General features: G+C 35.1%; 1 protein-coding gene across 2 annotated transcripts; it reads left to right on the top strand.

The window, feature by feature from the left end:
• Positions 1-37280: 37280 nt before the first annotated feature.
• TMEM117 (transmembrane protein 117) lies at positions 37281-130484 on the top strand. Of its 2 annotated transcripts, XM_044677966.1 has the most exons (7): positions 37281-37557; positions 80291-80423; positions 91305-91404; positions 105326-105423; positions 113846-114005; positions 123024-123153; positions 129723-130484. In XM_044677966.1, the coding sequence occupies exons 1-7, from the start codon at positions 37281-37283 to the stop codon at positions 130367-130369; spliced, it is 1545 nt and encodes a 514-aa protein (XP_044533901.1). In that variant the 3' UTR covers positions 130370-130484. The 2 variants fall into 2 exon arrangements, with proteins under 2 accessions (XP_044533901.1, XP_044533902.1); XM_044677967.1 differs by lacking the exon at positions 91305-91404 and having other exon boundaries at positions 37493-37557.
• The last annotated feature ends 13695 nt before the right edge of the window (positions 130485-144179 follow it).

Below are 144179 nucleotides of genomic sequence, written 5' to 3'. Positions count from 1 at the left end.
AGGTCTTGTCATGTTTTTCTGAAACCAGCCCCTTTATCATTTCTTACAGCAGCTTTCCTCAAATGAATGAGAATTCCATCAAATTCCAATTCTTTGTTACCAAAAATTTTTTTTTGTATAAATAGACATTTCTCTTCTTTCTTTGATCTTTTTGAGATGCAAACCTAGTAGTGTTATTGCTGGGTCAAAAGATGTGGATAGTTTAATAGCCATTTGGGCATAATTCCCAATTGTTTTCTGGAGTAGCTGGATCAGTTCATTACTACATTAAAAGTTCTATTTTCCTTCACTCCCTCTAGCATATGTCATTTCTGATAGGCATGAGGTGGTAACTCAGAATTATTTTAATTTTCCTTTCTCTAATTTAAAAGTGATTTGGAGCATTTTTATGTGACTATAGCTACAGATCACTTCTGAAAATTCCATTTATATCCTTTGACCATTCATCAATTGAGGAAAGGCTCACTCTTATTTTATAAAGTTCACTCAATTCTCTTTTCACATTTTGAGAAATGAGACTTTAATTAGAGAAATTTGCTATAAAAATAATTGATATTACTTCATTACCTAGGGTACCTTTTATCAAAATGTTGTTTTCCTAATTATTTCTTTTAATTCATTCTATTTTTGCTTTTGCTTTGTCTGAGACCTTATGGCTTACCCAGTCTTTTTTACTTTAGCTGAAGCATATTAGATTCTGCATATTATATTTATTTTAACTCTATGTGTATCTTTCTATTTTAATTGTGTCTTTTGTAAACAACATATTGTTGGATTCTGGTTTCAAATTCTGCTATCTGCTTCTGTTTCATTCCCATTCCCATTTATGATTACTAGCTCTGTATTTCCCTGCATCCTATTTTCTTCTGTTTCTTTTTCTCCCTCATTTTTTGATCCTATCCCTCTTCAATAGTCTATTTTGCTTCTAAACATTACTTCCTTTAATCCACACTTTCATTTATCACTAACCCCCCTTTCTCTTATCCCTTTCCCTCTTAAGGCCTTATTAGGAAAGACAGATTTCTATAAATAATTGAGTATATGGATTCTTCCCTCTTTGAACCAATTCCAATGAAAGTGAGGTTCAAAGATTGTCCTTTCCCATTTCCCATGTTGTAAAAGCTCTTACTTGTCTGCCTCTTTTTATAAGAAAATTTTCTTCATTCTACCTCTCCCTTCTCCCTTTCTGGCTGCCTGCAATATTTTGTCCTCAATTTGGGAGCTCTGAAATTTGCCTATAATATTCCTAGGAATTTTCATTTGGGGATTTCTTTTAGTAGGTGATTGGTAGTTTCTTTCAATTTCTATTATTTTGTTACCTGGATTTAATATTTGGGGCAGTTTTTCCTTATAATTTCTTAAAATATGTCTACGTTCTTTTTTTTTTAATCATGGCTTTCTGGTAGTCCAATGATTCTTAAATTATCTCTCCTTGATCTACTTTTAAGATAATTGTTTTGCCAGTGAGATATTTTACACTTGCTTCTATTTTTTCAACCTTTACTTTTTTTTTTGTTTCTTGATGTCTTATGGAGTTATTATCTTTCAGTTACCCACTTCTGATTTTTAGGAACTATTTTCTTCAGTGAACTTTGGTAACTTTCCTCCTCATTTGACTCTCCTGATTCTTAAGTTCTTTTATTCAGTGAATTTTTATATCTTTTTTCCTGTTATGCCAATAGGGTTTTAAAAAAAATGTTATTTTCTTCAGTATTTTTTGTGCTTCTTACCAAACTATTAATTCGCTTTTCATAATTTTCTTCCATTACTTTTCTTTCTTTTCCCAGTTTCTCCTCTACTGTTAGTGCTTTCTTTAACTTTTTCAGGTAATTCTTGTTGGACTTGTGTCCAATTAGCATGTTGAGGCTTTGATTGTAGCTACTTTCATGTTATTGTTTTTCGAGTTTGTGTCCTTGGCTTCCCTGCCACCATGCTTTTTATAGTTATTTTTGTTGCTGTTGCTTACTCATTTTTCCAGTCTATTGATTTTGATCTTCATTTTAAAGTTGAGCATGGTCAGATGTAAGAAGGAAAAAGGGGTTTTTGGTTGGATATATTAATATTTAAAGGTGTGGTTGCTAAAAATTGAAATAATCTCAATTCTAAAATGATTTTAATAATTTATTTACAAAATATAAGAAAGTGGAAGTAGAGAGATGAGAAGAGGGTACAGTAAGAAATCTATCTGAAAGGACTAGACTATGTACTCAATCCCTGGCTTTACTCTGGCAGGGGTCCAGAGGTCCCAGCCAGAGAGCCTAAAAGTCAATTAACAAGGGGTTTAGCCATGAGGGCTTCTCCCAATCAAGGGAACCTCCGGGAGACTGGTACCTCCAGGGAGGCTAAGATGGTCAACATTCTTCACTTGCCACGTGTAGTTCTTTTTTTTTTTTAATTTTTTATTTTTAGAAAAATTTTCCATGGTGACATAAATCGTATTTTTACTCTACCCTTCACCCCCTCAACACCCTCCTCTCCCTCTCCCCCACACCCCCGTGGCTAACTTGCATTTCCACTAGTTTTAACATGTGTTGCCATATGTAGTTCTAAGGGAAAGATTTAAGAACAGTCTCACCAAGTTCAAGGTCCTAGTCAGAGCTCCTTCAGGTCCAGTCCCAGGCTGAAAAGAGGTGAACTGACTGAACTTCACTCTCTTTTAAAAGGGCTTCTTTTTCATCACTTCCTGTGCCTTCCTCTTAGTTTATGTGTCCAATCACAACAGCTGCTTTTCTTAGGATTGCCCAGGAGGCAGTCAGTAAATTTTGATTGTCACTCACTCTAGCACAGGTAGGTCATAGACCTCCCAACTTGTAAATTAAGTGGGAATGTTTTCACATTTGATGATTAGAATAAGGATGGGCAGGGCAGATTTAATTTCATTATCACACACCCAGAAAAGGGAGGCATTTCTCAGGCTTGAGGCTTTTTCATGCTGCTTTTTTTCAGAGCTATTTCTGGGGGTGTCTGCAAGTTTTTGGTGCTTTAAAAGTGGTATTATCCTGGGAGAGGTGTGATCAGTACTCTCCTGGACTGTGTGTTGGTCTTTACCCAGAAAGGGGCCCTACTCCTATAAGGATTAAAATGGGGGTTTTTTGACTCAGAGAGTTATAAAGTAATATTGTGGTTGCCGATTTTAATATATTATAGTTTAAGTCGAAATGACTTTTAGCAGCTTTTATTTACATAGAGGTGGAAAGAGTAAAAGTGGGAAATGTATATAAAGAGACAGATTCTTAACAAGCCTACCAGCCCTTCTCTGGTGAAGTCCAGCTCAGCCCCTGGCAGGGAGTTCCCTAAGTCCTGATCTCCACATGGATTTCCTAGTAATCCTCACTCAGAAGTTCCAGTGGTGTCTTTAGCCAGAGTTCCACCAACACAGAATGATTCCAGGGAAAAGAAAGTAGCTTCTCTCACCTATGCAGAATCCAGAGAAAGAGTCTCCTCCAAAGTCAAGGCAGGAATCTCCAGAAACAATCTCCCCAAAAGGCAGGAAAGGAATGGTCGAAGGCCATGTTCTTCTCTTCTTTTATGCTCCTTTTCCACATCATTTCCTGTCTTTCCCCCTTCTTCACAGAAACCAATTGCAGACTTTCAATTTGCTTAGTCCTACCCAGGGCTGGGCAGTCCCCTTTGGAGGTAAGAGTTTTTGACTTGTGAACTCTCTTACTTAAGCCCTAAGTAGGAGTGCTTTGAGCTCTTGATTGATTGGATTAAAGGTTGTTGATTGATTTCATTAAAATTAACAAAGAGAAATAACTCTTATCTTCAAACTCCTTTGCAGCCACAAGTACTAGCACTTCTTTGGCTCTTGTGATAATGACTAAGGTTTCTACTTCTTTGTAACTGAACACAAATGCTCCTCTTCACATTGGAACTTTGACCCAAAACATATGGATAATAGAGTTGCTAATCAACACCAATTATACCCAATGCCCGAAATCTCTTTCTGATCAGTTAGTTGTCTGACCACCTTACCATTCAGGAGTTAATCTTCTAAAGATACAATTATATCACCCTATTAACAGCATTTCTCATATTATAGTTTCCTAAAATTCATAATATAAGAAATAATTAAGAACATAATAGCATAAACCAATATTATTGATTTAAGACATGAAACAAAACTTGGCAGACAAATGATACTAGTTCATTTGCATGCATTTTTAAATTATCTTACTACAGAAAATCATTCTATCTTTCAGTTTTAGCATTTTATACCAGTTGCATTCAGAGATCAGAAGAGTAATTAGCATCATTACTCTTATAGTTAAAATAAAAGAGTGGTATTAACTATTGCCATTCAGAACACAAATCATATTGTAAATAATAAATTTCTCTAATCAATTTATCAAAACTTAATATAAATCAAGATCTTAAACTGTTCAATTTTAAATTTGGTACATGACTCCAGGTACTTTTCTACAACAAAAATATCACTAATGGTGAAATAAAGCTTGGAAATCGTGAGAAATCTTAAAATTAACTTTATCTGAGGAGTAAATAAGCACTTCTCCTAAAAGAATAATAATTTTACTAGAATCACAATCTTCCTATTCTCTTCTATATAAATGAAGAAAATTTAAATTTTTCTACACTGTTTACTAAATTCTAATCTTTTTTTTTTTAATTTTAAACCCTTAACTTCTGTGTATTGACTTATAGGTGGAAGAGTGGTAAGGGTAGGCAATGGGGGTCAAGTGACTTGCCCAGGGTCACACAGCTGGGAAGTGTCTGAGGCTGGATTTGAACCTAGGACCTCCCATCTCTAGGCCTGGCTCTCAATCCACTGAGCTACCCAGCTGCCCCTAAATTCTAATCTTTTTTTGAAACTTGTGATAGATTTTATTATGTAATGCCAACTAATTGCAAAACATGTCTTTTTCCCTACTCAAAACTTAGAGGTTTACAGATTGTTTCTTATATTTTTTAAAAAAATTTTCCCATTTGGTTTCTTAAATTCTTTCAAATGGATAGTATATCCTACTTTCTTTTAGGTAGTTTGCTTTTAATTTACTTAGGCAATTAAGTTTTTCTAAATCAGTCATAGAAGAAACATAGTGAAAGGTAAAACATTTTCCTAAAGTTTAATTTTGATTATTTTAAATAATTTGTTTCTTCACTTTAAACAAGCTTCTTTCTTTCCCAGTTGGAGAAAAGAGTTAATAAATGGTAGTTCTTAAGCCTTACCACATAAGGCTTAAAAGCTGGAAAACCATTTTTCCCACTCCAATTTTGAATGTCATTCATAAGACTTCCAACTAGCTTCATTTCTGTTTATTTTGTAGTTCAGTGATGGCAAACCTTTTGAAAATTTTTAGGGACCCCGTGCTATGTCCCACCCATCCCCCCAAAAACTGCATGCCCTACCCCCCAATTGCAATGGGGCACTGGAACCTCCCTGTGACATTGGCCCCACCTACAGGCCCTATACTGAAGGTCACAGGGAGGTTCTCGTGTTCCATACCCTCCTTTGTGTTTGGGGGGCAGGGCTAGGCTACCAGTCCAGGCCTGGCCTCACTCCTCGGGCAGGTCATGTTCAACCCCTGCAATAATGGAGAGAGGCTAGAATGCCCCACCCATTGTGTTCAGGGGTGGGGCCAGGCTCTACCTGGCTAAACCAGGAGCCTGTACATGCCCACAGAGAGGTCTCAGTGTGCCATCTTTGGCACAAGTGCCATAGGTTCACCATCATGATTTGTTGATTAAATTATCTTACACTAAAACAATAAACTTGTCACTTCCCAGGGAAGGGAGAGAAGTAGTAGAGGGGTGTGTTATTCATATGTACATTAGTTCTAGAAGGCTATAATTCCCAAAATCCACTAAGGTGTTTAAGTATTTTTTTAAAAAATCAAATCTCTATTCCATCATAATTTTGAAAATGTATAGTGGCAGATTTCCTTTCAGTTCACAAATTCAGTCTTTAATTAGTTTATAAATGCTACAAATGTCTGCAATCTAGGAAAATATCTTCCTTATTCTCTCTTTAACTTCCCAACCTGGGAAAAAGAAAATGAAATGATCTCTTTCAAAAGCTTTGAAACTCTAGATAATTCTTCCTGCCTATTCTAAAACTTATTTCCTATTGAAATTTTTATCAAAGGATTAATGGAAATTCCTTTCTATGATGAAGAAAGGCCTAGCATCATAATTACAGTCATTGTTGACATCAGGGAGAGCTTATTTAGGCATAAAACTTCATAATTAACAGTTATAGGGGGCAACTAGGTACCTCAGTGGATTGAGAACTCTGCCTAGAGACAGGAGGTCCTGAGTCCAAATATGACCTCCAACACTTCCTAGCTATGTGACCCTGGGCAAGTCACTTAATTCCCATTGTCTAGCCCTTACCACTCTTCTGCCTTAGAACCAGTACACAGTATTGATTCTAACATGGAAGGTTAGGGTTTAAAAACAAACAAACAAAAATTAGAGATAATGTTTCATTTTCAAAATATTCTCCTTAGTCTCATTGATGTTATATTTTGGCTATTACTATATATATTTCTTTTTTTTTTCAAAGATTAACTAGATCAGAGTTTCCATATTGGGAATAGATTCAACCAGGAATAATTTAACTTCTGAGTCTATAGGCAATTGCTACGAAGTAGAATTATCAGAATTTAACCAGACTAGAATTACTGGAAATTTAGGGATCCCTAAAATGATTTCTAACTACTCAAGACAGAATCAAGTTTTTGTATTGGACCCAATCCAGAAATACCAGAACCTGAGAGAATCCTATAATGATTATTGACTATTCAACAAAGAATTGAGATTTATATTATATTTTAAAGTCATTAGTGATGGGGATCCTTTCAGACCAGAGTAGGTCTACCCAGGCTTCCAGACAGAGAGGCTAGCCAAGATAGTAGGATAATTACAAAGGATAATCAGACACATGCATAAACCATTAGTCTATCTTTGCAATTTTTCTAGATAGGACTACAACATTACCAGTCTGTCCATTTCTCCTGCCCATAAGTCTCCCTATGTAAAAAAAGATAAAGACTGGAAGGTCATTGGGCTAGATAATTTGTTTCCTTCTGGAGTGCCAATAAATAAAATGAAAAATTATCTAAAATCCATTGATTTGGTATTGCCATCAATCATTGAATCAACAACACAGAAATAATTATCTGAGATGTTTTACTTTGCTCAATATATAGAAGCTAATCTTATATAAAATCAGAGAGCTGAGAACATCAGACCTGGCAACTTTTTATAAAATATGTATACATAAGCAGTATAGAAAAATGGAATTTTACAGAAAGCGGGAGGGGAAGAGAATGGAATACACATCTGGAAACAAGTAACAAAAAAGATAAGAACACCTGCCAGCTGGTCAAAACAGGAGCTGTGGCTTTTTCCCCCAGCCTTGATTTTGCTGCTATTGTGAAATTCTAGCATTCAGAAACATTGTTTAAAAGCTCAAAAATAGACTGGGGAAAATTTTATCAGGGTTGTGGCAAGAAGCCTTCACCAGATTTTTTCCCCCATCATAGTTTTTCTCTTATCACAGTGCTCACAAGAAGACTGAGCCAGAAGTTCTCTTACCATATCAGCATAATAATGGGCATTCTTACAACCTTGAAGTTTGCAAAATGCTTTATATACATTATTTCAAAGGAAAATCTAAACAGTCCAGAGAGGTAGGTGCTCTAGATAGAAACTACCCTCATTTTACAAAGGAGAAAAAGTAAGCTTAGATTCACTGGCATGCATACTCCCAAAACTTTTGTGTTAAAAATGGGATTTGAGCTGGGGTTTTCTTGACTCTAAGATCATTGTCCTCTCTACTATTCTCCTCTTTATATAAAGATAAAGAGATAGCTTTAAAAAGTTGTGTAGATTGCAACCCCACACACAAATTGATCATCTTTGTAGAAGACATAAAGAATTCTTGCAAACATGGTTAACATCAGAGGGTGGCAGTATCATTTGATATATGGAGGACAAATATATACATATACAAACTCACATCTGACAGATAAGACTATGCAAGACAGTAAGGCAATGTTAAGAAAATTTGGAATTGAGGATTTATGATGATTTTGTTTCCAGTTAATTCTATGATCGAAACATTTTGTATTTTCAAATTTTTATCAATTTTCATCTTTTTTACGTTTTGGTATAAAAGAGTGTTTTTTTAATTTTTAATTTAATTTACTTACCCTCCAATTGCATGTAAAAAAGTGTCTAATTAAAAGAATTTTGAGTCTTGAATTTTCTCCTTTCTTCCCTTTCCCCACTAAGAAGGTAAGAAATCTTATATAGATTTTACATGAGCAATCATGTAAAACATTTTCCCAAAGTAATTCTTTGTGGAAGGAAACTCATGGAAAAAAATTAAGAAAGAAAGTTAATTTTTTTTTCTTTTTTGCTTTGGTCTAGATTCAGATTCTATCACTATGGAAGCAGATGGCATTTTTTTTTTTTTAATCATGAGTCCTTTGGGATTGTTTTGGATCATTTTCCTGCTGAGAATAGCTAAGTTATTCACAGTTGTTCATCAAACTTGTATTACTGTCACTGTGTACAGCATTCTTCTGGGTCCCGTTTTCTTTACTCTTTCAGTCTTAAGTCTTTCCAGGTTTTTCTGAGCTCCTCCTGCTTGTCATTTCCTACACAACAATAGTCTCTCATACTCATGCACTATAGCTTACTCAGCCATTTCTTAATTTTAAAGATATCCTATCTCTTTCCAATTCTTTGCCCCCACAAACAGAGCTAATTTAAGTTTTTTTGAACATATAGATGCTTCTTTTTTTATCTCTTTGGGATACAAACCTATTGGTATCGTTGGGTCAAAGGGTATGTACAGTTTAGGTCCAAATTGCACTCCAGAATGGTTGGATCAGTTCACAGTTCCCAAGCATCATATTGTTATGATTAAAAATGATGAAGACTGATAAAATAAGAGAAATTAATATTTTAATAGCCATGGCCATGTTGGCGAAATATATATGACCGCGCTTGACTATCTTTTTTTTTTTTTTTAACCCTTAATTTTTGGTGTATTGTCTTATAGGTGGAAGAGTGGTAAGGGTGGGCAATGGGGGTCAAGTGACTTGCCCAGGGTCACACAGCTGGGAAGTGGCTGAGGCCGGGTTTGAACCTAGGACCTCCTGTCTCTAGGCCTGACTCTCACTCCACTGAGCTACCCAGCTGCCCTCTTGACTATCTTTTAAATTTACCGCCAGAGCCCATCCTCTCTCTCATACGCCAGCCAGCCACCCAGGAAAACCAAGAGGCCTTCTCTATGCCCTCCTCTGAATTTTAAGCTCCCTATGCATGGGGACCCCCACGCCTTAAACCAGAAACCAGAAACCAGAAACCCATTGGACTCACGGGAAATGTAGTCTCACAGTCCCACGTGTCCATAGGAAATTTGTAACATACTTTTAAATGGCATCTCCCCAATTCCAAACATACAATATGCAATGGGGATAAATTAGAAGCCTTTCCAATAAGATCAGGTGTGAAACAAGGATGCCCATTATCACCTCTTTTATGTACTAGAAACACTAGCAGTAGCAATTAGAGAAGAAAAAGAAATTGAAGGTATTAAAATAGGCAAGGAGGAGACTAAGTTATCACTCTTTGCAGATGATATGGTGGTCTACTTAAAAAATCCTAGAGAATCAACTAAAAAGCTTGTAGAAATAATCAACAACTTTAGCAAAGTTGTAGGATACAAAATAAATGCACATAAATCATCAACATTTCTGTGTATTTCCAACACATCACAGCAGCAAGAGGTAGAAAGAGAAACACCATTTAAAATCACCCTAGACAATATAAAAATACTTAGGAATCTATCTACCAAAACAAATACAGGAATTATACGAACATAACTACAAAACACTTTCCAAACAATTAAAACTAGATCTAAGCGATTGGAAAAAAATTGATTGCTCATGGGTAGGAAGAGCTAACATAATAAAAATGACCATTCTACCCAAATTAATTTACTTATTTAGTGCCATACCTATCAAACTACCAAAAACCTTTTTTACTACATTAGAAAAAACTATAACAAAGTTTATTTGGAAGAACAAAAGATCAAGAATATCAAGGGAAATAATGAAAAAAACCATGAAGGAAGGTGGCTTAGCAGTACCAGATATTAAGCTATACTATAAAGCAGCAGTCATCAAAACAATATGGTACTGGCTAAGAGACAGAAGGGAGGATCAGTGGAATAGACTTGGGGTAAGTGATGTCAGCAAGACAGTGTATGATAAACCCAAAGAGCCCAACTTTGGGGACAAAAATCCAGTATTTGACAAAAACTACTGGGAAAATTGGAAAACTATATGGGAGAGATTAGGTTTAGATCAACATATCACACCATACACCAAGATAAATTCAGAATGGGTGAAAGACTTAAATATAAAGAAGGAAACTGTAAGTAAATTAGGTGAACACAGAATAGTATACTTGTCAGATCTCTGGGAAAGGAAAGATTTTAAAACACCTAATGGTGTATCAGTGTCTCAGTTTTTCCCTCCCCTCCAAGGTCTGTCATTTCCCTTTTCTTTCATAGTAGCCAATGTGACCATAAACAGCTTTAATTACTTTGAGAACTATTTTTTCCTATTCTTTGACTATTTATCAATTGGGTAATTACTTATATTCTCATACATTCAACTCATTTATCTATGTATTTGAGAAATGAGGCCTTTATTCAGGGGTCAGCAATGTATGGCTCTAGAGCCATTTCTGGCTCTTTTGAGGGCCAGATATGGCTCTTTCTGCAGGAGCCATAAAGTCAATTTTTTTTCAGGCGCTGTTACAGGAGCAGCACTGTGAGCACTGTACGGCTCTCATGAAATTACATTTTAAAAAATGTGGTGTTTATGGCTCTCATGGCCAAAAAGGTTGCTGACCCCTGCCTTTATTGGAGAGACTTGTAAAAATTTTTATTCACCATCATGATTATTATGTATTACTCTGTATCTTGTTCACTCCCATGTTTATCTTTTTCTGTCTTTGTTTATTCTATTTATCCTCAAAAGTGTTTAGCTTCTGACCACCACATTCCTCAATTTGGCCTCTTTTCTTATCCCTTTCCCTTCCTACTTTCCTGTAGGGTAAGATATATTTCTATACCCAATTGATTGTGTATGTTCTTCTGTCATTAAGCCAATTCCAATGAGAGTCGGGTTCAGATACAGCCCTCCCAACCTTCCCCATCTTCCCCTCTCTATAAAAGACCTTTTATACCTCTTTTATGTGACAAAATTTACCCCATTCTATTTCTCCTTTCTCCCTTTTCTCAATGCATCCATCTTTCTTGCTACTTAATTGTATTTTTTTAGATGTCATCCTGTCATATTCAGCTCATGTCCTTGTCCTCTATCTATGTATACTATATTTAACTACCCTAATAAATGATAAAATCCTTAGAAGTTCTAAGAATCTTCTTCCCATGTAGGTAGGTAAATAGTTTAACCTTCTAGAATATCTTTTGATTTTTCTTTCCTGTTTATTTTTTTATGCCTCTATCAAGTCGTGTTTTTGAAAGTCAAATTTTTCATTCAGTTCTGGTCTTTTTATCAGGAAAGTTTCAAAGCCCTCTATTTCACCCATTTTTCCCCTGAAGGATTATGTTCAGTTTTCTGGGTAAGGGATTCTTGGTTGAAGTCCTAGATCCTCTGCCCTCTGGAATATCATATTCCAAATCTTCTGATCCTTTAATGTAGAATCTAACACATCTTGTGTTATTGTAACTGTGGCTCCAAGATATTTAAGTTGTTTCTTTTGGGTTGCTTACAATAATTTCTCCTTGACCTGGGAGTTCTAGAATTTGGCTATAATATTCCTAAGTTATCCTTTTGAAGTCTTTTTTTGAGGCAATTCGTGTATTCTTTCAATTTCTATTTTACGCTCTGGTCCTAGTATGTTAGGGCAGTTTTCCTTGAGAATTTCTTGAAAGATGTTTTCTAAGCTCTTTTTTTTTTAGTCATGGCTTTCGGGTAGTCCAATAATTCTTAAATTCTCTCTCCTGGATTTAGTTGCTAGGACAATTGTTTTTCCAATGAGATATTTCACATTTTCTTCTTTTTTTTTCTTCTTTTGACTTTGTTTGATTATTTTTTGATGTTCCATAAACTTATTAGTTTCCACTTGCCCAATTCTAATTTTTTAAGGCATTATTTTTCTTCAGAGAGCTTTCCCTGTTTGACCAATTCTATTTTTTAAAGAGTTCTTTTCCTCAGTGAGTTTTTTTTCCTCCTCACTGTTAGACTGCAAGCCAGGATTGTGACCTGGATATGCACATGAGCAAAATGACAAGAGTCTTGCACCCAGAGTCAGCAAAGGACCCTTATAATCTTCTTCTGAGTAGTTGTCTGACCCCCTCTCACCTTATCATCTGTGATTGAGAACTTTGGACACTCAGGTAGAGCCTGCTTTCAAATGCTGCTTTGTGTTCCACTTCTATCCTGGTGTAATAGATCTTTTAAGGAAGTCTTCTAAGTTGTCTTTGGCTGAAAAATTATTCCCCTCCATTTTTTTGCAGGCTATGCTATCCCAGAATTTATTTTGTACCTCTTTTTCCGTTTGACTAATTATGCCTTTTTAAGGAATTCAAATTTTGCATCTTTTTCCATTTAGACAATTCTGCTTTTAAAGAAGTTTTTCTCTTCAGTCAATTTTTGTGCCTATTTACCAATTGGCCTGTTCTGTTTTTGAAGATAATATTTTCTTCCATAGATTTCATGCCTCCTTTACTAAATTGTTGCCTCTTTTTTCATGATTTTTCTGTGTCACTTTTTCATTTCCTTCCCAAGTTTTTATTCTCCCTTTCTTATTTGATTTTAAAAGACCTTTTTGAGTTCCTCTATTAATTCTTTTTTTGGCTTCAGACCAATTCAACCAATTCAAATTTTTCTTGGAGGCTTCAGATTCAGTAGTATTGACTTCATTTTCCTCTGATATATATCAGTTGGGACTGTGTACCTTCTCTGTCATCTTGGCTCTACTCTCTAATTTTCATTTTAATGAAACACTAAAGACAGTTTCTCTGTTATGACAAAGTTTTCCTCCTTTAGGGTAGAGAAAATGGGATTCTTGATCAAATGGTGTTTGATTGGTTCAGCAAACCACTTGGAGCCATATGACAATACAGTGACCTGATGGTACTATAAGTAATGATGTTAAACAGTCTTCTACATACATCTTGACTTTTTTAACCAAACCAAAAATGTAACAGAAGAAGCAAGGGTGAAGATCAATGTGTTGTTGAAATCAATGTGGTTTGAGATAATTGAAGTTCACAATGAAGCAACCCTGTATTTGAAAGAAAATGGTAAGGAAAGAAGAGACAAATGTTTCAACATTATTCTACATAATTTTTGTTTTATTTAAGCAGAATTCCTTAAATAATATCTGAACTACCCAGGATTTATTTTTGTTTTTTTTCCTTCTCCATTATATGTTTCTTAAAAATTATAGTCAATTGATTGCAAAGAATTATAAAGAGATCAGAAAGATGCCACCTCTCAGTACTTTCCAGTTATAAAAAGGACATTGAATTTAGCTGTCACCCTAAACAGAAGAATTATTCTGCAGTCTTAAGTAGGTTCTATCTCATTGTAATATAATCTCATTATACATGGGGAAGGGAGGAAATATCTGCATGAAATTGTTTATCATCCTTTTGTCTCTAGGAAAAAATAAAACTTTAATGATTTGCATTTCATTAAATTCTACCGAAATGTTATATAATTTTATTTCAGAAAGGGCATGTCAATATGTAGTTCTAAAATTATCCAGGAAAAAACTTAATAGTCAAACATTTATGTTAAATTTATTTAGGAGGAATATTCATTATTACCACTGGATAGCTGACATTAACTTTGCATGTCCTACCTAGAAGTAGAGTAAACAAGTCAAAGCAAATATCCCTAATAGTACAATACTATTATTGTTGCAATAATCATGAGGGAAGAAATACTTCTTTTTCTCCTCAGGAGCAAAAAAGAACTGAGAAATAACGATATATCTCTTCTATATAATACTTTACAGTTTACAAAGTGCTCTCCTCAGACTGACCCTGTGAGATGTCCCAAGTGTTTAATCTTTATTTTACAGGTGTGGAAGCATGACTGTCACATTCCCCATAGGGACATTTTCAAACATTCTCTGGTCTCCTCAACCCTCCCAAATCAGTCTTATACCATCTTAGCAGAGGATTTAATCTCATAATTTACTAAGAAATTAGAGGTCATTTTCCCACCATAAGATTTCTCTATTCTATATCTCAAAACTTTTTAGTATGTTTTCCCTTTCTTTCCTTTTTGGTCTTTGATGAAGAGGTAACCCTTGTCACCAAAGACTACTCCTTAATTTCCCATCTACCTCCTCTGGCAGATTACCCCTGCAAGCATCTGTTCTTTTTCTAATCTCTTATAACTTATTGCCTCTTTCAGTTCTGATTATATATACACACAGTGGTACCTTGACACATGAGTTTAATTTGTTTCATGGCCAAGCCCGTAACTCAATTTCCTTGTGTGTCAAATCGAATCTCTCCATTTAAATTAATGGAAATGCAATTAATTGGTTCTGGGCCAAAAAAAACACATGAATTTTTTATTTTATATGCTTTTTAAATATGAAAATGTACTTTATAAATAACAAATAAACATTTATAGATAATAAGAAGGAATTTAAAGAAACCAACTTGCTTATGAAATGTTATTTACCTTCATGGTCAGGTGAAGATGCTGGTAGAGAAGGTTTTAATTTCATGCTTAACATAACTTACTCTCTACACATGTAATGCTGCATTTAAATGCAAAATTAACCTTACATATTACTTATATGTAACTTTATTGCTAAACTTAATTGCTATTTTTTTACTTTACTTAATTATCATTTTCTTCATTGAATTTTGACTATTTCGCCATACTTTCCTTGATTTCACTTAGAGGCCGTTTCAACAAAAACCTTTCCATGAAAGTTTGTTTCTTCCTCCCTTTCAGAATGTTTTGATAATGTATGAAACAAATGTTGTTATACAGCTCCAGTGCATGACTTGTTGCAACTTTTTCTGGGTGTCTTTTCAATAAACTGTCTAATTTTTTTCCCAAGTCCTCAACATTTCCTTAATTTCCCTTGTACTGATTACCTCATCCACCTCGGGCTCCTCCCCACTAATTTCCTGCAAAACCTCCAAATGCTGTTGCTGCTATAACTCCATCAATTTCTCTGTCATCAGGACCCATGTTTAAAAGTTAATAAATTTGTCAAAAAAAACCCCAACAGATAATAAAGGCAAAAATAAAGAAGAAAGCAAAAACAATTCAATATAGATGGTCACATGGCCAAATAAACACTGAACTAAATGAGACAGCTATGTGTAACTCATGAAACAAACATTTGGCAGGCTATCTAGTGGAGGGTGGTGGAAGCTCATGATTCAACTATCCACTTGTGATTTAAAGAAAAAAAAATCCCAATGGTGACTGCTCATATCTCAAACTGCTTGTGATTTAAGGTGCTCATGTATCAAGGTACCACTGTACACTCAGTTCTGACCCATTCCTTAAAATAATCACCATTAACTCTGCCTTCTCTTCAAACTAACTTCCTATATCCACCCTCACTATTTGGTAAAAATTGTTGGGAAAATTTGGAAAGCAGTCTGGCAGAAACTAGGTACAGACCAACATCTTATATAAGATCAAAATGGATTCATGACCAAGATGTAAAAGGAGATATCATAAACAAATTAGAACAGGGGTAAGGAGGATGATAAAGAATTTGAGCCATCCAAAGCCATAAAATTGGGAGTATCTCCAGCCAAACAAGATTCTGAGGATGAGGATGAAGAAGATAATGATTAGGAGAAAGAAGTTATAGGTGTCACCTGTGCCAAAGGGAGGCTACTTCTGTGAAAGCTGTCCCTGTAAAGTTAGGAAATCCAAGAAACCTGAGGTAGAGAAGAAGGAAGAAGATGGAGATGAGGAAGAAGATAACAATGAAGAAGAGGAGGAGGAAGAAAAGAGGAGGAGAAAGTGCCCATCAAAGAAGCCTCAGGAAAGAGAAAAAAAGAAATGGGCAAACAGAAATTCCTTAAAGCCAAGAAACATAAATTGGAATCTGAAGTGTCTATCAATTTTAACTTCTTCATTGGTAAGATGAACTTCAGCAAAGCCACTTCCAAGCTAAAAACTAACATCATAGGCTTCTTTGCAAAAAAAGGATCTTATGATTGTAGATATCCACATTGGAACTACTAAAAAGTTTGGCTATGTGGCATTCAAATCAGCTAAAAATATAGAGAAGGCTTTGGAACTCAGGGGCTCTAAAGTGATTGGCTTTGAAATGAATCTGGAAAAATCAAAAGAGAAAAAGAAAAATTAAAATGCAAGGACTTGTGTGGAAAATTGTTATTACATGTGGTTGACAAAATAAATGATCTTTACAAAAAAGAAATGATGAACAAGTTATTTTATTTTAATAATATTCTGTTTTCCCCAATTACATGCAAAAACAATTTTTTAACATTCATTTTAAAAAAATGTGTTTCAAATTATCTCTCTCCTTCCCGCTCTTGTTCCTTCCTTCCTTCCATTCCTCCCACATCTCCCCATTCTCTGAGGCAGTAAGCAATCTGATATAGGTCTTACATGAACAATCATGTGAAACATATTTTTTTTGTATTAGTCATTTTGTGAAAGAGAAACCAAAAAAAAGAAAAAGAAAAAGAAAGTGAATATAATATGTTTTGGTCTGCATTCAGACTCCATCAGTTCTTTGGGCATGGCATTTTTCATCAATTGTCTTGGATCACTGCATTGATTAGAATGACTAGGTCATTCACAGTTGTCCATCAAAAAGTATTGTTCTCACTGTGTATAATATTCTTCTAGATCTTCTCACTTTCACTTTATATCAGTTCATCTCAGTCTTTCCAAATTTTTATGAAACCCCAAATTTAAAAAAAAATATGGAAAGACCAAATGAAATTATGAAGACCAAAATGAGCAGAACTAAGAGAATATTATATATAGCAAAAGAAATCTTGTTTGAAGAATAACTTTTGTATGTCTGAATGAAGAGAAAGAATTGATAAATAGAAATAATCAAGACATAGAATATATATATATGTATGTACATATATATATATTCTATGTCTTGAACTTTAAGGTAATAAATAAATCAATTAATTAAAATACTACTTTCTCTTATTTTTTCTAACTTGTTTGACCACATTTTTATCTGTTGGTTCATCATTCATATCATGCTCTATAACTGTACTGTGTTCTCTTCTCTTTTCTCTCTTTCACTTAATAATCATCTGTTTCTTTTTTCAATTAATTATTTTTAAAATTACATATAAACAAAATTTAAAAACATTTATTTTTAAAAAATTGAATCCCAAATTCTCTACCTTCTTCCTTCCTCTCCCCACTCCTTGAAGAGGGAAGCAATTTGATATAGATTATACATGTTATATCATGTAAAATCTTTCTATATTAGCTATACTGCAAAAGAGAACATAGGCAATAATTAATAATGTAGTAAAAAAAAGTATGCTTCAATCTTCAATCAAACTCCATCAGTTATTTTTCTGGAGTGGATAGCAATTTTTATTATAAATCTTTCAGATTTCTCTTGGATCTTTGTATTGCTGAGAATAGCTAAGTCATTCACAGCTGATCATCATATAATATTCTTTTTACTATTACTTATCCCTTTTTTGGATTTCTTTGGAATATAGGCTTAGTAATAGTATTTCTGGATCAAAAAGTAAAAAACAACAATGAGGAGCTCCAGGTACCTTCTATAATGTTTATTTGGTAGATCACAGTGGGCAACTCAGGAAAGGAAGCTTCATTTAGTTCAATCAACAAAATGGCTTTACTTGTTGAATATTTGCCTAGGCTAAATAAATTTCCTTTTGTTAATTGCTGAATTACCTACAAGTGTCTCAATTCATCCCAATATCAAACCTAAATTACTATGAGAATGTTCTGAGTCAGGGCCAGCCCAGAATAATTGGCATAGTCATGCAGTATTGGAAAATAACAAGCTTATTAAAGTAAGGGTTGGGCAGTTCAGAAGGTGAACCTGAATTAGTCTGCATGTTTTCTGATGATGTTTTTGGTAATGTTTTAGTGGTGCCGCCCTTCCCCACCCCTGGCAGATTAAAGAGTAAGCTGCCTCTGGCTATTGGAAAGGAGAGAACTATGTAATTGGCTCTGTGTCTTTAAGAACCATACCTTAAAGAAAATTGTATTAAACTGTCTTTCAGGCCCTTCATCTGTGTTGTGCATGCTTCTAATCCAAGCCCATTTCTTTTAGAAACTTCATTTCTCCTTCCTTGAAAATTCCCATTTGGATTACCTTTAAAGGTCAAGTACATCCAAGTTTTTATCTTATCCAAAGAAAAAGAGACAAAAGGCAGTCTTCATGTGGTACAGACAACTGATTCCAGTAGCTCTTCAAAATCAAGTACTTGAAAAGCTCCCCAAATCAACAGAACTCTAATACAGAGAATGTTATTATATTGGCTCCAATGGATTGTATCTTCTGCAGCCACTGCACTTCATTTACAACTTTCCTAATTTTTTAATCATGAAATACTGCCCACCCTCTGTTCCATCAATGGGAAAAAGTAATAGGATAAATTTGACCATTTTTATCACCAATGAAGGTTTCCAAGTTTTCTCTACACTTTTGCTCATAATATGTTGTCTTGAGCCTCTGATCTCAGCAAGGTACATCAAAACCCTTGGATAGGAAACAATACTTCTAATCCTATTTTCTGTGTTCAGCTGGTCCCTGTCCCTGTTAGCATAGCCCCTCTTTATTTATTCCTTCCATTAGCAACTCCTTAGTTGTTTTTTTTGTTTTGTTTTTAATTTTAAACCCTTAACTTCTGTGTATTGACTTATAGGTGGAAGATTGGTAAGGGTAAACTCCTTAATTTTAATTGAACAGCCAATAAAAAACCAAGATCTCTAATTGCTAAATATGCTGGGCACATACACAAAATATAATTTTCATATGCTAACAGTTAAGCTTCTACAGGATGACCAAAAACAACCCCAGAATTCCAGACAGTTGATCAATAAGTATTTATGAATTGCCTACTTTATGGCTTTTTAAAAATAGTCTACTTTAAGGCACTATGCTAAGTGCTGATGAAACAAAGAAATGCAAAAGACCATCCCTGCCTTTGGTTACAGATGATACGGATGTTGGAAAAGTACAAAAGTACAAAAGTAACATGATATTTTTTGGAAAAGGAGATAGCTATGTACATGAGGAGAGCATATAACAAAAGGCTAGAGAGGTAGAAAGTAAGTATCTGGTCCACCAGCATATTCTGAGGGAACTAAATGAGGATGAGTGAACCAAAACTCTGAGATACCTCGAAAGGGCAGAATCCTGAGACTACAAAAATCAGCTTCACAAAGATAATATGAGTGGTCAGAATGGTTGTTTTTGGAAAATCTGGCTGCTGAGTGGAGATGGGTTTATAGTAGGTGGGTATTGTTTTTCATCCTTTATTTTTATTTTCAGAAGATGAAGAGTACCACTGATGTCACAGTAGTGATGCTGATGGTGATACATATAAATTAGATTTAAGTCAAGAGTTGCACAAAATGGCCAGCCTCTCTCTTCCAAAGTCATCAAAGTCTAGTGTCATGACAAAAGTCAAGACAACTGTTGATGATAAAGCCATGTAAATCAGAGGCAGAGGGGTAGAGAATGTAGACAAAAGTGATCAATCACTATACAGAACCCCAAGATGTCAGTAACAGGTGTGGAAAAAGTAAAAGGAGGGCAGAAGGAGGAACACACAGCACACCTACTAAGCCCAACTAAAGACCAGGATTCATCTCACATGGCAATATCAATGAGGGAGCCTTCTATCTTAGAAGATAGTCGCGATACCAAAAGGATCACGTGACATATCACGTGATGCACAATACCATGCATAAACTGTTAGTTACTGTGCCGAGGTTGACTTTATGGCCCTCAAAAGAGCCAGATATGGCTCGAGAGCCATACGTTGCCAACCCCTGGGTTAAACTAAATGATATACAAGGTCTGATTTAACCCTAATATTCTATGATTCTAACCATTTAACTCTACTTTGGAAGAAGGAACTAGAAATGTCTAAAAGAATAAATATGCTAAAATTTAGTCTGGGTGGGATGAATATTGCTCTACTTTCTTATGGCATTAAATTTATGATATTGGTAGTATCTACAAGAAAAATAAACATATTTCCTATGTTAATCACCTTAAACCATGAAATTGGCAGGTGTAGACTTTATACAAAATATTTTTCTTTCTAGTCCATTTTACTGGTCATACATTCCAACACTCAGATTCTATGGCTTAATATTAATTTCCTCTAGTCTCTCTTACCTCTAATCCATCTGATATACCAATTTAGTCAATCTATAAGCATATTTTAAGCACCTGTTATGTGCATTTTGAATACAAAGAAAGACAAAACAGAAATTGCTCAATTTTGTTGAATGCCCATACTTTCCCCTGAAAGTATATGGTTAGTTTCGCTGGGTAGTTGATTCGTGGCTGAAGGCCCAGCTCTCTTGCCTTTCTGAATATTGTATTCCAAGCCTTGCGTTCTTTTAGTGTTGAGGCTGCCAGATCCTGTGTGATCCTTATTGGTGCTCCTTGATATTTGAATTGTCTCTTTCTGGCTTCTTGTAAGATTTTTTCTTTGACTTGAAAGCTCTTCAATTTCGCTATTATATTTCTGGGTGTTGACTTTTCTGGGTCCAGTGTAGAGGGTGTTCTATGGATCCTTTCAATGTCTATATTACCCTCTTGTTGTAGAACTTCAGGGCAATTTTGCTGAATAATTTCTTTGAGTATGGAGTCCAAGTTTTTATTAATTTCTGCCTTTTCTGGAATACCAATGAATCTCAAGTTATCTCTTCTAGACCGGTTTTCTTGGTCTGTCACTCTCTCATTGAGATATTTCATGTTTCCTTCTATTTTATCAGACTTTTGACTTTGTTTTATTTGTTCTTGTTGTCTTGAGAGATCATTGGTTTCTAAATGTTCGATTCTAGCCTTTAAGGACTGGTTTTCGGCTCTAATGTTTTGGTTTTCCTTTTCAATCTGGTCATTTTTGGTCTTCAGTTGTCTTGTCTCACTTTCCAATTGCGAAATTCTGCCTTTTAAACTGTTATTTTCTTGCCAGATTTCTTCCATCTAAAAAAAAAAAAAAAAAAAAAAAAAAAAAAAACTTGTGACCAGCTTTCATTTTTTTGGGGAGGTTTGGATTTTTGTTTTCCCTCCTCTGTTGTCTGGATTTTCTCTGTGCAGAAGTTGTCGAGTGTTCCAGAGTTTCTCTTGATGGTCTTTTTCTTCTGGACTTCCTTATTGCTGGCCATTGTTAGCCCCGCCCCTTTTCCGCTTTGTCTTTGCACTCCGGGTCTGCCTGGGCCTTGCAAGCTTGGGGGGGGGGGCCCTCCGGTCTCCTTGTCCTCGGGGTCAGGCCTCCTGGTAGTTCCGGGTCTGCCCCTCTGCCCGAGGTTCCTTCAGCAGTCTTTGGGGCTGCTTCCACAGCCACGCTCAGGTCTGCACCAGGTCCTCACTGGAGGTCCAAGCCTGGGCTGGAGATCGTTATTCAAGCCTAGGGCACTGCCTTTGCCTGCGCTGATGCTCTTAGGGCCCTGCTTTCACCCCCACAGAAGGTAGTGAAAGTCTGTGGGCTGGAGATCTTTATTCGCACCTGAGGCGATGCCTTCAGAGCTTGGGAAAGGCCAAGTTTTAGGGGCCTTTGTCCAGGCCCGAGGCGGTGCCTTCACCCACGTGGGCGCTCAGGGAAAGTCCCAGCCACCTGGGGTCCCTCGTCTTGCAGCGCACAGGTACGGGCTCAGGGGCTGCCAGTGATTATCTGGTTGCCCCAGTCCTGTTTACCGGCTTGTGCGGTGTGGGGGGTGGGGGAGGGGCTTCTTCCTCTCGTGTTTTAGTAAGAGCTGTTTCACCCCTTTAAAGTGTGGAAATGCCCCGATTCTGCGTACCTTCAATGCTGCGCCCTGTTGTGGGGTTCCTTCGTTCCTCTGGACTCGTTTTTATTTCCCCTTGAGGGGTCCTGTGTGGTTCGGTCAGGAGAGATCGAGCAGCTGCTCCTTACTCTGCCACCATCTTAACCGGAAGTCCTCTTAACTTTTTTTTTTGAATTGTGTTTTGATTTCTTCCAAAACCTGAGTCCAATTTGCTGGAGTTTCTTTGATTTTCCTTGATGTTCCTTGTTTCTCCTCTGTTCCATTTTCTCTTTGTTCATTACCTGGATAGAAGCTGTTGATTGTAATTTCTTTTTTCTTTTTTGTTGTTTACTCATATTTTTTCCTTCTTTTCCCTCTGTCATTGGTTGTAATCTTGTTCTTCTGATTATTTCCTGTATCTATGGGTTTGCCTACCTGAGTTTTTAAATTGGAATATGAATGACCTTTGTCTTCACAAATTAAGGTTTAAGGGATGGGGAAAACCTCTTTCACTATTTAATCAGTTTCATCTGCATGTGAATGGTCTATGAATACTACTGAGCTGATAACTGAGACAAAGCCAGACAGTTAGTCAATAAATATTTGTTAAATACCTACTATTTTCCAGTCATTGTGCTTAACTCTGAGGATACAAAAATTAGCCAGTTTCCCTGACTTCAATGAGATTGCAATCTAGTGGAGAAAGATAAATATCTTTTTCTTCTGGTTGGCTTTGTCTCTCTGTGCTCTTCTCTCTGCCTATTAGATGAATGTCATGTATATGAAATGAGAGACAAGAAGAAATTTAGTATTTGAACTGTGGAGAAACCTAAATTCCAGACCTCATCAGTGATTATTGGGTGATTGATCATTACCTGGTTTATAGTAAAGCCTCCAGAGATTAAAATTTGGGAAATATATGGAATGCCTACCAAAACCCAGATGAGAAGAGTCCACAGAAAAGGAAGGATATTAGTTGGAATGACCTTGCTCTCTCTTCTAAAGTGGATGAGAATTTCTAGCAGTGGAAGAGAAGCTTCAGTGGCCAGGCTTCTGAGGGAGCAAGGCTGTTTGCTGGTTCCCTGGCAAAAATGTCTCCCTTTTTCTAAAAGATATAGAGAATGTATAGGTTAAGCATAGGAAATATGGCATCATGTATTTTTCCTTGAGGAGGAAGTAGCTAAGAATTTCTGAAGAGTTAGAACTAGTTCAGTTTATAATGGAGCAACATCCATCAGAATAGAGGCTGGAGACCATTGTAGCCTCAGGCTGAGTAGTTTTTAGCAGAAACTATAAGACTGGTTCTGCCAGGGAATTACTCCACTCATACTCAGTCCTAAAAGAGTGTTAGGAGCAATGCAATGAATCATTTGGTGAAGCATTTCTCTTATTCCCTGTGTTCCCTGCTTTATTCTCTAACTAAAACTTAATTCATGGGCAACTCAGAATCCAGGAAATTTACTATTGGAAACATATATAATATAGATAGGAAATTGGACAGGATGAAGCATGTTAGTTGAAGACTCCAACTGAAGGCAAAAGCTGGAAAGAGAAAAGCTTGACAACCATAAGTTCAGTGGAATAATACTTAGCAATGACAAGGTCAGCAGTATACCATTTGGTACAGACTATATGCCACATGAGATGGGATGGTTGAAGGACACTGAAGGAAGGTGTTTGCTGACCCATTTCAGGGCTGTTTATCCACCTTTAGTCTCCATCTTTCACCTAACTCCCACCTGTGTCTCCAAGAATCTGTAATGATGAGTTAGGGGGATGCTTACTTCTAGCACTAACATCCAAGAATCTGTAGTGGTGAATTAAGGGAATGTTTACTACTACCATTACCATATAAAGACTTCTCCCGGAGGAATTGGTGAATAAGAACACTTTGTTCCAACAGTCATGAAGGCAGCTGAAGCAGGCTATCTGGAACCCTTAGAACTTAGGTCATCAACTTCTTTTGAACTTTTTTTTTATTAAAGCAGTCAATTATTTCAAGGTTGCATCTATCCAGATACAGATCTACGGTTTACTCAAAGGCCTGTCAACCTGGTTTAGCCCTCCTGCCAAGACAGTTTACCTGGGTGTGGCTAACCATAGCAAGTGGAGAAAGTACTAGGTACTTTACTAGGAGACCTGGGTTCAAATCCTTGTGCTCTTGGTAATGTAGACATTTTACCATTCTGTGCATGTGGGATAGACACATGTGTTCCCTATGTATGTATCCTTTGCAGATCTTATCTGGCCATATGTGTATGCTCCTTCATGTGAGTTAACCAAATGTGTATACTTTTTCCATTGATGATATGTAGGAGCGTGTGCCCAAAGTTTATGAGGGAACGGTTTTAATTGCTTTTATTATTATATTATATTGCTTGATTCTTATAATTTTCTTACATTCACTCTTGATTTTTGTGTGTGGTTGTTCTTTCCATTAATATTATGATAGTTGTTTATATTGCTTTTTTGATTCTACTTACTTCACTATGCATCAGTTCATGTAGCTGTTTCCCTGCTTCTCTGTATTCATCATATACATCATTTCTTCTAACATAGTAATATTCCTTTATATTCATGTCCCATAACTTGTTTTGAAAAAGTTCAATTGATAGGCATCTGTTTTGTTTTCAACTCTTTGCTGTCAGAAAAAATGCATCCATAAATATTTGATGTACATAGAAACTTCCTTTTCAATGGGTTCCGTAGGGTCTAAACCCAGTAATTTCATGGATACTTAAGCTATGTTGCAGACTATCAGAGTATCTCTCTCTTACTGCTAATTACAATAGGAGGGCAGAGTTGATTGATTTACTATACTCCACCCCACTTAAAGTAAGTGCTTAAATAATTAATTTAGTCATAGGATTTAGAGAGTGAAAAATCTTCCAAAGCCATTTGATGAATTGAAATAACATCAGCCAGAAGTTTTTTTCCAAATAGCCATAGGATTTCATTATACCTTTTGGATCTTATAAAAAAGCACCAAATTAATAGGAGTCAGAGAATTATATAAATTGATAAAACTGGTGGCTGGAAAGAAGCACACAGGTAAGGCTTTACTTGATAGGATTAGAAAATTACCTCTAGAACCTTGAGGATAGATTAGGAAACATCAGTGGGAGTTGGGGGTTGAGATAAGAGATGTGGGAATATATAGGCTACAACAATGTTATAGCACCTCTCTGGATCTTATAGAAAGGGAAAATAAAAGAGATATCCAGTGCATAGTATGACATAGTATAGGACAAGCCATTTTTCCTAGACAGAAAGCAATAATAAACAAGAGAATTATAGTACATGTTAACAGAAAAAATTCAAATTTAGTAAGGTGAAGGGAAACATCAGAATCATAATCATTTTGTGATATTTTGGTGGACTAACACTACAAACTATTTAAAGCAGATGGTCTATTGTAGTACTATCGTAGCAACTATTTATTGTATTTATTGTAGCACTATTGTGGCAACTATTTATTGTACTTATGACATAGGATTTGGGGTTTCCCTTTCTAGACACCCCAAATCCCAGAAGTTTTCAGGTCAAACAGAGAGCAGGAAAATGCCTTCCCTTCCTTACATTCTTGTAATGCTGAGGAAAAGGTAACTAGACATCAGAGGCTCATGATAAGAAAAGATCCCTGAGAGAAATGTTCCCCTTGGATTGTCTCATAGATTTCAAGATGGACACAGATATACATCTTCTAGTTATGCCCTGATACCATCGAATTTTAATCTAGGACATTTAAACTATGTCCTCTAAACTTGTCCTCTAAACTATGCCCAGCCAAACCCTGTGTCTTCGGGACACAAAACTTCACTCTAGTCCCAATCAGGTGGCCAACACCCCACTACTTCTGCCTAAACTCATATCATCATAGTAGCACCTGTTGTTAATAGGGTATAAAAAACCCAGAGTCCATCCCCCCTGGGAGGCAGTGTCCACTCTTGAACCTGTCTCCCAACCCTTCAACATTACTACCAAATTAATAAAGTTCTCTTTTTATTTTTAGGCTAAGTTTTGGAGTCTTGCACTCTTGCAAAGGGACCTGTCCTGAATCCAGGGGTTTACCTCAAACCCCAGACAACACTTAGATAAGAGATATGTTCAGTCTTATCTAAATGATTACCTTAGCTTTGCAGTTTTGCCCAATAGGACTTCTTTCACAATTGTAAAAGTATTTGGTCTTCTCCTTTTGTCTCCCTCCTCTACTCTCCTGCCTTTGAATAGGGAATATAGAAATCTATGAGTAAATTAATAATCCACATGGGGTCACCATTATATTGGGGGCCCTCTTTTTCTAATTCTAGTTTTTCTAATTCAATTAAATAAATTAATACTTAATTAATTTAATTTAAAAACTAATTAAACATTTATTAATTGCCTACTATGTCCCAGGCACTAGGTGGTACACTGGGCCTAGAGTCAGAAAGACCTAAGTTCAAATCCAGCCTGAGACATTTACTAGCTGAGTGACCCTAGGCAAATCACAACCCTGTAAAATGAGGTGGAGAAAGAAATGGCAAACCACTTCAGTGTCTTTGCCAAGAAAACTATGTGGGTCACAAATGGGGTCACAAAGAATTGAACACAACTGAAACAACTGAACAATAACATGTGCCAGGCTTTGTGCTAAGTGCTGGGGATACAATTAGGAAAAGGAAAGACAGTCCCTACCCTCAAAGAATTTACAATCTGTTGAGAAGTGGGGGTCAAAAGATAACCTCTAAAGGAAAAGTTAGCTGCAAAGTTTAGATCCCTGCCCTATATAAAGGAAAACTCTGGGAGGAGTTTAGAGGTCCACCCTCCAGTCTTCCAATCAGAAGGAAGAGGAGGCTGAAGGAATTAGTAAGATGTTGAGTATCTAAAGCTGATTTATAGGCATGATGATGGAATCATATTTTGTCAGGTAGATAGCTGCAAACACCAACAAGCCCAGGGACAAAAGCTGTCTCCTTTTTTCAAAGGGATCCTGAGTCATCAGTTCTTTTGGTTCAGTAGCCAATTGGGAGACTCACAGCAATGAGTCATAGGATCCCAGAAGCTTCTCTCCTCCACTCCCAGTTCCCACACAGTCTACAGGAAGTAGACAGAGAATAGCTTTCATTTCTCTGTACAATTCACATTACATATGGATAAAGGGTCTTTCGTGGTATTTTTAAAAATAGTAGCCAGGTGTTATAATAAAGACTAGTATGAAAATATAACTATATTATATTATAGAAATTGGTAGGAAAAAAGGAATTATCATTAAACCTGTGCTTCAAGTCCACTAACATACATTCTGTACTCATTAAAATAGATATGCTATGTGTGCAAGAACACAGCCTAAAATCAAATGGAAGCGAAGTAGGTTAAACCAGTCTTAGACTGATGGAGAGGGGTGAGTGAAGGACCTTGGACATCGGACGTTGTAGCAGGAAAAAGAAGCCTAAACTGAAGACAATGGTTTTAAAAAAGGAATGGGGAGGTGGGGTGAGGGGGGGGGGGCGAATGAGGGAGGTTGGGAAGAAGGGCAGAACCAGTCTGCCACACACTGGCGAAGAAAAGTAAAAATATTTGAAAATAAATCCCATTTTCTACACTAACTACCAAAATTGACACAAAACACCAGCCCAAACCTCATTAAATCAGTCTATGCCTTTTTGCCCGGAAACAATTAGGGGAAGATCCTTTTTGCCTGGAGGCTCTTTAAAAGTTGACGGCTTCTAGCGGCCTGGCTAACTTGGTGGGCTACCAGCCCACCTGTCAACCCCAGAGCATCCGAGATTCACCCTGGAGGATGGAGCTGGCAATCCTTTTGATGATTTCTACTAAAAGATAAGGTTACTGCTGAAAGCCCTTGCTAGGATGCTTCTTTCCCCCCTTCCTAAATCCTTCAGTCGCTTCTTTATCTATTTAGTTCTGCAGAGGCGGTACTTGGAGGAGAGAAGACTGGCGGGCGGGCTCCGCAGCCCTAGAGGTTTCCCAAAGGGTTGGAAGTGTCCAGCGGCGCCTCCACTGGGAAGAAGGGAGAGTGACGGGGCTGGGGGAGGGCAGGGGGCGGAGATGAGGAAGAGACATGTTTCCAGCTGGCGATGCAGCGGGCAGAATTGGAGGGAGCCTAGGTCACCCAAGCTGCAGTGGTTGCCCTTGTCGTAGCCTTCCCCCTTCCTCCCCTTTACCGGAAAGCAAGCTGTGCCAAGATCGCCGAAGGAGAGAGATTTTTTTTAAGGTCGGCCCTTCTACCGTAAGAGGCCTGGGGCTAGAACGAAGGACGTAGATGGAGGAGGTGGTGGGTGGGCCGAGCAGGTATTTATAGCTCTGTGACCTAGGTGGCAGCTGCTGCTGCCGCCGCCTCTGCCGCCACCGCCACTGCTGCTGCTGATGCAGTAGCTTCAGTAAAAACCTCCAGGGGCTCCTCTCTTCTCTTCTGGCTAGCAAGGTAGACCACCCACCACCCCGGAGGAATTTCGATTGATTTATTTTTTAGGTTTTTTTTTTCAGTCACTTTATCCGTTTCTGTCTCTGTCTTTGTCTCTCTGTCTCTTACACACATACACACACACCTCCCCACACCCAAAGTGTGTTTGGAACCGGAACTGGGTAAGTACTGTCTCTCCTGCCTCCTCCGCCTGTCCACTCATAAGGCAAGCTGGGTTAGCTTCTTATATTCAACTGTTGTCAAACTGCAGTATGATTTGTCTGTGTCTCTTTGTCAGTCTCTTGGTCTTCCTCTCCTTCCTGTTGGTGAATGTAGATATAATTGCATAACGTTAATCACCAAATTCAGATTCTTTTTCTTCATAGTTCTCTAGTAGTAGGAGAAGCAAGGTAGGGACTCGGAAAACCTTTTGGGTTGTAGCTTACATCCCATATAGGCAGTTGACTCTGCTTAGGAAAACTTAGTGTGCTTGAAAGACCTTGAACTTTGCTGAAAAATTGAGCCAAGCAAAGAAAAAAACAAAAACCAAAAACCAAACAACTTCAGTTAAGCGAAGAGGTGTTGCTTTCTTGTTCATTAAATTTAGAAGGTTCACTTGTGTGTCTCTTGAAAATCCTTCTTAAATTTCTTTCAAGTATGTAAACCTACTGGAACTCGAGGGGTTCCTTAACTTTATTGTGAATTAGCTAAAGGTATTTTAATTTCTATTTGTAAAAAACACAAGGGTGCTTGACTTGTGCAGTTGCATTTTGACGATTTTGGAAAATAACCAGTGTATATCCATGTTTAGGTTTGAAAGCACCTGAGTATTAAGATTATTCCATAAGCATCTTTGTTATTTAAAAATAGCAACTAAAAATTAATCTCACTGTATTGAACCAAGCCTGGAAAGGGCTATGGTAGCTATGGGATGTTTTAGAAAGTTCTTTTGGTAACACATCTTGGTGACTAATAATGCATTTTTTTTCAGGAATTAATTTTTATTCTCAAATGCAGACCTTTTGTAACGATATTTATTTTATTTTAACTTCTCCCCTTGCCCCCCCCCACCTTATTTAATAGTATCTATCTAATAAAGTTTCATGTTTTAGCTCTAATGGATATTTTTGCACAATATAGAATATCTATAATTTCAGTAAAACCAAAATTTCAAGTAATCCTAAGCACAATGGGAAGTTCCATGGTGGACATAAACAGGCTGCAGCAAGTTAATGCAGACTTGGACATAAAAAGTACTGTAAAAGACAACTGGGACAAGTACAACTGGAAAAGAGCTTGACCTGGACATTCATTAATAATCAGAGATAACATATATAGCCAGAATGGTACATTGGTACCACAAAGATATTAAAAGGACCAGAGGAAGACCTCCAGGACACAATGGTAAATTCTTTTTTGGAGGATTTATAGAAAGATATGGATAGGAATCCCAGAGGGTAGATATGCAGTGGATGATTTCAATTTGCATCCTTGGAAAGAGTATCCACAAGGGTGAAATTACAGCTCCATCAATTTGTAAAGACATTTCTGCACAGCCAGTTGGTCCATTTTAAACTGTCAGACTTTTCTAAAGTCTTTACTGTTAGATGAAAACTAATTTCAGAAAACTTTGTTTTTTATTCATACACTGTCATTTTCAGGGGCAATTTACCATACATTTTGTAGATGAGGAAACTGAGGCTAAAAGATTAACCTATTTATCAGTAATCAGATAGATAATGAGTCTTAGTTGCAGAATCTAAAACCAGGTATTCCTGGGCTCAACATTATCCACTGCCAAAATGCTGCTGTTTTTTATTCTTCTTTTAAAAAAAAATCCTTACCTTCTGTCTTAGAATTGATACTAAGTATTGGTTCCGAGACAGAAGAGCAATAGGGGCTAAGTGACTTGCCCAGGGACATATAACTAGGAAGTGTCAGAGGCCAGATTTGAACCTTTCATCTCCTGGCTTGCCTATCCACTGAGCTACTAGTTGTCCTTATGCTTCTTCTTCTTTTTTAAAACCTTTACTTTCTGTCTTAGAACCAATACATAGAACCATGTATACATAGTATACATGGTTCTAAGACAGAAGAGCAGTAAGGGCTGGGCAATGGGGGTTAAGTGACTTGCCCAGGGTCACCCAGCTGGGAAATATCTTAGGCCAGATTGGAACCCAGGACTTCTCATCTCTAGGCCTGGCTCTTAATCCACTGAGCCACCTAGCTGTCCCTATGATGCTTCTTGGTAGCATTAAAAAATCACTTCAAGGAATGTTATAAACACTTTAAAAATGTCATGATGTTGATTTTTGCCTTTGTTTTCTCTGTTTCAGGCCCTATTAAAGTATTCATAAGTGTTTTTATATAGCCGCAAAAGATTTATTAATAATGCTATTTGGAGACCTTTAGTACTGCTTTGTTTTGGGTTTCTGTGTCCTGAAAGACAAAATATAAACAAAGAAAAACATTTAGACTATGAATCAATGATCAGGGAAATCCTAGAGATGGTAATCATAGATGTGATTCTGTAAATTATTTAGAACTATGGTATTTGTTAAAAACTGCCTTTCACTGATAATATTTTTTAATCCCTTACCTTCTAACTTATAATCCATATTATATATTGGTTCCAAGGCAGAAAAGTGGTAAAAGGTAGGCAATGGGAGTTAAGTGACTTGCCCAGAGTCACACAGCTGGGATGTATTTGAGTTCAAATTTGAACCCAGAACCTCCCATCTCTAGGCCTGGCTCTCCATCCACTGAACCACCCAGCTTCCTCCTTCAATAATTAATTTTAAAGACTGTGTGGCCTCTTGAGCTAGGCTAAAACTAAGGCAGAAATCTGTTGTGGCATTATTTAATCTTTGTTAAACATTTAGTATTTAAGATTTTACACACATCAGAGACGTTTCTGTTCCCTCAAGTATAAAATGAGAATAATATGCTAAAATCTACCCTCATTTTCAAGGCTTATTTTGATAAAAAAATTTTTTTTGTTCTTCTGCACCCCAGTCCTAATTCAAAACCTATTTCCACACCATAGCTGGTTGCCTGGGTATCACATAATTTGCTGCGTGCCTTCATGCAGGTACTTTCCCTGATTCTTCTCTCAGGCACCACCAAAAACTTGCTATTAACATGCTATAGAACAGTGATGGTGAACCTATGGCACAGGTGCCAAAGATGGCACACAGAGAGCCCTCTGTGGGCACACAGCTGACCTTCCCCTTGTGCCCCCCTCCCCCTGAGTTCATTATAGAAAGACAGAGGGACTTGGATGGAGCTGTTCCCCCTCCCCCTCTCCACTGTGCCTGACCACATTTTTTCACATCCCCCACCCCTCTGCCCAGCAACCCAATGGGGGCAGAGCTGGAGGGGAGCAGAGCACTCGGGCCACTCCCCTCCCTTTCTCTACACCTGCTGAGGACATTCCTCACTTCACTCTCCTCTTTACCCAGTAACCCAATGGGAGCACTTCCTCCCTTTCCTGTGTGAGGTAAGAGGGGGAGGAGGGGTATGCCCAGCACTTGGTGTTGGGGAGGGGCACAGCACTCAAAATCTCTAAAAGGTTTGCCATCACTGCAAAGAATCATAGAAATATACCTGGAATGAAATTTATATATCATCTCTCTCACTTTGCAACTATGGAACCTGAGGGCCAAAGAGACTATGTGATGAACCTCGAATCACAGAATAAGTGACAATTTTAACCCAGGTGTCCTGACTCTGTTTTTCTCTTGCTTCCCATTGATCCTTTCTCATTCCCCTTTAAGAATATATTTATGCCAAAGGAAACTAAGGATTTTGTTTTCCAATACCAAGAAGACCCCGTTTAGATTCTACCTCTGACCTCTACTTCTTGTGTGATGTTGGGTCAATCATTGAAAAGTGAGGAGATTGGATTTAATGGCCTGTGATGCCTCTTCTAACCCTAAATTGACAGTCCTATGTACATATTTCACTGGCAGCATATATTGGTGTATATAATGCTCCTGCCTTTACTGTCCAGCAACAAAGTAGAATTCAGATCTGGGAAAGGGCTTTAGACGTAATACAGTCTAAACTCTCTATCCCTGACCCTCTTACTTCTTTTTTTAAGATTAGGAAACCAAGATTTAGAGGTGAAGTGACATATTCAAAGTCACATAACAAGTTACTGGTAGAGTTAGGACTAGAACTGAAGTCTTCTGATTCCTATTTGAATGTGATTTTCACTACATCATGCTCACTAATAGTAAAAATTTTAAGTCAAGAAGGAGCAGTGGGTGACCCTAAAGGATAAGGGATCTTGGGGAGAACATGGTTTGATTCTGCTTACCTTATAGTTGGCATTTGAGGATAAATGTAATTTTTGTCCTAAAATACTTTAAAAAGCAAAATGTCATATAAGTACCTATTTCATTATCTTTCACTTTAAGATCAGGAATAATTTGAAGGGCTGTCTTCATAATATGCCGGTAGTAATAATTTTAAGTAGCATTGTATAAAATCTTCCAGTTTAAGGACTTTCATTTTGTTTGATTCTCACTAAAGTAGGGAACATATAAAATATAGCAGTGTGCTTCACAAAATGTATGGCAAAAATTACATAAGGTAACAAAATATGCTTAACTGCATCCATCATATCATAAAAACTTCTAAATCAGAGTCATTAATAATAGTCCAAGGTAACATATGAAGCACAGATAGAAAAGAGAATCAGAGAAGCTGGAGTGATATCTTTTGTTTTCTAGAGCTTTATACACAGAAAGTTCTTAAAAATATTTTTGGTTCTGTTTAGTTAGGTACTGTCATAACTAAAGACAACACTAGCAAAGTAATGAATTATGAGCCTTTTTGCCTTTCTTATAATAACAATATATAATACAGTGTAAGAGGCAAGATGGCGTAGTAGATAGCAAGCTAGCTTCAAAGCCAGGAAAATATGGGTTCAAGTCCTTGTCTATGATATGCATTGCCTATTTGACTCTGGGCAAGTCACTTAATCATGTCAGTATTCTAGGAAACTTTACCAAGTTACAGAGAAAACCGCATTAGTAAAGTGAGTTTTCTCACTTGGGAATGAATGAAATCACAGGTACAGATCTAAGTTTACATATTTTGTTCAATCCTTTACATTGAAAAAGATTTATGTATATTCTCTCAGTAATCCTTAAAAAAAACCAAACCATGACACAAAATGCTCTTCAGAGAGAGCATTGTGTTTGTGAGAAGAGTATGAAATTGGGCTAGAGTGACAAATCCTGATTCTGTTCCTTAGTGCTTATGTGACCTTAAGTAAATTAATAAAGTGAAAGGATTTAATGAGCTGGTTTCTAAGGTCTCTTCCTCTTTAATATTAAATCTTAAGTAAAATATTGACTTCCTGCTGAGAATAAGGAAGTGTGCAAATGCAGTCATTTATTACCATATCTTAATGAGCCTAATAAAGGAAGGGGATTTTATTTCAACCGAACAGGGTATTTTGTGTTGTTCAGTTATTTCATTTGTGTCCAACTCTTTGTAATCCCATTTTGAGTTTTTTTTTTTGGAAAAGATTTTGGTGAGGTTTGCCATTTCCTTCTCTAGCCCCTTTTACAGATGAGGAAACTGAGGCAATGGATATTAGATAACTTGCTAAGAGTCAACATATAGTAAATGTCTGAAGCTGGATTTGAATTCAGGTCTTCCTGAGTCCAAGCCTAGTGTTCTATCTACTCTGACAGCTAGCTATCCCAAACAGGTTATATCAATAACAGAAAAAGAATCATGACCGAAATGAATGAATTTGTGATTTCATTCCTTCTTCGAACATGACACAACATATGACTTGTAAATTCTATGTTCTGTGGTCTCTTACTATATTGGAAATAAATGACACAGCAAAGAACTCAAGCAGAATAATGCTTATATTTATATTATACTTATAGGCTTAAAAAGTTCTTTATGTACATTGTGAGTGAATGCCACAACTATTATACACATTTTACATATGAGGAGACTGAGGCTCAGAGAAGGTAAGTGACTTGGCCAAAGTCATTCAGGCAGTAATTGACCCGGTCAGTATTCAAAATCAGTGTCTCTAATTCCAAATCCAGGGCTCTTTCCATTGCACAACATTCTACCGACCATAGGTGAAAAACCATTATGGATATAAGTTAAGATACTGATAGTAGCAGCTTGAGAATTATTCCATTGGCCAAGAATGAAGTGAGATTATTGTAATTTCAAGAGGTAGAATATAAACCCCCCAAAACACCAAATTATTATCAGTGCTATATTTTAAGGAGATAAAAATTAATCTGGCTGCTCAATTTGATATTGTGCAATGGGGAGAAAGGGAGAAGGAAGGGAAGACCAGAAAATAAGACCATGCGTAAGCAACTTTGTGACTGCATGACTATAGTGCTCTTTGACCTTGCTGCCATGGTAACTAGTGAGTAGCAGGTGAAAGTATCACCATAAAATGTTCTCATTGGCACTAATCCTATAATAAAAATTTTCCCAAATGACAAGAATATCATTAAGACATGAAGGAAACAGGTCAATACTTAAAACTTTGGCACAACTGCAAAACTTTTTTTCAAAAATCACATTATTCTGTATTTTTCTTGGATTTCTTTTGGATTTTCTGACTTTGCTTTTCTCCATGTGAGCAGAATAGCCAAACACAGGCTCTTGTGTTCTTGTGGTGGGTGACATCTTCCTGACTCAAGCAAATGGGTACAGGGTTACTGTATGCTTTCTACTCTCATTCATTCCACCTTGTATGTTTCTGTGAACTTTCTTTGGAGACTTAAAAAGATTTTATGTATTAATAATCAATTTGGAGAGGAGTACCAAATTTGTAACTTGTAAATTGTGAAGATAAATGCCATCAGTAAGTTTTGTTTTCCTTAGGAATATGTCAAATAAATGCAGAAAGCAATGTTAGAATGTCTATGTAATCCTTTGCTCACTTGATGCTAGACTAACATTGGTTTAAATGTTGATTCCATGTAACACTTTATACAGATATTCTATTTTTAATATGAACTTTGCTTCTTTCTCCTGTCATCAGTGATATATATATATATATAATATAATTATGTATTACATATAATAACAGCTCATATTTATATAGTGCTTAAAGGCTTGCAAAGCACATTCTGTTATCTCATTTGACTCTCAAAATAACCCTGGGAGGTAGGTGTAATTGGTCCCATTTTATAAATTATAAAATCGAGACTGAGAGGTTAAGGGTCTTGTCCAGGGTCATAGAACTAGTAAGTATCTGAGACAGGATTTAAACTCTGGTTTTCACAATTCCCAAATCCGGTACTCTACCCATTATGTTACTTAAGTGAAAAGACAAAGTTACAAAATGAGGTCCTACAAGAATATCATAATACTACCAAAGTCATGGAGTTGCTGTGGATCTGACTACATCCACTGGAAAGAGGATCTAGTCAGAAGTCTTAGGTTTGAGTCTGAGCTTTACCACTTATTTTATTGAGAGTAAATTAGTCAAGCTCTCTGGTCATCAATCTCCTCATGGTAAAATACTTGTAACACCTACCTCAGTTTATGAAGATCAAATGACATAATGAACTGATAGCATTTCTTAATTAGAAACGATGCAAGAAAGTTAAATGCAAGAACGAGCAGTTTTTGCAGCCGAGAAATAAGGTTGACAATGCGAGTTATTGGATGGTGAGCCAAAATGAAACAATTTAAAACAAATGACTAGGATAATCACTACTCGAAGTTGGAAGGCAGCAGCATTACACAAATTTTCAGGAATAGTTCTTTCAACATCAGATGGCCTGAAAAGATCTCCAATACCAGACTCTGGGAAAGTCAGGACGCTATGAAAAAAAAAAATATGGAACCCACCAGGGAGGAGAAAAGTCAGAAGGCCAAAACAGACCTGGCAAAGATATGCCCAGTTGGTGGAAGTTGCCCAGAACAGAGTCTGTTGGCGTGAGATGCCCAGTTGGGGGAAGTTGCCCAGAACAGAGTCCGTTGGCGTGAGATGGTTGCGGCCCAATGCTCCTCTGGGAGTCAATAGGAATAATCATCATCAGTTCTTTCAACTGAAATTAAAGTTTTACGCATTTCATATAGCAAAAACTAAATGATAAAAAAATAGCCAGATCCATTTAGCAATTGTAGCATTAACCATTTAATGTCATGAATGACAAAGTTGACTTCAAGCCTTATTTTATCCTACTTAATCCAGAGCCCCAAATTACTTTTTGTCAAATTAGTCAAATTTCATGTAGGAGAGTGAAGGCTCAAAGTCTCTGAATAGTATATTGAGAAGACACTTTCTTTTATTTTTGCCTTAGTTATTTATTAACAATTACATATAATAACAAATTTCCACACAAGTTTTCCTAGGTTATATGATTGAACTTATCTCCCTCTCTCCCTTCCCTTCCCCTTCTCAGTGCTGGCAGGCAATTCGATATGGGTTATACATGAATTATCCAGCAAAACATATTTCCATATTGTTCATTTTTGTAAGTGAGTAATCTTATAAAACCAAACAGAAGGGAACATTTTAAATGGTAGGGATAAAGAGTAAGGCAGATGTGCTTTCAGTTTTAGCTTATGGCATGTAAGCACCATGACTACTCTCTGTCTGTGACCAAGGAGCATCAGCAATTTCATTTTGACCCCAAGTTCTGCCCTCCTAATGTAAGGACAGGCAAGTGTTCTATCAGATAAGGAAACAGAGTTCTTCTCTTGACTGAAGACCATAGATTAAGAGATGAAAGGAACCTTCGAGATCATCTGGTCCAACCCCTACTTTAGATTTAAATGGACCTAATTTGAGGTACAAAGACCTTTTGCTTTCTTCTAACCATATGTATCCTTCCTCACACAGGAAAACTGCTGAACTGAGATTTTGAAGGATGGGTAAAGACTTCCGATATTATTTCCAGCATCCATGGTCCCGATTGATTGTGGCTTATCTGGTGATCTTCTTTAACTTCTTAATATTTGCGGAGGATCCTGTCTCTCACAGTCAAACAGAGGCCAATGTTATTGTTGTTGGAAACTGTTTTTCATTTGTAACCAATAAATACCCTAGAGGAGGAGGCTGGAAGCTCTTGAAAGTGCTTCTATGGCTACTTGCAATTCTCATAGGACTAATAGCTGGGAAATTTCTATTCCATCAACGTTTGTTTGGTAAGTACAATGATACATGAAATGAAACTGTACTCATTTTTGACTTCTAAAACATAGTATTGATAAACCTAAGTGCCAAATGAAGGGCATTGTAGTTGTGTAGAGTGCATTGTCCTTATACTTTGAATTGTTCTGCACTGTTGCTACAATGTTTTCTGATTAGTGTTTATATCTAATTCTTAATTTTTTGCTTCCAAAAAATGGTCATAGAATGAAAACTTGCTTTGTTTGGTTTTGGTTGTTATTTTTAGAAAAAATAATAATAGTTGAAGTTTTAAGAGCAACCCTTCTCCTCAAGCCATATGCTCATTAAATTAACACATTGGTTATCTGTCTCCTATATCAACCAATCATGTTGTTGGTTCTGAGGGACCTAAAAGTAGAAATCTTATTTGTTTTTCTGACCCATACATTTTTAGGGGTTTTTATGTTTGCCTTTATTAGAGTAACTGTTTGGCAATTGTCCAGTTTATAGATTCAGAGGATCAGATCATAGATTTTACCTAGAAAAGAGTGTATAGACCATCTAAACCTCATTTTACTTATGAGGAAATGGGCCTAGATATTAATTTCCCTAAGTTCACACCATCTCAGTCAGAATTTGAATCTAAACCCTTTTTTTCAAAGCCTTTTATAAAAACTATTTGGTATGAATTACTTTTCTATTTAAAGTAAATTGAAGGACCATTAATCTCACATATAACATTCAGTCATAATGATGAGTCTTTTGCCTCATTAATTACTATATTCTGATGAATCATTTGTGTGTAATGAGTCTGTTTTGTTAAGGGCATATTTCAATCATCACTTCCATCTTAACTCTTCCTGCTGGTACAACTAATTTAGCTCTTGAAAATTCATACTAGACTTCAGTTAAAATGTACTTACGAACTTACTTTAAAGGACTAAAGTAAGCTTATGTTTTTTGTTATTTGTTTTATGGCAAGGGAAAATTAGTGCTTTGACTTACATTATCCTGTTTATTATGATATTTCTTACTCAATTCATAGCCTTATTCCCCCCAATCTGTATTGTAATTCTTAGGATCATATTGCACATAGAATAGTAGCATTCTTCCAGCACTGATAAGAAGAAGAGAGCCAGGAACATTCTATTTCCATTAACTAGTTTCTAACATGCTCATAAAAAAGAACCAGGAAGACAAAAAAAACAATCAGAAACCTCTAGCCACTTGGTCAGACACATACGTACAGGTCATCTCAAGGTTCTCCTGCAAATTATTATTTTCTGCACTTCTTTTTGGGATGTGGGGGAAAGGAGAGAAGTCTCCAAACTTATTTTCCCCTATCTTGTTGAAGTCTGATCTATAACTCAAAGGGAGAGAAATTGATCCAGGAAAAAAAGACGAAGCAATCAGAAATATTTCACAGTTTGCACAGAGGAGAACTTTTCTCATAGTCTTGGTTGCAGTCTTAGTTACTGAGTTACTCAATTACAGAGGAGTCCCCTGTGTCCTCTCAGCAAGATTCCATAATGCAAAACTACTGCTACAACAAAAGTCCATGCCTATAAGTTGATTTGGGGAATTTTAAATTGTGCTCAAAGGGCTATAAAACTGCATGCCCTTTGACCCAGCAGTACCACTACTAGATATTCCCAAAGAGATAAAAGAAAAGGGAAAATGATGCATATGCACAAAATATTTATAGCAGCTCTTTTTGTGATGTCAAAGAATTAAAATTGAAGAGATGCTCAATTGGAGAATGAACAAGCTATGTTATATGATTGTGATGGTGTACTAATGTGGCCTAAGAAATGGCAAGCAGGATGGTTTTGGAAAAACTTTGAAAGACTTAGACAAACTGATGCAGAGTGAAGTGAGTAGAACCAGAAGACTGTACACAGTAACAGCAATATTATAAGAATGATCAACTATGAAAGAATTAGACATTCTGATCAAAACAGTTCCAAAGGACCCAGGACAAAAGATGATATCCACCTCTAGAGAGAAAATGTTTTTTGAATGCAGGGTAGTCCTTTCCATTCCATCATGCACCATTTAATAGAAGTATTTCCATATTTCTCAGAAGCCATGCCTTTCATCCTTTCTTGTAGCACAATAATATTTTATCACATCTATTTTTGATAACTTGTTCAGTCATCACCTAATTGATCATTACTTCCCCAGTTCACAATTACAATTTGCCGTCCCGAAAAGAGCTACAAATATTTTAGCTATCTTTAGTTAATTTGTTTTGCTAAGAATGAAATCCCTTCCTTAATCTACTCTCCCTCTAATTCCCCTTTCTTCCTTCTCTTGTTTCTCTCCTATTCCACTATTGAATAAAATGTATTTCTGTACTCAACTGGGTATGTGCATGTATTCTTTCCTTCTTTGACCAGTTGAGTTGAAAATGAAGTCCAATAGTCAACTATTTCCTCCACCTTTTTTTCCTTGCTTCTCATACTTCTAGCCTACTTCTTGACTTTAGACGTAATGTTATGACTGTACCTTAGGATTTTCTGGAGGGAAGATCTAGGCTAGTTCTGCTACTGCTTTCTGGAGTCTTGAGTATTGTATCATTCTAAGATTTCAAGTTCAAGCTAGGTACCTTCAAGCTTTCAGTGCTGTCAAAGTTGTTTCATCTTGGGCAAACTTGATTATTCATCCTTTGGTCTGAGCTCTACAAGTTCCTGACCTGTGTTTAAGTCTGAGCAATTGGCTTTTATGTTTGCCTCCTTTTTTTTGGAATTCTGGTAGATTGCTACTGGGCTCAGTCACTGTCAACCCACTGCAAAGCTCTGTTGGTCCAGAGTGACAAAATTGTAGTCTTCCCTCTCACCTGGAATTCTTGACCTGGGTATTCTCATGAAGTTTCAGACTGGGCTAGAGTTTGGAACTGAGACTACTTTTCTCCCAGAGTCCAAGCCTCACAGCTTCATGCTTGTCACAATTTTTTTTTCATATAATAGGAACTGTAATGATCATAGCACATATTACCAATGTTGTTCAATCAGTCATGTCTAGCTCTTGGTAACCCCTGGTCTATAGTTGTTTAAAGGGTTTTCCTGGCATTGAAATGGTTTGCTGTTTTCTTCTCCAGTTGATCTTTTTGTTGGGTAATCAGATGTTAAGTGGCTTAGCCAGTGTCACATAGCTAAGAAGTATCTGATGCTGGATTTGCACTCAGTTCTTCCTGACCCCAGGCCCAATGCTCTATCTACTAAGCCATCAGCTGCCTTATATTAACAATCATTATAAGAACTTAATTCAGTAATGAATTTATCCCTATCAGTTTTGTTAGATGTACTTGTAATTATGCTACAATAATTAGGGAAGACTTCACTGAGGAGTTGGAACTTGAATTGGGTAGAACTTGGATAGACCCATATGAATTCTCTAAACTCAACATTCTGTCTCCCAACTCTGTTTTTGCACAATTTCTCTCCTATCCCAAAAATTTACTTCTTCATCACCTATTTAAATCTCTAGTTGTCTCCAAGCCTCTACTCAGGCCCCACTTTCCACTTAAACTTTTTCCTGATCCCTCTAGTTAATGCTTTCTTCTTCTTTAAATTATCTTGTGTATATTTATTGGTATTTATTATCTTCCTGACAGAAAGTAAATTCAGAATTGTATATCAGGAATAGGATTTGCCCCAAAGTACTGGTATTTAGTGGGAAATACAATTTTTCTCTAGAGGTACTGATTTCTCTTTGAGAGGGCCACTGTTGCTATGAATATTTCTAGTTACCAATATCAAAATGACCTGTTATCAGGTCAGAACGGGTCCAACCTTTTCCTTGGCACCCACAATAAGATAATGGTCACATGAGGGCCAGATTATATGTATCCAATGTTAGAAAAAATTGGAAGTTTGGACATTCTTAGTAAGTTCCTACAGTGATACTAAGGAAGAAGCAAGGCTGAGGATTTTCCTTCTCATTGTATGTTCCTTAAGTTATTATCTAATAAATACTAAATTGGTAGCTATTGAGTAGTTTGATATTTGTATTTAAGTACTTGGAATCTTGCAAATCTGATGTTGTTCTAAATAATGTTGAAGTGATACATCAATAATATGTCCAGGGTTATGAGAAGGAAAACAAAATTCCATTCAACCAACTCATTTTCCCTGTTTCATTTTAACAAAAGGTTGCTTCCTACCAAGTACTGAATAACCATAGTGTTTCTTTTGTCTCTTACTGGCATTCAGTAAAATTCAGTGCTAGGGATTTTTCTTAGATTGCCTTGTCTCAGTTTGTTCTTTTGCATGTTTATATTTTGCTAGGCATTTAGAATTGAAAATCTGCCTTTGTGATGTGGTGATATAAAAGGAATAATGACAAGAAAAAAGAGAAAATCATTTGGAACTCTGAAAAACTATAATTTTAGTAAAATGTTAAGGACAAAATATTTGTCTTTTAAACTTTAAGATCTTAATTTGTAAATAGTATAAACATATCATTACGATGATGCATTCATAGTAGTTCAAATATTGATAATCACTTGAGTAGTAATTATTTTGTTCTTATCAGACTGATAATGTCGACATTTTTAGAGGAAATGAAGGCCTTTTAGAGAAAAGGAAAGTATAAAATGATAATATTTTCAGCCAAGGACCTCATTATTATGTTACCTATAATCATTAAAGCTGACCTCTTAGTAATTCAGAGTCAGGTGAGAAATTCTTTTAATGTCAATTCACCCTCATCATCTTCATGATCATTTATTTAGTGAGTGTCTGCATACTTAGTACTTGACAATTTCTTAACGCTTCTATAAATGCCTTGTGAACCCTTTCCATAGAATTATAGAAGATCAGGAATCAAACTAAAGGGTAGTTTTTGAGGCTAGATAAGCCTTCTACCATGAGTTATTTAATCTAATTTAAAGTATAGGCCTTGTGAAGTAACTTATAAGTGACAAGAAAATAGATCAAGAAGATATAATTTATGAATCATTGGATTATCTGAAAGCCATGAACCAGTACAACAACAAAAGTGTAGACATCATATTTAAAGAAATAATAAAAGATACCTTAGAACTAGAAACCTTAGAACCAAAGAGCAGTGTAGAAACTGAAAGATTCAACTGGTCACCTTCTAAATGGGATCCCCAAATGAAAACTCTCAGAAATAAAGACAGATTCAGAGCTTCCAGGTTGAGGAGATAATGCTTCAAACAACCAGAAAAGCATGATTCAGTTACCAATGAGCTTCAGTCAGGATCACTCTCGAGATCTATCTATCATTTCTGATAATCTAATAAGGACAGCTTAGTTGATAAGGAAATAACAGGACACGAGAGATGATTTTGACTGTTAACTCATAGCTGCTTCTCGGAGGTGTCATTGAGTCACAAGTTTTTGATATAAGAAATTCAAACTCCCTTTCACCCAAAAGCACAAGGATAGTTTCCCACAACTACACAAAGCTGTATTTTTAACATAGACAATACATAAGCCTTAGAAGCTTCAAGGTGTAGATAAAAACTATGATAAACTATCAACTATATTTGTTATCATTAAGTGAAGTCTGGTGCATTTTGGTAGAAGGGAAAGCCCCTGAATTTCTCAGCCTTGATGGCATTAAACAATATTTTTGAGACCCATTAGTTTACTTTAAATCTGGGCAAAATGCCCTTGCTAAGGGTTTGGCCTTGGCTGTACCAGGCAGCTGCATTCCTGGCCAAAGGGGAAGAGTGTTAACCTCTTAAATTCAGCTTTTCTAGGAACTTCAAGCTTTTCAATAAGACCACAATACTTTTCAACAAGAAATCACAAGGATCACAAAAGGGGTCAAAAGAGAAGTCTCAGATTTTTATCTATTCTCTTATTGGCTTCTCACATATTTCCCCCCTTTCTTTAAATTAAAATGATTTATTACACAGGAAAACTTTTAATAATGAAAGGAGTCATCAATTAGTTATAATCACCAGTTATACCTGGATCTGATAGGATTTACAAATTAAACTGTTTATTTATGGCTTTCTACAGATCACAGAAGATTTAGCAGCTACCTTATTGAAGGAGTGGAGGGGGAATACGATATTCCAGAAAGTAAAGGAGTTATGATTACAACCAAGAATAATCTACTCAAATTGTGGGAAGATGGTAGAGTAAGGCATAAAGTTTCTTTGGTCTCCTAATATCCCCCAGAAACAACTTAAAATAACTCTCCAGAATCAATGCTAAAAGTGGCAAAAAGATACACAAGAGGGTAGTGAAGCTGAAACGCCAGAGACAACCAGGGAGGAAGGTTTCTGACTTGCCTGGCTTCAGTCTTACCACTACAGGTCCTGAGGTCAGAAATAGAGCAAAGAGAGTGGAATCAACAAGGCAGCCCCTTGGGGCATGATTGTTTTGTTTGCTTGTTTGCTTAGCCCCAGAACTTGTGTCCACAAGGATACCACTGGAAATCTGTAGGTGGTGGGCCCTAGGAGCAATTGTGTCAGTAAAGGAGAAAATATCCAACTACTGATAACTATTATAGGACAGAGAAGACCTTGCCTCAAATTCAGAGGACAGTGAAGTAAAAATTCCTACTTCAAAAACATCAAAGAAATACAATAAATGACCACAAGCTCAAAAAAGAGCTTTTGGAAGAGCTTAAAAAAGGTCTCAAAAATGAAATGAGAGAAGTAGAGTAAAAATTAGAAAAAAAGAACAATGCAGGAAATAAAGAATTATGAAAGACCACCCAAATGGAAAAAGAGATCTAGAAACTTGCTGAAGAAAATTATTTATTAAGAACTAGAATTACACAAGAGGAAGCTAATGCTTTTTAAGATAACAAGAGATAATAAAGCAAAATCTAAAGAATGAAATAATAGAAGAGAAAATGGAATATCTTATCACAAAAACAACTGACTTAGAAAATAGATCAAGGTACTATAAGAATAGTTGGACTCCTGGAAAGTTACAGTCAAAAAAAAGAGTTTAGGCACCATACACCAAGAAATCATCAAGGAAAACTGCCTAGAAATTTTATTTTCAGAGGGTAAAATAGAAATGGAAAGAAACTACCAATTACCTCCTCAAAGAGACACAAAGATGAAAATGCACAAGAACATCATTGCTAAGTTCCATACCTCCCAGGTTAAGGAAAAAATACAAGTAACAAGAGAAAAAACAATTTAAATACTTTTGGAGCTAGTATCAAGACTTAGCAGCCACAATATTAAAAAAATGCAAGGAATGGAAGAGAGTATTTCCTAGTACAAAAGAACTGGGCTTACAACCAAGAATAATATATCTAGCAAAGCTAATCTTGCTTATAAAGGTTAAAAAAAAGCAAACCAAAGGAATTTCAACTATTTCCAGAACTTGGCAGAAAATTTGATCTATAAGAAACATATAAAGGTAGTGAAAGACTCATTATAAGCAATGCAAAATGTCAAATTGTTTGATTCTGAGTGTTTTGAAGGAGTGTATATGGATTGAAGACATGAGGTTGAGGTGAATATAAGAAATGGTAGTGGAGTATACCAGGAGGAGGCAGGGTGGAATGGCTATCCTATATAGAGGAGAAATGAGTGAAGGAACTACTATGGAGAAGGGGAGGAGTGGGTGGAGGGCTGATAGTACTAGAACACTACTCTTATCAGACCTGAGATAAAGAGAAAACAACATATGCAGTTATAAGGGTAAAAATCTTAAATGTACAGAGAAACAAGTGTGAAGGAGGATGGGACATGGAAGTCCCCTTGGGAGACTGAGGAATTAAAAGAAGGTTAAGAGAAGGGAGGGCAAGGGAATAATAAAAGGGAGGGATAATTAGAGGGCAGTACATATTAAGAGACGGGGTTAAGATGAAGGGTTAATGGAGAAACTTTTTTTTAAACCCTTAACTTCTGTGTATTGGCTCCTAAGTGGAAGAGTGGTAAGGATGGGCAATGGGGATCAAGTGACTTGCCCAGGGTCACACAGCTGGGAAGTGTCTCAGGCTGGATTTGAACCTAGGACCTCCTATCTGTAGGCCTGACTCTCAATCCACTGAGCTACCCAGCTGCCCCTTATGGAGAAACTTTCAAGACAACATAGGGGAGGGATTTTTTGGATTGAATTATCAAGAAGTAGGAGGGCACAGCTGGAAGGATTGGAAAGGGATTTTTGGAAAGGTGGATAGAATAAGAATTAAAAGGTAAGGGGGAAGGAACAAGTGAGTGACATTTGTAAAGGTTGGCCAATTTGGAACTAGAATGGCAAGGGGAGAGGATAATGGAGGAGTTATTGGGAAAATGTGAATTGGAGAGGTATTTAAGGAAATTAGACATCTGAGGGGGGATATGGCCAAAAGAAAAGAAGAGGTGGACAGTGAGAAAGAATGGTATAGATGGAAAAGCAGAACTAGTAAATATGATTTTGAAGGTAAATGGGACAAATTCACCCATGGGAAGAAAATGGATAGCAGAAAGGATAAAAAACCAGGACCTGACAATGTGTTGTTAAAAGAAACACACTGTGAGAGACATGCATAGCAGAATATATTATATTTTGGTTGAGACAGAGACAGTAGAGGTAGCATTCATGACCTCTGATACAGTTGGATCCAAAATGGATGCAACTGTAAGGGATGAACAAGGTAACTAATATTATTTTGAGGTGGGATACTATGGATAATGGAACATTATCAGTAATGGACCTGCATGTACCAAATATTATAGCATCAAAATTTTTTGCCTCTTAAAAGTAGATAAATCTAACCAAAAATAAATAAGAGGTGAAGAAAATGAATAGAATCTGAGATAAGTTAAATATGATAGATATCTGGAGTTTCCTCACATACTTGCATGAAACTAGCAGTAGATATAACCCTGAGTATACACATAATTAAACATAGTTCCTGGTGGGACAGCAATGGTTTAGAGAGCATAAATATTCTGCAAAAATCTTACTTTAACACTGATCATACTATGAAGATAATCTTATATTCCTGAGGAGTTGTGTCATTGGAACAAAAGTTCCACTGGGTATGACCAAGCTGGAAAGATTTGGTTTTGGATAGAGAATGGTCCTAGCAGAAGACTGTCTGCTGCCTAAGGACCAATCTAGTTAAATATGGTCTCAGTAATGTATGTTAACTGAGAACTAAACTGGTTAAATTGGCCAAATTAAATGCTGACCAAAACAGGCCTGATATTATGTTGCTAGAGAAGCCATGAACTGTTTTTTGAAAACAAGGTGGAAGTATACATTAAGAGCAGTAAAGTTGTTCATGCTTATTAATCTAGGAATCCCATTACTAGGATTTGACCCTAAGGGAATTACTGAGAGGGCAAAAAGTTGTATATGTATGAAAATATTCATGGAAATTTTGTGATGACAAAATAACAGAAATCATACAAATGTAATGATTGGGAGAAATGGCTGAATAGATTGTGATATTTGAATGTAATGGATTGTATTATTAGAATACAATGACAAATACTGGAACAATAGAGAAAATAAGGGAAATGTCTGAAGAGATAAAAAGAGAAGAAAAGAGAATAATAATAATAATAATAATACATACTACTATTATATTTTTTAAAACAGTTAAAAAACCAAGAGAAAAACATATCAAAGTAAAACAAATCCAAAGGCAACTCAAAAGCAGAGGATGTTTCTATTAGCACACACATATAATTGACATATTTTTAAACAAATCGTAAACAATGTGGAATTTGTGGTATTGCACCTAATTTTTTTACATTTATTTATTTAAATTTTTTTGGTTGGTGGTTACTAAGTATATAATTTTTTAAAATTAAAAAAATCTACCCAGAAATCTGAGAATAATCCCATAAGAGAAAAAATTCATATTTAATAAAAGAGAGAACTTTCAAGAATTCCTGATGCAAAGACCAGAGTTGAATAGAAAAATCTGACATTCAAACACAAGACTCAAGAGAAGCATAAAAATGTCAACATGAGTGAGAAATCATAAAGGACTTAACAAGGTTACATTGTTTATGTTCTGATATGAGAAGATGGTACATGTAATCCTTTAAAATTTTATTTCACTAGGGTTGTTAGAGGGAATCTACTTAGATATAGGACATAAGTGTGAGTCTGGTATGTTGGGATGATCTCAAGCAAAGAACTGAAGAATGATAAAGAGGGATGTACTGGGAGAAGGGTTTAAGGCAGAGGATGAATGGGGAAAATCATCTCACATAGAAGAGGCAAGCAAGGAAGAGTTTATACAATGGAAGGGAGAAAGTAAGTGGTGAGGAATATTTGAACCTCAATCTTATCTGAATTTGTTCAAGGAAGGAAGAATAAAAATACAAACGGTTAGATATAGAAATTTATTTTACTCCAATAGGGAAGTAGAAAGGAAATGGGCTAAGAGAAAGGATGAGAGATAAGCAGGAGCATAGAATGAGGGAGAAAGCATTCAGAAGCAAAACAGACTCTTAAGGAGGGCACAAAGTAAAAAAGAAGGATAAATGTAAAAGAATAGGATGGAGGGAAACATGTATTTAATAATCATAACTGTTAATGTGAAAGGGGTGGACTTACTGATAAAATGGAGGAAGATAAAATGAATTGGAATCCAGAATCCAACAATATATTGTTTATAAGAAACATTCTTAAAACTAAAGGATACACACAGTTAAAATAGAGGGCTGGAGCAGATTGTGCCAAGTACTGTGCTATGTGTTGGGGATAAAAAAAGAGGTAAGAAACAGTCCCTGTCCTCAAGGAACTTGCAGTCAAACTGGGGAGGCAACATACACAAATATACAAAGCAAGATATATATATATATATATATGACAAATGGGAAATAATAGAGGGAATACATTAGAATTAAGAAGGTTTGGAGAAGGCTTCTTGAAGAAGGTGAGATTTTAGTGAGGCCTGGAGTTTGTTGAGTGAGGTGGGGTGATATGATTGGAACTGAGCTTTGTAATAATCATTTTAGTGGCTGATTGGAAAATGGATTGGAGTGAACAGAGATTTGAGCCAAGCAGACTCACTAGCATGCTATTGCAATAGTCCGGACAGGAGATGATGAGGATTGGAGGGATGGCAGTGTCAGAGAAGAAAAGGGGGCATATTTCAGAGATGTGGCAAGGGAGAAATCAACAAGCTTTGGCATCAAATTGGACATGAGGAGTAATAGTGTGAAGTCAAGAATGACTCCCAAGTCATGAACTTAAAAGAATGGTGTTACTCTCTACAGTAACAAAGAAGGGAGGAGATGAGGGGGCTTAAGATAAAAGATAATTAGTTCTATTTTAGACATATTGACTTTAAAATGTTTCCTGGACATCTAGTTTGAGGTGTCTGAGAAGCAGTTGGAGATGTGAAATTGGAGGTCAGCAGAAGGTGTGATGCAGGATTGACAAAAGTTGGAAAGTTCAATATTGGTTTGGGTTTATAGAATACAAAGAAAACAGTCCTCATCTATATTTAGAATTAGTATATAAACTTTTCCTTATGAAGAAAAGCCTTATTAGTGTATCATTTCTTCATTATTTCTGTATAAATCAAATAAAATAGAAAGTGAAAATTCTGACTCAGCAAATGCCTGACATAGTATTGATTCTAAGATGGAAGTAAAGGGTTTTAAAAAAAAGATCCTCTGCCACCTGTAGTTCCCATAGGATAGAGGATCCAAATCTTTCAAAGAATACTTCAAGCATTTAATCAAGCCAAGTAATGTAAAGGTATTATACTTAAGCAGTTAGTTGACTTTTTAGGTTCTCTTTACTTCACATGTTTGAGGTGACTCATCCAAGACTAAAGGACATTTTCTCTATCTGACCCATAGACTTCTATATTCTTTGTCCCAGTCCTCCCTCTTTCTTCTATCTCAGGCCTCCTACCTGCCTAAAGTAGCTTCTTGTAAAAATTCCTATTCAGTGGAACTGTAATAGGTTGTTGGAATTATGCATCAACAGGAAAAACACACAAATCAGAATAATTTAATTGATGAGTGAAATATAACTGATGTGAAGTATAGATGGTGGTCACTACCCAGACAATATTTTGTAAAAGCAAGAGAATACAATATAGTATATTGTAGTAGAAAAAGTGCTGAATTTGAACTTAGAGGACCTGAATTTGAACCCAGGCTTTTTTGGAATTGGTTTTTTTATGTGTGCAACCTCATACAAGCAGCTTTCCACTTCTGGAAGTTTCCACTTCTGGAAAGCATATTACTAGAATAATTCTCAGTCCCTTTTCCAATCATACCTTTAGAGAAATAATAATAATAATAATAATAATGTACAAAAGAGTGGCTTCCTTCTGAGATTACCTTTCATTTACTCTGTGTGCATTATGCATGTGTATGTATAACATACATGACACATTAAACATATTACACATATGTGACATATTGTATATAACTTTGTAATATGAGTATAGTAGTTTGCATATTGTTCTATCAATCAATAAACATTTATTAAGCTCCTGCTGTATATTAGGCACTTGACAAAGTGCTGGACCCTGTGCTAATTTCTATTAGCACCTGAGTTTCTTCAGAAGAGGGACTGAATTTTTCTCTTTCTTTGTATTCTCAGCGCCTATGTCCCTAGCACATAATAATTGCTTAATAAATATTTATTGATCTATTGAGTGAACCTATTTTATTCATTCAAGACTAACTCTAATTTCTCCCACCTTCCACTTTGAATGCTCCTCAAACAACCACATGGGTAAAGCTAGCATGCTAAAAATAGTTACAGTGCCTCAACAATCATGAATTAGAATAGAGAGGATGGAAGAGTAAATATTTTCTGACTGCAGGGAGCAGGAAAAGTTTCCTGTTTTAGATACTAGAAAGGGCAGTTCATTGTCACCCTCCCCTCCAAGTGGAAGCAGGTGTGTATATATGTGTTGGCAGTGATAAGTTGACTCACCCAAGTGCATATAGACCATGATTCCATGGTAGTGTCTCTTCAAGCCATTGATTTTCAAACCTTTAGAATCACTTTAGATGCAAGTATAGGGAAGAAAAAAATCCTCTGCCCCCAAATTTCTCCCCCTCAAGAAGGAAAACATGCTAGTTCCTCTCAAACTCCATGCCTTTCTCTTCCTTTGTCTTCTTCCCAGAATTTTCTGCACACCATTCCCAACCAATCATCTCCTGCACGCACAGCCTCTGGAGTTTTTCCTGAACATCCATTGCTGTGCATACTGGGATTTCTATGCTTCAAAAGGTGGGTCACATATATTATGTAACATAAATTTCTAATGGACCCAATCAAGCATGAATTTTTTATTTTCTCCAGCTCTGTTCAGTAGTACATGGTTAGAAGTAAAGAAGGTAGATAACAGGAGCAATCCAAGGCTGGGGTTGTGCAATAGTATCAAGGGGACAAGATATTTGAATGTAGACGTGAACTCATTCAGCAAGTAAAGGAGTAATGAGCTGGGAAAGAAAGAGAAATGAAAGGAAAGGTTGGAGTTAATATTGAAGATGAAGAATAGTGTTAGGGACAAAAAGGAAAAGATTATGGCCATATGAGGTAAACTACAGAGTATTTAAATAGAGAAGTATGATATTTGTGAGTGTTGGCAATATCAAGAGTATAATCATCTCTGTGTGTAGCTAGGAAAAGTGAAAGAGATCATGGAAAATGCATAGATTGAGGAACTGAGAAGTTAGGGTATTAGAGGAAGTATCAGTATGTATATTGAGGTCTCTTACTATATACTGGTATAAAGGGTGAAGTGAAAGAATGTGAACCAGGTACTGAATTTATTGAGGAATGAAGTTGATTTAGGGTTGAAAATGTCCACCAGGATTTGGATTGGGTGACAAATATGGATAGTGTGAACATTGACAGAGCAGAAATTGTTGAGATTAAGAGAGAGACTGAAAGTAGCAGTTGAGAGCAAGAAGTATTCCAACTTTCCCACCATAACCAGGGAGTCAGAGCAGTTAAGAGTGTGGGGGAGTAGAGAAGAAAGAAAGGAATAAGCATTTATTAAAGTACTTACTATATAAAGTCCATGGGGGGGTCACCCAGATTTTGATAGGACTAAACAATAATATGTGCCAAGCCCTAGGGATACAAATACAAGCAAAAAAGATGTTCTAAGCCCCTCAAGGAACTTACATGATAATAGGAAAAGATGATACACAAAAGGAAGCTGAAAATCATTTGGGTTTGTGTGGGAGGGGAGGGCACCCTGAGTCCAGATCCCAGAAACTGAGCCAGGAGGGGAATAAAGACTGGCTTGGGCCTCTTCACAAAATGGAGGCTCCAGGGGAAATTCTCCAATGAGAGAAAGAGGTAGACCTTACCAAGGGATATTCCAGGATGAGGAAGAAGACACAGGGGTTATTGGATGTTCCAGGGTAAGGAGTCCCTAAGCACTGACAGAAGTTTCAGGATGAGCCAATATGGTTTGGAAATCCAGAATTCAGGAACAGAGCCAGGAATGGGAAGAAAAATACAATATTATTAGAAAGGGTGTCCAAAGACATCATATAATCATATTTCATTGAGTGCCAGAAGATGGAAGGATGAGAAAGGGAAAGGTTTAAGATTAAGAAGATTAAGATAAAGATTAAGATTGAGAAAATACATTTCTTAGGACCAGGCATTTCAGGGTTTATGGTGGAAAGGGGGGAGAGTAGTACATTATAGAAGAAAAGTAGGATTGAGGAGGTAGAATTGAGGAAGTGATCAATTGGGGATGAGGAATAGAGCTTACACATTGGCAGCCAGGAGTTCAGAATCAGTGGAATGAAGAAAATATAAAGGGAGTTTAAAAATAAAGAAGAGATTATAGAATATAAATATAAAGAATACTAGTCATTGAAGAATGAGTCTAGGTAGATTATCAGTGATTGAGAAGAGTTATAGAAGGTAAGCTGGTGATTAAGTTGTTCAATGTTTTCCTTTGAGGTCCAAAGTTGTGGTGATGTGTTCTGTGAGGCTGAGGAGCTCCTGGGTTCCTGTCTCATAGTAGACAGGAGCAAGTGTAGGTATGGTGAGGGATAGTGTTGTTAAGAGATAGAAATGTAATGCCGAAGAAGTATAATTGAGGATAGGTGGGGTCAAGGGAAGACCTCTAGAATTCGCTTGAAAAGGCTTTAGGGTAATGACAGAAGGGGCATGTAGGTAAGTTCTGGAATTGGTGCTGGGTGCTAGAGTAGGGTAGAAGGAAAACCCGGGACTAAGATGGTAGTCAGAAGGAGAGCAAATCCACACAAGGTGTTGGCAAGGCACTAGGATGAAGACAGTGGCCATGGTAAATGGACTGCCTAGATCCAGTGCTGGTTCAAGGTTTTGGGGAAGTTCCTGTAGTAAAAGTTGAAGTCTGACTGGCACAAGGCATTGGGAAGGATTTGACAATCAGTAAATATGTGACAGGATTCAAACTAAGGTCACCTATTGTCAGAAGAGAAGTATTTCAATGCAGTAAAAAGAATCAAGAGACCTCAGTTTAGTTCCTTGCTCCCATTAAAGTGTGTTCTTGGATAAGTATATCTGTGTACTACCTACCTAATTGAAATATAATGCTGTGCAAATAACAAAGTGCTGAAATGTGAGTAGTGGCTTCATTATAGGATGTAGGATCAGTAAAATTGATTGTAGGGAGGAAGTTGGTTGGGTGATGAAAATAGAGAAAGATCCAGAAGGTAGAGTGCTCTTTACTTGTTAGGATACCATAGTGGGGAGTTTGGGGCACCAGGGAAAACTGGGTGCTTAAAACTCAGAGGCCACAAAGAGAGACACCTTAAAGGTAAATTTCAACTTCTTCAGTTTTGTCTGTTAACTCTGAGACTATGTTTTGAAGGTGCATTAAGGTTTGCCTCTTATTTATCTTCCTGACATCTTAGTGACTCTGAAGAATTCATTGATGGGGAAAGAGAAGCATAGAGTTGAAATGGCATGTTAGAAGGTTACACCAATGGCCAATAGCTGAGTTGTAACAAGGACCAAGTGATCTCTTGATGCTCAGACAAGTACGTTTTCAGACATCTCAGATGGTGAGTTTGCAGCCTATAAGTCTCACTGCCCTGGGAAATGATTGTATGTGTGTGTGTACGTGTGTATGTGTGTTCACACATGCACATGACTGAAGAGTAATCTCTTTCACATTTGCTCTGCATTATCTGTATTTGAGGACCTTTTTGAACTGCCTAAATAGGCCCTTCCTTTAGGGAACATAAAATCAAGTAGGTTTCATTGTTGACTATGAAAGAGGTTCTTGTGTTCCCAGGGAAAAAGGCAAGACATTGCCTATAATTGCTGCTGAACCTAGAAAAACTAAGAGTAAAGTATATGGTCCTTCCAGCCATAAAAGACCTATCACTTCTTGCTGTATGCACACACACGTATATGCATATGTACACATAACATATATACATGTATATATAATGATATACATATAAATATGTATGTGTATACATAGATTTAAATGTAATGTATTTTTCTAATATAGGAATAATATGATGATGCACCAAAATTTTCCTAGGGTGCTCAAGATTTGTTATAACTTTTCATGTGTATTTTGATGATGAATTCTGAGATAGAAGAATCTGTTAATGGTTGGCAAGCTGGGTTTGATAAACAAAATATACTGGGAAGTTTTGTATCTAGCACCCTTTTTTCAAGATAATTTGTTCCCTGTTTAACTTCTTGTGTTACCACTTACTTATATGGTATCTTGTTTCCTGAATTTATTCCTCTCTCATTTACCAGCTTTAAGTGTATAATGTAATATTTCATCTGTAAAGGGTATTTTCTATTCAAAGCTGATGAGATGATCTTTGAGTTGCTTCCAATGCTATGAATCCAGAATTCGTGGCATTATAGGAGTTAAGAGGAGGGAGAGATCATTTCTGTTTGGCATGGTCAGAGAAAGCTTCACATAAGGAATAGAATTTGAAATGGGTTTTAAAGGATTTCAGTAGCTGGAGCCTCCAAGAAGAGTATATAGCAAGATTTAGGCTGCGAAAAGGTAGGGTTATATTCCTAGGCTTAGTGACTAAATTAGTTTGGACAGATTGGAATATTTGTGTAGGAAAGTGTTAGAAAATAAAGCTTGGAAGGTAGTTTAATAATAATAATGATAATAATAGCAATGATAGAAATTGCTAGCATTTATTTAGCTCTAAGGTTTACAAAGCACTTTACAAGTATTATTATCTCATTTTAGCCTTACTATAACCCTAGGAAATAAGTACTATCATTAGATTCATTTTCCATATGAGGAAATTGAGACAGACTAAGGTTAAATAATTTGTCCAGGGTTACATATTTAATAAGTGTATTAGCAAGATTTATATTAAGGTCTTCCTGACTCCTGATACAGTATCACACCATGCCAGTGTCACATCTAAGTAGTTTGTATTTTATTCTGTACCAATCTGCCAATCAAAGGGCATTAACTAACCCCCTGGTGCTAGAAATACTAGCACCAAGAATGAAATAATTACTATTTTCAAGAAGATTGCATTATAGTTGGGAGACAAAACGTAGACATATAAGTATATATACATTTTTATATATATATATATACACTTATATACACACATATATAATATTAATAGAATAAATGGAAGTAAATACAAGGTAGTTAAATAGAAAGTAGTCAAGGAGGCTTGTGGGGATTAGGAAAGCTTTCATGAAGGTGCTCTTTGAGCTGTGTCTTGAACGAAGATGAATTACCTAATTTCTGTGAGACTACTTTCCAGTTTCCCCAGTAATTTCTGTAAAAGAGGGAGTTCTTGCCCCAGTAACTGAGATCCATGACCTTATCAAATAGTTGTTTACTGTAATCATTTGTTTCTGTATATTGTGTACATAATCTGTTCCTCTGATCAACTTCTCTATTGCTTATCAAGAACCAAATTATTTTTATGGTTATAACTTTACTATATGGCTTGAGATCTGGTACTACTAGGCTTCCTTCCTTCCCATTTTTTTCATTGTATCCCTTGATATTCTTGACTGTTTGTTTCTCTAGATTAATTTTATTATTATTTTTTTAGCTCTGTAAAGTAACTCTTTGGTAGTTTGGTTGTAAATTGGTTGTATGGCACTAAATAAGTAAATTAATTTAGATAGCATTGTTATTTGGCTCATCCTACACATAAACAATATTTTTCCAGGTATTTGTATCTATTTTTATTTGTATGGAGAGTATTGTAATTGTTTTTATATAGTTTCTATGTATATCTTGGCAGGGAAAGTCCTAAGTATTTGTACTTTCTGTAATTATTTTAAATGGGATTTCTCCCATCTCTTCCTGCTGAATATTGTAGATAATATAAATATGCATATATATGGATATTTTATGTGTATTTATTTTTTACCCTGCAACTTTGCTAAAGTTGTTCATTGTGATGGCTAGTTTGTTATTTATGGCTCTCCAGAGTTCTCTGGGTAAACCATCATGCCATCTGCAATAATGATAGTTCTATTTTCTTATTGCTTATGGGAAGTTTGATTGGTATGGTGCTGATTAAGTAGATTAATTTAGGTAAAATTGTCTTTTTTTTCAAAAAGCCATCTCCAAATTTTATTAATTAGCTCAATGTATTTTTTACTTTCAATTTCATTGATCTCTCTGTTGATTTTTATCTTGATTGTGTTTTTCTCAATATTTTAGTTGCATTCCCAATCTTTGGTCTATTCCTTCTCTTTTTAATGGATGTGTATAGAGATATAAAACTTTCCATAAATACTACTTTGGTTTTATCCCATAAATTTTGATATGTGTCTCATTGTTATTATCTTTAATAAATATCTGATTGTTTCTATGATTTCTTCTTTCACCAGTTCATTTTTTAGGTTTAGGTTATTTAGTTTTTATTCCATGCTTCAGATTCTTTAATGAATATAATTTTATTGCATTATGGGAGGACAAAGATTCATTTAACATTTCTAATTTTCTGCATTTTTGTGCATTTCATCCTTTGTGGTGAAAGTGAAGGGGGGAAGGTAGGAAGGTAGGATGGATGGGAGAAAGGAGAGAGGAAGGTAGAGAAAGGAAAAGGAAAGTAGTGGTCCCCAACCCTGGCAGGGGGAAATTGATCAGAGCCCTTCAGGGGCTCAAATAAATGATCAGGGAGCAACTTTAGGGTTTGAATAGCTAGGTTTTATTTAGATTAGGAAAGGGAAAGTCTAGAGAAAAGTAGGAGGTAAGAAGAAAAGGAAAAAGGTGCCAAGAGAGAACTCTGCAGGGTTCAGCCTCCAGCTGGTGAGAACAGAGCACTCCAGGGTAGAGAGAGCTAGCGAGAACTTAGGATAGAGAGAGCTAGCAAGAGCTCAGGGTAGAGAGAGCTCCAGGGTTGAGAGAGCAGAGCTTCCAGGGTGGAGAGAGAGAAAAGGAACCAAATTTTCTCTTTTATCCTTTCTCTGACACCTCCCACAAAGGAAGTGGGAGGTGTCGGGGGAAGTTGTAGCAGAGATCCCTGGGAGACGTAGTTTTCCAGGGCTTATAACAATTTGAAATGACACAATCCCCATAAATACAAAATTTGGAAGATACCACACAGCTGAGAAATAGGCACATTCCTTTCTATTACAATTCAAATTTTTTTTACTAATATATCACATCTAACTTTCTGAAATTTTTATTCTTTTAAAAATATCTTTCTTATAGTTACATCTAAGCTACATTGTTACATTGACTTCTTTTAAGCCAAACTTGGTCATAATAATTTTCTATATTTTTTTGATCTTTTCATTGACATTATTGTAGCCATTGCTTTCCTGGTTTTGTTCAGAGCACTATGAATCAATTAATGTGAGTCTTTCTATCCTTCACTATACTTGTTGTGAAGTGATTATTACAATATAGCAATATCTTATTGCATTCATGTACCACAGTTTTTTTAGCTCATATCTCACTGATGGGCATCTAATTTGTTTCCAGTTCTTTGGTATCATATAAAAGATATTTTGCTTTTTCTTTTTAACATTTATCTTTTTGGGGTGTATGATGAATGGTGGTAACATTAATTGATTCTCTGTCCCACTTATCACAGCAGCTAATCCAAACCTCATTTCTCCTTAAGCTTTCCAACCCACTCCCTCTCCCACCTCATACACTATAAATATTGAGGCCATCTTTGAAGACTTTCTTCTTATTCCCTTCTCAGCTTGCTTTTTTCTAACATCATCTCCTACTATTTCTCCTTCACTTTAGTCTCTGATGAAGGTCCTTTTCCTTGCCAACTCTAATACAAGTACCCTTCTTCCCATCTTCAGCAGATTGTCCCTATTGTCATATTCACATTTACCCTAAACTTCATTTATCCTTATCTAAGGACTTTTCCCCTTACTTCTATGTATCTCTCATCCTCAAAAAAATTCCTCCTTCATGCTAACATCTCAACTAGCTATTATCCTACATCTCTCATTCTCTTCTTTAATATACACATTGAAAAAGTGGACCCTACCCTGTGCCTCCACTTTATCTCTTCTCTTGCTCTTTCCCAAATCCCCTTCAATCTGGTTTCTAAACTCATCCATTCAATTGAAACTGATTTCTTTGAAATTATTTTCTAAATTATAAAGTCTAATGGCCTTGTCTCAATAATAACTTTTCTTTATCCCCTGCAGCATTTTTATATTATTAATCAATTCTTACTGAATAATCTTTTCTTTCTGAATTTTTGTAACAGAGTCTCAACAAACATTAAGGCCTGTGTGCCAGGTACTGTGGTAAGTGCTGAGAATACAACTAAATATAAGCCAAGAGTCCTTGTTCTTGAGGAGCTTACTTCTAATAAGGAACATAAGAAAGATTGTATTGGGGGAAGAAGGTACTTGGTAGGGGAGCATAATGGAGAAATCTAGATAGCCTGCTGAGAAATGAAGAGGTGAATGTTCTAAATGCCCTCCTTTAATGGAAGTATTAGAAAGCTATCCATTTCAGAGAGAGGGACTATAGGGACAGAAGGTACTTCACAGATGTGAACTCCAATATTCAAATAAACCTTCCAGAATAAAGAGCATTGGGGCATGATGGAGAAGTCTGGAGGGCAGCTGGTTTTACTTCTACCTCTCTGACCACTCCTTATCGGTTCCTTTTATTGCATCTTCATTTTTATCACTTCTTCTAACTGTGATTATCCCCAAAGTTCTCTCTTTGGCTCTATTCTCCCTAAATATTATCCCTTTTGGTGATCTCATTAGCTCTCATGGGTTCAATTATGATCTTGGGCAGATGACTCCCAGAACTATATATCTAGCCCTAATCTTTTTTTTTCTGATATCTAATTGTGTGTCTTCAGCTATCTATTAGATATTTTGAACTGGATTGCTATATGCATTTCAAACCCAATATGTCTAAAGCATAAATCATTATATTCCCTTTAGACCCACTCCTGAAATTTAAGGCTCTTTACAAACTACCACCTTGCTACTTTTCCAGTCTTCTCACACTTTCCTTTCCTTCCTGCATGTTATAATCCAGTGAGACTGTCCTAATTGCTGTTTCTAGAACAGGACATCTCATCTTCAGTCTCCATATTTTTGCGCTGACTTTTCCCTGTGACTAGGATGTGCTTCCTTTTTACCTCACTAAGCCTTTTGATGTCCCCTCAAGACTCAGCTCAAATACCATTTTCTGTAGGAAGCCTTCCTAGTCCCTCGCCCCTTGAACCTTTCCCTGAAAGGTTATCTTTTCTTCTCTCTCTCTCTCTCTCTCTCTCTCTCTCTCTCTCTCTCTCTCTCTCTCTCTCTCTCTGGCTCTCTGGCTCTCTCTCAAATGTATATACCTATTTATTTCTATGTAGTCTTCCTAGTTAGTGTATAAGCTTGTCAAAGGTTGGGACTGTTTTTGTACTTTTGTCTTTTTTTAAAAAAAATATCTTAGCACTTTTGAGCTCCTACCTTACAGCTGGGATGATAGAAACAGGGATTCTGGGTGTAGATTACGAAGAAGATTCTGGGCATGAGGGACAGCACAGGGAGAGAAGACAGAGTGTCACCTGGTTATAAATAGACCAATATAGCAAAACCACAGAGTGCATGGAGGGGCGTAATATATAAGAAAAAATGGAAAGGCAGGAAGAGGACAGACTGTGAAAGGCTTTAAGTGCCAGAAAGTGGAGTTTATATTTAATCTTATGGGGCCACTGAGTTTATTAAAGAGATGTATGACATGGCCAGACTTAAACTTTTAGGAAATTCATTTTATAAATGTGTGAAGGATGTATTAAATGGAGTTTGACTTGTGGTAGGGAGACCAATTATGAGGAATTTACAATAATCCATGGGAGACCAGAACTAGGGTGGTGGCTATGTGAGTGCAGAGAAGGGGATGTATAGGAGAGATTTTGTGTAAAAAAGATTTAGCAACTGGTTTGATATATAGACTGAATGAGGAGTCAAGAATGACATAAAGTCTGTAAGCTTAGGTGTTAGGATGGTTGGCAGCCTTTACAGAAAAAGGGAAGTTCTGGAGGGGGGTCTATTTTAGGAAAAGATGAGTTGTGTTTTGAATATTTTAAGTCCTTGTTTCCTTATTTTCTTTATATTATTATGTTATATTATGTTTTATTATATATCATATCATATCATATCATATCATATCATATTATGTCCTAATGTTTCCTTAATTTCTTTACCTGCCACTCTTCAAATCTTTGCAATCTGTTTCTCCAAGGTTTCCAACACTCTTTATCACTGGATTAACACAATGGCTTTTTCTTAGTCCTTATTGTTTGTGATGCCTCTGCTGCTTTGAATACTCTTGAGTACCAGTTCCATCTGTATACTCTCTCTCTAACTTTTACTGATAGTTATTTCTAATTCCTCTCTTAGTTTCGTTATTGTTGCTGGATCATCATGATGCATGTCCTTTCCCCTAAACATGAGTGTGCCTTAAAGCTTTGTCCTGAATCCAATTCCCTCCTCTTTTTTTGCCTCCCCCTTAATGATCTCAGCTCCACACAAGGATTCAGTAGAGAAAAGAAAATGCAAGCATGAGATATTGTGAAGTTAGAATTGACAAGATGTGGCAAATGATTGATTATGTCAAGTGAAAGAGAGGGAAGTCAATCAAAAATTACTCCGAGGTTGCATTTTATGATGATGTCCTTGCAAGAAACAGGGAAGTTAGAAATTTGAGTGCTGGAGTTATATATATATTTGGAAGTCATCTCCATAGAAATGATAGTTGAACTCATGAGAGCTGATAATGTCATCAAGAGAGAATGTAGAGAGAAAAGAGAAGTCTCTTTTTATACATACCCACGGTTACATAAGTAATGATTCAAAACAAGATTCATAAGAGTAATGAAACATAAAGGTCAGCCAGGAGTAGGCAATTAAAAAAAAGATACAACAATCAAGAAACAGGCTTTGATCAGTATAGTGTCTACTGTAGAGGAATCATGAAGGTGGGGACTAAGAAAGCACCATTGGATTTAACAATTAAGAAATTATTAGCAAAATTCTGGATTGTGTGATCAGGATCTCTCGTACCCCTCCAAAATAGAAATTATGTACTAGAGAGAAAACTATTTCAGCTTTCTCTAGGATTAGGACACTAAGACCCCAAACAATGTAAAAACTTGATAATTTAGTAATAGAGAAAGCCAATATCCCCTAACCTCTAATATACACTTACTCAGTACCCTCTCCCAAACTTCCCATCAAGCTCCTCGTGGCAAAGCTATAAAAACCGACCCACTAGCTTGCAACAGAATTCAATTCCTCACTCTAACCACTCCCTTTTCCCAGTGCCAGGAGATCTAAATTCCAAATGGCAGAAATTTGATCCGGCTGCAGTAACTATGTGGTAGCATTTTGTGTCACAACAGGGCTGGGTCCAAGCAGAAGTTTAGAGGGAACAGAGCAGGATGCTTGTCTGGAATTCTAAAGCTCAACTCTATCCTGAACCCTCACCTTCCCTACCTCTACCACCCACTGCTGTGGTGATCCATACTCCAAAGAGTATGAGCAGAACTTTATTCAGGCTGTGATAACCATGTGGTAGTATTCTATAACAGAGCTCTTGGAGGAAGAACAGAGAGAAGGACATAGGTATGGATGTCTGTGCAGTTCACTAACCTTGAGGAAAAGAGCATCTAGATAGGGCCAGGTCTGCTCCCTCAGAAGTCACTTGGGAAAGAGATCTAGACTGATGTGCCATGGTTTATCCAGCATAGGAGGATGCAGAGACTTTTAAAGATGAATCTCCTAGGGAAACTGCTACCCAAAGAGAGGGGATCAGAAAGTGAGCAATTGGGGAAAATAATGGGAAAAGAGACTGAAATTACCAAAGATCTTAGGAGGAAGAAAACTAAAAAATCTTGAATCTAAGTAGATAAATCAAGGAGTACATTAACAATGGAAGAAACTATGGTCTCCAGATCTTTGACAGCCATTCATGAGTAAATGCTGAAAAACAAAGGATAATTATTCAACATTTGATAAGGCAGAGGACTCTTGGAGGGAGTGAGGAAAGAGAACATGGACCCCCAAAATTGTTTCTGAATGGTTTAAATAAAAGAAAAATAAGAATTGTGTGAGCAAAATTTATGACCTATAAAGTAGAAATAATTTCCTGAGGAAAAAAAACTTGAATCTGTGATAGCAAGTCTCACCAAAGAAATAAAAGAGATGATAACTAAAGTATGGAATGTATGGGGTATACAGGGAGAACTAACCCCTCTGGTGTGAAGGTTTGCTGAGCCCTTTTCAGGACTGTTTATCTACCTTTGGTGTCTACCTATCACCTGTTGCTCCAATAAACTGTAGCAAGTGCAACAGCCACATCCTGGTAAAACTGGCTTTATAGACAGGCTAAATAAACCATGTTGATGGTAATTGACAGGGCTAAAGCCTATAAACTAATTTAGAGAGATGCCTACCCCAATCATGTGAAGACCTCTGCCAACAGAATGGGCAGATGAGAAAAATTTGTTCCAACAGATATGAAGGTGGCAGAAGCAGGCAGTGTGCAATGCCTAAAGCTTAGTCAGAGATGGAAGGTGCCACAGTCATCCATCCACTGCATCCCAGCCATTGCCAGTTATCCTAATTTTTGCCTTGCCATTGGACTTTGATAACTCTAGAAGAGAGAGTGAAGCTGATGACTTTATGCAACTTTCCCTCACTTAACATGAGCGAGTCAAGATACCATTTCATGGGGTCACTGGTCCTTTTTGAAAATGGATGATGGACAACAACAACCTGAAAATGAAATACATCTGAAAGAAGTGAAGCAAAAATCAATAACACTAAAAGAAGCAAGCTCTTCATACAAGTAAAACATAATTATCTCAAAGACAGGATTTATAGAGAAAATTTTAGGATTATAGGTCTCCCAGAAGAATACAAGTAAAAAAAAACTTGAACAACCTACTGCAAGAAAAGAAAAAAATGCTCAAAACTTCTGAACATAAAACAAAATGCCAATCAAAGAATCCATGTATTACCTCCAGGAAAAAACCAAAACAAAACAAGGCTACAAGACACATAGTGGTTAAATTTTATAATTCCATAGAGAAACAACAATTTCTGCAAGTGACTAGGAGAAAGAACCTCAGATATAAAGGATAGAAAATTCAGATAATAATAAATGACTCTTTTGTACATACTGGAAAATGTAGGTTAGATTGCAATAATGTATGCCGAAGAGCAATGGACCTTAAGATGCAGTCCAATGTGATTTACTTTAATAACATGAGTCTAAATACAGATAAAAAAGAATGGATTTTCAAGAAGAGTTTTTTGAAATGTTTTTAGAAAGAAAATAAGGTCTGAAGAAATCTTTTACTTCTTAAATATCCCAGACTACAAAACTACAAGCATTAACAGGTATAACAACCAAGGACAACAACCTCAAGGATAAAAGCAGAAGTTTAATGGAAGTGATGATAGAGAAACAGACCAGAAGCATCATAGACTAAATTTCATAGTACAATGTTGAAAGATAAATCACTAACTTATAAAATGAGAGAATTCATAAAAGGTGAGAAGGAAAGAAGAAGACAGAAGGGAGGAAAATTAACTCATTGTAGTCTCTCAGATAGAGGAGAGCCAACACAAGAATGGGCAAGGAATCAACGGCCAGGGGGATTGTAAAAGGGAGAAAGAAGGAGAAACCTTGTTTCAGTAATGGGAGAGGGTATCACTGATGAATGCTCCTCTGACTGAGGAGAAATATTCTTTAAAGGGAGATGCTAGCCTTATAGTAGGTATTATCTGAAAGGATTTGGGAATTAGACCACGGAACCTGATCAGGGAAAAGGGGAATTCTTAGTAGCAACTAATGCTCAGAAGAGTGTGAAGATGTGGAGACAGGGAAGAGATTTCAAAGTAAATAAGAGGAAAAAAACAAGTGTGGGACAAAAGTAAAAAGTCAACTACAGAATCAGGGACATAGGAAGAACTGTATCATAATAAAGTTACTTTTACTATGCATCATATAATCCAGAAAAGCAGAGTTGTAATCATATTATCTGACAAGACAAAAACATGTTTAAAACATTAAAAGGATCAAACAAGGAAACTGCATTATGCTGAAAATAGACATATAGACAGAAAAACAACATCAATATTAAACTTATATACTTTAAATACATTGTCATTCAAATTAATAAAGGAAACATTGAATTACAAGAATGTATAGACAGTAACACAATAATGAGAGATTTCAGTGTTCTCTTCATTTTGTCTAAATCCAATAAAAAGATAAACTAAAGAGAAAAGACAACTGAACAAATTTCTGGAGAAGCTAGAGCTAAAATACTTATGTCATCTTCTGAATGCAACTGCAAAAGAATGTGCATATTTCTCAGTACCATATGTTAGGCACAGAAGTACTACAAATAAAATTTAAAAATGTAAAAATAGCAAATGCATTTTTATAGACCATAAGGCAGTAATAATAATCAGTTTAGGGACAAAATACAAACTCAAATGGAGATTTAGCAATGAATTCTTAAATAATGACTGGGTAAAGAACAAATCATAGAAATAATGAATAATTATATTAATTAAAATTATAGTAATAAAACTACTAAAATTTCTAGGATGCAGTTAAATCAGTCAGTGGAAAAATCATATTCTTATCAACATACATTATTTGAATATCCTTTCCTTTAAATATGATAGTTTTTCTCCTCATCACTTGCACAATTCCTATTTACTACAATTGTTAAATTTAACCATTATGAGTCTTGGCAGTTTAGAGTTTAGGTTTTGTTTTTGTTTTTTGATGATTTGTGGATTCTTTTGATTGTTACTTATTTTTTGTATTCAGTAGTTATGGATTATATTCTTGTATTATTTCTTGCATTATGGTTTTCAGATTTTTTGTCTTATCATGTTCTAGGAAATCTGTGATCCTTATGTTGTCTCTTTTCTCTATTAATCTCTTTGAGATAAGTATGTTTTGCTTATATAGAAATCATCTGTTCTTTTACCATTATTGTAATTGCTTTTCTTCTAGACTGTCCTTTAGTTTTGTGTATTTATATTCCTAATAAATTATCCTTTCTCCCTCTTTTTCTTTGCAGATTTCACCACTGTGAAATCAAGGTTTTCTCTTCTGCCAATTATTTCTTTTTGTGTAGGCTTTATATTAGTGCTTTCATACTTCTTTTTCCTCTTTCAAATCATTAAGGAACATTCTGTTTGCTTCCATGCTTCCTTGGGAATTCACAGGATCTTGTATTTCATCAGGTGTTGATTCATTTTTCTTTGTCTTATAATGTTCAGAGATATTTGAATTCATTTAGATTGAATTGGAGTTGATCTTTTCTTTTGTTGATATCTTCCTTGTTAACTAGCTTGTGCTCCATATTTTAAAGGGTGTTTTCTTCTTCCAGAAATCTTTGGCAATTTTAGTTTTTTTTTTCCTTGATTCCCATCTTGCTCACTTTCTGACTCCTTCCCCTTTGATTATAGCTCCTCTGAAGACTGAACCTCAGTGCCTATTTTATAGCTGAGGAAATTGAGGCAGACTGGTTAATTGTCTTACCTAAGATCATTAATAAGTTTCTGAGACTTTAGTTGAACTCAGGTCTTCCAGATTCTTGACCTAGTTCTCTACTCAGTGTGCAACTTAGGTGCTAATATGAGTCTAATGCTCTTATGAGCTTATCAGAACTGGGAAAAAGTTACGTTAAATTGATATCAGAAGAGCCTTGGAGAAAACAAAGACATAAACACTTAAATGTTGCAAGCTATGCCTTTTTAATTATAGTACTTCCTGGTTCCCCTTAGAGAACTGTAAGATATTTATAAGTATGGCAAAGTCAAATTATGTCTATGATTGGTACATTGTTTTACTCAAAGTGGCATCTATATTATTGGAATTAGTCCAGGTATTGATATCCAAGGGGATAAGTGCTTTCTGGAAAGTCTGCAGGAACTGTAGCCAGTTAGAATTCTGAACTGATTCACATCTAATTTATGAGTTTTTCAGAAGAGCTGATTGAGGATCAGCTTATTGATTAAAAATATTTTATTTAGAAATTATATTCAGTTTTCTATATATAAAATGACAAAGTTTTTTTAAAAAACAGGAACTAAAAGAACAGAAATAGCTAGCATGGAAGCAATAGCATGTAGCTGATTGTACTGTATATGACTACCCCCTTTTCCTACCCAGTGAGCCATCCCTTGTCACAAAGAATAAAAACAGCTTGGGGAACAGTGGGGAGAAGGGTAAAGGCAGTTCAGCAAACCTAAATGCAGGAAGAGAGTTGCATTTTATACACTTCTCTTGAGCTATGCTCAGTCATTATAATCATATAGCATTCATGTTTCTTAACATGGGTATATTTTGTTCTTTCCATTTATAATATATGTATATTATTTCCAGTCCTACTTCATTCTGGATCAATTTATAGTTGTATCATCATTTCTCTAAATTCTACATATTCAGCATTTCTTATGGTGCAGTAATTTTTCATTACATTAATGTGCCACAATTTCCCCCCCACCATTCTGTTATTGTTCCCAGTTCTTTTATTTTTAAACCCTTATTTTCTGTCTTAGTAACAACTCTAAGACAGAAAGGCAAAAAACAGGTAAATGGAGTTAAATGACTTGCCCAAGGTCATACATCTAGGAAGGGTCTGAGGCTAGATTTGAACCAAGGTTTTCCTGATTCCAGTCCCAGTTCTTTTGTACTGTGGAATCAAACTTTTGGACCTAATTTGAGACTTCTTTTTTTATTATGATTTTAGAAGGTTAGCATTAGTACTAAGGTTTATATGAGTAAATTGTGATTCTGAAGGACCTCTGGAAAAGACCATGCTTTCTTTAGGATAGGGGAAGTGCTTGTGCTACTTACTATAATAATTTATTGTTGTTGTTGTTGTTTTTTCTCAGAATATCTTAACAGCCTTCCCCCTACAGGAACTATAATAGTCAAGATGTGGCAATTCTTTCTTATGTATGTCCATTACTTTGTTTACTTTGTATGGCTTCGTTGATCTCATCTTGGATCCTCAATTTTTTCCCTTTAAAATTACATAAAATAATTTTGCCTTTATTTGAATAAGAAGTGTTTCTGGAATCATGGATGGTCATTGTGTTCATCAAATCATCAAACCTAATTTGTCTTTACAATTTAGTTGTTCTCTCTTCATTAAACTTTCTTCACTTTGTTTCAATTCTTCTTCTCAAGTTTCTCTAAAGCTGTAAACCTTCATCATTTCTTATAGCACAATAAAGTCTTATCACATTAATATACCATATTATCTTCAGTCATTTCCCAAATGAAGGACATTCCCTCAATTTCCAAATCTTTGATACTGCAAAAAAAACACCTGCTAAAAATTATTTTTGTACATATAAGTCCCTTTTCTTTTCCTTTGATCTTTTTGGGGTATAGACAAATTGAGTAGTGCTATCATTGGGACACAGTTAAAATAATGTTTTTACATGTAATTGGGGGATACAATTATATTATAATAAAATACAATAAATATTATTGAGAAAAAAGTTTTTAAAAATAAGATAATGGAGGATAGAAGAGCCTGGCATGGCCATGGATCATGGTCCATGGGGTCCTGAAGAATCAGATAGTACTAAACAATAATAACATCCCCAGAGTTTAGGACTGTGCCCTGTCACACAGTAGGTACTTAGTAAATGTTTAGTGACAATGGGAAAAAAAGAAGTATCTGAGGCAGGGGTCAGCAACATATGGCTCTCGAGTCATATCTGACTCTTTTGAGGGCCAGATATGGCTCTTTCTGCAGGAGCCATGAAGTCAATTTTTTTTCAGGTGCTGTTACAGGAGTGCACACTGTGAGCACTGTAAGGCTCTCACAAAATTACATTTAAAAAAATGTGGCGTTTATGGCTCTCACAGCCTAAAAGGTTGCCGACCCCTGATCTGACTCCAGGTCAAGTGCTCTATTCACTGGGCCATCTAGCTTCCAAAAAGTTATTTTTAAGTGCGAGCCAGTGATAGGACTACTCAATCTGTCTATATCCCAAAAGGATCAAAGAGAAAACAAACCCATTCCTCCCTTTCCCTGAGATGACTAGTAATCTGATATGTTATACATGTACTATCATGCAATATATATTTCTTTTTTCATCATGTTATAAAAAAAGACACATATTTCCTATAATCAAAAAAGCCTCATGAAGGAAATAAAGTGAGAAATGGTATACTTTGGTCTGCATTTAGACTCTACTTATTTCTTCTTTGGCAGTGAATAACATTTTTTATCATGAGTCCCTTGGAATTTGGCTTGAATTCTGGCATTACTGGTAATACTCAAGTCATTCATAGTTATATCTTCATATAATAATGTTATTACTGTGTACAATTTTCTCCTAGTTCTTCTCCCTTCACTTTGCATCAGTTTATATTTCTTTCCAAGTTTTTGTGAAATTGTCCTGTTCCTCATTTCTTATGGTATAACAGTATTCTATTAAAATCATATTTCACACTTTACTTAGCCATTCCCCAATTGATGGGTATCCCCTCAATATCCAACATTTTGCCACCACGAAAAGAACTGCTATAAATATTTTTGTACAAATAGGTACTTTTCCCCTTTCTATGATCTTTGGTAGAGAGATTGGTGGGTCAAAGGAAGGTATCATTTTGTAGCCTTTGGGCATGGTCACAAATTGCTCTTCAGAATGGTTGTGTCAGTTCACAGTGTCTTCATGTCTCAATTTTCACACATCACTCCAACATTTATCATTTTCCTTTTTAGTCATATTAGCCAATGTGATAGGTGTAAGGCAATACCTCAGAGTTGTTTTAATTTTTATTTCTCTAATTAATAGTGATTTGGACCATTTTTAATGACAATAGATAGTTTTAATTTCTTGATCTGAAAACTGCCTATTCATACTCTTTCGCCATTTGGGGAATGACTGGTATTATAAATGCGACTCTATATGTTTGAAAATTAGGCCTTTTTTAGAAAAATTTGCTACAAAATTTTCCCCAGTTTGTTGTTTCCCTCCTATCTTGGTTGTATTGGTTTTGTTTGTGCAAAAAACTCTTTTAGTTTAATGTAATCAAAATTATCCATTTTATACCTTGTAATGTTCTCTATGTCTTGGTTGGTCATAAATTCTTTTGTTATCCATAAGTCTGCCAGATAGACTATTCCATATTTCCCTAATTTGCTTATGGTATCACCCTTTATTTCTAGATCATATATCCATTTTAACTTTATCTTGGTTTATAGTATGAGGTCTATGCCTGGTTTCTGCCATCTTGTTTTCCAATTTTTCTAGCAGTTTTTGTTGAATAGTGGATTCTTCTACCCAAATCTTGGATCTTTGGGAGAAACACTAAGTTACTATCATCCTTTATTATTGTGTTGAGTATTTCAAATCTATTCTACTGATCTCATTCTCTGTTTATTAGTAAGTGCCAGGTTGTTTTTTGTTGTTTTTGTTGTTGTTTTTTGATGATTATTGCTTTGAGCTATGGTATAGCTAGGCTACGTTCTTTCATATTTTTTCATTTTTCGTTAATTTCCTTGATATTCTTGACATTTTCTTCCTCCAAATGAACTTTTTTATTATGTTTTCTAGTTCTATGAAATAATTTTTGGAAGTTGGATTGATATGGCACTGAATAAAATAATTTAGGCAGAATCGTCATTTTTATTATATTGGCTTGGCCTACTCATGAGCAATTAATATTTTTCTAGTTGTTTATGTCTGACTTAATTTGTATGAAAAGTGTTTGTTACTTTGTTCCTATAATTCCTAGGTTTCTCTTGTCAGGAAGGGCCCCTGTCCCCCACCTTGGTATTTTATGTTGTCTACAGTTATTTTAAATGGGATTTCTCTTTCTATCTCTTGCTGTTGGACTTTGTTGGTAGTATATAGTAATGCTATTGATTGGTGTGGGTTTATTTTATATCCTGCAACTTTGCCAACATTGTTAATTATTTCTACTAGTTTTTTGGTTGATTCTCTAGAATTCTCTAAGGATACCATAATATCGCCTGCAAGGAGTGATAACTTTGTTTCCCCATTGTCTATTTTAATTCCTTCAATTTCTTTTTCTTCTCTTATTGCTATAAATAGCATTCTAGTACAATGTAGAATAGTAGTGGTGATAATGGGCATCCTTGCTTCACCCTTGATCCTGAGTGCTTGCTGAATTGATCTGGATTCTGATCACTGTACTGTTTCCTCTGGGTGCTGAAGGCTTACTGGATTGAGATAGATTCCACTCCCCCTTTTGCCTGTTCTATTGGGTGCCATATGTACTGAGTTGTGAGGCAGGTCTTTCTTACTGTCCTTCTACATTGTCTTGGGATAGAATGCTGTTTCACTCTGTCTTTTGTTGGTTCTACCTCTACAGAATTCATTTTGAGCCTCTGTGTGTGTATGTGTGTGTGGTTGTTTGGAGATGGATTTGGATGAGATCAAGAGTGTTTCTTCCTTATTTTGCCATCTCAGTCCCTCAGACACCTCTTAGCTATTTGACCCTGGGCAAATCAGTTAACCTTAGTCTGCATCAGTTTCTTCATCTGTAAAATAGAGATAATAGTCTATTCTCCTGCCAGGGTTATGGGATTATAACAAGATTATATTCATAGAGCACTTTGATAAGCTTAAAGTGCTATATCACTGCAAGAGCTCTTTTTAGCTATTCCAAATAGCTTTTCAGAATGGAGTTGAAAATTACCTTCCAGAATGACTACCAGTTTGCAACTCCTTCAGTAGTGCATTAATATACTTGTTTCTCCAAAATCCTCCAAGCTTTGTCATTTTCCTTTTTTAATTTGGCCAATCTGATGGGTATATGTGGAACCTTAGAATTCTTTTAATTTTAATTTCTCTAATTATTAGTGATTTAGAGCATTAAAAATGCAGCTATTAATAACTTGGATGCTGTCCTTTGAAAATGGCTTGTTCATAAACATTGACCAATTTTTAATTGAAGAATGACTCATATTCTTAAAAGTTTGAATAATTTCCCCATATATTTTATAAATTAGACTTTATTTGGGATACAGAAATCCAGAGAAACAGGAAATGATATACACAAGAAATTAATATTAAAGAACTAAATAAGAATAAACTATTTTCTGTTTCTCTTCTAATTTTGGTTACTCTGGAGTTTGAACATTCATAATTATTGTCAATGGTTGTATATTTCTCTCCAAGATATTCTCATGCTTTTCCTTTTCTTTATTTCTTGTCCCTTCCATAAAGGAGAAGAGAAAGAAGGAATGTGCTTATCATATTCTCTGGTGTAATTTCCACAATTATAATTGCTTTTGCTTCCAAGCCACCTATATAGCCTATATATAATTATCTTTTTTTAAACTCCCTTTAAAAATCCACCCCTTCCCCTCATTATTTAGAGTTTGGTTTGCTTAGGAATAATCTTTCCTTTAATTTACCCCTCTCTCTCCTGTTGTTCTATTGAGTGAAATTTTTTTTTGTTCCACACCTGTGGGTGTGGATATATATATATATATATATATATATATATATTCTGACCTCCTTTGATCAGTTTAGATAAGAACAAGGTTCCAGTGTCACCTTCTGCTCCTCCTTGTTTGTATCAGCTTCAATTTTCACTCCTTCATTATGTGTGGTAAATAGCCTTATCCTTTCTTTTCCTAACCCTCTCCCCACCGATATATTCCTTTTATGGACCTTTTCCCTTCTTACTTTAACATCAAAACATAGCATAACTGTGCTCAGGCCTTTTGTCTTATTTGCTTTCTAAATATAACTCCTGATGATGGTATGATTTACACCCATCTCTCCATAGTAGAATGCAAATAGTTATAGTTCCCTTTGATTGCTCACTTATTTCACTTACTATGCTTTAACTCTTATGTTTGTATTTCACAGTTTCTGCATCACTCTGGTCTTTTCATCAAAGGTCCATTTTATTAAAAGTCCATTTTTCTTCCTGTAAGGTTATGCATCCAGTTTTTCTGGGCAAGTGATTTTTGGTTGTAAGCAAATGTATTTTGCCTTTCAGAATATCTTGTTCTAATCTTACCACTCATTGATAGTAGTGACTCCTAAATCTTTTATGATTCTAACTATATCTCCTTGGTACTTGAATTTTTCTTTCCTGGCTGCTTTTACTATACTTTCTTTGACCTGAAATATCTGAAATTTAGCAATGATGTTCCTTGGACTTTTCATTTGGGGGTTTATTTCAGCATTCTTCCTGCTCCTACTTTGCCATCTGGTTCTAAGAGTTCCAAGTGGTCATTTTGCTTTTCTTTTTTAAGATTTCTTGAAAAGAATGTGTAGGACCCTCTTTTGGTTAAGACATTTAGGCAATATAATGATTCTTAATTTTTTTCCTCATCAATCTGTTTTGCATGTCCCTTTGTTTTTTGCTATGAGATTCCTTAATACTTTCTTCTATATTTTTTAGTCCTTTTAACTTGTTTTAATATTTAAATTTTCATTTTTCTATACAATAATAAATTAGAGTATTTTTTCATATTACTTTAAGTGGCTTTTATTTCTTCACCTAAAAACTGTTCATATTCTCCAAGCATTTATTAATTGGGCAATAACCTGTATTCCTACAAATTTGATTCCATTCTCTGTATACTTAAGAATGAAAAATGAATTTCCTTGATATTGGCCATAAGTCATTAATGGTTTGTTCATTTAAGTATTCTTCTTCTGTTAATTTGGGCAATTTTTACCTTTTGACAGATTCTTCCACTTCATTTAGATTGTCAGATTTGTTGGCATATTATTGGGGAAAATAGCCCTTAATAATTGCTTTAATTTCCTCTTCGTTGGTGGTGAGTTCACCCTTTTCATTTTGATACTGGTAATTTGATTTTCTTCTTTTTAAAAAATCAAATTAGCCAATGCTTTATCTATTTTATTTCCCCCCCCCATAAAACCAGGTCCTTATCTTATTTATGAATTCAATTATTTTCTGTTGATTTTTATTAATTTCAACTTTACTTTTCAGGATTTCTAATTTGGTACTTAATTGGGATTTTTAAATTTTTTTTAGTTGCATTCCCAATTTATTGATCTATTCTTTCTCTGTTTTATTAATGTAAGCATTTAGAGACATAGATTTTCTCCCTAAGTACTGCTTTGGCTACAACCTATAAAATTTTATTTTATTGTATCATTGTTGTCATTTTCATTCTTGATTTTTCTATTATTTGTTTTTTGACCCACTCATTCTTTAGGATTAGATTGTTTAGTTTCCAATTAATTTAAAATTTTCCCATAGTCCTTTACCATATATAATTTTTACTATGTTATGGTATGAAAAGAATGCTTTTTTAAAACATTTCTGCCTTTAAGCATTTCATTGTGAGACTTTTATACATTAAGAAGTGGTCAATTTTTAGGTAGGTGTCATGTACCACTGTGAAAAAGATATATTTCTTTCCATTCTCATTCATTTTTCTCCAGAGATCCAGCATATCTGACTTTTCTACAGTATATTTACCTCCTTTACATGCTTTCTTGTTAATTTTTTGGTTAGATTTATCTAGCTCTGAATGGGGAAAGTTGAGGGTCTTCACTATTTAGTTTTACTGTCCATTCCCTCCTATAACTCGCTTAACTTCTTTAGAAATCTGAATGCTATGCCTTTTGGTACATATATCTTTATATTGATATTGCTTCATTGTTTATGATACCTTTTATCAAGATGTAGTTTCCTTCCTTATCTATTTTAATTTTATCTATCTTTCATTTACTTCATCTTGTGTCATGATTGCTACTACCCCTGCTTTTTTACTTTAGTTGAAACATGATAGGTTCTGATTCAGCCTTTTACTTCTATACTGCATGCATCTCTCTGTCTTAAATGTGTTTCTTATAGACAATATATTCTGAGATTCTGGTTTTTAATCAACTGTGTCATCCTCTTCCTATTTATGGGTAAGTTCATCCCATTCATAATCACTGTTTTGATTCCAAACTTTATATTTCCTTCTATATAAGTTTTCAACCATTTCTCTCTTTCTCTCAGCCTTTTCTGACCACCGCCTCTCTCATTCACCCTCCCTATTATCAGTTCACCCCACTTCTTTCATTCCCCATTCTCTCCTACTTTCATATAGGGTAAGATAGATTCCTATATTCAGCTGAGTGTGCATGTCTTTTCCTCTTTAAGCCAATCTTGTTGAGAATAAAGTTCAAGAATTGCGCTGCCTAGCTTCCCCTCCACTGTATTAACTCTTTCATACCTCTTCATGTGAGGTTATTTATCCCCTTATGTCTCTCCTTCCTTCTTCTCCACATGTATTCCTCTTTCTTATTTCTTAATTTCATTAAAAAAAATTTTTTTAAAACCCTTAACTTCTGTGTATTGGCTCCTAGGCAGAAGAGTGGTAAGGGCAGGCAATGGGGTTGCCCAGGGTCAGAGAGAGAGAGAGAGAGAGAGAGAGAGAGAGAGAGAGAGAGAGAGAGAGAGTTAACCTCTTGACTGCTGGTTTTCTAAGAACTTAAAGTTTTCCAATAAGACTATAATGTTTTTCCAATAAGAAAAGGTGTGGATCAGAAAAGGAATCAAAAGAGAAGTCAAGATTTTTATCTTAGATAACCCATCCAGTCTAGCTCCGACTAGCAGAGGAGAAGGGTCAACACACAGCTTTGCCGAATTGCATTGATCTTTTGATGGGGTCCAGATAAAAATATCTGTTTGAGACTCTATTTCTCTTATTGGCCTCCCACAGCCATCTCTCCCAGTTTTGTTTCATTCCAAAATTGATGAGCATTTTCATGAAATCAATTATGAATAATAAGGATTAGATTTTCTTAGTTAATGTGAATCAATGTCAGTTAGAAAGGCCAAAACAAAACATTTGTATTTACTAAAATTATAATTAAACTCATTATGACAGGTCATATTAACTCTATGGGGGACTACCAGATGATAGTAGATGTAACTAAAGACTTTCAGAAGCTTTCATTATTAAGATAATGAAAGACAGCTTAAAGAGAAACATACTATCTTGTGCAAAGTAGCATTATAAAGTTGAATATTTAGGTGGTAAATAAAAAGACCATGCATGTTATCAGGAAAAGTTTACATCAGTGGTGTCAAATTCAAATAGAAATGGAGTCTACTAAACTCAACCAACGAATCTCTCTCCACTGCTTTTGACTTGAAAGACCATATATAAATATTACTTATGTATTATTGTATTTTTATTAATTTTTCAAATATTTCCCACTTATTTTTTAATCTGGTATAGACTGTATGTGGAAGTGTTGCATATTGCATGTTTAATACTTTTGGTTTACTTGTTGGAAGAATTAAGGAAATTATTAATTAAAAGTATTTGTGAAGGTCAGCATAGTATAGTGGAGACTTGACTTGTTTTGGTCTTAAAGATATCAAAGTTCAAATCCAGTGTCCAACATATATTGACTGTGTAATTAGAGGTAAATCACTTAATCTGTCCATTTGCTTTTTGGGGAATGATTCTTCTTATATGTTTGTATCAATCCCTAACATGTCTGTCAGATATCAATCCTTTATCAAACAAATTTTCTGCAAAGCCTAATTACCTTCCCTGATAAAAGACACTAATTCCAAGTGTATTGGTATTGTTTCTGCAAAACTTTTCAATTTTTTTTTATAAGTAAGGGATCTTTAATCTGCACCCTTATTGCATTCTTTTTTTCTAAACTTTTAACTTCTGTATATTTGCTCCTAGGTGGAAGAGTGGTAAAGGTGGGCAATGGGGGTCAAGTGACTTGCCCAGGGTCACACAGCTGGGAAGTGTCTGAGGCCAGATTTGAACCTGTCTCTAGGCCTGACTCTCAATCCACTGAGCTACCCAGCTGCCCCCTTTTCAATTTTTTATATACAAAATCATCAATTTTATATTTTGGGATCTTTTCTATCCCTTGTTCTATCCCTAGTCTTCCAGGTCAATTGTTATTTTATCTAGCTCTATAAAGTAACATTTGGTAGTTTGGAATGGGCAAATTGAATTATTTTACCAGATTAATTTGGAAATGATTGTTTTTCTTTTTATATTGGCATGGCTAAATCATGAGCAATTAGTATGTCTTAAATTATTTAAATCTGCATTTATTTCTATGAAGGTTTTATAGTTGTTTTCATATAATTCTTCAGTATTTCTTAGCTAGACTTTCAGGAATATCTTTTTTAAAAATCTTTTTCTTTTGAGTTTTTTGGTATTATTCAGAATAGCCAATGATTTATATCAATTTATTTTTATCTACTGCTATTGTCCTGATGGTATTGTTTCGGTTAATTTTTGTTATGTTTCTAGGGTTCTTTTAATTATATAAACAAAATGGAAGTTTATTTGATAAATAATATTTCTTATTATTGTATATGTTATATATATTATAAATAAACTTCCATTTTGTTTACATAGTATTTTTTAAAGCTATTATTTATGAATTTAGTTTCTTTTTCTGTTTTCTGTTTTATCTCTGATTTCAGAATTTCTCTCTATGGGTTTAGTTGTGCTTTCTGATTTGCTTCTTCTCTGTTTTTGTTGTATACCCAATTCATTGATTGATCTGGTGTTGCTTTCTTTTGCTGATAAATGATCAGAGATTTGTATTTTTCCATAATGACTATTTTGACTGCATCTCAAAAGGTTTTATATTGTATCCCCTATCTCTGGGAATCTTTGTCCTACCTTTCACTTGCACTAGCAAGCAAGTCAGTTCCTTAGATGGCTTGTTATATCTCCCTTACAAGATTTTAGGAGTAACACTAAACAGCAGTCAGATTCTTCTGTAATACTATCAGGTCAAATGCTATCTCTTGGTGTGTATTTCTAAATATCAATGATCAGTTATAGTTACTATCATTCTAATTTCATTTATTAACCCAGTGTTTAAAAACCCAGAATAACTTAACTAATTAATATGTATTCGCTTTTGCAAAGGTGTACTTGCTGAGAAGATATAGAAAGAACAGAAGTAGAAAATATATCCCCAGAACTGGGGACAATTCTCACCTATACTACCCCATTCCTTTGGGGAGAATTAGCTCAGACTTAAAGTGGTTGCTTCAAATTATTTATCCTGGGGCAGCTAGGTGGCTCAGTGGATAGAGAACCAAACCTGAATATGTGAGGTCCTGGGTTCAAATTTGACTTCAGATACTTCATATCTGTGTAACTCTAGGTAAGTCACTTAACACCATTTGCCTAGATTTTACCGCTCTTCTGCCTTGAACCTTTCTTTAACATTGCTTCTAAGATGGAAGACAAGGGTTTAAAAAAAAACACTCTCTCACCAAATCTCCTTGGGAATTTGTGCTATAGGAATCTCTCCCTGTAGGTCATGGTAGTGACTTGCTTGAACAAGCTCCCAATCCTTGGGGCTTCTGATGTCTCTCTCAGCTCAGCTTGTAGCAAATTCTAGGATGGATTCCCATTACTGGACTTCTGCTCTGTAGACTTTGCGAAGCTCACCAGGTCATTGCTATCTCAAATATTCCACCTAAAACCAGGGAGAAAAAACAGTTACAAAGGAGTAAACAACAGAGGCTATATATCATCCTGGGCTTGAGGCCTCATTTTACCAAGAGGTCTACAGCATGCATTCCTTTGATTATTTCCAGGAAAGAAAGACTTGAAGACGGAAGAACATATCCACTCAATCTGGTATAGAAATCTATCTTATCCCATGGGAAACTAGGAAGGGAAGGAGTTAAGAGTGGCCAATAGAAAGGAGAGCAAATTTGGGGACCTGGTGGTCAGAAGCAAAACACTTTTGAGGATGGAAGGTGTCGAATGAGGGTGAGAATAGCATAAACTTGGAAAATTGCTTGGAAGATATTATATAATAACATAATAATGAAAAAAAATTGTGTTTCTCTAATAACAGCCTAATTTCTCAAATACATAGAGAAATGAGACAAATGTATAAGAATACATATCATTCCCAAAGTGTTAAGTGTTTAAAGGATATGAGGCAGTTTTCAGATAAAATAATCAAAGCTATTTATAGTTATGTAAAAAATGTTCTAAATAACTATTAATAGAGAACTGCAAATTAAAACAACTCCAAGATCCAGCCTATCAGATTGGTTATTATTTTAGAAAAATAAAATGACAAACATGGAGGAGATGAGGGAAAACTGAGACACTAATGCACTGTTGAAGGAGTTGTAAACTGAATCAACTAATCTGGAGACCTGTTTAGAATTATGCCCAAAGGGCTATAAAACTATTCATACTAGATCTATATCCCAAAGAGATTTTAAAAAGTTATAAAAAGGACTTATGTGCACAAAAATATTTATAGCAGCTCTTTTTGTAGTCACAAAGAATTTGAAAGTATAGGGAGGTGCCAATCAATCAGAGAATGGCTAAACAAGTCATGGTATGTTTGATTGTAATGAAATTCTATTGTGCTTTAAGAAATGATGAGTAGGAGGATTCCAGAAAAAACAGAGAAAGACTTATGTGAACTGATGCGGAGTGGTGTGGGCAGCACCAGGTGAACATTATATACAGCAACAGTAATAATATGTGATAAACAACTGGATAGCTTTTCTCAATATTACAACGATATAAGACAATTCCAATTGGAATCACACATCTAGGGAGTGTATGAGGTCACATTTGAATCCAGGACCTCTTCTCTCAAAATCTGTTTCTCTGTCCACTAAGCTATCTAGCTGCCCCCAAAGGCTTTAGTTTTCCAGTGAGTTTTTCTACTGCTTCTTTGAAAGTATCTATTTTCCTTGCCATTCTTTCATTCCTATCTTTTCCATTCTATATCTCATTTCATTTCTTCTAGCACTTCTGTAATCTTGATAGCGAAGCATGATTGTTTGCTCCAAGGCTTTACATGGATTTGTTGCAGGATTGCTATTATCTTTTCTCCTATGCAAACTTTAAACCAAGATATTTCCTCATATTATTCATTTTTCCTTGGTTAGCTCATCTTATCTACTTCATTATCTAAGTTGAGGGTGGAGGACACTGCTTTTGGGTAAGGAAACTGAATGACACTAGAAGAACCTGTTGGGTTCTGAACTGACTCCCTATTAGACCCCCTTTTCCCTTGGGTTCCCATATCTCTCCTTGTTGTAAGCTCTGTCTGGGATACTTCCCCTCTGTTGCTGAAATCTAGGGCTATTCCCATGTTGTGTTCCCAACACAGGTTTTAGGGACTGTGTGAACTGAATATTATCTAGGGACTTTCTCCTGCAGCTGATCTCCAGTCATTAGTATCTCTCTGGATCCATTTAGAATCACCCAAGACTGCTCTCTCTGATTGGGTTGCTGTAATTATAGGTTTTGAAGAAGGCCTGATCTAGGTCAGAATGCTACTGACTTCAGGAAAATACCTGTTCTTGCCCCAAACTGCTGTACATGCTACATGGGGCTGTCTGGGATCTACCTTCTGGATTAAGCCTTGGACCTACCATAGCTTGAATATCCCAGAATTTTTACAGGATTCTAGAAATTCTACTGTGGATTCCTGAATTGGGTGGAAGTCTTAGAGGAGATTCCTTTTACTTTTTTCTAGAATAGTACATTAGCTAAATCTTATTAGAGCATTTGTGGGGGATCTGGGTTCCTCTGAATCCTTGCAAGTAGCCATCTTCTCACTTGCCACTGCTCTTGGTTGCCTCCTGGATGTACATCCAATAGTCAGCCAATAGTTAATGAGCATTTACTAAGCACTTCAGTATGTGCCTGACATAACAAATATAATGGGTTCTTTTTTGGACAACTAAAAGAGTTGTGCTTGACATACCTGTGGGATTTTCAATTCAAGATGTCTAGAAGATAGTTTTTGATGTGTGCAGTTTAGGAGATTGGCTAAGACTTGAAATATAGATGTGGGAATTATGTTCCTAGAGATAATAATTGAACCTATGGGAGCTGATGAGATTACCAAGTGAGACAGTATAAAATGAAAAATGAAGAGGACCCAGAATAGACCCTTGGGAGTTATCCATAGTTAGTGAGCATGGTGTGTCTGAAGTTTCCACAAAGGCAATTGGGAGGGAGTGGTTACACAGTTAGGAGAACCAGGAGAGATCAATTCCATGAAAGCTAGAGGAGAGAATCTAGAGAAAATGATCAACAATGGCAAATGCTCAGAGGTCAAGGGAGAGCAGAATTGAGTAAAGGACATGAGACCTGTCAATGGAGATACCAATTGATAGACATCAATTGTGTGCCAGACCATCACTATAACATGACCATCTACAGAATGAAATGCTCTCCAAAGTAAGTCTGTTTTAGACTTTTTTCAAGTGAATGTCTTTATTTAATCAAAAGAAAGAATGATCATTGGCAGTATAAGTTGATTTCATGAGCAAGAGTCTGATTAAGACAGTGAGATTTTGTTTGTCTTCCAGCAAATTAAGCATTTGTGTTTTCAAGGTACTGTGTGACCAAGTATTTTATTAATCATATTTTAGGTCAATTACTTCGGTTGAAAATGTTTCGAGAAGATCACGGTTCTTGGATGACTATGTTCTTCAGTACCATTCTCTTTCTCTTCATATTTTCCCACATATACAACATGATTCTCCTCATGGAAGGAAACATGGGGTAAGTCATTTCTCCTTTTGCTACTGTGATTGTTGTTCTTTTGGGAATTCTTTTGAATGCATAAATAATTATACAATGTCCTTAAGACTAAAGTTCTCAAATGAGTCTTTTTTTACAAAAATAGTCTGTTCTTCATAGTTATCACTTTTCCCCACTGTGAAGCTAGGCTCCCCTTTCAGGTATATTAGACATATAGCTGCTAAAACCATTTGACAGCTGGAAACCTAAGACCCAAAGAGCTTGATTGATATATCCCAGGCACGTTTGGTTATTAGAAGTGTGGAGTTTATGTGAAAGTCTCGGTACTCTGCTTGACTGTAGGTGTTTTTGTTCTTTGGTGCTCTTTTCTTAACCTTGATACTCACTATAGAGACATCTTTGTTTTAAGTGGGTCATTTTAAAGTGGGCCACTTAACACTCACTAGTGGTTGTTTTCCACAGTTATCAGATCACTAATCAAATTACTACAGCATTAGCTTTCTATATTTATTTCATTGTAAAATGAAATAACAGGCTTTTCCCCCTCCAATTCCATTTCTTCTTGTATTCTCATTACTCATCATAAATTTCTATTCTATTCCCTAAATTACTTCATTACAATTTGGAGAACAGAATCAAAAGACATAGACTTAGCTAGTGCCACTAAAAGTCCAGGCTAGTTAAAAATAAAGAATTTACATGTTTATCAAACATCAAAAGTACTTTTCAAGGAAGTTTTTGGGAAAATGCTTCCTCTTAGATCTGGGAAAATAGGGTAATTGTCTTTCTACTTAAGGGAAGTTAGGGAAGATAAATTTCCAGTGTTATGATGCTGGTTGTTTTGGTGCTATAAATAGCACATGTATGGTTTAATGGAGTGTTCAAGGTGAACTACCACCTTTGGGCTCCCTTCAAACCTGGTCCTTTGGTGTTTTCCTCTCAACTCAACTCCCTTGTGGTTCCAAGATGCTGTAGCATGTGCAGCAGCCACACACTGGTGAAGACTTCTCGACAGATTTGCTAAACCAGGTAAACGGTAACAGACAGGCCTTGAACCCATTGGGCTAGTGAAAGGAATGTCTACCTCAAGCATGTGAAGACTTTTCCACTACAGAATGGGTGGATGAGACCAATTTCTTCCAGTGCCCATGAAGGCATTCCTGGCCTCTAAAGAGCAGGTGCTATGGAGTCCTTAGAGTTTGGTCAGACATGGAAGAAGCCAAGGCCATCCATTTACTGCATCCCAGGTCATCGCCTGATGTTTCTCTTGCTGCTATACTTTGATGACTCTGGAAGAGAGAATGAGGCTGCTGACTTTGTGGCAACTCTGCCTCCCTTAAATCTAATTCATGCCCTAGAAAAGACATCACTCCATGCTATCACTGGTCTTCTCTGAAGACAAAGGACAAACAACAACAGCAGCATGCTTTAATACTAAATAGGAGAAAACTAAGAAAATTAGAAATCATTCAAACATTTGGAGACTGAGGTATGATTTAACGAGTGTGAAAAAGATGGACACCAGGGATGTTAAAATATAATCTAAATGGTTGTGGGTAAACACACTGGGTTGAAGGAGAGACAGGACTAGGATAGAGAGACCAGAGTACATAGCTGAGCTGCTGCTAACTGACAAAAATGGCTGTTGGCCAACTGTCACCACTAGGCCAGAGTCTTTGAAACAAGCAGGCAAGGTAAAAGGTTTAGATAGTTTTAATTATGTTCAACTAAAATAAAGGTGGGATAGGGAATTCTACACTAGAACCTAATGGGCAAAACCACAGGGCAAAGGGAGGACTTAACTTCTCTAATATTAATTGACCTTAGTCCAGGCTGGGCATAAAGGAGCTGTTCTGGAGTCTCTGGGGGGCTGCTCCAAACCTGGTTCCAGCCAGGTTTGACCAGCACAGCTAAAGGGCCTGTGGGTGGCTTTGAGAGTTTCTCACGGTAATCCACAAATGATCTCAGGATGCCAAAAGCCAAGGTGGTCCAAGGTATCCAAGCAGAGAGGATGTGCTTGAGATGCTGTCCACCAGATCCCAAACTCCTCCTCCACTTGGTGCTGCTCTGTAGTTCTTGTCCACCTGCTAGATGCCACCACCACTCAGGATCCCAGGGAATCATGAAGCAGGGCGTCCTTAACTCTGAGATCTCCCAGGGCTAACAACAGTTTGTGCCAACCCCTAATGGAGTCTCTCTCAGAGCACAAGCAACTTCTTGCTCCTTCATTCCATCTTGGAATGCTCCAGCTCCAGCCCTTCCTGCTAGGTCCCACCTTAATACTTAATTAATTATTAACTAATTTTCCTCACAACACGAGTACTGCCAATTGATGGGAGAAATTGGGGGAGTTGCGACTTTTAAGTAAAAGATGAGTCCCTGAGAGCCAAGAAACTCTTATTTAAGCCATTACACACAGACATACACACAAAGGGCAAGAGACATGACATAAAGAAGAAGCAACAGAGGAAAAGAACCTGAGATGAGTTGAAAATATTATGGAGGCTAAAAAGCTGTTTAGAGATGTGGCAGTTAGAAACAATCAGCTGAGAGAAGGCTTCAGGTGACTAATTCCTTATTTGCTTGGGAAAAGAACAGATTTCATCCAAATGATTATCAGCCAAAAATTCTAGCAATGACGCCATCAGGTCCCTGTTAGAGTTGGACAAAGGTGAAACTTTTGGTGCCTCACTGTTCTCTGGTTTCACCTTGGCTTGGGAAGGAAAATCAGAGAGGATTTTGCAAATGCTGTGATTTCCTCTTGAACTGACCAGAAGGGTGAAAGCGGATGTGTCACCTTGAACTCCATTCTGATTGGATGGACAGCTCAGCATCCAGGTTAGGTGAATTATTAGCTGGTCTGGTCTACCCATCCTTTCTTATGAGCTTTACAATTTCCTAGAAAAAAAGAGAACAGCTAACACATTAGGCTTTCTAAACACCCTCTTAAGGGCAATGATTAGTTCAAAGAACTTGTAAAATATATGTATAAGTAAAAAAAAAAGAGAAGACAGTTTCCCCAGGAGAAGAATGCTGATGAGCTACGGTTAAATAGTAAGCAGAGAAACAATTTTATGTGGCAAAGTTGTTCCTGAGTAGACCAGTAATGCTGAAGCCTTCAGTCTAAAATTGGGAGTTTCTTTAAGCTTATGAGTTTTCCTCTTTCATGCATTTCTGTGCTGGGTTCCTGATGAGAAGTGTGTGGACACTTCTCAACCCAGCTATTGAATACATTCATGGGACAATATGACTTGGGCTTGTGTACCACAGTGTATTTTATTATTTACAAATTTGATTTTATATATATAAATAGTATTTCTTTTGCCTTATACCTATATGAAATAGTTATATTTATATAACATATACAGCTATAATATGTATTATATAATTTTATTAAATAGCAACCTTAAACCAGGTTTTGTTTTGTTTTTTAAGCCGTTGCCTTCTGTCTCAGAATTAATACTGGGTATTGGTTCTAAAGCAGAAGAGCAGTAAGGGCAAGGCAATGGGGGTTAAGTGACTTACCCAGGGTCACACAGCTAGGAAGCATCCGAGGGCCAGATTGGAACCCATGACCTCCCGTCTCTGGGCCTAACTCTCAATCCACAGAGCTGCCCCCTTAAACCAAGTTTTCTGACTCTGCCTGTCAGTCAGTCTGTCAGGCCACTTTTTTTTAAAAAAATCTTTTTTATTTTAATGTTTTCTATTTTTCAATTACATGTAAAATATTTTTTAGCATTTGTTTTTTAAAATGTTGAGTTTCAAGTCTCTCCCTTCCCTCCCCTCTCCCTGAGATGGCAATCAATTTGAATTAGATTATACATGTGCAGTCATGCAAAATATGTTTCCTTATTAGTTATGTTGTGAAAGAAAAAAATAGAGCAACAAAACCCCAAACGAACAAGAAAAATAACTTTAAAAAAATATGCTTCGATTTGCATTCAGACTCTATCAGTTCTTTTTCTGGAGACGGTTAGCATTTTTCATTGTAAGTCCTTTGGAAATGGCTTGGATCATTGTGTTACTGAGAACAGCTAAATCATTTACAATTGATCATTGACCAATATTGCTTGTCTCATCTTTCTCCACCAATATTGATGGGCCAAACTAGACAGTTTGTCAGGGCTCTAGTGACTCATCACTCTGAAGTTATTGGAATAAATTAGCTAGCAAATAAAATTTCTCAGGCCTCCAAAGTCACAAAAGATTTCTTTGAACATTCCTTTCTACCAATATTTTCTCCTCAAATACAGCTCAAATCCATCCCAACATAACAAGGCAGTCCTTACCATTTAATTAAGTACTGACCCCTTTAAAGCAAAACTATTTCTAAGACTCGTATAATTGTCAAAGTGCCTGCGGCCACCCGCACATAACGGTTGCACTCGGAACCTGCAGAAGGGCATTTGGCTTAGAGAACAAAGTTAAGATGTGACTTTAATGCAGCTGAAACTTTCCCATTCTAGCTGAGTGTGAACTTGGCTTCCAGATTTCTGATTCCTGACTTAGACCACTTTAGTAGCAGAATCAATGCAAACCCGAATTCATATAGCAAGTCTCAAACATCTCATCAGACAATGAAGATTATTTTAACATTACTAAGGAAAACAGGCTCCAGAGAATTGGACTAAGTTTCACAGGGTGTGTGACCTTCCTTTCTTTTCCTTTTCTCTAGGTAGAGTACTTGAGAATTGGCCCTGAATACAAAGAGAGTTAATATAATGATTCTCAATTTGCACAATATAGGGAAAAGCTTAAGATCATATCTAAAATGGAATATAATATTAAAAATTACAAAAGCCGACATATTGCTAAGGAGGGTGGGCACGACTATCAGATGCCCATTCAATTTCATTTGTAACAGACTAAGCAGTTAGAATATTTTCTCTTACCATCCCAAAGGAATAGCTTCAAATAATTTACAGCAATTTTTTTAGCCTATAACCCAAAGGAATAGATAGAAAAGAATTTACCATTTCAATACTACGTATCATATTCATGTTAGGCTTTTCTATCCACAGTCCAAATTGGTAAACTGAAAAAAAAAGAGAGACAGCTTTATATCTCAAAACAATGTATTTTAGATACCAAGAAGTATCTGTACTGTTAGGGAAGAGGGACTCTGATTTGCAAGTTCCTTCCTAAGGAATTACATGGCAGCCCAATAAATCTTAAGAAGATGAGAGATGGCTGAGAAGCAACTTGCAGGTGAATGTCTGCTTCCTCAAATGGTTCTCGATGAGATATACAATCTCAAGAGCCCTCTTTATCCATTTATCAGTGGTTATCAGAGATAGTTTTCTCTGGCTGGGCCACATTCTGGAGGAGTTCCTCATGTGCTCTTTCTAGTGATTTAGGGTCTTTAGGGGATCCCATGCCCTCATTCCATGTACTACCAAATGATATCATACAGAATTTCAATCACTCATCATTGTTCTTTAGTAGGTCCAATTATTTCAGGCACTTCTTAAGGTGTACAATTTTCATCCCTTTAAACAGACAATACCTCATTTTTAGAGTCTAAACCATATTTTGATTTAGGTTTAGGGCATATTTCACATTCTAAATTGATAGCATTTAAAGCCTCTATAGTGAAATCTCAATTCAAAATATATCTTAAAAACAAAATATCTATCTATCTATCTATCTATCTATCTATCTATCTATCTATCTATCTATCTATCTATCTATCTATCTATCTATATGTTTCAGCTTTAAACACATTGCCTCGTGTCAGATATTGGTTGAGCAATGGTAGGGAAGAGAATGCCATCAATTTGCCCAGAAAAATTAAACCTGAATTTATAAAGTTCAGGATCATTTATTAATTTAAAAATCAAGCTATAGTCACCTCTAACTTTGAAAAATCTTTAGAGGTAGCCTAGGCTTAAACCTTTCAGTTTCAATAGCTTCCAGAACTAAAAGCAAATATGGTTATTACCACACCCTTGCCCTGACCCCCTGATTCTTGCATGAGATGGAGAAGAAGAAAAACGTCTTGCTTTACCCAGGGACACACACACACATACCTAAATGTACACCTTAGAACCAAACAAGCAACAATTAAATTATTCTACTAAACTAATTAGGCAAACTGCTTTTCAGGAAAGATGTTTATTTCCATTTGTAGAGAAGTCACACACACATATACAGGTTGGGGATGTGGCTAGCCCCAAGCCTGGGAAGCAGGATAAAGCTATAGCTTTTATAGTGTTTTGAAGAAGAGGGAAGGGGATCTTCTAGGATTGTGCAAAAAGGGAAAAATTATGCCCAGCAATAGGACATGTTTGTCAGCACTTTGGAATGTAAAAACCAGAATGGAACTTTGATAACTTATGTCTTCCTGTTATCTGCAGGGACATGCTAGCCTTCAAATCCAGGACTTCCAACACACGTGTCATTGTTTTTATCAAGTTAATCTTGATGTTCTGGAGCAATTATAAACAACACAAAAGTGATCAGAAACCTGCTAACCCTTGACATTTCTCTTTTTTTTGGCCAAGGGTTCCAAAAAGAACACCTGATGGCCAAAGAGGAAAAACATGGTAGGATGTTATTTTTCTCCTGTTGGATCTATTGAAATGCAGCATAATACCCATGAAAACATTAAGAAATAGAACCATTTAATATACAGATATAGTGAAACAAAAAGCCAAAGCAATACAATAATGAATATCAACATTAACTAACATCAATTCTTTTTGCATTTTAGTACCCCATCCCCAATGTCCATAGTTTCATCTTAGGTCTCAGATGTCCTATGGAGTTGTTTTGAACTCCAAAAACATCTTCCCTTAGACATCTATGGATAGATCTCTTTTCCACTAGATTGTTTCTTTTGTTCCAGGTTACTTGTAGAGATTCCTTCGATGTTCCTGCTAAAATCGTTTACAAAGCATATCTCAATGCAGATTAGTACAGTTTTTCAATTTTCACTTCTCCAGTAACTAGCTGAGGTAGTAAAGAACAAAAAAATTAAGATTCAGAAATTTTTGGTTTTTAACATGCTCATTAGAATGATTTACATTTGACCTATAGTATTATCTAATCTATTGTTTCTCAAAACTTTCCATTCCAAACCATTCCAAAAACTTAGGAAAATCAGATGCTATTAGGAATCTAAGACCATATATAAAAACATAAATGATGTTTTTTTGTAGATAAATGCCTTCACCCCTAGGTTCAATGATTGCACAAATTAATTGATTTTTAAGAGACTGATTGTACTCCAATTTAAACAATTTAAACAACTTAATAAACAACTTAACTAACTTAAGAACTTAAATAATTCCCAATTGTATAAATAAAAGTGTTTATTAAATGAATTGCCTTCAGTAAAACATGTTTAGTTGTTAACCACATTCAAATGGCATAGCTATTACACAAACATTATTTATATTCTGAAAAAATAAGATATTTCAGGAACTTAATCTGATACATGACTATGTGGATATTAATAGGCAGATGAAGTCAAATACTAATTCGCTCCATTTGTTTGGGATATAGAATAACTACACATTCAGAATGAAAACAGTAAAATCTTACATATTTACATTATGCTCATATTTTCTATTTATCACTTGTTCTGATTATAGAAATTTGACATAAAAGGAAAAAGTAGCGACATGATCATAACATCACAAGATGTCCTTCAAGCCTAAGCCTTAAATTCAGAGTGATTTAACAGATGTATAACTTTGACTTCGGGTAAGAGTTACAGTTGGCACACAATCGTGCAGTAACAATTCCACTCAGAACCAGATTTAGGAATAAGCAGGTGGGAAAGATTCCTATTCAAAAGAAAGTAGTGCAAAGGGATTCTGCCTTTGGCTGTGCTGACTGTAGTCTCCTCAGCTTTTACCCAGATAAAGACCTCCACCTGTTATAATTCAAGATCACACACTTGAGTACTTTGTGACTTTTCACTTGAATGGTGGATTAGTGACTTAATGATCCTCAGACTTCAAAACTCAAAATAATATTAGTTACAGTCCCAAAAGCTTTTATCTCACATGGCATGTTTCACTAATCATAGCTTAAGGCTGAATACAATTGACCTTACTCTCATAGAATCGCAGTATAAAAGTTTACCAGGGTTCACACACATGAGATTTCATTTGTTTCTCTTCATTTCTTATATTATCAACTCATCTTAGCATAAAATTAAATTAGAAATCATATTCCTATATTATAAACAGACTTGTACATTCTCAATAATTCAATCTCATTTTTTAGGAATTCTATATACCCAAGCAAACTCTCTTTACAGGACTGATGACCTCACCCACACAGATGAATTCAAGAAGCCTTACGAGCTTACAGATAAAGAGAATTCTTTTTTTTAATTTTAAAAATTTTTAGTTTGAGTATTGTCCCATAGTTACATGTTTCATGTTCTTTCCTCTCCTCCAAACCCTCTAACCTCCCTTACCTGACACACAATTCCACTGGGTTTTACATGTATCATTGATAAGACCTAATTCCATGTTATTGACAGTTAGACTAGAGTTATCATTTGTGTCTTCATCCCCAATAATATTCCCATCAGCCCATGTGTTCAAGCAGTTGTTTTTCTTCTGTTTCTCCTCCCACAGTTCTTCCTCTGAATGTGGCTAGTTTTCTTTCTCATAAGTCCCTCAGCCTTGCTCTGGATTCTTGCATTGCTGCTAGTAGAGAAGTCTGTTATGTTAGATTGTACCACAGTGTATCAGTCTCTGTGTACAATGTTCTCCTGGCTTTGCTCCTTTCACTCTACATCAATTCCTGGAGGTCATTCCAGTTCACATGGAATTCCTCCAGTTTTTTATTCCTTTGAGCAGCAACAGAAGATAAAGAGAATTCTGTAAGGTTTTTCCTTTAGCTTTTCCACTTTTAGGTTTTTTTTAACTACAATATTTATTGATTTATTCTTTCTTTCTTTCTCTTGCTTTCCTCTTCCTTCCTTCCTTCCTTCCTTCCTTCCTTCCTTCCTTCCTTCCTTCCTTCCTTCCTTCCTTCCTTCCTTCTGAAACTTTGGATTTTAGCTATGACATTCTTAGGAGTTTTCCTTCTATGATTTCTTTCAGGAGGTAACAAGTAGAATCTTTTTTTCTGCTTGCTGATTCTACTAAATATAAGCATTTTTCATTTATGATTTCTTGAAAAAAATCCATATTTTTTGTCATTATTTTCAGGTAGGCTGATGATTCTTTAATTATTTCTATTTAATCTATTTTCTAGTTCAGTTGTTTACATTTTCCTCTGTATTATTTTTCGAACCTTTGATTCTATTTTAGTATTTTTGTTATCCCATGGAATAATCCTTTTCTTGCAGTAAACATCAAGATCATTTTAATTCGGTAGTTGTGGTAAGACATATATAAGTAAAAAAGCAAATTAGCATATGGAATGTGTCAAAGTGGAATCTAGAAGCCCCCAAACTTGTAGCCTAGAAAGATTTAATGAACCTTATTTTACTTAGCTTAAAGGTGACAACCTCAGGCTTGGTCCTTTTTGTCTCTAGTAGCCTCTCCCAGTATATCACACCCTCCTGAGGATCAGACTCAGAACCTTCAGCTTATGAGATTGAAGTGATGCCTATTGCACTAAAGAGTCACTTGGCTTGGGCTTGGCCTTTCCTCAGGGAGGAACTCTCCTGTGAAGGGACCAAGCCTGGGGCTGTCACCTTTAAGCTAAGTAAACTGGAGTTCATTAAATCTTTCTAGGCTACAAGTTTGGGAGCTTCTAGACTCCACCTCGACACAAGGAATAGAAAGATAATAGATATTGTCCTCTGACTTCATCTGGCATCATCTAGAGTACTGTATTCAATTCTGGGTACAACAGTATTAAGAAGGACATTGATTTATAATGTCAAAAGACCTTTAGTTCATGCCCTAAGAGGATTGGTTGATAGAACTGAAAATGTTGGGACACTTTTAGAAACTCTGATTCAATTGTACACCAAAGAGATAATAAGGAAAAATACTTGTATAAAAAATATTCATAGCCTCACTCTGTGGTGGCAAAAAATTGGAAAATTAGAGGGTGTCCCTCGATTGGGGAGTTGCTGAACAAGTTGTGGTATTTGATGGTGATGGGATTGTTCTGTAAGGAATAATGATCTGGAGGAATTCTATATGAACTGGTAGAATGAACTGGTGCAGAGTGAAATAAGGAGAACCAAGAGTACACTGTACACAGAAAGTAAAATACTGTGGAACAATCCAATGTGATGGACTTTGCTACTAGTAGCAATGCAAAAAGCCAGACACTCCTGAAGCACTTATGGGAAAAAATGCTATCCACATTGAGAGAAAGAACCATGGGAGTAGAAATGCAAGAGAAAAACATATGACATCATTTATCATGTATATATATGGGTATATATATGGGCATGTGATTTGGGGTTTAGGCTTTAAAAGATTGTTCTTTGGCAAAAATGAATAATATGAAAACAGGAATCAAGTGATAAGAATTGTACAAACCAGTGGAATTGCTTGTCAGCTCTGGGAGCAGGGAGGGAAGAAAGGAGGGAAAGAAAATGAATCGTGGAAATATGGAAAAATATTTAAAAATTAAAAATTAAAAAAGAAACTGACTTAAGACATATTTTAATATGACTTATAGTTGAACATGAAGTATAGGCTTTCTCTGGATTTTGGTTTTGGTTTTTTAAATGCGTTTATCAGTCTTGTCACTTAAAACGATAAATGGCATAGCATCAGCTGGTTTTTGATTCTGATTGGAATTGCCCCAAACACCCTCAAAACTCAGTGTAGTTTTTGATATTTCAAAGCATAAATGATTATACCAAAGCAAGTGAACTTGAGGATAAAATCCATTTGGACTACTGCTGAATGAAATAACATTTAGTCTTTTTTCACTAAGTTTGTATGTTTGATCATGTGTTTTTTCTCATAGAGCATACATTATTACAGACTTCATGGGCATCAGAAATGAAAGTTTTATGAAAGTAGCTGCTGTAGGAACCTGGATGGGAGACTTCGTTACAGCTTGGATGGTAAGAAAATTTTAAACTTTCTATCGGGGAAGAACTATCCCATGATGTCAAGTAGATGCTACTCTTTGTTGAAAGCAAAACAATAATGGAACTTTGAGGCTTAACACTTAAGGGTATAATAATATTGTAACCACAGTTGGGATTACTTTCATGTACAAGGTGGCTGAGATATCCACTGATGGAACTCTCTGTGCCATCTCTCAAATTCTGTGATTTTATGATTTTGTATAGTTTCTGTGTTATATTAGAAACTCCATAGGTAACTAATATGGTCTTTACATCATGTGTGCTGCTGTTTAAGACAAATATATCTCATAGGATTTCTAAAAGTGGCCCCTGGAAGATATTTATAGGTCTGATTTGCAGTTTGGACCTTTCAGGAAGAGAGGAGAAGAGCTAGAATTATAATAGCTGGGGTGAAAAAGAACATTACCAAGTAAGGTACTCTTTCCTCCAGAATCTGCAGGAATATTATTATATCTGTTTGCTTCCCTAAATGTTGCCAGTCTAGGGGAATTATAGATTTTTAAAAAATGCTACTTCCTAGATTACTCTTGGGTAGGGTTACCCTAAGCTTACACCCACAGGCTTAGTCCTTTCCTGCTAAATGCTGGTTTATATGCATATAAACATATGTGTATATGTTTATATGTATATATGTGTGTTTATATGTTTATAAACATATAAAAAGCCATCACAAAAAGGAGATGGCTTGCAAACTGATTTATCCAAGCATTTAGTGAATAGAAATCATAGAAGTTATACAGATTAAAATATATCAGAAAATACACAGAATAAATGTACTTTCTTACTGGGAGCGAGATATTTCAGCTTAAATCAGTTAAGAGTCCTTATTCCCACACAAACAAAAATACTCCAAATTTCTTTGGAAGGCAAGAAAGAAATCAAGAACATATTAAAGAATTGGCTTCCCCTGTATGTCTGCAGCTTATAAAGTTTCTTTCTTTCTTTGTGTTTGGAGTCAATCTTTAAGGGAATCTGGCACCATACATGTCCACTGTCAAAGAAATAAAAAGAAGATTGTCTCCTCTCTCTAAACTCTCCAAATATCAATTTCATATCTTTATGAAAAACATTCTTTTCAGGAATTTAGAGTCATATATACTTGACATACAAAGTGCCCCAGACTTGGCTTGAAGCCTTGGTCAAATGAGGACTCCCCATAATATGATAGCCAGGATTCAGAAGAGCCATAGTTAATGTCACACAAGTTTTATTAGCCACCACTTAAAGGAGTAGAAATCTTGGAATTCAACATCCTATGAAAGCAAAGGATCTAACCTACCAAGAAACACTAAGTATGATTGATATAGAGGGGAAAGTGGAGTTTCAGTGAAATAGAGGACTTTCAAGCATTCCCAATGAGAAGACCAGAGCTGAAACATGACATACAGATACAGAATTTAAGAGAACCTTAAAAAGGTAAACATGAGCAAACAATTACATGAGACTAAAAGGATTAAACTGTATATGAGAAGATAATACATGTAGTCCCTTAGAATTCTATTATCATCTACATTTATAGTGTAAGTCTAATTAGATAGTTATAGATTCCTAAATAGTGAAAGGATCTGAACAGGCAGTTTCTAGAGGAAATTGGAAATTGAGGGGATGCTTATGAATTACAGAATGGCTGAACAAGTTTGGCATATGAATGTGATAGAATACTATTGAACTAAAAGAAATGATAAAGGGGGTTGTTTCAGAAAAATCTGGGAATACATATAAATTGAATCAAAGTGAAATGAACAGAAGCAGGAGAACAATTTATACAGTAACAATAATGTTATAAAGATAAACAACATTGAAGAACTTAGTAAATCTGATCAGCAAAGTGGAAAAGATAAATCCAAAGGAATCATGATAAAAAATGTTTTCCATCTCCAGACAGAACTGATAAATTCAGCTTGAAGCATGTTTTTCTTTTATTTCTTTTTTCCCTTTTTGTTTGACATATATAATGCAGGAATTTGTTTTTCATGACTATTTGTATTTTAAATGGGCTTTATTTTTCTTGCTTTCTCAGTGAGTAGAGGAGGGAGAAGAGAAAGAGAGAATTCAGAACTGAAAGAAAAATAAAATTGAATTTTAAATAGTATCAATACTAGATTTATAGGTGTTAAGTGACATAGTATCTAAATTCTTAAAACAAAATATTAAATGAAGTACAGAGAGAAATATAAAGTAAAACTATAATAGTAGGGGACCACAGTTTGCCCTTTTAGAAGTAGATAACCTAACAACAACAACAAAAGAAACAAAATAAAAAAAGAAATGAAGAACTTGAATAGAATTTTTTAGAAAAATACGATATGATAGGCCTCTTGAGAATATTGAGCGGGAATAAAAAGGAATATACCTCTTTTCAACTATGTATGGTACATCATAAAAAATTGATTATATGTTGGGATGAAAACCTCACAGATTTAAGGGTAGCTGGCTCTCAGAGGGCATGGATAAGCATTTGTTCTCTGGGATCTCTTGCCCAAGGAGACAGATTTCTGCCTTTTAGCATAATGCCTTTGTAGAGAGAAGGTTCATGGCTAAATGTTTACTCCTTTCCTTTCCTTTCCCCAAGTGTCATATTTCACTAAAATTATATTTATTTACCACACCTTTATAATTGTTATTTTAGGGGTACACTATTTTGGAAGGTTGCGTGTCTGTTATATTTTCACTAATATCTCTCAGAAAGGAAGTAATACTAGGTTAGTGTGGTGAACTTAGCTCCCACTAAGAGCTGTTTGCACAAAAGACTGTCATCAATAATTAGTATATACAGAAAAGTAAAGGAAATTTTTGGTTGGAAGCGAGAGATCTCATCTCAGTCCAGGTTAGAGGATAATCTCGCTGAAGAAAAGTCTGCTCTCAACAGTCTTTGATGTAAGCACTGAAAGTCGGGGGAGATGCTGGGAGTTAGCACTGCACCATACTGTATTTCTGAAGGCACTGTAAAGCCATTCAAAAGGTGATGCTTGCTTTTTACAACTGTCTTGAAGGTTTACAACCATCTGAAGAAATTCCTTCTTTGCTTATGCAGGCACACAGTGTAAGAGTTCTGTCTCAGCATTGTCTTACAAATATTGCAATTCAACATGGTCACAAGTTTGTCCTCTTGGGACCCATTCACCTGGTAAAAAGAGGTATTATACTTATTTTGCCTGCTTTACAAAAAGGAAACCAAAAAGCAACTTAGTCAAAAAACATCTGACTTACATTGTCTCATAAAGCAGAGAGAAACCATGGAGAGTAAAACTAATTTAAATAATTATGTGAGGTCCAAATTGGAGGAAGGAAAATCATTACTGACTGGAGTGTATGTGTAAAAGAGGTTGCAGTTGAGATTTTTGAGCATCTAGGACTTAAAAGGAATTCAACATATTCCACAAGTGAAGGGAGAGGAAGAGAACAGTTCAAGAATGGAGACCAACATAAGCAAAGGAATGAGGTGGGGAAATAAAGATATTTAAGGTGTAGTGTGTGGTGGTATTCCATAAAGCTATAAAAATGAGACAGGATGAGTTTATGGGCAAAACAAATGCTGGCTATTGTCCTTTGAGGAGAAATAAATCTAAATATTACATTAAATGATATTTCCTGCCTTGATCAGTTTTTCATGTGAAAATATAAATAGTCTAGATTCCCTGGTCTGAACTATGTAAGTTGTAAAATTCAAACATAGTCAAGAAAATGAAAAAGTTTAATTTTAATTATTTTATTTATTTAAAATTTATTTTATTAAATTTAACTGATTTAACTTTATGTTAATTCAACCTGTGGCTCAAAGCCCATTTGCATAGGTAGAAATATATGTTCTTAACTGGTAGAAATATATGTTCCATGTGTGGTGGAGTTAGTAAGATCTGGAGAGAGAAGAAAGATTTTGGTGTTTGGACACCAGCTTTGAGAGAGGTCACATAGTTCCAGAACTTTTCAGAATAAAATCCCTAAAAGGAGAGAGAAACATTGGGAAGAAGCTGGCATGATTGATATCCTAACTTTTCTACATGTTGATTTCTTCCTAGAGTCTTTTTCCCCCTTCAGGGACCATATTCTAAAGAAAATCTGAAGTGGATGCCTTCTCTTGCAAAGCTAGATGCCCAAAGTCAAGGATCGCTCTCAAGATCTTACCCCTGCCACTTATGTAGGCATGAATCATTTGAATAATCAATATCTACCAGTGAAGAGAATCTTATGTAAATAGGCTCTGAGCCATGGATAACATTAACTTTGATTTAACTTATTTAATTTAATTTTAAAGTTTAATTTTTATTTAGAAATTGATAGTTATTATCTTATCTTGAAACAAGGCAATTGATTATAAATAAATATCTGTATGAAGAGTCAATAGAAAAATAATTTAATAATTTTCTTCTCTACTGGGACATTAGCCAATATTTGGTCAGATATGAGTATCCTTTTTTCCTCATTTTTTTCTTCAATTAGATGTAGAAACATTTTTTTTCCATTTTAGAATTCAGATTTTTCTCCCCCCTCTCCCCTTTCTACCTCCCAGAGGGGATGAATAGTCTGATATAGGTTGTACCCATATTTCATATAACACATATTTCCACATTGTTCATGTCATGATAGAAATCTCATTTAGGTAATACAGTGGAAGATGACATGCTTTGATTTGCACTCAGATTCCAACAGTTCCTTCTTTGGCTATGGATAGCATTTTCTTCATGAATCCTTTGTGATTATCTTGGAAACTTCCTTTGCTGATGATGGTTTAGTCCTTCACAGTTGGTTATCATATATTTCTGTTACTGTATACATTATTCTCCTGGTTCTGCTCACTGAATTCACTTTGAGTCATTTCATATGTCTTTTAAGGTTTTTCTGAATTCATCCTGTTCCATATATATGGTGAAATAATATTTTCCATTATAATAACCATATACCACAACTTATTCATCCATTCTCCAAGTGATAGATAAACCTCCAGTTTCCAATTCTTTGCCACTACAAAAAGAGCTGCTGATAATATTTTTTGAAGGTGGTGAAGGTAATTCCTTTTCCTTTGGCAGACACAGTAGTAGTATTGCTGAGTCAAAGGGTATGGATAGTTTTATGACCCTTTGGACATGTTGTTCTATATTGTCTTCCAGAATAGTTGTATCAGTTCACAGTTCCACCAACAGTGTATAGTATTCCAATTTTCCCATATCCCTTTCAACATTTATCTTCCTTTTTGGTCATGTTTGCCACTCTGGTAGGTGTAAGGTGGCATCTCAGAGTTGTTTTAATTTGCATTTCTCTATTTGACAGTGATTTGGAACAATTTTTCTTATGACTATGGGTAGTTTTAACTTCTTCCTCTGAGAACTGCCCGTTCATATCCTTTGACCATTTTTCAATTGGAGAATGCTTTATATTCTTACAAATTTGACTCAGTTTTCTGTGTATTTGAGAAATGAGGCTTTTGTCAGAGACACTTATTATAAATTTCTTCCTTCTCCAAATTTATTGTTCCCATTCTAATTTTTGTTGTTTTGGTTTTATTTGTACAGACCTTTTTTAATGTAATCAAAATTATCTATTTTGTTTTTTGTAATGTTCTTTATGCTTTGTTTGGTCATCATTCTTTTCTTATCCATAAGTCTCACAAAGAAACTTTTCCATGTTCCACTAATTTGTTTATGGTGTCACTGTTTTTTTTGTAGGATTTATTCATATATTATTCATATATTAGATTTGGAGTCCATATTGCCTTCTGTTGTTACTGTTTTTATGTTGATTTATCTGTTTATATTCAGAGTCTTAGAGATTTCTTCTCCTTGGAATCTTTGGTATTTTCTATCTTTTTAACTCTTTCAGATCTTCTTTAGTTTACTTCAAACTCCTTTCACTTCTGATTGTGATTTCCTTTGGATCTCATTGCAGCTCAGCCTCTTCCCACACTGGACAGTTTATAGTTTAGCAGTCGAAGTCTCTGTCCTAATTAACTTTTGGGTGGTCCTCAGTTGGATATTGTGCTCTTTCCTCAAACTTGGTGGAATTCTACACATGCATACTGTTCTGTCTAGGTGACTAATTCCACTTTTTTTACTCCTTAGTTCTTCGGTTTAGCACCAGCAATTCAGAACCTGCTGACACTGACAGTCCGGAGCCTGCTTTTCCTGGCACCAGTAATTCAAAGCTACTGGCAATTCAGAGCTTTGCAGCATTGGTGCTTCTGGGTTGCAACCCCTAGCAAGCTTTTGTTCCCGAAGGACTATAGTCTAACTGGCCATTTAGCCTCAAGGAAACTACCACTGTCTGAACTCAGAATCTTTATGGCACTAGAAAGAGGGAGAGGAGATAAGGATGTAGGGGGTAGTTTTGAGTTAAGTCTTTGACATGTTCTTGGGTTTAGTAGTATAGTTTTATACCTGAAGTGTGAGAGGTAAGATATGGTTGCTGAATGAACTCAGGGTCAATGAATGCCAGTTCCTAGATTTAAAAAAAATTGTTTTGGGTTCTTAGTTTTCCTAGACTGTGGAATTAACTGAAACTGCTTTATCTTGGGGTATAATTTCTGTTTTGAGGAGATTTGAAATGTTGTGGAGATCTGAGGAAATGTCTAGTCTGTCATCTTGTTACTCATGTACTTCAAAAGCTAAGAGCTTCCATTCCGATGGTGGAGACATCAAGGATATATATAAATATAGATATAGATATAATAATTATTATTATTTTATCAATTACATGTAATAACAAATTTCCATATAACTTTTACAAAGTTATATGATTGAACTTGTCTCCCTCACTCCCTTCCCTTTCCCCTCCTGGAGCTGCCAAGCGATTTGATCTGGGTTATAAATGTATTATCATACAAAATATATTTTCATGTTGTTCATTTTTTTAAAGTGAGTGATCATATGAAATTAAAACCCCAAAATATAAACCCAAATAAACAAGTGAAAAATGATATGCTTTGATCTGCATTCAGACACCAATAGTTCTTTCTCTGGAGGAGTACAGCATTCTTTGTCATAAGTCCCTCAGAATTGTTCTGGATCATTGTATTGTTGATAGTATCTAAGTCTATCACAATTGATTCCACAATATGAATATATTTAGAATAAATGCAAATATAAAATACAAATTTTTAAAAAAAATTAATTCAAAGATATTTTATTTTCCCAATTGCATGTAGTTATAATTCTTAGCATATATTTACCAAAATTATAAAATCTAAACCTTTCTACTCCTCCTTCTCTCCCTTCCCTCCCTCCACACAGAGATGGATGGCAATCTGGTCTGGGCCATATATGTATTAATGTACAAAACATACTTCCATATTGTAAGAACACATTCAAACAAAACCAAAACCCTAAAATAAAGCCATAAATATACTGATGTGAAAGTATACTTTGAGCCACATCCATCAGATTCCAACAGTTCTTTCTCTAGAGGTGGATAGCATTCTCCATTATAAACCCTTCAGAATTTTCCCAAGATCATTGCATTGTTGTGAGAATAGCCAAAATTCCACAGTTGATCATTGTAGAACATTGTCGACATTTTTCTGGTTCTACTTATTTCTCTCTGCATCAGTTCATGTAGATCTTTCCACCTTTTTCTGAAATTATCTTGCTTATCATTCCTTATATCACAACAGTATACCATCACCAATATATACTACAATTTTTCAGCCATTCCCCAACTGATGGGAATCCCCTCAATTTCCATTTCTTTGCCACCACAAAAAGAGCTGCTATAAATATTTTTGTATAAATAGGTCCTTTCCCCTTTTTTTACTATCTCTTTGGGATACAGACCCTGTAGTGGCATTACAGGATCAAAGGGTATGCTCAGTTTTGTAGCCCTTTTGGGCACAGTTCCAAATTGCCTTTTAGAATGATTGGATCCTTTTACAACACCAACAATGCATTAGTGCCCCAATTTTGCCACATCCCCTCCAACATTTATCACTTCCCTTTTCTGCTATATTGGCCAATCTGATAGGTTTGAAGTGGCATCTCAGCATGTTTTAATTTGCATTTTTTCTAATAAAGAGTAATTTAGAACATTTTTTCATATAATTATTGATAGCTTTGATTTCTTCATCTGAAAATTGCTTGTCCATATCCTTTTACCATTTTCCAATTGGGGAATGTCTTGAAATACAAATATTTTTGAGAGAGAATGCATTTTCAGTTAAGTCTCCATGTCTTATGTTGGTCCTATCTCAGTGCAAACAAATTCCAAAGTTTTGCTAGTATTTATGTAATCTAAATATATAGTACTACTACATGGTACTTTTCTTTGCTGCACATGGAAAATCTGTTTTTGATTAGCGTTTGGTTCCTTGCTAGGCTTCAATGTTCAAAAAGCTTTCATGAGAGTAAATGGGCTGGATAGCAATAACTGCATCTTGTTGCCCTGTATGAATGATAGTATAGTAGAGAACTCTATTTTACAGCCTCAGCTTCTGCCATTCTCTTAACAGTAAAATGTATCAGGAAAACACAAGGCACTTGAATCATAATCCATCACCACCTCACTCCTTTGCATGTATCATTTCATGCAGTCATTCCTCAACCATCTGCTCCCTTTGCCAGTAACATACAGACAACCAAGGTTGATTAGTTCAAGGAGGTGAAGTGCTGGCATCTTGTCTGATGGAAATCACTTTCAATTGTTCCATTCTCTGCTCCAGTCTCACTTTTTTAAGTATTGCCATTTTGGTGTCATATGGTGTCCTGGACAAGCCAAATGCATCCAAATTGTCCTTTTGCCCCTCTGGTTTATTGTAAACGCTAAATTCATTGTTGGCTAAAGTCAGCATATATCTGCACTTGAAACTTTGCTCTATACATAATTTTTTAACTTCTCAGCAATAGCATACTTCAAGATTATGAAGTCCAGGTTGTTAATATAAGATCTTACTGCTGACCAGGATTCTGTTAGCAAACACAGCTGATTTTTGGTGACTATCATTCTCTTGATATAAGAACTTTTCACAAATCCTATAGGCTGGTGTGTGTGTGTGTGTGTGTGTGTGTGTGTGTGTGTCTGTGTCTGTGTGTGTGTGTGTCTGTGAAAAAGAGAGAGAGAGAGAGAGAGAGAGAGAGAGAGAGAGAGAGAGAGAGAGAGAGAGAGTACGTTCACATCTGTCTGTCCAGTAGCCTCCCCGCCCCACTGAAGAATTTTTTTGGTATCATTTGGTATATTTCTTTTTTTCGCCTCTTCAATTATGTTTGCTTGAGTCAAGTGAGGCAGTGACTTAGCAATTACATAGTTTTTTAAAAAAACACAAATTTTTGATAATAACCAAATCTAAGTTCTTAGAATCCCTTAGGTTTTTTAAATGTAGCTAAATCAGGAATACTTTTGTCTTTCCTGGGTTGATGTTCCCATACCTTATGTTATAATCTGATCTATATAATACTTGACAGAGGCTCTTTTCAAATTGGCTCTTTCTTCTAGCACCTAAAATTCTCATCAGTTTTTTTCAGATTCCTATATTTCCAAATGCAATGATACCTTCAATGTACATATCAACACTAGTAGATAAAATTTTCAATTACTTTTTTAGCCATTTGGAAGGTCACAGATGATCTTGACATTAGTACATATGCTCAATTAGGTAAAATCCTACTGGATCAGTGAAAGTGGTCTTTTAAAAAAATCTTCCTGAGGCAGCTAGGTGGCTTAGTGAATAGAGAACTAGGTCTGGAGATGAGAGGTCCTAGGTTTGAATTTGTTCTGAAACACTTCCTAGCTCTTCTCCCCTGGGCAAATCAGTTATCCCTGATTACCTATCTCTTATATTTGCCTCATTTTTTTTGCCTTATATTTTCTGCCTTAGAACCAATCCTTTCTAAGTATCAATTCTAAGACAGAAGGTAAGAGCCATTAAAAACATATTTTTCCATTATAAGAATTTGGTAAAAGTCATGGTTCAAGTTCAGTGCTTGAAAACTGCCTGCCTAATCAATCAACAAGGGTACCTCAAACCCTTGAAAATGGGGAGTTAGTACACTTTGGCTCTTTTTGTTTGTTTGAAGTCTAGTTTTTAATATACATTCCAAAGGTCTTTCCTTCTTGGGTTACCTGACTCCGTTCTTTAAAAGACTGCCTCAATCTCCCATTTCTGTTATATTTTCCTTTAAAACTTTTATAACAGCTTTATTCTTACACACTTTTTCTTTTATTTCTTATGAAATAAAATGAAAAACTTTTATTACAACTTTGATATACATAATATTTCTTATATTAACAAATATTGGAGTAAATTTAACTCAAAGTATATGAAGAAAATTTTTAAATGAAAATTTAAGAAGAAAAATATTCAAGTTAAAAAACCCTTTAGTATTATTAAAATAATACCTGAGCAATATAGCAAAAAACACACTCAAGAATTATAATGGTAGTAATACAATAATCCAGGACATTCCTGAGGGACTTCTGAGAAAGAATGCTGTCCACATTGAAAGAACTATGGGAGTAGAAATGCAAAAAAAAATTATTACTTATGATATTACTTGGTTATATGGGTATATGATTGGGAGTTGCAGCTTTAAAAGTTTGCTCTATGATAAAAATGAATAATATGGAAAATGGGTATCAAATGATAACATTTGTACAACCCAGTGGAATTGCTTGTTGGCTTTGGGAGGGAAGAAAATGAATCATGTAAACATGGAAAAATATTTTTAAAACTAAAAATAATTTTAAAAATAGAGAAAAAGAATTACAATGATAAACAGAGTATAGAGATCCTGTTCTATAACCAGAGACTAATCTGAGTGGCCTAGGGTGGTCATCGGATGAAAAGAATGAAACAGATTGGAAGCACAGCTTGTTAGTTCATAATGCTCCAAGGTATAATGGAGTCACCAGTTTATTATAAAGGAAATTAAAGATCCCTTTCCCCCAAAAGCCCAAGAAAGTTTCCCACAGTTACCGAGAACAATATTTTCACTATAGTCAAAACAAAAGCCTTAAAAACCTTCAGGTGTAGATAAAAAACCTATGCTAAACTATCAACTATATGTGTTATCATTAGGTGAACCCTGGGACATCTCATTTCCAGCCCCTGAAGTTCTCAGCCTTGATGGTATTAAACAATTTTTTGAGCCTCATTATTTTACTTTAATTCTGGGCAAAATGCCCTGCCAAAGGTTCGACCTTGGCTGTACTAGGCAGCTGCATTCTTGGTCAAAGGGGAACAGGGTTAGCCCCACTCCTGCTGGATTGCTGAGAGCCCAAGGCTTTTTCATTAAGACTATAATGCATTTTAAAGGAAGGTGAGAATTTATGAAAGGAATCAGAAGAGGAATCTCAGATTTTTATCTTAGATAGCCCACTCCATCTCAACTATGATAGGGAGAAAAATTCAATACACAGCTCTGCTGGTCTGTATTGATCTTTTGAGGGGGTCCAGATAAAAATATCTACTTGAGATTCTAATTTCTCTTAATAGCTCCCAACATATTCCCCCTTCTCTTCAAAATAACATGATTTATTACACAGGAAAACTTTGAATAATGAAAGAAGTTATAAATTGGTTATAATCATCAATTATAGTTAGATCTGATATGAATTACAGATCAAATTGTTTATGGCTCTCTATAAATAAATAACAATAAACAGAGGAATGATATATAATTATGCATGTTTACAATTCAGAGGAAATATGTATGTATATTTATATATATGAATGTATATACAGATGTTACATAAATGTATGATTTTTTAAAAGTCTCTAAATGAGATTCCTCTAAATGAGAATACCAAGTGTCTAGATACAGCTGTGGAACATTAATGTCTGTACTATCCTCAGTTTCCTCTCCCAACCAGAAAGGGCTTGAGTTGAAATTTTACAGACTCTGCCTGCTTGGATGGGTTCACAGACAGAACTTTCTCCTGTAATCACCCCTCCTTCTGCCTTTCTTCCTCTCTTCCCTTCCCTTAACCTTCTCCAATATCAAGGGAGTTGAGGGAGAGTTTAACATTACAGGCTTTGCTCTTAGTGAATTACCTTTAATGAATCAACAATAGAAGTCTAGTTCTTTTTGTCTAAGGAGTAAAAGGTTCTAAAGTTCCCTTACAAATGTATTAGGGGTCTGGTGCATGCAAAATCCCCTTCAGTTTACCTGGCAGATGCAACCTTTCTACAAAGAGGATGCTGGAGGATGGCTTCTGAGAGAATCTCGATGACATAAGAGGAAAGTGCCTTGAAAAAACTGAAACACAAAGACTTCTGCATTGGTTCAAGTTGACTTATTACATGGCTGTGAACTTCCTCTTTTTTGATTGGCTTAATTCAGCTCTAGTTCTCTCTTTGCTACATTTGTGTTTTGGGAAGTTTGACAATGCTTTTTTCTCATGGGATCCAGGGAGAGACCATGGAATAATGGGAAGAGCCTTAGAATCTTTTCCCTCTTTGAGGCTTGTTCTTTTTCATTCTTGGTGCAGAGTCTCTAATTTGGTCAGAAAGAAAGCTATAGAACTCTGGGAATTGGAATCTGGACTGGATATTGCTGCCAGCCCAGCATTAATGTCTTAAGAAACAAAGATGGATCATTAAAAGTGACTGAGTATCCCAGCCAAATAGAAGCAATTATCTGACAATCATATTGCATCTGTACAGGTAGAACTTTATGGGAACAATGCTAAGTAGGAATTTAGCTAAGTTTTGAATTTATTCCTTTAGAAATCAAGGTGATATAGAGGAGAATATAACTCAGAGCTATTGGAGGAAATTCACATTTGTTATTACTACATCTTTGAACTAAATATCCTTTTTGTAAATTCAACCACATTAAATGGTTAAATAGAACTGGGCTACTGACCCTCAACCATGAGGGAAACAAACATAACCAGTACAGCTGTTTTTAAAAAATATACCTTTATTTCTCAATAAACTCAAAGTTTTTTTATTATAAAGTATTAACACATTTTACATTGACAAAAGAAAGTGATTTCATTCACATTGACTGAGGAGGCTAGTGACCATTAATAAAAGAAGTAATCCTACACATCTTGAATTGCCAAAAAATCAAGAATTCCAATGGCTAATTACTATGCAAATTTAGAAAACTGAAAAGAATTTCCTGTTTTGACTAATAGACTTAAGGTGAGTTTTTCTATGTGTGTGTGTATAAATTTGGAAAGAAAAATTTAAAAAACTACTCTTAAAAAGTTAGGAATTTCTTCTCCTTTAAATAAAATAAGTTTTAGACAAAAAAGAAAATCCACACAAACCCACTACAGTTTTAATCCAGTTGTAGTAGAGAAAAGAATTAATTATGTTAGGACCTCTCTGGAACCCTAAGTGCCTATGTTATAGCCCTGAGAGAATGGGGTCAGGGAAGACACTTTACAAGAAATTCCAGCTCTACCACTAATACCCATGTGACTTTGGGCAAGTCACTTAATCCCTCTTGGCCTTAGCTCTTCATCTGTAAAATGAGATACTTGAACTAGATTACCTCTAATGCCCCATCAAATTTTGAATTTGTTTTCTCAAGATTCTGTAACTTTTAAATGATATACAAATGTTAGGTATTGTTGTTATTCTAGACTCTAATAATCATTTAATTATTTAGCTATGTGTAGGTTGCTGGCACAGCAGCTGTATCTGTTGATCTCATCTCTTGTATAACTTATGTGTATTTTATGGGAAATAGGAAAATTGTTTCAAAGGAGAAGTTGATTAATGATTAAAAATTCATTTTCATACACTGGAGACATATTAGGCCAGGATAATCTTTTACTATAGTTCTATACACATATCCATGTGTTAATAAATATAAACTTTAGTTGAAATGATGTGTTGTAGTAATTTTATCCTTGAAAATATGCTAAATGTTTAAAATATATCTGATTCACACTATTGTAAATTGTATGCATCCTGATTTTAACATTTTTTTTACAGAATAACTTTGTTTTGTTTCTTTAGGTCACTGATATGATGCTTCAAGACAAACCATATCCTGACTGGGGAAAAGCAGCTAGAGCTTTTTGGAAAAAGGGAAATATCAGAATAATTTTATTCTGGTAAGAAATTATTTATTCTGCCTATACATCTTGTTAGGTGTGTAGATTTATATGATTTTTTATTGTTGGGAAATATTTAAAGGGTGAAAAAAGACTTTTAAGATATACTTTATTCCAATAATTTAAATTATTACTCTTATTATATTAATATACAACCTTAATTTTCATCAAAATCATTTCTGTTCCATCTCTGTGTCCCTTGGTTCTAATACATGAGCTTTTGCCCTATCTTTTAAAGGCCTAATCTTTCATACCCAATATTAGCCCTCTTTACCTATGTTATCTCTATTCAGACCATCTAACCTGTACCCTCTGGATCCTTTAGCTTTGATAGGTCAGCTTTTGCCTTATCTTGCCAGGATCCAGGCCTCTGCCATTTCCTGCCATTGGATACAAGATTAACCCCCCTGCTTCTAGTTTCCTTTCATACGTTATCACCCTCCATTAGAATTTCAGCTACTGGAGGGCAGAGAATCTCTTTCTTGCTTGTATTCATAATAACAATATTTATTAGAGTGCCTGGAACATAGTAAGGGTTTAATAAATGCTTTATTAGTCTATCTATCTATCTATCTATCTATCTATCTATCTATCTATCTATCTATTTATCTCTCTATCTCTCTATCTATCTAATCTACCTGTCTGTCTGTCCATCCATCTGTCATTCTTATCTATCTATCTATCTATCTATCTATCTATCTATCTATCTATCTATTTATCTCTCTATCTCTCTATCTATCTAATCTACCTGTCTGTCTGTCCATCCATCTGTCATTCTTATCTATCTATCTATCTATCTATCTATCTATCTATCTGTCTGTCTGTCTGTCTGTCTGACTGTATGTATGTATGTAGGTGTGTGTCTGTTATGTTGGAATGATCTCAAGTGAAGAATGGAATGGTAAGAAAGAGGGATGCAATGGGAGAAGAAAAGGAGAGGAAAAAATGGGAAGCATAATCTCATATGAAAAAAGTGTAGAAGGAAGAATTTTTAAAATAGAGGGAAGACTGAGCAATGTTTGAATCTCATTCTCATTTAAACTGGTTCAAAGAGGGAAGAATATATAGGTATGTGTATACACATATACATACATACACAGTTGTGTATAGAAATGATCTTTCCAGAAAAGGAAGTAGGAAAGTAAGGGGCTAAGAGAAAGGAGGGAATGATAAGGGAGAGGCAATGGTCAGAAATAAAAAGACTTTTGAGGTGGGGACAGAGTCAAAAAAGAGAAGGACAAATAAAAGAGAATAGGATTAAGGGAAATATACTATGCAGGTGAATAAGATGAATTCACCAATAGCATGCAAGAAGAGAGTAGAATGGACTAGAAACCAGAAATAAGCAATATGTTGTTTACGAGAAAGACACTTGAAACAGAAAGACAACATGCAGAGTAAAAATAAGAGACTAGAATAGAACCTATTATGTGTCAGCTAAAGTACAAAAAAGTTAGGAGTGGCTCTCATAAATAGACTGAATTAACAGAGACTATCAGGGAAACTACATTTTGCTAAAAAGGCTATAGACAATTAATATCAATCCTGAACATATATGTACTAAATGACATAGATCCAAATTCCTGAAGGAAAGGTTAAATCAATTATAGGAGTAAATAAATAGTAAAACAATACCAGCGAGGGACCTGCATTTATAATTTTCATACACAGATAATCTTAACCATAAAATAAGTAAGAAATAGAAGAATGGAATTTTTGAAAAGTTAGACATGATGATTTCAGTAAAGATAATGATAATCAGACAATATACCAAAATTTTGGTATGCAGCCAAAGCAATAATACTTAAGGGAAAATTTGTATCTCCAAATACTTACACCAATAAAAGAGAGAAAGAACAGATCAATGAATTGGACAAACAACTAGAAAAATAGTATTTTAATGTTTATTTGCCTACTTTGAAAGTGAAAGGCTGTACATAAAAACAAATCATAGAAACAATCAATAATTTCATTAAAGAGAATGATAACAATGAGACATATTTCAGAATTTACATGATATAACCATAGCAAAGTTTAGGGGGAAAATTATATTTCTAAATGCATACATTGATAAAATAGTAAAAGAGCAGATCAATGAATTGGACACACAACTAAGAAAACCTAGAAAATGGACAAATTAAAACTCCTCAATGAAAGATCAAAATGGAAATCCTGAAAATCAAAAGAGACTAACAAAGTTAAAAGTAAAATAATAAACTATTGAAGTAATAACTACAATTAGGAGTTTGTTTATGAAAAATAATAAAACAGAAATGATTGGTTGATGTGATTAAAATATGAAAGAAGAAAATTAAATTATTAATATCAAAAATTAAAACAGTGAATGAACCACTAATGAAGATGACCTATATTGCCTAAATATATGTCAGTAAAACTCACAATATAAGTGAAAAGGGTGAATAGTTGCAAAATTATATATAAACTGCCCAGATTTAACAGAGGAGGAAATAGGATGCTTAAATAACCCCATCTTAGAAAAGTAAATTGAACTGTGAAAATCCTCATGACCAAATGTATTTGCAACTGAATCTACCAAACATTTAAGGAACAATTAATCCCAAATCTATGTAAACTATTTGAAAAAATTTTTAAGTAGGAGCCCCACCAAATTCCTTTAAATGGCACAGATTTGGTCTTGATACCTAAACCAGGAAGAGCAATAACACAAGAAAGTAGAGAACAATGTCCTTAATGAATATCAATCTAAACATTTTAAGTAAAACACTAGCCAGGAGATTGTAGCAATATATCACTAAGATCATGCACTATGACCAGAGAGGATTTGTAGCAAAAATGCAGAATTTGTTCAATATTGGGGAAATTATCAGAATAATTGACCATAACCATATCAATAACAAAAACAACAAAAAACATAGGATCATGTCAATAAATGCAGAAAAAAAATCTTTTGACAAAATACAACACCTATTTCTATTAAAAAACATTGGAAGGAGTAGCTAGGTGGGTTAATAGCCTGAGAGCCAGGCTAGAGATTGGGTTTAAATCTGGCCTCAGATGCTTCTTAGCTATGTGACCCTTGTACTGATTCTAAGACAGAAAGTTAGGGTAAAAATAAACAAAATAAAATAACAGCCCCCCAAAAACCCCACTGAGGAACATAGGAATCAATGGAGTATATTTTAAATAAGTACTATTTGTTTAAAACCAAGAACAAGCATTATCTGCAATTGGGGATAATTTGAATCCTTCCCAGTAGTATTAGGAATGAAGCAAGGATGTCCGCTATCATCACTATTATTCTGTATTATACTAGAAATGTTTGTTATAGAAACAAGACAAGAAAAAGAAGTGAATGGAATAAAAGTAGGCAATGAGGGAACAAATCTATCGCTTTTGGCAAAAGATGTGATAGTGTACTCTAAACACAGTGTAAATGACCATGATAATCTAGTGTTCGATACACCCAAAGATCCAAGTTTGGGGGGTGAGAATTCACCATTTGGCAAAATTTGCTAGGAAAACTGGAAAGCAGTTTTGCAGAAACTACATAAACCAACATTTCACACCATATACCAAGATAAGATCAAAATGGATAAATAATTTAGACTTAAAAGGTGATATTGTAAATAAATTTGGAGAACATGGAAAAATATACCTGTCAGATCTGTGGATAAGGGAAGAATTTATGCCTAAACAAGAGATAGAGAGGATCCTGGGAAGTAACAACATTTAAAATGGCTTTTATGGAAATGTTTTGGATGCACATATATCACTGATATCAAATTGCTTGTCTCCTGAAGGAGGGGGGAAAGTTGGGAGTAAAAAAGTTTGGAACTCAAAACTTTTTCAATAATTATTTTTAAAATTTTACATATAATTGGGAATAACTTAATGAAATAAAATAAAAACATTTAAATTTTTTTAAATTAATTGAATTAGGAAAAAATAATTCATTACAATTACATGGGATTTATACCAGACATACAAGGATGATTCAACATTAGGAAAAATAATCAATGTCGTTAATCAAACCTCAAACATGCCAAACCATATGGTCATCTGAATAGATAGAGAAAAAGCCTTTGGCAAAGTACGGCATTCAGGCTAAAAACCTTACAAAATATAGTCATGGTGGGACCTATTTTTTAATAAAAAGCATCTGTCTAAAACCAAAACAAGGCATTATGTATAATGGAGATACACTAGAATCTTTTCTAATAAATATAAAAGTGGAATAAGGATGCCCACAACCTCTCCACTACTATTTGATATAGTTTTGAAAATGCTATCAATTGCAATAAGATGAGATAAAGGAGTTAAAGGAATAAAAATCCATAAAGAGAAGATAAATCGATTCCTGTTTGCTGATATGATGATTTGCTTGGGAAACCTTAGGCAATCATTAATGATACCAATTTAGAGAATTGACAGTTTCAGCAAAGTTGCATGCCAGAAAATAAAATCTCAAAAAGTCAATATCATTTCTATTCATTTCTTATCACAGTGCCTAACAGAATATGTACCTAATAAATGTTTATTGATTGATTATGTATTAATGACAAAACATGAGAAGCACTAATAGGGAAATCCTATTCCAAAGTACCTAATAAATGTTTATTGATTGATTATGTATTAATGACAAAACATGAGAAGCACTAATAGGGAAATCCTATTCCAAATAACTATAAAACGCATAAAATATTTAGAGACCAACCTCTCAAAGCACCCATAAATCTATTATAGCTTTAATAACAAAACACTCCTTAATGAATTAAAGAATAAACTAAATAGCTGTAGGAATAATTAGTACATGGGGGGGAGCCAGCCTGGTGGCTCAGTGGATAGAGTGTGAGGCCTGGAGATGGGTGATCCTGGGTTCAAATCTAGCCTCAGACACTTCTTAGCAGTATGACCCTGGGCAAGCCACTTAACCCTCATTGCCTGGCCCTTACCAGTGTTCTGCCTTGAAATTAATGCTTAGTATTAATTCTAAGATGGAAGTTAAGGGTTTAAAAATGATCAGTGCTCATAATCAGGCCTTGCTAATATAATACAAATTACAATACTACCAAAATTAATTCACATTTTTTATGCTACACTAATCAAATTACTAAGATGATACTTTACAGAGCTTGAAAAACGCCTTTGGAAAAACAAAATATAGAATATCAAGGGAAATTATAAATAGAAGTAAAGATGAAATGGGAATAGCACCTCCAGATCTGATTTTATAAAGCAACAGTCATCACACCTTTCTGATCTTGGTTAAAAAATAGTGAAATAAATCAATGAAGCACAGTAGAGATGGAGATTCAGAAATAACAGAACTCAAAAGAAAACATGTTACCTATGGAGAAATTCCCTATTTGATAAAAATTCTTAGAAAAACTGGAAGGCCCTCTGGCAAAAATTAAACTTAGACCAATATCTTACCATGTGCCACAACATGTTCTAAATGGATATGTGACTATAATATTAATTATCAAGGTTATGAGGAGTTGAATGTTGTAGTAGATATAGTTTTGGGCCTGAAGTCAGGAAGATACATATTTTCTGAGTTCATAACTAGCTTTATGCACTTAATAGCTATGTGATCCAGGGATGAAATCACTTAACCGTATTTACCTCAGTTTGCGTCTGTAAAATGAGCTGGAGAAGCAAATAGCAAAACCACTTCAATGATTCTGCCAAGAAAACTCTAATTTATCCCAAAAATTTGGAAACGACTGAACAGCTAAAGAACAAGAGCAACAAATCATACTATAAAAATTTTAGATGAGAAATAGATCCTCATATAGCTATGAGTAAGAAATGTGTTCTTATGCAATCAAGACATTGAGGCAATTACAAAATATAAAATAAATAACTGATTACTTGAAACTGAATAACTTCTGCACAGACAATGTTAAGACATCTAGTATGAGGGGGAAGTGGTTGAATGGGGAAAAAAACCTTTTGTATTAAGTTTCTCTGATAGAAATTTGATTTTAAAGATACATACATATAAAACAAATACATATATTTATGACTAATAGCCATTTCCCAATAGATAAATGGTCAAATGATGTGAAAAGTTCTCAAAAGAATCGCAAAATATTGACAACCACATGAAAGAATGATCCAAGTCACTAATAATGAGAGAGGTAGAAATCAAAACAACACAGAGGCTTCCCCTCAAACCCTGTAAAATGACAAAACAGTCCATGTTGGAGGAGTTAAGGGAAGAGAAGCACACTAATATATTTCTGGTGAATTTGTGAAATTGAACTTCCATTTTGGATAGTAATTTGGAATAATGCAAATAAAGTCACTAAAATGTCCATAAGCTTCGAACCAGACTCTTTACTGGGCTTGTACTTTAAGTAAGCCATTAGTAAGAGGAAAAAAGTCCCTATATAATACTCCAAAATATATATAGCAGCACTTTCTGTGATAGTTGAGAATTGGAAACAAAATAGAAGCCCATCAACTGGAGATTTGCTCAACAAACTGTGGCACATGAATGTAATGGGATACTACTATAAAGAATGATAATTGATGAATATAGAAGCATAAAAAGATCTATATGAGCTAATGCAGAGTGAATTAAGCAGAACCAAAAAAAAAACAACAAAATACACAGTGACTACCACGGTGTAAATAGAAAGAATGACAAACAAAAAAATCAAAAGAAAATGTAATAAAATGATAAAATACCAAATGGGACTTAAATTAAGAGAGATGAGAAGACATACCCAACCTACCCCTTGATGGATTGGGGAAGTCCACAGTTGTTACATATTGCATATGTTTTCAGTCTTTCTATGTAGCAATCAGTTATACTTTTTTTTTCTCTCAAAACAACAATAACAACAGTATCATGTAATTGCTCTCAGGGAGGGAGAGGGTATAAATGAAATAAGATACATTATATACATCAATAAAAATTATTTGAAAATAAAGAATAGAACTGATCCTTTACCAGGTAAATCTCAAAGGTTTCTTTTATGCCCAAATAAAATCTGAACTCTGTCTAGATTTTAAATCCCTGTAAACTGCCTCCACCCCACCTCCTCAGCTTTATTCCAGCTTTCTGGAATAAGCCAAACTGGCTTTCTCTCTATTCCTCACTCATGACACTACCTCTCCTGTCTGTTCTGCATTGGCTACCCCCAGCCCAATTCCTGTAATACACTCCTACCTCTCCCTCATAGAAATGCTCTCTTCTTTTAATATGCAGCTTGAGCACCATCTTCTGCATGACTTTTCTGATTTCCTCAGCTCTTAGTCCCCTCTCTTGCACACTAATACGTGTACATTTATTGCATTCATGTATATTCATGATATTTATTTATTTATAACTTTATATCTCCCTCATTTGAATGTAAACTCCTTTTAAGTAGAGATTACTTCAGTCTTTGTACCTAGCCCGTTTTTTGAACATAAGAGATGCTTAATAAATTTTTTGTTGATTGATGGGTAGGTAATCTTAGGTTCCTAAAGATGATGTCCCTTTGGTGCAAGCTCTGTCAGTTTCTTCCATCTTTGAGAAGGTTCATAATGGGGTTAGAAAAAAACTGCCTTTTGTCTAAATTGAAAGAAGCTCATCACTGGTGTGGCAAGAGGATAATAATGTTATTATTCATTATTATCAGTTTTATTGTACAAACTATCTTCTAAGACAGAGACTCTGTGGTCTGTATTTGTGATAAACCTATAAAATCCTTGATTCTTGAAGTTTTAAAGTATCATTTTTTTTACAGAAATAGATGATTAAAGGTGAGATAATGTGATAATAATTGCATGAGAAGGCAACTAGCTAGAGAATAGCTCATTGAAAGTAAGTCTCCTGTGTGACCCTGGGCAAGCCCACCCTTACCACTCTTCTACCAAGGAGCCAATACACAGAAGTTAAGGGTTTAAAAAAATTAAAAAAAAAAAAAAAGAAAGTAAGCCTCAATGAAAGCAATGGGACTTATGTTAAATGAAACCCATAGCAGATAATGGATAAGGAGAGCAAATGACTCCTCCATACGTTTGCCATCTACTTTTTGTGCCCACATGTGCACTGTATTAACTGAATATCACTTTAATAATTGAAAAATATATAATGTGCAATGGAAGATATTAAGCTGACACTTTTTTGAACTCATATTGAAAGCTAAGCTCATTAGTAATATTTGTTCATAATAATTTGTTTGTAGCATTTTAATATTTATTTAAATATTTTCATCTTTGTAAGAGAAAATCTTGTCAAAGATAGTCTTCTGGGAGTAGCAAACATTTTTTAATTTTGACTTTTAAAAGAAATGATTACATTTAAATTTGTATTTTCCAAGTTGGCCATACTTTGGGATAGAGGATGTGATTAAAGAAGAACTTATTAACAAATCATAGACCGAGCCATATCTTTCACAATAAATTTTACAGTATTCTTAAAAAAGTGTTTTGTTTTTTACAGGTCAGTTCTTTTCACTTTGACCTCTGTCGTAGTGCTTATCATCACCACTGATTGGATCAGCTGGGACAAGTTGAATCGTGGATTTCTGCCCAGTGATGAAGTCTCTAGAGCCTTCTTGGCTTCCTTCATCCTAGTCTTTGATCTTCTTATTGTCATGCAGGTACATTGGGTTCTCAGATCTTTCACACATTTAAGCAATCATACATTTTTTCTTTTCAAATACAGATTTCACAAGAGATCTTAGATGCTTCGTATGCAAGGGTTACTAGCTGAAGAATAAGACAATGTGACATAGTGGTTAGAGATCCTACCTTAAAACCAAGATTACCTGGTTCAAATCATGCTTTTGATATAAACTGGTTTTGTGAATGTGAGCAAGTCATTTAACCTCTCAATTCTCTAACCAACTCTTAAGACTATAAGAAAATCTTGTAGTCTTGAAATGATAGATTATAGACCCTATTCCTATTGACAGGGGACTTTTCTGGCCATATTTCTTGAAGTGGGGCTAGAGGTTAAGATGAAAGTCAATTGGCTTTTCCTTTTGAAAATAATGTCCACTAGTTTTATTTTCATTGCAAATAGGCATCTCAAGATTGTCTCTTTTGGTGTTTTTTTTTTGGTCAGAACTACAGTTGGAGGGGGGAATTCAACTATTTGCTAAGATGATGCAGAAAGGAACATGATGTAAACTCAGCAAAGAAGCACCACTATCCTTCCAGTTATTCAGATTCACAATTCCTCACTTTCCTCATCACACAAATTTAACCAGTTTCCAAATCTTTATCTACTACCATGCTGTCTTATTCTCTTCAATCTCATGACTCCCAACCTAGTTCAGGTTTGAATCAACCATCACCATTTCTATTATGGTTGTTCCCAAATTAGCCTCATGTTTCTCCACACACAGATCCATTCTCCACAAAACTTTTTTTTCTAAAGTACAAGTTTGACTATGTTGTCTCCTTAGTCAGTAGACTAGAGCCTTTCTGTTACTTCAAGGATAAACTATAAAACTGTCTCTTTGGCACATAAAGCCCATCACAACCTTCCCCCCTTTGTCCTTTCTCTTCTTTTTTATACTTCACATTCTGACTCTGGACTTTTCACCACATCTTCCTTATCCCTAGAATGTTCTCCTTCCTCCTTTTCACCTCTTACCTTCTCCTGGTTTCCCACATGAGCTACCTCCTCTCTTTCGCAAGAGGTTTCTCTCCTGCTATTTCCTTCTTCTGGTGAATCCTTTCCATCTATGCTGTCTATGTCTTGTATACATATAGTTGTTTACATGTCTCTACATCAGAATGTGAATTCCCCAATAACCCTTTATTCAATAAAACTGAAAACTAATGACCAGAATTCATGAGAACAAAACTGAAGACATTTACAATAAGATCTTGAGTAAGGCAAAGTTGTTTAATAACACCACTTTTATTTGATATAGTGATAGAAATATTAGTTCTAGTAATAAAACAGGCATTAAAGGAATAAACAGGCAAAGAAGAAACACAATGATTTTTAGATTATATAATCCCTTACTTAGAGAACCCTAGAGTGTCAATTAAAATTAATTAAAACAATCACTTTAGCAAGTATGTGAGATATAAACCAAACTACAAAAGTCATAAGCATTTCTATATATTACCACCAAATCCCAGCAGAAATCCTGATATGGATTTTGAACTTAAGTCTTCCAGACTCCAAGTCCAGCACTTGGGTCACTATATACCACCTAGCTGTTTTCTGCCTCCCTCTTCTCAGAATATTCCAGAAACCAATTCTAATCACTTACATAAAGCCTAATCAAAACATCTGGTCTTATGAATTATGGGATTATTATGCCTTATAAGACAGTGTTAGACAGGGAATTTGGATAAGTTGGATTCAGGAAATATGAGGAATCCAGTTTGGAGAAAGGAAGTTGTGTAAGAAATCAGAACAGGATATATAAGATTGAGGCATTTTCATAGGGGTAGTATTTGAAGCCATGAGAAAGAATTCCCATCAACATGAGAGAGAAGAGAGAGAAGGAAAAACAGGTTTAATAATAAGATTGATCCTAAGGGAATATACAATTAGATAAAAGGGAGAGGAAGAGAAGCTTTCAAAAGTCACAGATAACAAGCAGATTGTTGCGTATGTAAGAGAAGAAACAAAATGTTTAGGTCACTGAAACTAAGAAAGGAAAAGAGTTGTGAAAAAGGTTAAGACCTGTAGAATGAATGGGTTATTTTAGGTCATTTAATATAGTATGATTTAGCAGTAATTGAATACAAAAATGAAAATCTGAGTAAATTCCTGGTTAATGGAAGGCAGTCTGGTATTACTGAAAGACATTCAGAGAGAGGTGGTGTTTTTAAAAAGCAGTTCTAAAGCATTGTAAAGTAATCATGGCAGTAATGGGAATTTGTTTTGCTTGCCTTTGTAATTTGTCTCAAGGGCTTTGTTTTTCTTTGTTCTCCTTGGGGAAGGAGGTTAAAGAAAGAGAAAATAAATGCTTAATTGAAATTGTTTAAAAAGTTATCATGAAAATTGTCTCCTCCAAATATAAAGCAAATATTAAATTTGTGTTTTAATTTATTTTTACACTGATTTCTACTGTAATATACTTAGAAAAATAATCTAACTTTGTTACAACATGGTAGAGGAGAAAATTACTGGATTTGGAACAGGAGTTGCTTATAACCTCTGTGTACATGGATTAGTTACAACCTTTCTCTTTGGGCTTCAGTTTTGTCATCAGTAAAAGCGGAGTGGATATAAAATTTGAGAACTTAAATTTAAAGTGTAAATCTAAAGTTAAAGGTCCATTCTAGTTTTAAGTCTATGTCATGCTTTACAATTTTTAAAAAACAACAGACACTTAACATGATTTAGTAAGTTTGTTTATTCAAATTTCATTGTTGTTAAAAAAAATACCACCAGGGGCAGCTGGGTAGCTCAGTGGAGTGAGAGTCAGACCTAGAGACAGGAGGTCCTAGGTTCAAACCCGGCCTCAGCCACTTCCCAGCTGTGTGACCCTGGGCAAGTCACTTGACCCCCATTGCCCACCCTTACCAATCTTCCACCTATGAGACAATACACCGAAGTACAAGGGTTAAAAAAAAAAATACCACCAGTCATTTTACAGGAGAGAGCAAAGTAATAAAACTATATCATGTTCAAATAAATGAAAGCCATTGGGATTTGACTAGTTGGGAATATACACATAATGTGTATGTGTGTGTATTTTTATTTATATATCCTATATGTGCACAGATAGAGGCATGTACTTATATGTGTGTATGTGTAATATAAAAGGTTTAAAGAAGTTTTGTTTTTTAATTGCTGCATGTGAAAATAGATATAATACATCCTTATACTCTTCGAAGGAGTAATGAGAAATAAAGTATTTTTCTAAGTGTCCTGATAAGGATCCACTCCTTCCCTTTCCATGCTTTTAAACATTTTTTTCATGCTTTTAAACATAAATATTTCAACTACTAGTTCAAAATATTAGGATAATGATATATATCAGACTTCCAAAATTATTCAGTCATAAAAAAGGGCTTCTGGTATTTGTTACTCTGTGAAAACAGAAAGGTGTATTGTGCTCTATGTTTAACATTCTGAAATCTTAAGATCCTTCATTTCCTCCATTTTATCCTGGTTAACAGTAACTGAGGAGGCTATCTAGGAGAAGCTATGGTATTTACTGCCTATTCCTTAGTTGTAAAGAGAGCGGAAACTAAGGAATATATTGTATTATAAATATTCCCAGGATGTGTGTGTGTGTGTGTGTTTGTAGAAGGTAGGAAGAGAAATTATGAAGAGCGGATGGTGGAATAGGCACACAGAAACTTCTCAATTCCAGTAAAAATCCATCATCAAATGCTAGCTATACTACAACATTATTTATGAATGAACCTTATTATTTTATGGGTATTATTTACAGATTATGTAAATATAAAATGACATAAATATCCAAAGTCTGAACTTACTTTTACATGGCAATATTTGAATTAAAATTTCTTTCATTTTCTCTACAATATTTGCTACCATGACACTTCTGCACAACAAAGCATCATTAGTATCAGACTTTCTACTCAAAGAGGATACCAGCCAGCTTCAATTGTCCATCCTTGCTTGACAAACTTTAGCACCTACTAGTGAGTCTGCATACTTTTGGAGTAGATGGATGGATAGATGAACGAAGGAAAATATTAAGTGATTACTTTATGCAAAACTCTGATGATGTCAATAAAAAGGTGAAACTATCAAAATTAATTCCCCATTTGTACACTTTTAGTTTAACTGATTTTATGGTGTGTTCATTTTATGACTTTTTCTCCGAGTTAGTTTCAAGTTACAAATGAGCTTGTCATGTTCAAAAGGTTTTCATCCATTCTTAGGCAAGTGGTTTCTCTTCTCTGGATTTTAATTTCCACCTCTTATACCATAAACATTAATAGGAAAATATTAGTATTTTTTAAAATGAGTTTTTGTAGCTTGAGAACATTGAAAGTTCTGTGCAGTTTCCCAAACATGATCTAGTATCCTCTCTGTTAATTCTGAAACCACCTCATCATCCACCTCACAAATCTGTCCAAAATGTAAAGAATGATAGACTGATTCAATTGTTAACTCATTTCACATCATAATCTGAGCATTGTGTGTTCTTCCATTTTGACTTTCCATTGTGGATAGCTAGACCAACTTTTTTGAGAAACCATGTATACATACCATTGCTCTGAGTTCTATAATGTTCTGAGTTCTAAAGCAATCATTACAATGCCATTTAGGAACGAGAGCATCTGTAGAATTTTTACATTGATAGAAAATCTCCTTTTCCTCCTCTGTATACTATATGAAAGAGTGGCAGTGATACTTGAAGTTGAAACTGGGTAGAGAGACACACTTGACAAAATATATAGAAAGGAAATTCAAGTTTGAAAGTAACACAACTTTAAAGTTCTTCAGAGATATGTTTTGCAAGATACGTCAAAGAATAGAGGAACGATGACCAAAAAAAAGGGCAAAGAGCAATAACACTAGTGAAAAGACAAAAAATTCTGAAAAACTTTTAGGTATCAGATCAAAAACCTGTCACTTACTCCTGGCAAAGAGTGTCAAAATGACAGACTCAGATTTCAAAAAGATTTTTTTTTCCTCTTTTTGACCTGACCAATAGAAAATTTAATTTTGTTTGATTGTACACATTTTGAAATGGAGGCTTTTTTTCTTTCTCAATATATGTGTGTATGAGTAAGTGAAAAAAAGAAAACGCAGATTTTTGTTACATGAAAAAAATGAAGATAAAGAAAACATATGTATACTTACTTTTTCAGATATAAAAATAAATGATCATAGTTAATGTATAAAATGATCTAAAAACTGTGCAATTCTTATCATTTTCAGCTTCTGTTTCCAGTGACTGTAGAAGGGAAAAGGCCACATAGAGCCATTTAATATATATTCTTTATATTTTAGTATAATATGTAATATAATAAATATAAATATAAATCAATGTGACAAATATTACTACATAAACGTTTATAAATTATATGCTCCAAGTGTTATAATACTTTCTTGATTTTTATGGTGCTTTATAATATTTCAAATACATCTATGTAGAGGATTCCATTTTGACCAGATAAGATCACAAATAACACTCCATATTTTTTCTGCTTAAACTTAGGAACAATCATTCCTTTCTAGGTTAAATTCAGATAATTAAAGGTCATCCATCAATAGGGGCTTCAAAAGCAATAGAAATATGAAGTGCAAGACCTATTGTATCCATTTCTAAAGATGCTAACTTTGAGTTACCTTCAAATGATTTTTCAGTTAGGTATATCCTATTAGGTATTTCTCCTCACGTTTTTATTTCTTATTTCTGTCTCTTAATATCAAAACTATTTCATTTTACACTTTCCAATTTTGAAGTGAACTGTGATGCAAATGTTAGCTGCAATAGATTGGGCCGGACCAAGACTGGCACCCTCTTCAATTAAATCCCCAAACTGCAATGAGATGGAACAAGTGTAACCTATCAAGCACTTAACAAAAACAAGTTTATTTAGACATTGCAAAGATAGAATGTTCAGAATCAGAAAGGACATTCTTCTTGAATAAAATGGAATCACCTGAGCGTATAGCTTCTCAGTCTTATTCATGATGCTAGTCTATAGTGAATGAGACGGGGAAGCTATGCTTGATAGGTTACACTTGCTTCATCTCATTGCAGTTTGGGGATCTAATTGAACCGGGTACCAGCCCGGGTCAGGCCCAATCTATTACTAGAATATTATACACATTAATAGCAATATTGTACGATGATTAACTGTGGATAACTTAGCCATTCTCAGCAATACAACAATTGAAGACATTTTCAGAAGGACTTAAGATAAAAAAAAATACTATCCATCTCCAGAGAAAGAACTGTTGGAGTCAGAATGCAGATCAAAGGTTACTACTTTACACATTATTTATTTATTTGCTTATTCTTTTGGTCTGCATTTACTTTCCAAACATAACCAATCAGGAAATATATTTGCATACTTGAATATATACATATATATTTGATATATATACACATATATCAAATCGTTTGCTATCTCAGGGAAACAAGGGGGTAGGAAGAGAAAGAGAAATTTGAATTAAAAAAATTTAAAAATATAATGTTAAATATTGTTTTTGTAAACAATTAAAATGTCATTTTAAAATAGGACAAAAACTTCCTAATCCTTAGAGATCTCTAAAACAGAATTGTTTGCTTTTAGAGATAGTGGGTTTTCCGTTTCTGAAGACATTTAAATAGATTCTGTAAGGAGGTGGTTACTGACCGTTTGTGATCTTGTAGGTCAGAAGGAACCTTTGGTTGCAAATTGGACTGAGCAAAGCTAATAAATAATGCATTGCTTTGCTCACATCCTTTTAGCCCTTTAAAGTTTGCATAATGCTTTCATTCCCATATTGCTATCAATTAGGTTGTAGGAAATGTTATTCCATTTAATAAATGATTAAACAGATTCAAAAAGTTTTAATGAATTACTCTGGGCAACTCAGCTGGCAAAGGTCTGGACTGGGACTCCAACCCAGGTGTTTTTTAATTTCAAGAGAACTGTTCCACCCCCTGCCCCTGGCAAGTCATGATTAAATGACCTCTGAGATTCTTTCCAACGCTATAATTCTATGATTTGGTTAAATTATATCATATTAATGTTTCTGTGAAGCTCATGTGTGAAAATATCTAATAATGTAGAAGTGATTGAAATTCAAGCTGGTTTCAGCTTCGGAATGAGCTGATAGAAATTCTTCTTATGAAAATGAGCCTCCTATTATTTAATGAGTCAGACATGTTCTGTATTCTAAATATTTTCAGTGGACTCCTATGAGAGTGGAGTGAGTAAATCTTTAAAAAAAATAGGCTGCTTATGCTTTTAAGTGATTTAAAAGATAAACAATTCTCCAAGAAGAATTACGGACTATTAGCAACCATATGAAAAATGTTCCATATGACTCATAATAATAGGAAATGCAATTTGAATATTCCAGAGTTTTCACCTCATATGTAGCAAATTGACAAATAAAGGTGCAAGTAGATTCATAACAACTTAACAATTCATTACAAGGAATTCTAAGGGAAAAAATGGATTTTCCATGAGTCCTAAAAGAATACCAAAAAAAAAAAAAAAGCAAGAGAAAAAAGAAATCTAGAGGAAAGAATTCAAAGGATATTAAATAATTTAGGATGTTTAAATAATTTAGAACAAAAAATATTAAACTACCTAAGAAATAGATTCCCTAAAAACAGAGTATAGCAGACAAATCAGTGACTTCATGAAATAACAAGAAATATTTTGAACAAAAAGAAGAAAAAGATAATTCATAGATAGGATCCTAAAAATCTTTGGTAAGATTGACAGTGTTCAATAAATCATTACTGATAAAAACCATAACTCTCATAATTCACATATGCAAGTCCCTAGAAGAAGGGGCCATTTATAAGTGAATAGAAGGAAAATACTTAAGACTGCATCATACAGAAAATGCTTTGGGAAATTTCTACCTTAATAAAATAGCTTCTATGAAGTGAGACACTCTACTGTAACACTAACCTAAAAAAGGAAAACACACATATTCCCACAAGAAGGATAAAATTTAAATTTAAACAGGCAACTTTACTAGAACCTGTAGAATTGTGTTAGCAGGGGGCCTCCAAACTAATAGCCCAAACCCCCAACTATGAAGTGTTCTGTTTTGTTTTTTTAAGGGAGCAGTTAGAAAAAAAATAAGAAAATGGAGAGAGAAATTATGCTTTGAAGTTGTTCAGTTATTTTTAGTTGCTTTTTACTCTATATGATCCCATTTGCCATGTTTTTGGCAAAAATTCTAGAGTAGCTTGTCATTTCCTTCTCCAGTTCATTTTATAGATGAGGAAACTGAAGCAAACAGTGTTAAGTGACTTGCCCAGGGTCACACAGCTAGTTAATATCTGAAACCAGATTTGAGTTCAGAAAGTTAAATTTTCCTGACTTCAGATCCAGCACTCTATCCTCTGAACCACTAGATCAGTCAGTGATTTCACATATAAAGAAAAGTAGAAGAAAAGAAAAAGATAAAAAACCGTAGCTTTTCCAGGGGTAGCAGTACATCAAAGTTCCAAGTTTTAAAAGAAAAAACAAAAGAGCAGAGAGACTTCAAATTCCCTGATCTATTACTCATAAAAGAACCACTGGGTATCTTTAGCAACCAAGACCTTCATGAGTTTTCAGCAAAAGATAGTAGGAAAGAAAGGAAGAAGAGTGGGAAATGCTTTCTTCAAGAGAAGAGAAGAAAGAGTGAAGGGATGCAGGCACTTGAATGTAAGTCTAATTATCAGCTTTTCCCCCTATGGTTTAAAAACAAGATGATTTAATTTTCCAAGTAATTTTTCTTCAGTATATAAGGAGTAAACATCAGTAGTTCAAAAATCACTTTTGCACTGTTAGTAATATGGTTATTTTGGAGGAAATCTATTTTGGGGGAAAAAAATCTCTAATGGATAGACATCTTACAACTAAAATTAACACTTCATAAATTTTTCTGTCTTTAAATGATTTAAAAGTAGGTTCTTCAAACTAGGCATTTTTGTATACTTGTGATATAGAGGCAAAATCAATCACATGTACATTTCTTTGTCATTTCTCTCTAACAGGATTGGGAATTCCCACATTTCATGGGGGATGTTGATGTAAATCTTCCTGGATTACATACACCTCATATGCAGTTCCAGATTCCTTTCTTCCAGATGATCTTTAAAGAGGAATACCGAATACATATAACAGGTATGTAACCTCAGTGAACACACTTGGTTACCTATCAGAATATATTGTCCTATTTATTTACTTTGAAGAGATGAATTCTTTTGCAATATATAGGTCAGCACACCCTTTTAAAAAGATTTTAGCATTCTCTTCACGTCCCTTCTTTAGTTACCGATGAGATAAAAAGAAGGTACTAATGTTTAAGTAAGTCTACTTGCCTATAAAAATTAACAGTTCCTAATTACCTTAAGTCACATTTGTTCCTCCTAAAGAGAAAAAAAATCACCTTTTTTTTAAAGTTTCCTTTGTAGATTCATGAGTTATATATCATTTTTATGTTCATATTGTTCTATTTTAGTGTGATTTTGAATAATTTATGATAATAGACTTCCACAACACCCAAGTCATTCTAATCTTTAAAAGACTGCCTGAAGTTAAGTTTTATATCAGTTTTTAACAGAGCTGAACAATCAAAAATAAAGAACAAGCCACATTTGTTCCTTTTCACATGTAAGCTTTGTGTGTACATGATTCATGTGTGAATGTATTTGTTTTAAAGACAATGACTCAGTATCCTATTCCATCCTATAACCAAGAGAATTTAAACAATCTGTGCTTATGTTTAACCGTATGTGTTGTGGCTTAAAATAGCTGAAACAGAGAAAATCTGAATACTGATAGAACTTTTCCTTCCCAAAGAAGCTGATTGGCAAGACCTGATAGCCTGGGCAAAAGTAGGGAGGTACTTACAAAACCACATGTATTGGAGCTGAAAGATTCATTTAATCATTATAGTAATTGAATGAGTACTCATAAACTATGACCTACATGAAACTGATTGTTTTTTCCTACTATGTATGTATTTCTATGGAATATGCATTGTGCATATCATATAATATATAAAAAAAATTTATGTGTATATATAATGATGGGCTTTATTAACTTTGAATTAAAATAGAAATCAGATGCATCAAACCTATCCATGGGCTTATTCTCCATCTTAGAAATATTGCCTTACACAAAGTTAAAAAAAAGTCAGCTTCTTTGGGAAGCAAGGGTTCTATCAGTATTCAGATTTGCTCAGTCTGGGGTTTGAATCCTATCTTATATTGGATCAAAAAAAATGATAATATTTAGAGCTAGAAAAAACCCTAGGGAACATCTTATCTATCACCTCTGTTTTACATGGCAACAAATTGAGTCCCAGAAAGGTAAAGTATCTTGTGCCAGGTCACATAGTTAAGTGGCAGAGCTAGAATTCAAATCCCAGACTTTCTGATAATTGATTCACTATTCTTTCCACCATGACACACTGCTTTCTGATATATAGCTTCTAAAATTTGATATATACCACAGGTTTTAGGGCAAACTGTAACCTTATAAATGAAGACACAAATTTCTACAAGAAGATTACAAGTAGAGTTTAAATCTTTGCTGGCACTGGTGAATTACTTTAGCAGGAGGCTTCCAAACTAAGAGCTCCAAACCCCCAACTATAAAGTTTTTTTAAAGCAATAAAAATAGAAAGTAAGTCAAAAGAGGAATCATGCTCTGAAGTAAATTACTTCAAATATAGAGGGGAGCAGAAATAAGAAAAGAAAAAAGTTAAAAAACATCGCCCTTCCCGGATTAGCAGAACATTGCAGCAATAAACAGTAGACTAGGAGAGAACAAAAGAGCTGAGAAGTTTCCAGTTCTCTTTTCTCCTACCAATAGCAAAAGAGCCACAATTTATCCTTAGCAACCAAGCCCTAGGAGAGTCCTCAGTAAATGATAGTAAAGGAAAAAGAAGAATGCTGTTTTCGTGGAAGAGAGAAAGGAACTAAGAGATAGAAGTCCTTAGCATGAAACCTTTAGGGAAAAGGAAAAAAAGAAAGCATGGATCATAGAATCCATATCTCAGAAGCCATCCAGTTTAATGCTTTCGTTTTATCTATGAAGGAACTCAGGACCAGAGAAGTGACTTACCCAGGTTTACCTAGCCAGTTTGTATTTAGGAATGGGATTTGAAATGAAGTCTTTATAAGATATTGGTAATGTGATGATTCCCAGTTAATTCAGAAATGATTTCCATATAAGTAACTAGGCATTTCCTGTTTGTTATAATAAAATCCTTTTAAATTATACATTAGGTGCTTTCCATGACAAAAACAGAGTAAAGGTAAAGGGCTGGAACAGAAGCTATTATGCTTTGTTTAAAGTTTAAAAAGCAAATCTGTGTATGTCTCCCTACTTTAACATCTTGTGGAATTCTGGCTTTTAATTCACTCTGCTATCCTCTTTCATTTTATGGGTGAGTTCATCCCATTCATATTTACAGTTATGATTACTGTATGTTTGCCTCCATCTTATTTTTCCTGTTTAACCTATTCTTTCAGCTTTTCTCTATTCACAAATGTTTTGCTTTGGATGAACTCCAGTTCATCCTCTTTTTTTATCTATCCATATTCATCTCTAATTTCCCCTTTTTTTCTTACTTTCCTATAGTGTAAGATAGGTTTCTATAAGGTGGCTATTTCATTTTTTTTTTAATTTTTTTTTTTAAACCCTTAACTTCTGTGTATTAACTTATAGGTGGAAGAGTGGTAAGGGTAGGCAATGGGGGTCAAGTGACTTGCCCAGGGTCACACAGCTGGGAAGTGTCTGAGGCCGGATCTGAACCTAGGACCTCCCGTCTCTAGGCCCGGCTCTCAATCCACTGAGCTACCCAGCTGCCCCGCTATTTCATTTTTTGTTGTTCTTTTAAATTTGTTTTTTGTTTCCCTGATATTTTGCAGAATTCTTGGCTTCTATTTGTCCAGTCTTAATTTTTAAGGAACCTTTTTCTTCCTTGAGCTTTTTGCTTCCTTTTCTTAGGGAATTATTTTCTTCCTTAAAGTTTTTCCCCTCCTAATTTTTCTCTAGTCTCTCTTATTATTTATTTTTATCATCTTTTGGACCTCTTTCAGGAGTTCATTTTGGACTTGACATCCTTTCACATTTTCCTTTGAGGCTTCACAAATTTCTGTTTTGGCATTGCTGTCCTCTTCTGAGTCTGTATTTTGCTTTTCCCTGTTGCTGAAATACTTTTCCAGGGCCAAGCTTTTTCTTTTGCTTATTTTGGAAGGCTTTTAAAAAAATTGTGACTATGTCTAGATATTGAAGCACAGCTCCACTCCTGGGGGGGTGGGGAGAGGGAGTACTGTCGCTGGGTTCCCTCAGGTGCTATGTGCACTGGTTGGAGCTAGATTCTGCTCATGGGTGTCCCAGGTACCAGCCTTCCCCTCCTTCTAACGTTCCCCTGGTGCTGAGGACATTGGACTGATCCTCAGCATGCTCTTATCTACTCTTCTACATGTTTTGTACATACTGTTTCTTGGTGTGCACTGGGCTAGTCCTTATGCTGCTGGTTCTGCTGTTTTCCTCTCTTATCTTAGCAAGATGGATCCTTTTTACCATCCCTCTATATTTTCTTGGGCTGAAACACTGTTTCACTTTTTCTTTTGTTGGGTCTACCACTCCAGAATTTTCTTTGAGATTTTTTTTTTGCATGTAATTGTTTAGAGGTGGGTTTGGATGAGCTTAGAGCCTTCCTTACTCTACCATATTGGCTCTTAGAAGTGGAAGTCTAAGCATTTGGAGTATTTATTACCAAAATTGATTTGTTGTCTGTGGTTGTTTGGGGTGTTCAAGAAGCAAGTACTCTCTTCAGCTCTGTTTTTCCTTCTAAAAATGTTTCAAACACCTCTTTATTTTTGTACATCCATCTTTTTTCGTGTATGGTTAAGTTCATGTTTGCAGGGTAAATCATCCTGTGCTTAATCCTGAGATCCATTGTTCTTTGAAACTTATTTTTCCATTATTTTCTACATTTTCTGGTGGGTACAAAATAGTCTTGGATTAAGAAAATTTCCTTTCCTTTGTATTTTCTTCCTCTTGATCACTTGTAGAATTTTTTGAGCTGAATTTAACTACCACGTATCTTGGAGTTTGTAACTTTGGTTTCTTCTGGAAGCAAAGTATGAATTCTTTCATTTGGTATTTCATTTTCTATATTTACAGATGTTGAGCAATTATCTTATTCCCTACATTATGGTGTTAAGGGTTTTTTTTTCATGTATTCTTCTAGGAAATAATGCATTTCATGGATATGGTTTTCTTTCATTTTCTTATACATTCTGGGGAGAACATTCATTTTGGTTCTTCTCCTTTAGGGAACATCATTGTCTCCAGAGTATTCAAGGACATTTATCCCCATGCTTTATGTGATAGTGGGGGATGGTAAGATTACACATTCCAAAAACCTCACTCATGTGAACAAGGAAAATGAAAGGGGATTGCACACAGTCACAGCCACAGATAAAGAGTTTAGTGTAGAAATAAATTTTGTCATGGAAATAAGGATAGAAATAATGGGAAACATGATTTAAGGGGAAAAGTACAGTAAGGTAGGGAGGAAGTAATGACAAGCAAAACACACTTTCATTATAGAGGGTTGATTATAAAGGATAATTTGGATCTTGGATCAAACCATTGAAATTTTATATTACTAATATTGTTGCCATTCTTTTTCATTCCCTATGGAATAGGGTGTGAGTGTGTGTGTGTATGTGTGTGTGTGTGTGTGTGTGCGTGTGTGTGCATTTTGCCCGTATGTAGTAGTAAAAAGACTTTGCTTTATTCATTACAATAGGACAAAATAAAATACAATGAACAAACATAACTTTAAATGTGTATGACATGAACTCACCAATAAAATGGAAGAGAGTAGCTGAGTGTATGAGAAAATAGAATGTATAATAAACACACTTAAAACATAAAAGATACACATAAAGTATGCTAGAAGAATGAGAGTAGAATCTATTATGCTTTAGAGGAGTTTTTTTACATGCATGATTAATAATCATTCTCTGATAAAGCTTTGACAAAAATGGACTTGGTTAAAAGAGATAAGTGGAAAACTACATTATGCTTAAAGACATCCTAGATAATAACAATATAAAAGGTACAATAAAATCACTAATTATATATGAACATTCTGTAAAAAGCATGTATATATGTATGTATCTATACACATGTATTTATATAGCTACATACATATATAATCATGCACTGAATGGATAGCATTAATAAATAAGAAAAAGATAACCAAGGTATGAAAAATAGATAGCAAAAGAATAATTTGGGGAGACTTCGATATGCCTCTTTAAGTCCTAGGAAATTTTCACACAAATATAAGCAATAAAAAAAAGTTAAGAACATGAATAGAATTTTAGAAAAGATAGGGATAAATTTCTTAAACTTCTTCCACTTGTTGAAAAGGAACCATAAGTATATGTATTTCTAATTGTTGCATGGAACTTTTACAAAAGTTGACCCTGTATTAGTTCATTTAAAACATGATAAATAATTATAGAAAAGAGATATTTTAAAATACCTTTATTGCCTTTAATGTAATAAAAATTATAATTAGTAAGGAGAATTTTAAGGAATTCTGGATTAAAATTTAAGTGGAAATTATCTTCCTAAAAATGATCCTAAAGAGCCTTATGTCCTAAAGAATGAGTGAGTTGAAGAACAAACCACAAAAAGAAAAGTTAATTAATTAGAAAATTATACCACTTAAGAAATAGCAGAACTTCAAAGCAGACAAAGCAGTCGTAAGTGGAAAACGCATATCTGAACATTTCATCAACAAGAGAGAAGAAAAAAGACTTGCTAGTTCCTCATGCCATTTCTAGTTGATATTATCAGTGGATTATAATTCTGATTAGAATTATAGTCCTGCCTTTCTAAACTTGAATTTGTAAAGGGTCCAAGAGTATACAAAGTCTTCTTTTGAAATAAGCAGACTTTGTGGTACTGATTAGAAGAGGGTTGAGAGGAGAAGAGAAGGAAATACAGGTTTATATAATACCTATTATGTGCCATGCAGTGTGCTTTTATTATCCCTATTTTACAGCTGAGAAAATAAATATCTTATTTGATCCTCATAGTAACTCTACAAAAAGGATGCTTTAATTATCCCAGTTTTACAGTTGAGGGAACTGAGGTGAGCAAGGGTTAAGTCACTTGCCCAGTGTGACATAGCTAGTAAATGTCTGAGACTAAATTTGAACCTGGGTCTTTCAGGGTCCAGGCTCAGAAATCTAATCATTTTGTCAAATGTTACCTACTAGCTCATTCACTAGAAAGTCTGGATAATTCACTTACCAACAAAATGATTATAGTAGACTGTCTTTGTAACAGTTCCACCATGCTTTAGAGCTATTTGGTTCAGGGGAATGATGCCTAGATTTTTCCATTACTGAATATGGAGTGACTTATCTCAGTCTTCTAACTTGTATATCCCATGATGCTCAATATTTCTCAGCAGAATAGAACGGGGTATGACAGGAGATAAAGTTAGTTTTATATCACTGGATATCATTAGGCAGACTTTGAATGACTATTTGTCCAGAATATTAGGGAGGAAATACCTTTTCTGGTACAATATGAATTAGTTGACCTCTGAATTTCCTTTTAACTCTGTGATATATTTTATAAATATATTTATACATAAAATATATTTTATGATTTTTTAAATTAATTCAGATTTTTCTTCCAAACAGGGAAATGGTTTAACTATGGCATCATCTTCCTTGTCCTGATTTTGGATCTTAATATGTGGAAGAACCAAATATTTTATAAACCACATGAATACGGGCAGTATATTGGCCCTGGACAAAAGATTTATACTGTGGAGGATGCAGAAAGCTTAAAGGATTTGAACAGAACCAAACTATCCTGGGAATGGAGATCTAATAACACTAACCCTCAGACTAACAGAACCTATGCAGAGGGAGATATGTTCTTGCATAGCAGATACATAGGAGCGAGTCTTGATGTCAAATGTCTGGCTTTTGTTCCAAGCTTGATAGCTTTTGTATGGTTTGGCTTTTTCATCTGGTTCTTTGGAAGATTTTTGAAAAATGAACAAGGCATGGAAAACCAAGATAAAAGCTACACACGAATGAAAAGGAAATCACCTTCAGAGCACAGCAAAGATATGGGAATGACTCGAGAAAACACCCAAGCCTCTGTTGAGGATCCCTTGAATAATTCCCCTTTAGTCTACATTAAGTCAGATTTCAATGAAATTGTCTACAATTCTTCCCACGTGACCTCAGAAAACTTGAACTTGCACTTGAGTGAAGCCTGTGGCACAACAGAACCAGACCCAGCACCTGTGATGACACCCATAAATTCAGTCCAATGAGGCGATGCCCTCTTTCCCCAAAGACAAAGAAATGCACACAAGAGTATACCTCCAAGGTATACTTATGTCTTTTTGTACATAAGGTTTATGTAGCATTAGATGGAAAAAATATAACGTAGGCCACAACGGTGCTCAACATGCTCTTTCTAGAACTCATTATTTTCTATTTGTATTATGATACATGTGCCTCCTATGTATCCAACAGTCCTCTAGAGATTGCTTCTCACAATTGCACAAGCTAATTATTGCCATGTTGACTTTACAGAGTAGTGAACTACTAGATGATTATTCAAAGGTATAACGTTCTACCATAGTGGTGCCTTGAGACATCAAACTGTTTTTAACTGTCAGTAAGTCAACAAGCATACATTAAGTGCCTACTATGTTCCAGGCACTGGGCTAAAGCACTAGAGATGCAAAGAAAAGTGAAAAACAGTCTCTGCTTTCAAGGAGCTCACAGTTTAATGTGGGAGACAACGTGCAAACAACTATGTATAATTATACAGGATAAATTAGAGATAATAATGAACAAAGGTTTAAAAGGAATCAAGAAAGGCTCCTTGAAAAAAGCAGGTTATTAGCTGGGACTTGAAGGAAATCAGAAAGGTCAGGAGATAGAAGTGAGGGAGATAATTCCAGGGATGGGGCATAGCCAGTGAAAATGTTTGGATTTTGGTGAAATCAAAGGTTCTGTACAAGAAACAGAAAAGAAAGGGAGCTAGATTTGGCTTTGAAAGCCAAATAGAAGATTTTATTCTTGATCCTGGAGTCAAAAAGATTCCACTGGAGTTTATCGACTAGAATGATGTGGTCCCACATGTACTTTAGAAAGATGTTTGCTCACTATGTGGAGGGAGGACTGGAGTGGGGAGAAAACTCAAGGCAGAGTGGTGTTAGTTACAAAGAAAAAAGAGGTATATTTGAGAGATGTTGTAAAGGTAGAATTAATTGACATTACTTGGTAACAGATCAGATATGAGAAGTGGAAATGAATGAAGAGTCAAGACCATACCTAAGTTTGGAGCCTGGAGGATGAGAGGGTGATGGTGGTCTCTGCAGAAGTAGGAAAGTTGTGAAGAGGAGAGAAGCAGAGGAAGAATACACTGAGTTCATTTTCAGATATATTGCATTTAAAATGTGTGTGGGACATCTAATTTGGGATATCCAATGAAGTATAGATCAGTTCTATTTTTTTCTTTAATTAAATTGTTTTGGCTAACATTGGAGATCTAATTGGGAAACTGATGTAGTCAATGCCACAATAATAGTTTCTGGGGTAATAATGTTGTTTCATTAGATATCTTTGTTACCTACTTTACACAGTAGGTAACTCTGATAGTTGAATTGCAGAGAGGCATGTTGATTTCAATTTTTATTGGCAGACTGCCAAACAAAATATAAATCTAAAAAACAATAAATATTAACCCAATCTAGATCATTCCTTATGAGAATGTGACTTTCTCCATTCATTCATTGAAACATTGATAATACCTAATTTTGTTTTTGATAATGAAAGATAAATTGCTACTTGGTACAGTCTCATCACTTAAATGTAATTCTATGGTGCCAAGGAAAAAAGGTTCAGTTGTACAAGCCACCACATTTGTAAAACCTACTGTAAACATAGCTCCTGTTTGTGAAAATTGGAAAACAGATGAAAATTCTGAGATAATGAATTCCTCAAAAAAAAGTCATGCAATAAAAGATTTTGCAGGAGATAGAGGAGAGAGAGAGAGAGAGAGAGAGAGAGAGAGAGAGAGAGAGAGAGATAAGATATGCTGGAAGAAACAAAGTAACATTTCCTGTCTTTTTTATTTTTCTTTTGAAAGTGAATAAATAAATTCCCATAAATGGCTGTGGGACCTTTGTGTGTGTTCATTCCAGGAATCTGATGAAACCTCAGTTTCACAACAGTATATTGGAATAATCTAATAAAGGCAGAATTTTTAGAAACAGGAAGTTCCAATTTCCCTATAATTTAGTTCAACAAATGATTGTTCCATAATCTTCAGAAAAATCACTCATCAGGCTAAAACAATTTCTTGTCAAATAATGTTGGTGCTGCTTTTTTGTCTTTATGACTTTTAATCTCTTTGTATTATTCTGCTTTTAAGCTTGCAACATGATGAATTTAACATGCACAATAGAACTATGTACTTGTTATCTATTACTTTGACAGCCACCTTTAAAAAATGTTATTTACTAAGCAGTTGGAACAAGTTTTCCTTCTGTAAATTTTTTTAACCTTTATATTGAAAACATGAATTCGAAAGTCATTATCTGTCTTTGGTTTTATGGTAATAGCAAACAAGAATGGAATTTTCCCAGTAGAGAATTTTCAAATATCAGTATCAGGGATAAATGAATAAACACTTTATCAATGAACAGTAAGAGCTTTCAGTTTCAGACAATCCACTTCCCACACACAATTCTTTGAGGACCAGATTACTTTTCTCTCTCTAGCCTCAGTACCTTTCCCTCTGAAAGAGTTGTTTTCCTTTCTAACCAAATTGAACTAATGGCAGATTCTTTCTTTTGTGTAAGCCCAGGCATTTCACTGCCCAGTTACTTCTTCTAAATCATTCACCCATAGAAACTCAGTAACTATAGTCTCTTTCCCTGGATAGTTGTTAAAAAAATCAGCTAATTTTTTTCCTGTTAACTCTAAGCCCCCCAGAGAGGAATACTACCCTGTGTCTCCTCATCCCCTGTCAAAAACCTCCATAGAAGTTTTAGTCACCCCACTCAATGACACCAAGCTCGATGATTTCATTGTGGCAGCCTTTATATCACTAGCTCCTCTTTCCATAGCTTCTTCCTTTCTCTAGAAGAGTAGCAAGGTGAACTTATGAGAGTAAGTCAGATTTTTCACCAGTCTCAATGTAAGGAAAAACCCCATGGAGAGTGGGTGAGGAAGAAAACCCTGTAAAATTCCTATCTGAAAAGTAGATTTCTGTTATCTTGCATCTTGATTTCTTTGTAGATGCCTTCCATAGGAGTCAAGGCAATGCTATATTTTTGTTCCTCAGCCATCAAAATTTTCCTAGCCTCTTGAAAAAATTCCCACACTATGCATGATATCTGAAAATATATGCCACACATCTTGAAACAAACATCATCAATTAGAAAAAGGATGATGAGCTCAGCATTCCATGAAATCATTTTAGGGTACCACTCACAGAAAGCTGTCATATATAACCCACAGCACAATGGAAAGCATCACTTGGAAGGATGATTCAGTGACTGACTACAAGCCAAAATGTGGTAATAGTACATGCAGATCATTAGCAAAGAAGCATAATGGCAAAATGAAAAAATGTCAAAAGATCTACATAACAAAGCAAGCATAAACACCAGCATCTATGCAAATAAACAGCAAAATTATAGTTAACAAATTTATCTGTACTGTATGCATGATACTAACACAGAAATGAATAAACATGAAAAATAAAATATTGAAATAGAAGCATACTCACAATATGAAGTAATGCATCAACCAATATATGCAATATAGGTACATGGTCAGCCATGTAATATGTTTGGAAACACGCATAACAATTTCTCCAGTTTCCTGTATAACATCATGCTAATCTTCCTGCATTGAATAGTTCAGGCTCTCTTGGGACCTGCTGACCTGGTTGCTCCTACACCTGACCCTTTGTTCTCTAGATAACTTTTGTTATTCTTTTTCTTGCTCAATAAAATAAGTTTTGAGTAATTTGATTGGTATGGTGCTCAATTAGTAAATTAATTTAGGTAGAATGGTAATTTTTATTAAATTGGCTTGGCCTATGCACGATCAATTAATATTTCTCTGGTTGTAACTCTGCCTCAGTTTCCTCATCTATGAAAATGAACTGGAGAAGGAACTGGCAAACCATTCCAGTATCATTGCCAAGAAAACCCCAAATGGGGCCATGAAGAGTTGGACACAACTGAACAACAAAAAGTCCTGAGTTTGTTTTGACAGGTTTTTATATTTTATATTGTCTACAGTTATTTTAAATGGAATTTCTCTTTCTATCTTTTTGCTGCTGACTTTGTTGATAATATATAGAAAAGCTGATGATTTCTATGAGTTTATTTTATATCTCTAAGTAAATCATCATATCTACAAAGAGCAATACGTTTGTTTCCTCATTGCCTATTTTGATTCCTTCAATTTCTTTTTATCTTGTTGCTATATCTAGCATTTCTGAAATAATATAGAATAATTATGCTGATAATGGGTGTCCTTGCTTCATCCTTGTTCTTACTGTAAAGGCTTTTAGTTTATTACTATTATAGATAATGCTTGATGGTGGTTTTAGATAGATAATACTCATCATTTTAAGGAAAGCACCATTTATTCCTATTCTTTCTAGTGGATGAGATTTATATTTTGCAAAAATATTTTTCTATATTTATTGAAATAATCATTTTTTAAGTTGATATGGTCTTCTGAATTATAGCTTTGAGGAAAAAAAAAGACATTTCCAATTCTCTTCAGGTCTTTGAAGGGAGAGAAAGACATTAGCACTTCAATCATATCCTCATCTTCAGCTAATTTGATATTTAGCCAATGAAAAGAGACTAGTAGGAAGAGCCAAAATGTTCTCCTTCTGAAGCAAATCTCCCATGTGGGTGCCTCCATGTCGGGTGATATGAGTGAATACAAAATAAAGCCTAATTAAAGAGGTATTAAAGGAAAGAAAGAATAAAATCGTGGCATCAGGGTTAGGGTAAGGAAAGGAGAAAAGCTTTAATGGGTATTTTACTTAAAGGTCACAAATGTCAGGCAAATTTTCTCTCTTATACCCCCTCTTTTATAGAAGGCAGGTAACAGCAAAGAAGGAGAAAAGCATGAGCACACTTAAGGAAATACAAAATTAGCTAAAGTAAATCATATTGTGTGGCGAAAATGAAGCGAGGAAGGGAGGATGGATGGGAGAAAGGAGAGAGGAAGGTAGAGGAAGGGAAAGGAAGGCAGTGGTCCCAGCCTGGGCAGGGGAAATTGACCAGAGCCCTTTGGGGCTCAAATAAATGATCAGAGAGTAACTTTGGGGTTTGAATAGCTAGGTTTTATTTTAATAAGAAAGGGAAGGTCTAGGGAAAACTAGAAGGTAGGAAGAAAGGGGGGAAGGCTCTGAGAGAGATCAGGGTCTCAGGGTAAAGAGAGCCCAGCCAGCCTCCAAGGTCAAGAGAGAAAAGGTGCCAAACTTTCCCTTTTATACTTTCCCTGATACTTTCCCCCAAAGGAAGTGGGAGTTGTCAGAAGTTGTAGCAGAGAGAGTTCTGGGAGACGTAGTCTTCCAGGGCTTACAATAATTTCAAATGGCACAATATGTAATAAATGTATAACCCAGATCAAATTGCTTGCCAGTTCCAGGAGGGGGGAAGAAAGGAGGGAGGGAGACAATTTGTATCATATAACTTCAGAAAACTAATGTGGAAATTTGTTATTACATGGAATTGGCAAATAAATAAGTAAAAATAAAGTAAATTACACAAAGTCACCTATGAAACAGAGAGGATAACAAAATGGATTAGAAAACAGAAGCCAATATGTTGTCTGCAAGAAATGCACTTGAAACATAAATTTTCATAGTAAAAATGAGGGGCTGGCAGAAAACCTATTATACTTTAATTGAAGTAACCACCATAATTTTATATAGAGCTACAATCAATATAGGAAAGTGAAATGATGAGCAAAGAAAGTCACATTATGCTAAAAAGCATCATAGGAAACAAATCGTTATTAATATTTAACATATATGCATATAATAATGCAAAAACTACAATACTGAGGGAGAGAATTGTAGGGACTGAGTAAAACACAGTGATTCCATACTGTGACTAAATTTTGGGTCTAGTTCAATTTCCTTTCTCTTCAATTATGGGTCTAATCTAGTTTCTGCCTTGTGAAAAAACTTTATTGTATTATTTGAACCTACCATGGCTGGGAATCTAGACCACTTCTACCTATTGCTTAGAGCCCCTTAACTAAAGATCTAGGTTATGCTGCCCAGAAACTAGTCTGATCTGAAGATTGATGCAAATAATTTTCTTACAATCTCAAGCAAGTCATTGTCTTATTGAAAAACTGGTCTGATACTGGTCAATTTTATGTTCTTTTGATGGAAAATACACATTTGCGGAGGGAGCCAGACACCTCTTTTTTTTATTTCAGGGAATAACACTTTTTTGCTCTCCCCCTCCCAATATTTCAATGTCTTTAATCTTTCCTCCAATTAGAATTCAGATTACCTAATTTTGTGTGCTGGTTTGTGCCTTGTTTTTTTTAAATTAATTGGTCATATTTTATTTGTTTTTAATACATAAAAATCTGCTTCCCTTGTGTTCAGGGTCCAGTGACAAGTTGACCAAAAAAATGTGGAAAGTTAGAAATTCAGATTATAGAAAGAACTTAAAAACTTTTGGAAATCAAATAGCATATCTAAAGAATGAGTGAGTTAATTATTAACTATAAAAATATTTTAAAATTTCCTCAAAGAAAATGACAATGATGCAACAATATATTAACACTTAAAAATCAATGCTAAATATAATATGCTAATAAGCTAAAATTGAAAATAAATAAGAGCCAAAGAAATAAATATTCAATTGAAAGCATTTTAAACAAGTCAAAACCTCCAACAAAATAAAGTAATAATTATGAAAATCAAAGAAGATATCAATAAGATTAATATATTATAGATTTTATATTTCCAAAAATCTAGTGATATAGACAGTTAGCTAAACTAATTAAAAAGCAAGACAAAAAAGAAAGTCATATTGTTCCTCCTAACAATTTAAAACTATAACTTAAAACAATTAAAGAAGAAATAAAGGAAATTCTCAGATATTATTTTGCTCAACTATATGCTATCACAACTTGTGATTTAAAATAGATGAATTATTTCAAATATTGACTATCCAAATTAAGAAAAGTATAGATTATTTAAATAAACTCAAATTAGAAAAATAAATAGAAACCATGTTAACTCCCAAAGAAAGGTACTTTAAGAACAGATAAATTCCAAGTGAAATCTATTAAACATTTAAAGAACAGTTAAGATATAAAATGATTTTCTATTAAAAACTCAAGAAATCATAGTAATTCCTTAATATAGTAAATAGAATTTATATAGTCCAAGAGTAAACATTGTGTGTAATGAAGATAAATTAGAAGCCTTTCCAGTACAATCAGGAGTTAAGTATACTTAGTATCATCAATATTGGTTGATCTAGTGGTAGAAATGGTAGCTGTAGTAAAAAGATAAGAAAAATAAATTGAGAGTAAGCATAGCCAAAGACAATAAGTCATATATTGATTCCAGCTCATTATAGAATATATGTGATGTCAACCTAAAGCTAATTTATGTTTAACTGCTTTCTAGTTTTTTTTCCACCAGCTATTGTCAAAGACAGAGTTCTTTCCCAAATAAGTCATACTCTTCAGTATATTGAACACTAGATTTTAAAAATTCAATTGTTTTTCATTCAACTCCATCTAGTTTGTTTTTCTGACTACTGCTCTGTTTTGAGCAGTATCAAATAATTTTGTTAATTATTACAACATAGTTTTATGTCCAGAGGTTGGCCTCCCCTTCTTTATGTATTTTTAAAAAATTATTTCCTTTGAGATTCTAGACGTGAATTTTGAAGTCATTTTGTCTAGAAACTATCAAGTGATTACTTAGTATTTTTATTGATAGTTTTATTCTATGAAAGAATTTAGGTAGTATGATTTTTTAAAATGATATTGACTCTGTCAAAACAACTCTGAGGTATCACCTCACACCTAGCAGATTGGCTAAAATGAAAGAAGGGGAGAGTAATGAATGCTGGAAGGGATGTGGCAAAATTGGGACATTAATGCATTGCTGGTAGAGTTGTGAACTGATCCAGCCATTCTGGCTGGCAATTTGGAACTATGCTCAAAGGGCTCTAAAAGAATGCCTGCCCTTTGATCCAGCCATACCATTGCTGGGGTTGTACCCCAAAGAGATAATAGATAAACAGACTTATATGAAAATATTTATAGCTGCGCTTTTTTGTGGCGGCTAAAAACTGGTAAATGAAGGTATGCCCTTGAATTGGGGAATGGCTAAACAAATTGTGGTATCTGCTGGTGATGTAATACTATTGTGCTCAAAGGAATAATAAACTGGAGGAATTCCATGTGAACTGGAAAGACCTCCAGGAATTGGTGTAGAGCGAAAGGAGAAGAGCCAGAAGAACATTGTACACAGAGACTGATATACTGTGGTAAAATAGAATGTAATGGATTTCTGTACTGGCCGCAATGCAATGACCCAGGACAATTCTGAGAGATTTATGGAAAAGATGCTACCCACATTCAGAGGAAGAACTGCAGGAGTGGAAAAAGAAGAAAAACAACCGCTTGAACACAGGGGTTGAGGCAGACATGATTAGGGATGTAGACTCGAAACTACCATCCTAGTGCTATCAATAATGTGGAAATAGGTCTTGATAGATGACACATGTCAAAACCAGGGAAAATGAGCATCAGGTACGGGGGCAGGGATGGGGTTTGGGGCAAGTGGAGGGGAGAATAAGAACATGAATCATGTAACCATGGAAAAATTTTCTAAAAAAATAAAAATTCAATGTCAAAATTATATTGATTCTGCCCTAAGATGAGCACTTAAAAGATATCCTTAAATGATATACTCAAGAATACATTGGTTGGGGGGCAGCTGGGTAGCTCAGTGGATTGAGAGTCAGGCCTAGAGATGGGAGGTCCTAGGATCAAATCTGGCTTCAGACACTTCCCAGCTGTGTGACACTTGACCCCCATTGCCCACCCTTACCACTCTTCCACCTAGGAGCCAATACACAGAAGTTAAGAGTTTAAAAACAAAAGAATACATTGGTTCCTGGATTTTTTTTAGAATTTTATAGTTATTTTGAATACTATTTCCCATTCTATTTTTCTTTCCTTACTTTTGTTTATTGCTTCTTAGAAATTCAGGTGATTTTGTGTGTTTATTTGTACCCTGGTAATTTGCTAGAGTAATAATTTTCTCAATTAGTTTCTTCTTTGATTTTCTGGGGTTATCATGTCATTAGCAAGTTACAATATTTTTCTCCTCTTTTCCTACATTTCTGCTTTTCATTTCTCATAGTAGCAAAGAAAGAAACAAATGTTTTGGGTATCACTATGATTATACTAACTATTATTGTAATATTAGTAAGTCCAAGCTAATCATAGTTAATTTTTTGATATATTGACATTGTCTTCTGACTACCTTTATAAATTTTAAAATCTAAATTCATTGATTATATCATTATATTGTTTTCTATATGTGTTTTCCTCTTCCTTCAATTAGGTATTAAGATTATAGTTATGAAATTTGGTAGTTTTCTGTCTCAATTTTTGATAATAACTTTTATAGCATAGGTATTAATTGTTCTTTAAGTATTGATAGAATTTAACTGTAAATTCATCTGGATCACTTTTTATTTCTCCACCTCTGATAGTTTCATTCTTTTTGTTGAAATTTGTATTTCATGATCTACTAATTTGAGTGCTTTAAATTTCCATAAATATCCCTCGATTTCTTTTAAGTAAGTTTTACTGATGCTTAATTGTATTGGTTGATTGTAATAATGCCTTTTGTTTCTTTCATTTTTCCAGTTAATAATTTGATTTTATTTTCTCTTCTCTTTAATCAGGTTAACCAAGGGTTTGTCAGTTTTGTTAATCTTTTCAAAGACTCAGATTTTCATTTTGCATTTTGATTTCTAATTTATCTATTTCTCCCCTAATTTTCAAAATTTCCTCCTTTGTCTTTTTATTGGATTGCTTTATTTGTAGATTTTCTATTTTAACTGCATATGACATTTATTAATCTTTACTTTTTAATTGTTTTCTATGTATTCATTGAAATGCAATTTTTCCTCTGAGATCTGCTTTTGCTGCATCCGAGAAGTGGTCATTCTTTTTCTTATTTTTTCATATAAAATAGTCTATAAATAGACATTTTATTTCTTTTACTGGATAATTTCTTATTAATTTCTGGATAATTTTCTCATAAATGGAATTGGATGGTGTTTTGTATATTTTGCTTGTATATAGATCATATATTCTTTCATTATTATTGCTTTTTGCTTTCATTATTCCAGTTTGTCTTTTTCAAGATATTTATCTTCCAAATCTGTTGTTCTCTTTTCACATTTTGGAGTCTCCCCATTGTAAATTCAAAATGTTAAATTCTGCTAATTACTTCTGCTGTACAAGCTATAAATTCTTTCATTTGCACTGTTCTAACTTGTTTGCTTATAATTCTGATTTCTCTTGAACCATTCTGGAATATCATGATATCTTAGTAATCCATAAAGTTCTGCCTTCTATCAAATGATTGTTTAATTTCCCCACCTCACAATTTTTACTTAACTTTATAATCTTCTGGATGTTTTAGTAGTCATCTTCTCTTCTAATGTTTTTATCTTCTTTGCTGACTTATCTGCTTTTGCTCTCATTTTTTAATGAATTTCCATTCTCTTGTTAACCTTAGAAGTTTTAGCCTTATTTCCTTTCCCCTCTAGGATAATAAAACTGGGATCTCCTCACTCTTCTCATTTCCTCAAAATAGAAATTAGTTTTTCCTAAAAGACAACAAAGCTTACTTATTATTTGATTGACCCCTGACTCTCTTAAAACAACTTGATCACATAAGGGCATAAAAAGTCTCATCTAGGAGGAGATAAGAATCTCTATGACTTAGTGAGCTTTTGGACTCGCTTGCCCCTCAATCTAACAAGGAAGCCCAGAAACTCATTGGATTCATCGGACTCATACATGGGTATACTGATTGTCCCCAACTAGCAAATCACATGAAAAGTTCTTTCAAGGGGACCCAGAACAGATTACAAACCTAAAAAATTTTAAGTATGCTGATCAGAACTCTTTCCTCTTGGGCCCCTTGTGATTCTGCAAGACTCATGTTTCTGGAGATCCCTGTCCCTAAAAAATAGGCTAAGTGGAGCCTCTGACAGGCACCAAGAAAAGTACCTTACACCAGTGTACACCAATGCACCAAGCATCTATTAAGTTTCTGGAGTTCTAAGTTCTCTAAAGTAGCCACTCCCTCTATCACTTTTGAAAAGTCATTGCTTGAGACCTTTGGGGACTTCTGGGTTAAGATGGTGGCAGAGTAGAGACTCTCTCTCCTTACCAATAGATATAAAGTACCTCCAAAGGACAAAGTAACAAATCCAGATGAAAGAAGGGACCCCACAATAGGGAGCAGTATCGAAGGTACATGGGATTTGGGCACTTCCACACTATAAAGGGGAGGAAATAGCTCCCATCAAAACGCATCATAGCAGCAAGAGGTAGAAAGAGAAACACCATTTAAAATCACCCTAGACAATATAAAATACTTGGGAATCTATCTACCAAAACAAACACAGGAATTATATGAAAACAACTACAAAACACTTTCCAAACAATTAAAACTAGATCTAAACAAATGGAAAAACATTGATTGCTCATGGGTAGTACAAGCTAACATAATAAAAATGACCATTCTACCCAAATTAATTTACCTATTTAGTGCCATACCTATCAAACTACCAAAAAACTTTTTTACTGAATTAGAAAAAACTATAACAAAGTTCATTTGGAAGAACAAAAGGTCAAGAATATCAGAGGAAATAATGAAAAAAAATGTGAAGGAAGGGGGCCTAGCAGTACCAGATATTAAACTTTACTATAAAGCAGTGGTCATCAAAATGTTATGGTAGGGGCAGCTGAGTAGCTCAGTGGAGTGAGAGTCAGGCCTAGAGACAGGAGGTCCTAGGTTTAAACCCGGTCTCAGCCACTTCCCAACTGTGTGACCCTGGGCAAGTCACTTGACCCCCATTGCCCACCCTTACCACTCTTCCACCTATGAGACAATAAGCCGAAGTACAAGGGTTTAAAAAAAACCGTTATGGTAATGGCTAAGAGACAGAAGAGAAGATCAGTGGAATAGACTTGGGGTAAGTGATGTCAGCAAGACTGTCCATGATAAACCCAAAGAGCCCAATTTTGGGGACAAAAATCCACTATTTGACAAAAACTGTTGGGAAAATTGGAAAACAATATGGGAGAGATTAGGTTTAAATCAATATCTCACACCCTATACCAAGATAAATTCAGAGTAGATGAATGACTTGAATATAAAGAAGGAAACTATAAGAAAATTAGGTGAACATAGAATAGCATAACTGTCAGATCTATGGGAAAGGGAAAATTTTAAAACCAAGCAAGAGTTAGAAAAAATTACAAAATGTAAAATAAATAATTTTGATTATATTAAATTAAAAAGGTTTTGTACAAACAAAAACAATGCAACCAAAATCAGAAGGGAAACAACAAACTGGGAAAAAATCTTTATAACAAAAAATTCTGACTGAGGTCTAATTACTCAAATTCACAAGGAGCTAAATCAATTGTATAAAAAAATCAAGCTATTCCTTAATTGATAAATGGGCAAGGGACATGAATAGGCAATTTTCAGATAAAGAAATCCAAACTATCAATAAGCACATGAAAGTGTTCTAAATCTCTAATAATTAGAGAAATGCAAATCAAAACAACTCTGAGGTACCACCTCACACCTAGCAGATTGGCTAAAATGTTAGAATGGGAGAGTAATGAATGTTGGAGGAGATGTGGCCAAATTGAGACATTAATGCATTGCTGGTGGAGTTGTGAACTGATCCAACCATTCTGGATGGCAATTTGGAACTATGCCCAAAGAGCTCTAAAAGACTGCCTTCTCTTTGATCCAGCCATAGCATTGCTGGGTTTGTACCCCAAAGAGATCATAGATAAAAAGACTTGTACGAAAATATTTATAGCTGTGCTTTTTGTGGTGGCAAAAAACTGTAAAACGAAGGGATGCCCTTGAATTGGGGAATGGCTGAACAAATTGTGGTATATGTTGGTGGTGGAATACTATTGTGCTCAAAGGAATAATAAACTGGAGGAATTCCATGTGAACTGGAAAGACCTCCAGGAACTGATGCAGAGTGAAAGGAGCAGAGCCAGAAGACAGAGACTGATACACTGTGGTGAAATCAAATGTAATGGACTTCTGTACTGGCAGCAATGCAGTGACCCAGGAAAATTCTGAGGGATTTATGGAAAAGAACACTACATTCAGAGGAAGAACTGCAGGAGTGGAAACACAGAAGAAAAACAACTGCTTGAACACATGGGTTGATGTGGGCATGGTTGGGGATGTAGACACTAAACAATGCAACTATCAATAATATGTAAATAAGTCTTGATTGAACACACATGTTAAAACCAGTGGAAATGTTCATTGGATATGGGGGTGTGTGAAAGGGGGTGAAGGGGAAAGTAAAAATAAGAATCATATAACCATGGAAAATTTTTCTAAAAAATAAAATATTAAGAAAAAATAAAATAATAAAAAAGTCATTGCTTACTTCTTACTGGACTCTATTTACTGAACAGTGTCATAGAATTATTCTTTGTCCAAAGTTTCCAATTATAGGTTGGGTGATGCAAGATGGTCCTTTGAACAAGATAGGTAGTACACAGGAAATTTCTATTACTAAATAGAATTGCCACATTAAAAATAAATTTTCCTGTGTCATCTGGTATTAGTACCCTAAGTAGTTGGTGACTACATCAGAAGACTGAGGCTTTCAGCCCAGCCTGAGTCAGTCCTTCAGGGTGTATGAAGTCTCTAAAGCAGCACAACCTCAATGCCAAAGAAACTGTTCTAGGAAAGGAGAAAGGAAATATTGGAGAAAGTCATCTGGGTACATGTCCAAAAAGGATCCA

The sequence above is a fragment of the Gracilinanus agilis genome, chromosome 5 (assembly GCF_016433145.1).
Source record: "Gracilinanus agilis isolate LMUSP501 chromosome 5, AgileGrace, whole genome shotgun sequence".
In the NCBI taxonomy this organism is placed as follows: Eukaryota; Metazoa; Chordata; class Mammalia; order Didelphimorphia; family Didelphidae; genus Gracilinanus; species Gracilinanus agilis.
The sequence above is the reverse complement of the archived record's forward strand: the minus strand, read 5'-3'. Positions and strand labels throughout refer to the sequence as shown.

Bases quoted from the DNA above. Each gene is read 5' to 3' on its own strand.
- TMEM117 (XM_044677966.1), top strand. From the start codon at position 37,281: ATGGGTAAAGACTTCCGATATTATTTCCAGCATCCATGGTCCCGATTG. The intron at 80,424-91,304 runs GTAAGTCATTTC...TTTTTCTCATAG, and splicing joins CTCATGGAAGGAAACATGGG to AGCATACATTATTACAGACT. The intron at 91,405-105,325 runs GTAAGAAAATTT...TTGTTTCTTTAG, and splicing joins ACTTCGTTACAGCTTGGATG to GTCACTGATATGATGCTTCA.